This window comes from Carcharhinus amblyrhynchos, unplaced genomic scaffold (genome assembly GCF_965287045.1).
Source record: "Carcharhinus amblyrhynchos unplaced genomic scaffold, sCarAmb.v2.hapA scaffold_562, whole genome shotgun sequence".
Classification (NCBI taxonomy): domain Eukaryota; kingdom Metazoa; phylum Chordata; class Chondrichthyes; order Carcharhiniformes; family Carcharhinidae; genus Carcharhinus; species Carcharhinus amblyrhynchos.
In genome coordinates this window covers 10,001-114,606 of record NW_027650302.1, presented here as the reverse complement: position 1 = coordinate 114,606, position 104,606 = coordinate 10,001, and the positions used below count along the sequence as shown (strand labels likewise).

The window sequence follows — 104,606 nt, the reverse complement described above, 5'->3', positions numbered from 1 at the left end:
GGGTGGCCTACAGGTGCAGCAGGTGGTCAGGAAGGCGAATGGGATGCTGGCCTTCATAGCGAGGGGGATTGAATCTAAAAGTAGGGAGGTCTTGCTGCAACTGTACAGGGCACTGGTGAGGCCACAGCTGGAGTACTGTGTGCAGTTTTGGTTGCCGCACTTGCGCAAGGATATTTTGGCCTTGGAGGGAGTGCAGAGGAGGTTTACTAGGCTGATACCGGAGTTGAGGGGGTTGAGCTATGAGGAGAGGCTGAATAGACTGGGCTTGTACTCGTTAGAGTTTAGAAGGATGAGGGGGGATCTCATTGAGACATATAAGATGATGAAAGGGATGGATAGGTTCTTCCCGCTCAGAAAGGACGGTAGGACCAGAGGGCACAGCCTCAAGGGCGGGGCAGTTTATAACAGAGTTGAGGAGGAACTTCTCCAAAGGGTGGTGAATCTCTGGAATTCTCTGCCCACTGAAGTGGTGGAGGCTACCTCGCTAAATATATTTAAGATGCGGGTAGATAGGTTTTTGGTAGGCAAGGGGATTAAGGGTTATGGGGAGAAAGCGGGAAAGTGGAACTGATCCACTTCAGATCAGCCACGATCTTATTGAATGGCGGGGCAGGCTCGAAGGGCTAGATGGCCGACTCCTGCTCCTATTTCTTATGTTTTTATGTCTGGTTTCCTCCCACAGTCCGAAAGACGCGCTGGTTAGGGCGCATTGGGCCGTGCTGAATTCTCCCTCACTGTTACCCGAACAGGCGCCAGAGTGTGGCGACTAGGGGAATTTTCACAGTGACTTCATTGCAGTGTTAATGTCAGCCGACTTGTGATGTTAATCAAACGAACCGAACTGAACTGAGGTTACCGACAAGAGGTGAAGGGCAACTAAGAGAAAGACAGTCATCGCGAGGGGTAAGTTCTGATCCCAGCCCAGCAGCTGAGGGGTATAGAACCGTCCCATCAGTCCGGGATGAAGAACGAGAACTGAGAGGTGGGGGGAACAGTGCGAGGGTGCCTCTAGCTTATTATCAAGTCCATTCAGCCTAAGCTGGTCTAGAGGCATCTCCGGCTACACAGCAACTGTCGACTGTCTTGGGACAGAGCGGGATTGAGGCACTGAGAAAGAGGATCAGACTCCATCTTAGTGAATGGCGGCGCACAGAACCCCTACAGAGCAGAAAGAGGCCCTTCGGCCCATCAAATCTGCACCCACCACAATCCCACCCAGGTCCTGCCCCCACATCCCTACACATTTACCCGCTGATCCCTCCAACCTACGCATCTCAGGACAGTAAGGGGCAATTTATCACGGCCAATCCACCTAACCCGCACATCTTTGGTCCACGGGGGGAAACCCATGCAGACACGAGGAGGATGTGCAGACTCCACAAAGACAGTGACCTGAGGCTGGGAATCGAACCCAGGTTCCCTGCAGCTGTGAAACAGCAGTGCCGCCCACTTCATTGCGGTGTTAATGTAAAGCCTTACCTGTGTCACGAATAAACAAACTTCAAACTAAACCCTCCCTCAGTGTTACCCGAACAGGCGGTGTGGAGACGAGGGGAATTTCACAGTAACTTCATTGAGGTGTTAATCTACTTATGACAATATTAAATAAAGTTCAACTTAAATTCTCCCTCAGTGTTACCTGAACAGGCGCCGGAGTGTGGAGACGAGGGGAATTTCACAGTAACTTCATTGAGGTGTTAATCTACTTATGACAATATTAAATAAAGTTCAACTTAAATTCTCCCTCAGTGTTACCTGAACAGGCGCCGGAGTGTGACGACTAGGGGAATTTCACAGTAACTTCATTGAGGTGTTAATGTAAATCTACTTATGACAATAATAAATAAAATTCAACTTAAATTCTACATCTGTTACCTGAACAGGCGCCGGAGTGTGACGACCGCGGGGGGGACTATCACAGTAACTTCACTGAGGTGTTCACGTCAGCCTTACTTGTGACACTAAGCTGAAAGCTCCCGAGGAGAAACGGGGAGATCGAAAACAATCCAGGGGTACAGAACACAAGAATGTTGCTTTATTCAAATCAAAGATCAAATCCAAACTCTCCCCCGTTGCTCGATCGTCGCCGCAAAGCTAACAGTTCAAAACTAACCCCGCAAACGTCTATGCATTTACCGCATTATCACCACCCTTGGGAATGAAACCGGGGTGGGGTGGGGTGGGGCGGGGGGGGCGCCAGTCAAGAAGGCAACCGACAGACGCAATCGGAGTAGAGAAGGATCGAAAAAGTTCGGGGTGTGTGTGTGTGTTTTTTTTTCTTAAAAAAAAAAGACTGCGTTTAATTAATTCTTTTCTTTTTAAAAAGAAGAACTTGCCCCCACTCAGGGCAGAGTCTCAACCCCTTCCCCGGCCCAAAATATCTGTAAAGCACATCGTCACTCGTGGACGCTTCTCTTTAAAAGTTAACACGACATAAACAAGATTGACGACACTATCTCTAGAAACATAAAATTCTCTTTTCCTTTTTGTCTAAATTGTCTTGTATAAATGTTTCGTAATTTCCTTCCGACACAAACACTGAGAACGCTTGCTTCCCGCGAGAGGGGCAGTCGTGACGCCCGCACACATTACTCTATTTTCTTGTTGAGATATATATATATATAATATATACAAAGTGGAAGTCAGCAACATACAACGGCAACCTCCATTTAAGCTCTCTTCCAGACACAGAAGAACTGCACCCCCCCCCCCACCTCCGCCCCCCGATTTCTGTGCACGCCCTCCCCTCCAGCTTTCGCTGGCTTGCTTTTATTAAAAGGTGTTTTAAAAAAAGGTCCAGGTCGAAGGCGGCACTGTGGGCGGGACGCGCTACTCTCCGAAGCTGGGGGAGAGTGGGTGGGGACGAACGGGAGGAGGTCAGGTGGGGGGGCGGGGGAGGGTGAAGAAATGTGTAGGAAAGGTTTCTGTATTCTGTGCGACACCTATCGCTGCACTCAGAGCACGTAACTCTACACTACGCTACCTGGCACTGACCGGTCAAACGAGGCCTTTGACCCAGTCCGTCACATCGCGCTGAGCCACGCAATTCCGATGCCCTCCCCCCACCCCGACTTTGTCAACGCCCCAAGGGTCACCAAGACTGAGCTGGACGAGCCAGGTTAAGTACTGTGACTGCAAGAGCGGGGAATTCTGCAGCCAGGAACTCGCCTCCTGAATCCACACCGCACCCCCCCCCCCCCAAAGCCCGTCCATCGTCTATCTCCAAGGCAGGAGCGAGAGCGCGTAGAAATTCCTGACAGTGCAGAAGGAGGCTTGTGTTCGGCCCATCAGGTTTGCGCCAACGCTCCGTCAGAGCATCCCACCCAGCCCTTATCCCCGTAACTCCAGCTATTTGCCCCGCTAACCTGCGCACCTTTGGAGACTAAGGGGCAATTTAGCATGGCCAATCCACCTAACCTACACATCTTTGGAGACTAAGGGGCAATTTAGCATGGCCAATCCACCTAACCTGCACATCTTTGGACACTAAGGGACAATTTAGCACGGCCAATCCACCTAACCTGCGCATCTTTGGACACTAAGGGACAATTTAGCATGGCCAATCCACCTAACCTGCATATCTGTGGATTCTTGATGGAATACTACCCACTTGCCTGGATGGGTGCAGCTTCCAACAACCCTCTAGAAGCTCGAAACCATCCAGGACAAAGCAGCCCCGCTTGATTGGCACCCCATCCACAAACATTCACTCCCTCCACCACCCACACAGCCGTGTGCACCATCTACAAGATGCACTGCAGCGACTCACCAAGGCTCCTTAGGCAGTGCCTTCCAAACCTGCCACCTCTACCAATCTAGAAGGACAAGGGCAGCAGATACCTGGGGGACACCACCACCTGGAGGTTCCTCTCTGAGCCACTCACCATCCCGACCGGGAAACGCATCGGCCGTTCCTTCACTATCGCTGGGTCAAAAATCCTGGAACTGCCTCCCCCTGACAGCACGGAGGGGGTGGGGGGTGTACCTACATGTCAGGAACTGCAGTGGGTTTAAACCAGTGGCTCAAAAGATGTTGGGAACTCACCCCAGCGACGCCTACATCTCACGCGTAAAGAAAATGTCACCAACTCTTCCAGATTTACCCACGCCAACTCTCATCTTGCCCCTTCGAGATTTCTTTTTTTGTTGGAGCGGTATTGTCACTGGACTAGGAATCCAGAGACCCAGGGGGTTCAGCTCTGGGGGCGGGGGGGCGGGTGAACTTGGGTTCAAATCCCACCACGGCAGATGGCGAGATTTGAGTTCAATGTTTAAAAAAAAAAATCTGGAATTGAAATTTGCAGACGCTACAAAGCTGGGCGGGAGGGTGAGCTGTGAGGAGAATGCAGAGATGCTTCAGTGTGATTTGGACAGTCTGGTGGGGACTCGGCAAGAGCTTGGTGTCCTTGTGCACCAGTTGCTGAAAGTAAGCCCGCAGGTACAGCAGGCAAATGGTATGTTGGCCTTCACAGCGAGAGGATTTGAATACAGGGATAGGGATGTTTTGCTGCCATTGTACAGGGTGTTGGCAAGGCCACACCTGGAATATTGTGCGCAGTTTTGGTCTCCTTATCTGAGGAAGGACGTCCTTGCTGTAGAAGGAGCGCAGCGAAGGCTGGGATGGCAGGGCTGACGTATAAGGAGAGATTAAGTCGGTTAAGACTGCATTCTCTGGAGTTCAGAAGAGTGAGAGGGGATCTCGTAAAATTCTAACAGGTTCAGAAGGGGTAGATTCAGAAAGAATCATTCCCGATGGTGGGGGGAGTCCAGAACTGGGGGGGTCAGAGTTTGAGGATAAGGGGTAAACCTTTTAGGATTGAGGTGAGGAGAGATTTCTTCACTCAGAGGGCGGTGAATGTGTGGAATTCACTCCCACAGAAAGTAGTCGAGGCCAAAATGTGGTGCGATTTCAAGAAGGAATTAGATCCAGCTCTGGGGGTCTTAAAGGAATCACAGGACGTGAATGCAGTGGAAGGAGGGGGTCAGAGGAGATTCACCAGGGTGCTGCCTGGGATGGAGTTATAAAGAGGGTTTGGGTAGACTTGGGTTGTTTTCTCCTGAGCAGAGAAGACTGAGGGGTGACCCGATCGAGGCGTTCAAGATTATGAGAGGCACGGACAGGGTGGGTAGGGGAGCCACTGTTCTGCAGAGTTGAGGGGTCAGCCACGAGGGGACACAGTTAAAAGTGAGGGGTGGGAGGGGGCGATTTGAGGAAAAGCTTTTTTGACCCAGAGGGTCTGGAATGCGCTGCCTGGGGAGGGTGGTGGAGGCGGGATGCCTCACATCCTTCAAAAAGTACTCGGCGCACCGTCACATTCAGGGCCAAGTGCTGGCAAGTGGGATGAAGTGGGTGTTTCTCACGTGTGAGCCCGATGGGCCTCTTCTGCGCCGTGCGATTCCAATGATACGCAGGAGGGGGAAAACGGGCCCTGACTTTCGGAGTGTCAGTGCCCACTGGGTGGGCCAAATGGCCTCCTTCTGCACCACACAGATTGCGCGGAAAACCAAATAACCCACCAGAGATAACTCCGCAGGAAGGTGGTATCTGTTGAGAAAGTCACGCTGAGTTGGCTTTGGAGGGTATGAATTATACCATTCCCCCAGCCCCACTCCCTCTGTTTTCCAACTCCGATTAGTTGGAATCGCCCCGTTCTGGGAGAGAGACCATGGCAAACCTTTCCTTGAAGGGGTTTTGACTGGAAGACTACACAAGTTAAATGCTTTAGCAGCCCCACCTAGTGATTCTTCCCAGAGGAGAGGAAAGTCTTGGGAAGTTTGTTTTCTTCTTGGTTATTCGTTCGTGGGACACCGGCGTTGCTGGTCGGACAGGATTTATTGCCCATCGCCTTGAAACGGAGTGGCTTGTTAGGCCATTTCGAGAAGGCTGTGGAGGCCAGGTCACTGAGTGTCTTTAAGACAGAGATAGAGAGATTCCTGGATTCTTGATTAATAAGGGGATCACAGGGAAAAGGACAGGAGAATGGGGATGAGAAAAATATCAGTCGTGATTGAATGGTGGAGCAGACTGGATGGGCCGAATGGCCTCCGCCTGCTCCTATCTTCTACATTTGTGTGGCTCTGGAGTCACATGAAGGCCAGACCGAGTAAAGACGGCAGATTTCCTTCCCTAAAGGGAACCAGATGAGTTTTTCCGATAATGGGTCATCAGTAGATACTTAATTCCAGATTTTTTTTTATTGAATTCAAATTCCACTCCTGGAATAACATTGCTGCCCCCCCCCACCACCTCCCCAACACCAGGGATCCGGGTTTGATTCCCGGCTTGAGTCACTGCCTGTGCAGAGTCTACATGTTCTTATAAGAACTCGGAGCAGGAGTAGGCCATCCAGCCCCTCGAGGCTGCTCCGCCATTCAATAAGATCATGGCTGATCTGAAATGGATCAGCTCCACTTACCCACTTTCTCCCCATAACCCTTAATTCCTTTACTGTCCAAAAATCTATCTATCCTCATCTTAAAAACATGCAATGAGGTAGCCTCACTGGGCAGGCAATTCCACAGATTCACAACCCTTTGGGTGAAGAAATTCCTCCTCAACTCAGTCCTAAATCTGCTCCCCCTTATTTTGAGGCTGTGCCCCCTAGTTCTAATTTCACCCACCCGTGTCTGCGTAGGTTACCTCCCGGTGCTCTGGTTTCCTCCCACAGTCCTACAGATGTGCGGGTTAGGTGCTAAATTCTCCCTCAAGTGTCACCCGAAGAGGCGCCAGAGTGCGGCAGACAAGGGGATTTTCACAGTAACTTCATTGCGCAGTTAACGCGAGCCGACTTGTGACACTAATAAATAAAATTTGCTCACCCTAAGCACTCCCCGTGGGAACGAGTTTCTCGCCCTTTCCTGGGTAGATTCTGCCTAAGTTTCCTGAATAGATTCGCGACTGTCATCTATCAATGTCACCCCCAAACTCTCACAACTGCATCCACTCAACTGAAGCCTTTCTTCATTCTGAAGAAATATTACCCTTGTATCTCCTCTCCTCCCACCCCACCACCCCCCCGGCCTCTTTTGTCCTTTTGCGACAAGATACAGGGGCGAAGGCAGAACTTTCTCTTCCCCTTCCCGCCCCAAATGAGTGGAATGATAATGCGGGGGGAGTGAGGAGAAATGGGGCATCCCCCAGAGGGTAAGGAGACAATGCCCGTGGAGCTGGGATGAGCGGGGCAGGCTTTCTCTCCCTTGTCCCCTTCCCTCCCTGCTCTCTCCTCTCCTGCCCCGTTCCCTCCAATCTCATCCCCCCCATCCCTCCTGCCGTGTCCTATCTCCTCTCTCTGCCCCCACCCTCCCTCCCTCTCCCCCTCTCTTCTCCCCATGCCTCCTCCCATGTCCCCTCTCCTCTCTCTGCGCCCCTTTCCTCCTCTCTTCCCCCCCCCGTTGCACCCCTCCTTTCTCCCTCACCCTCCCATCTCACCCCGCACCCCCCAACCTCTCTCTCCTCTTCTCCACCCCCCCCCCCCCCCCCCCCCCCAAATCCTCCCACCCAACCCCTCGCTTGGCCTACCCAAACTTCAGATTGGAGGAACTGTTTGCTAGCTCCTATTTCTAAAGCCACGTCAAGGGGACCGTACAAATGCAGGCGCACTCCAACTCACACTACCTGCAAAGGTGCCACTACAGTGGGTTGTGTGTGTGTGTGTGTGTGTGTGTGGGGGGGCGAAATAGTGTGTGTGTGGTGGGGGGGGGAAGGGGCGGTGTTGGGAAGAAGAGAGGGGATGCGGTTGTGGAGATGATGGATCAGGACCAGTCAGTACAGGGCAGTGTGTGTCTGTGTCCCCCACCATTCCCGCCACACACTCCACCCCAAAACACTGCCTCCAACACCCATGGATGACACTGTGGCCACGCCAGCTTTGGCAAGGAGACTGGGCACCCGCTCTTGGCTCAGCGCGGGGCGAGGGGGGGGGTCTGGGACACGGATCGGCGGGGGCTTGCTGGAGCCCAGCCAGGCCATATCGGGGAAAGAGGAGAAAGGTTCCAGGGAACAAAACGCACTGGAGGCCCCTCGTTCAATTCCAGCATTGCTTTAATACTTATTACAGATTTACAAGCTATCCAAAAAGTCTCTTCAGAATCAGCGTCACATCGAACTGACAAAGGTCGATCGTGATATTCAAGTTAAAAAAAAAATCGAGGGGACTTTACCTGGTCCCTTGGGGGGTGGGGGGGATGGGAATCCCACACCCTGCGCGCACTCAGACAGTACAGTCCACACGCGTGGCCAGACTGGTGCAGTGCACACCAGTTCAATAAGCGTGGCCACACGCAGACACACATGTACCTGCAGAGAGAGAGAGAGACACACACACATATACAGGCACAGGCACGCACCTGCACACACACACACACACACACGCATGCATGCATGCGCAGGAATGCAACTGCACACACACATGCACCTGCACGCGCGCACACACACACATGCACGCACAGGCATGCACCTGCGCGCACACATGCACATACGCACGCATAGGCACGCACGCATGCATGCACAGACACATACACGCACGCATGTGCATACACACACACAGGCATACATGTAGGAAAGAGCCAGTGGGGGGGTGGAATCAGTACCCCACTACAGAGGTAAAGATCGATGGTGAAGTGATGTGGTAGAGGGGGGGAGGTTGCAAGGTGAGGGCAGAGAGGACAGTGGTGAGGGGCGAGGGGAGGGACAGATTGTTATATACTCCGTACATGTGACTAAACCCTGCCGTAAACAAACCCCCCCCCCGTCCCATCTCCAATGGGTTCTGATTTGCTCACGTCTGCACCAGCCCCTGGGCTGCACATCGGTCACGCTTACCAACAGCGCAGGGCACACCACCTCTCTGTCTCTCTCTCTCTCTTCCTTACGTTCCTCAAGGAGTAACCGGTGTTACCCACGTCCCGCAGTCTCCAGCGACCGCAGCAGCGTCGACCTTTCCCTACCTGCTCTCTCAGGGCAAGTGGCGGACGGGTTTAGGGGGTGGGGTCGGGTTACCACCCCAATAACTTCAGAGGGTAGAGATGGGCACGCTTCTTGCAGATCCAACAACACCCCCCCCCCCTCCCCCCAGCATCATCATCATCATCATCATCGAGCTCTCCCCCACCCCAGCCCCCCCGAGGGCTGGAACGTTGGGGAGGGAGACTGAACGGTGACGCGAGCGCCTCTCCACTGTCTCAACGATGATAAAAAAATACCGACCAGCCACTCAGCACCGGCACCTGGCCCGGGGAGTACCCCGGCCTTTGTAACCGGGCTCCCGCTGACACTCCCCTCGTGCTCTGTTCCTGTCTGCAGCTACAGCACCGCGCGTGGCATCGCCAGGAGAGCGGACCCAGAAGATGCCACGAATCAAGAAATGTTCTAATTCAGCACCAGCGACCGGGCATTTAACTAAGGGGAGGGAGGGAGGGAGGGAGGGGAACGCGCTGTTGTCAACAGTAAAGTGTGGCAGGTCAGGGGGGGAGGCAACGGAGCGGGATGGGATGGGACAGGACGGGTCAGCCCACCCAGGCTTGGGCGGGTTCGCACACGCCAGCACCACGAGATAAAAGGTGAATGGGAAAGTGAGCGGGGAGGGGAGGGCGACATCGCAGCATTCACAACTCTCTCACGCAGCAGCATAGCCAATACATCCAACCAGCACATCTTTCAGACTGTGGGAGGAAACCGGAGCACCCGGACGAAATCTACGGAGGAGAGAGAAGTGCAGACTCCGCGGAGAGAGTGAGTGACCCAAGCTGGGAATCGAACCTTGGTCCCTGGTGCTGTGAGGCAGCAATGCTAACCCGCTGTTCCAGCGGTAGCACTGCTGCCCCACTGTGCTGAGTCTGCATGTTCTACCCCGTGTCTGAGTTGGGTTTCCTCCGGGTGCTCCGGTTTCCTCCCACAGTCCGAAAGACGTGTGGGTTAGATGGGTTGGCCGTGCTAAACTGCCCCCTTGATGTCCAAAGATGTGCAGGTTGGGTGGATTGGCCCTGAGTATGCGGAGGGGGGAACAAGTCGGGTAAACATAGCGGGGGGGGCGCGATGATGGGGATCGGGCCTGGGTGGGACTGTGGTCGGCGCAGGCTTGATGGGCCGAATGGCCTCCTTCCGCACGGTCGGGATTCTGTGGTTGTAACTGGGGCTACACTGGAAGGGCATCGTGGTCAGATACACCATGGAAAAAGAGAGAGAGAGAGAGAGACAGAGACAGTTATTCTTGTACACACATACACGCACGCAGACACAGACACACACACACGCACACAACCATAGCCAAGAATGAAGAAATATTTTCTGACCACACAGTTTACAGTGACGCTCAGAAACCTGGGTCAATTTAAGTCTTCCGTCTTTTCTTAAAAAAAAAACTGCAGTCCTTCCTTCCGATAAGGCCTCCCCCCACCCCACCCCTTCCTCAAGGAGCCTGCGGCAACTATAACTTTTTTCTCTTTTTGTTTTACGCGTGGTAACAAAAAAAAAAATTCATCCTCAACAGATCATATCCAAGAGGAGGTTGGTGGGGGCGGGGGAAGAGGGGGCGGAAGAGAGAGAAAGAGAGAGAGAGAGAGAGGAGGAGTGTGTGGGGAAGAGAAGGGTCAGGGGCTCATCTGTCCATCACAGGTATATTCTCCTCTCTTCCCACCACCAACCACCCCCCCCAAGTAATTTTATCTGCGGACGGAGTGGAGGAGGGGGGTGTGGTGGGGGGGCGCAGAGTGAGATAGATGGGTGAACAGGGAACGGTGGGGAGCGGGGAGGGTGGTTTATAAATCTAATAGTCAAAAGGTTTCTTTCTCTCTCCCTCCCTCCCTCCGTGAGTTAACCACCCACTTTCACAACACGGGTTAGTTCCAGATCTTCAAGAAGCTGTCCCAGGATCCTGTGGCCACTGCCATGCCATCATCAGTCACTCCCAAGCAGCTCACTCTGTTGTCATGGCCAGCTAACACCCCTGGAAAAGAGAGAGAGAGAGAGAGAGAGATGGGAAAGTCAAGATTAGTCCAGACCAAAGCAAAATTTATCGCGGACGTGGGAAGAAAGACGCTGGGAAATTTCCGCCGGGTTCGACAAGTCTCTGTGGAGAGAGAACGGAGCCAATGGTTCAAGTCCGGCCGACTGTCTCCCCAAATTTAATCTGGAGCCAACTCTCCTCCACAAAGTGACTGTTTTCAGCTCCCCGCATGTATAAAAGCACTCATTAAATATCGCGAGTGTGGGTAACACTCTCAGAATCACAGAATCCCTGAAGCGCAGGGGGAGGGCACTTGGCCCATCGGGCTTGCACCGATCACCATCCCACCCAGGCCCGATCCCCCGTAACCCCGTGCATTTACCCTCGCGAGTTCCCCTGAGACTAAAGGAGCAATTTAGCATGGCCAATCCCCCTAACTCGCACACTTTTGGGCAGCACAGTGGGTCAGCACGGCTGCCTCGCGGCGTCAGGGACCCGGGTTCCATTCCTGGCTTGGGTCACTGTTTGTGCGGCCTCTGCACGTTCTCCCCATGTCTGCGTGGGTTTCCTCCAGGTGCTCCGGTTGCCTCCCACATTCTGGTTAGGTTGCATTGACCCGAACAGGCGCCGGAGTGTGGCGACTAGGGGATTTTCACAGTACCTTCTTTACTGTAAGCCTACTTTATCTTTGGACACTAAGGGGCAATTTGGCATGGCCAATCCACCTAACCTGCACATCTTTGGATACTAAGGGACAACTTGGACACTAGGACTAGACGGCACAGCCTCAAGATAAATGGGGGCAGGGAGCAGTTTAGGACAGAGTTGAGGAGGAACTTCTTCACTCAAAGGGTGGTGAATCTCTGGAATTCTCTGCCCGTTGAAGTGGTGGAGGCTGCCTCGCTAAATATATTTAAGACGCGGGCAGATAGGTTTTTGATAGGCAAGGGGATTAAGGGTTATGGGGAGAAGGTGGGAAAGTGGAACTGAGCCACTTCAGATCAGCCATGATCTTGTTGAATGGCGGGGCAGGCTCGAGGGGCTAGATGGCCTACTCCTGCTCCTATTTCTTATGTTCTTATGTAACTTAGCATGGCCAATCCACCTAACCTGCACATCTTTGGACACTAAGGGACAATTTAGCATGGCCAATCCACCTAACCTGCACATCTTTGGACACTAAGGGACAATTTAGCATGGCCAATCCCCCTAACCTGCACGTCTTTGGACATTAAGGGGCGATTTAGCATGGCCAATCCAGCTAATCCACACATCTTTTGGACTGTGGGAGGAAACCGGAGCACCCAGAGGAGACCCGCGCAGACAAAGAGAGAACGTGCAAGCTCCACACAGACTGTGACCCAAGGCCGGGAATCGAACCCGGGTCCCTGGTGCTGAGAGGCAGCAGCGACAACCCACTGCGCTGCTCTGGATATAGAAGTGCGAGTTAACAATGGTGTGTGTGGGCACAGTCCCTGCTCCCAGGATTCGCGTCAATACTGAATATCGAAGTGGCCCAGTTCAAACACCTTGAAGGGGGAGTCAGTTCCTGTGGGGATTGTGTGGTTCCGGCCGTCACTTCGGTTTGCCAGAGTTCAGAGGAACTTGTGTTGCCGGCCCTGCCTCGGAGCCACTGACTGAACTGAGCCCTTTCAGCCCTGGCGACCCTGGACCTCACCCACCCACCCACACACACACACACGCACCTTCCCGGCACAGCAGGCGTGGAAGGAACATGTGGCATACCGGGACAAAGCCTGTGCAGGGCCCACTCTCCCTCTCCCCCTGCCCCCCCGGCAGGCCTCACTCACCGCCCCCCTCCCCCAAATACAGGCTTCACTCTCCCTCTCCTCGTACAGGCCTCACTCACCTCACCCTCCTCCCCCCCTCTCATACAGGCCTCAGTCTCCGTCTCCCCTCATAGGTCCCACTTGCCCCACCACCCCCCCTCTCACACAGGGCCCACCTGTCCCCTCTCCCCTCATAGAGGGCCCACTCGTCCCCTTCCTTCCCTCATACAGGTCCCATCTCCCACCCCACCCCCCCTTCATACAGGCCGCACTCTCCTCCCCCTCATACCGGCCTCATTCTAACCCCTTCCCCCATCATACAAGTTCCACTCCCCTCCTCCCCTCCCTCATACAGGCACCACTCTTCCCCCCCCCCCACCATATTGGCCTTGCTCACCACCCCCCCACCCATACAGGCCTCACTCACTCCCTCCCCCCCCCCTCATACAGGCCCTGCTAGGCCCCTTCCCCAATCACACAGGCCCCACTCCCCCTCCTCCCTCACACAGACCCCGCTCCCCTCTCCACCCAGGCCCCACTCACCAGCACGGTCGCCCTTCATGGAGTCCCAGATGTTGCAGTTGAAGTCATCGTATCCAGCCAGCAGGAGGCGGCCACTCTTGGAGAACGCCACGGAGGTGATGCCACAGATGATGTTGTCGTGGGAGTACATCATCAGCTCCTGGTCGGCCCGGAGGTCAAACAATCGGCACGTGGCGTCATCCGAGCCCGTGGCAAAGGCGTTACCGTTGGGAAAAAACTGGAGGGGGAGCGGAGGGAAGGAGAGGGGGAGATATCAGCACACAGCGTCTGTAACAGGGAGAACCCATTGCCTTCCCGGACTGAGCGATCCCACATCTCACACAGCACAGTGCCTGAGTCCCCAACAACACCTCCTAACAACCCCCCCCAACTCAGCATGGAGGCAGGGAGGAGGGGTGATGGAGAGAGAGTGGGAAGTTGGGGTGGGGGGGGGAGAAGAGTGGGAAGTTGGGGTGGGGGGGGGGGAGAGTGGGAAGTTGGGGGGGGAGAGTGGGAAGTTGGGGTGGGGGGGGGGGAGAGTGGGAAGTTGGGGGGGGAGAGTGGGAAGTTGGGGTGGGGGGGGAAAAGAGAAGCGGAGAGTGGGAGGGGGGAAAAGGAGAGAAGCGGAGAGGGCGGGGGAAGGAGAGAAGCGGAGGTTGGGGGGGGAAGAGGAGAGAAGTGGGGGGGAGAAAAGGAGAAAAGCGGAGTGGGGGGAGAAAAGGAGAGAAGCGGAGAGGGGGGAGAAAAGGAGAGAAGCGGAGAGGGGGGAGAAAAGGAGAGAAGCGGAGTGGGGGGAGAAAAGGAGAGAAGCGGAGAGGGGAGGGAGAGAGAAGCAGAGGGGGAGTGGGGAGAGAGAAGCGGGGGGGGGCGGTGGGGGGAGAGAGAGAGAGAAACGGAGAGGGGGGAGTAGGGAGTAAGCATTTCTCCATACTCAGATGATGTTCAGATTAGGCGGACTGGCTTCTTCCCTGCTGCTGTCAGACTTTTGAATGGACCTGCCTCGCATTAAGTTGATCTTTCTCTACACCCTAGCTAATACTGTAACACTACATTCTGCACCCGCTCCTTTCCTTCTCCATGAACGGTATGCCTTTGTCTTTATAGCACACAAGAAACAATACTTTTCACTGTGTCCCAATACGTGACAATAATAAATCAAATCAAATCCTTCTCTGCCCTGCATTATGGGGTGTCACCACCCACCCTCCTCCCCGACTCCAGCCCATCCCAACGATGATGTGGAGATACTGGCGTTGGACTGGGATGGGCACAGTGAGAAGTCTCACAACACCGGGTTAGAGTCCAACAGGTTTATTTGGTAGCACAAGCTTTCGGAGCGCTGCTCCTTCATCAGGTGAGCGGAGAGTTGGGTTCACAAACAGGGCATTTATAGACAGAGACACAACTGCAACACAATGATTGGAATGCGAGTCTTTACAGGTACAGACAGTGCGAGTGGAGAGAGGGTTAATCACAGGTTAAAGAGGGGTGAATTGTCCAATCATTATCTTGCAATTGTGTCTGTGTCGATATATGCCGTGTTTGTGAATCTCCGCTCACCTCAGGAAGGAGCGGCGCTCCGAAAGCTCGTGATTCCAAATAAACCTGTTGGACTGTAACCCGATTGTTGCGAGACTTCTTACTCAGCCCATCTCAACAGAGCCACCCCTCCGTGGATTCTCCCCGACCGACTACCCCCCCACCCCCACAGCCTCCCCGGGCTCGAAACGAAGCTCCGCCGCCCGTCCCACTTACGCAGACGGCGTTGATGTCCGACTCGTGGCCGGTGAAAGTCTGCCGGCACATGCTGTCGCGCACGTCCCACAGCTTGACGGAGGCGTCGCAGGCCCCCGACACGAAGGTCTTGAAGTCTGGGGAGAGGGAGAGGCTCATCACGTCTCCGCTGTGGCCTGTGAACGTGGTGGTCTGCTGCCCAGTCTCGATGTCCCACAGGGCACTGGCCAAGGATGGACGTGCGGGGTGGGGTAAGAGAGAGAGAGAGAGAGAGAAAAAAGAGCCCCATCAGAAAAGAGAAGCTGTGATTTCTTTTCACAATCTACACCTGAAGTAGGGAAAGGGTTAATGGATCTTGTACCTGAAGGGAAAGGGTTAATGGATTTTGATAGGAGAGGGGATTAAGGGTTATGGGGAGAGGGCGGGAAAGTGGAACTGAGCAGCGACAGATCAGCCATGATCTTATTGAATGGCGGGGCAGGCTCGAAGGGCTGGATGGCCTACTCCTGCTCCTATTTCTTATGTTCTTATAACCCTTCCTCATGGCTAATGTCCTTTAGCTTATACTGTTCCTGGCATTAATACAAGTTTTTTATTCATGTCTTACATACTTCAACTCTCATTTTTATAAAGACAGATAGTTAAATGTGGCTGTTATTTTGTAGACTTTGCAGATATTACCTATTTGTGTTAGTTGGACACATGGTAGTTTAGGATACCGGCTTTTGACAGCTGCTGATGGCAGATCGTGATACCGGCTTTGAACAGCAAGGGTCCTGCTGGGGCAGCCGCGATCGCACAACTAACTTCAAAGACAGGGACACCGGTACTGCTGCAGGGAGGGTTTTGAAACGTGACCGTGTGTCATGACTGCAGCTGCCAGCTGGACCGTGAATCGTGATTAAATCTGGGGCTGCATCATGACCAAGGAAGGAAGACCCGGAGTTCTGGCCGGAATGGGAAACTTGATTGACATGAAGACTCATGATGTGCAAATGCCCACCTTTGTTTGAGTTCTATGAGAAGTCTGATGGCCCTACTTCTCCCAAAATTCTGGAATAAACCCCAGAGTTTTGAAATAAAAACCACTGTATTTTGACTCTCTGATAGTCTGAAGTATTATTTTACCCACAACAATACCCATCGGAAACAGGAATTGCTAAATACTTTTCTGGGCACCGACCAGAGGTTCCTTACAATTTGGAAAGTCGCACGGAGAGAGAGAGACAGCTGGATATAGATACTTGCCACACAACTGCCTCTCAGTAGCAGGGGTGCGTTTGGGCTTGGATGTGGCTGATGGTGGCAAAACAGCAACGATCGCCCATCTCTGAAGTGTCAGTATGTTATAATAGAATTACAGAATCCCCACAGTGTGGAAGGGAGCCATTCAGCCCATCGAGTCTGCACAGACCACAATCCCACCCAGGTCCTATCCTCACACATTTTCCGTAGCTAAAGGACACTAAAGGGCAACTGAGCATGGTCAATCCAGCTAACCTAACACCTTGGGACACTAAGGGGCAATATATCATGGCCCATTCACCTAACTGGCACATCTTGGGACAATAAGGGGTAATTTAGCATGGCCAATCCACCTCACCTGCACATCTTTAGACACTAAGGGGCAATTTAGCATGGCCAATTCACCTAACCTGCACATCTTTGGACACTAAGGGGTAATTTAGCATGGCCAATCCACCTCACCTGCACATCTTTAGACACTAAGGGGCAATTTAGCATGGCCAATTCACCTAACCTGCACATCTTTGGACACTAAGGAACAATTTAGCATGGCCAATCCACCTAACCTGCACATCTTGGGACAGTGAGGGGCAATTTAGCATGGCCAATCCACCTAACCGGCACATCTTGGGACAATAAGGGGTAATTTAGCATGGCCAATCCACCTAACCTGCACATCTTGGGACACTGAGGGGCAATTTACCATGGCCAATCCACCTTACCTGCACAGCTTTGGACAGTGGGAGGAAACCAGAGCACCAGGAGGAAACCCACGCAGACACAGGAAGAATGTGCAGATTCCACACAGACAGTGATCCAAGCCGGGAACTGAACCTGAGTCCCTGGCACTGTGAAGCAGCAGTGCGAACCACTGTGCCACCTAGCCACCCAATGTACTGCAACTGTATTGCTCAGGCAATTGATTAGTGTTAATTAGTATCAAGTATCCTGAGCAGAGGTTGTAGAGATGGAAACAGGCCCTTCGGCCCAACGTATCCATGCCGCCCCCCCCCCCCCCCCTTTTTATTTAACCATTAACCTGGTCCCAATTGCCCGCGTTTGGCCCATATCCCTCTATGCCGATCTTACCCACATAACTGTAAATGCTTTTAGCGCTGCTGCTTCACAGTGCTAGGGACCAGGGTTCAATTCTCAGCTTGGATCACTGTCTGTGTGGAGTCTGCACAAATTTCCTCTGGTTTCCTCCCACAGTCTGAAAGACGAGCTGGTTAGGGTGCATTGGCCGTGCTAAATTCTCCCTCAGTGTCACCCAAACAGGCACCAAAATGTGGCGACTAGGGGATTTTCACAGTAACTTCATTGCAGTGTTAACGTAAGCCTTACTTGTGACACTGATGAATAAACTTTAAAAGCTTCAAGGTCCTGGTTGGTGGGTGCAGAAGATCCAAAGGCACTAGTGCGAAGATGCCCCCCCACCCAAAAGTTTGTCGGGCAACAATAGCCAATAGCTCACTCAGGTGACGCTCACACTGGGAGCTGGGCTGTGAACTCCACACTCCAGCCTCTTGGCTGTGGCAATGAGACAATCTACAAGTCTACAATTCAACCCTACCCCCTTCTCGGAGTGGGAACATCCCTCTCGTCAAAACAGTGGGGACATTTTTTGTCATCTTAAAAAAGGCGCCCGTGTCAGGTTAAGGCTTCCCGTGCAATTGCTTTGTCTATTCACCGCATAACCTTTCCCCTTCCTCAGGACGCGACTCCCAACAGCGACATGGTAGCACAGCAGTTAGCACTGCTGCCTCATGGCACCAGGGACCCGGGTTCGATTCCAGCCTCACTGTCTGTGTGCAGTTGGCACGTTCTCCCCGTGTCTGCGTGGGTTTCCTCTGGGTGCTCCAGTTTCCTCCCACAGTCCAAAGATGTGTAGGTTAGATGGATTGGCCATGCTAAATTGCCCCTTGTTGTCCAAAGATGTGTAGATTAGGTGGATTGGCCATACTAAATTGTCCCTTAGTGCCCAAAGATGTGTAGATTAGGTGGATTGGCCATGCTAAATTGCCCCTTAGTGCCCAAAGATGAGTAGGTTAAATGGATTGGCCATGCTAAATTGCCCCTTGTTGTCCAAAGATGTGCAGGTTAGGTGGATTGGCCATGCTAAATTGCCCCTCAGTGTCATGGGATTATGGGAATAGGGATTGTGGTTGGTACAGATTCGATGGGTTGAATGATCTCCTTCTGCACTGTAGGGATTCGATGAAATATTCAAGTTAGCCACACCAGCATCCCTTCCTCCCTCTCCCCGATCCTCTCCCAGAGCACCACCTCTGACACGCGACACTGATCAATTAAATGAACTATTCCCCCTTGCCCACTCACAACGGCGTCCGCGAGTGTGAAGAGCCCCACAACTCCCTCGAGCCGCTGAGGAACTCACCATGTCGTGTCACCGGAGCTGGTAACTATCTGGTTATCGTCTAGAAAGCGGCAGCAAGATAGGTAACCTACGGAACAAAACCCACAAACCGACCGTCATTGAGGGAGGGGGGGGGGGTAGTGACAAGTCAAAACAGCGCCCCGACCAACCACCCTGAGCAGAGGTGCCATCTCCGGACTGCCAGCACCAACGCTCGGACGGTGGAACTAGAGAAGGGTTGTGAACACAGCCCAGTCCATCACGCAAACCAGCCTCCCATCCGTTGACTCTGTTTACACTTCCCGCTGCCTCGGGGAAAAGCAGTCAGCATAATTAAGGATCCCACGTACCCCGGACATTCTCTATTCCACCTTCTTCCGTCGGGAAAAAGATACAAATGTCTGAGGTCACGTACCGACCGACTCAAGAACAGCTTCTTCCCTGCTGCTGTCAGACTTTCGAACGGACCTACCTCGCATTAATTTGATCTTTCTCTGCACCCTAGCTACAACTGTAACAGCTATAACATTCTGCACCCTCTCCTTTCCTTCTCTACGAACGGCATGCTTTGTCTGTATAGCGCGCAAGAAACAATACTTTTCACTCTATCCGATACATGTGACAATTATAAATCAAATGAGATTTGCCAGCCGGGCCAGTTTAACTGCTTTTCGGGACCTGTGAAGGGAGGGGAACCCCACACTCATTAGGGCAAGCACAAGGACAGCAAATTTCTAACCATCACAACCAGTCTCGCTGCAGGAGGTAAGCGGGGGACAGACTGCCGGCAAGTGGACTCAACTGGCCAGGTAGAAAGCCCCAAACCCCCAGACGGTGAAAAGGTTTGTATGTTTTTCTCGTGTCTTCCCGTGTCGCTCCGAGCAAGTAGCCACGCCATAAGCCCAACTGAGGATCTTGGTTAGTGTCGCCAATCGCCCCCAACTCTCTCGTTCTCTCCCTCCGAGCCCCCAACTCTCTCGCTCTCTCCCTCCGAGCCCCCAACTCTCTCGCTCTCTCCCTCCGAGCCCCCTGCCCTCGCTCTCTCCCTCCGAGCCCCCTGCCCTCGCTCTCTCCCTCCGAGCCCCTGCCCTCGCTCTCTCCCTCCGAGCCCCCTGCCCTCGCTCTCTCCCTCCGAGCCCCCTGCCCTCGCTCTCTCCCTCCGAGCCCCCTGCCCTCGCTCTCTCCCTCCGAGCCCCCTGCCCTCGCTCTCTCCCTCCGAGCCCCCTGCCCTCGCTCTCTCCCTCCGAGCCCCCTGCCCTCGCTCTCTCCCTCCGAGCCCCCTGCCCTCGCTCTCTCCCTCCGAGCCCCCTGCCCTCGCTCTCTCCCTCCGAGCCCCCTGCCCTCGCTCTCTCCCTCCGAGCCCCCTGCCCTCGCTCTCTCCCTCCGAGCCCCCTGCCCTCGCTCTCTCCCTCCGAGCCCCCTGCCCTCGCTCTCTCCCTCCGAGCCCCCTGCCCTCGCTCTCTCCCTCCGAGCCCCCTGCCCTCGCTCTCTCCCTCCGAGCCCCCTGCCCTCGCTCTCTCCCTCCGAGCCCCCTGCCCTCGCTCTCTCCCTCCGAGCCCCCTGCCCTCGCTCTCTCCCTCCGAGCCCCCTGCCCTCGCTCTCTCCCTCCGAGCCCCCTGCCCTCGCTCTCTCCCACCGAGCCCCCTGCCCTCGCTCTCTCCCTCCGAGCCCCCTGCCCTCGCTCTCTCCCTCCGAGCCCCCTGCCCTCGCTCTCTCCCTCCGAGCCCCCTGCCCTCGCTCTCTCCCTCCGAGCCCCCTGCCCTCGCTCTCTCCCTCCGAGCCCCTGCCCTCGCTCTCTCCCTCCGAGCCCCCTGCCCTCGCTCTCTCCCTCCGAGCCCCCTGCCCTCGCTCTCTCCCTCCGAGCCCCCTGCCCTCGCTCTCTCCCTCCGAGCCCCCTGCCCTCGCTCTCTCCCTCCGAGCCCCCTGCCCTCGCTCTCTCCCTCCGAGCCCCCTGCCCTCGCTCTCTCCCTCCGAGCCCCCTGCCCTCGCTCTCTCCCTCCGAGCCCCCTGCCCTCGCTCTCTCCCTCCGAGCCCCCTGCCCTCGCTCTCTCCCTCCGAGCCCCCTGCCCTCGCTCTCTCCCTCCGAGCCCCCTGCCCTCGCTCTCTCCCTCCGAGCCCCCTGCCCTCGCTCTCTCCCTCCGAGCCCCCTGCCCTCGCTCTCTCCCTCCGAGCCCCCTGCCCTCGCTCTCTCCCTCCGAGCCCCCTGCCCTCGCTCTCTCCCTCCGAGCCCCCTGCCCTCGCTCTCTCCCTCCGAGCCCCCTGCCCTCGCTCTCTCCCTCCGAGCCCCCTGCCCTCGCTCTCTCCCTCCGAGCCCCCTGCCCTCGCTCTCTCCCTCCGAGCCCCCTGCCCTCGCTCTCCCCCTCCAATCCCCCTGCTCTCCCCCTCCAATCCCCCTGCTCGCCCCCTGCTCTCCCCCTCCAATCCCCCTGCTCTCTCTCCGCTCTTTCTGTCCCCGACTGCACATAAGTTAGTAACCGACGGACTTAGCACGGAAGTGCACTAATCCGCAGATAAATGTTGGAGCGAATCGGCAGTCTGCTCCCCAATTTTATAAAGCTCGCAAATGATGGGAAAATGGTGGAGAACTGCCTCTCTTCAAAGGAGGTGGCAGAGTTTAGACCATTTTTAAGAGCTAGCTCCTTTGTTGCGGTCACTGTCTCAGTGTCCATCCCCCTCAGTCGCCCATTCAGACAGGGACAACTCTCGTGCACAGTAGCCCCCTCACCCTCCCCCCCCACCGAAGCGTGCCGAACCCACCTGTGTGTCCGGGGAGCTCCCTGCTCACTCGCACATTCCCCTCGCGAGTCTTTAGGCTGTAGATGGAACAGATGTTGTCCAGGCCTCCACAGGCCACGTAGTTCCCGGACGGGGCGTAGGCACAGGTCATTACCCAGGACGACCGGAGGGGAATGGCGTGAACCTGTCCGGGGTGGGGGCAGGGGGAAAGGAACGTGTGAACAAACAATCATCGGGAATTCAGCGTCTCGCCATCCAGCCGGCCCCGCGTGGCAAACACTCAGAGGCAGCGACCCCCGGCTCTGCGCCCACGTGCACGGATGTCGGGCTGGAGTTCTGGCACGATTATCTCTGCAGTCAAATAACCCGCCAATGCTCACTCCTGCACATCTCTGCACAGATCGGTGTGCACGTACACAGCACCCCCCCCAGGGCACAGGCACAAACACAGCCCCCCCAACTCCCGGGCACAGTACTCCGGGTGTGGCCTCACCAGCACCTGCAACATAAACCTCGCTGATTTTAAACTCCATCCCTCCAGCAACGAAGGACAGAATTGCATATCGGTCAACTCCACGTGGAAGGTGGAAAAGGCCAACGGCCGTTAAACAGGCGAGGCGCTGAGCGAAGTTACAGAGAAACAGCCATCACATTGTAGCATGGGATCTGCCTCACAAACAAACTGAGGGAAACATCCCACTGAGCCCCGCACATCCAGATAACGGTCTCATTGTGGGGCAAAGTTAGCCGAGGGCAACAACTGTCTCTTTATTTCAATTTACGCACCCCCCCGCCCCCCCCACCTCCCACAAGGGTCAAGAGGGCAGACACGCGTCTATCCTGGCTAATTCCTTCATTCCGTAGCCACTCAGTGTAGAACATGATTGGGAAATTTCGTCCAGCTGATTGCAAAGCTGCACGTAGAGGGTGGCACAGTTGGTTAGTGCTGCTGCCTCACGGCGTCAGGGACCTGCGTCAGGGTTCGATTCCCGGCTTGGGTCACTGTCTGTGTGGAGTCTGCACGTTCTCCCCACCCCGTATCTGCGTGGGTTTCCTCCGGGTGCCCCGGTTTCCTCCCACAGTCCGAAAAATGTGCAGGTTAAGTGGATTGGCCATGCTAAATTGCCCCTTCGTGTCCAGAGATGTGTAGGTTAGGTGGATTGGCCATGCTAAATTGTCCACTAGTGTCCAAAGATGTGCAGGTTAGGAGGATTGGCCATGCTAAATTGTCCCTTAATGTCCAAAGAAGCAGCAAGAAGTCTCACAACACCAGGTTAAAGTCCAACAGTGAACAACTCACCTGATGATGGAGCAGCACGCCAAAAGCTCGTGCTACCAAACAAACCTACCGGACTTTAACCTGGTGTTGAGGCTTCTCACTGTGCCTATCCCAATCCAATGCCGCTGTCTTCACATCTTGCCCAAAGATGCGCAGGTTAGGTGGATTGGCCATGCTAAATTGCCCCTTAGCGTCAGGGGGACTAGCTTGGGTAAATGTGTGGGGATAGGTCCTGGGTGGAATTGTGGTTGGTATAGACTCGATGGGCCGAATGGCCTTCTTCTGCACTGCAGGGATTCTAAAGTGACACAGCGAGATACGCCCCATAGCAGGACAGAGAACGGGACAAACAGACTGGAGTAAATCTACCCAAACAATTGAAGAAAAAGCTTGATGTAATCACTGACACCTACCTTATTTGTGGTGTAACTGTCCCAGATGATTAATTTACCATCCTGTGACGCACTGACTAACAGCCTGCCGGAGGAACCAGAGAAGTTAGCTCGATCGAGGGACAGCGAAAACACTCTTTAACCCCTACAGCTCCATCCCTCCTCCTCCCCAACCCCATCACACAGCACCAAGGTGAACTGAAACTTGCATCCATACACAGCATTTATATTGATAGAATCACAGCATCTACAGGACAGAAAGAGACCATTTGGCCCATCGAGCCTGCACTGACAGCAATCCCACCCAGATCCTATCCCTGTAACCCCATGCATCTACCATCCTAAACCCCCGACACTAAGGGGCAAGTTAGCATGGCCAATCCACCTAACCTGCACATCTTTGGACGGTGGGAGGAAACCGGCATTGACACGGTGGGTATCGTGCAGATTCCCCAGAGACAGTGACCCAAGCTGGGGATCGAACCTGGGTCCCTGGCGCTGTGAGGCAGCAGCATTAACCACCGTGCCACCCATAGTGTTCTCCACGGGAGATGAGAACAAGAAGGCCATTCGGCCCCTTGTGTCTTCTCAGCCATTTTGTTTTCATTCATTGGACATTGGGCGTGGCTGGCTGGGCCAGCATTTACTGTCCATCCCTAGTTGCCCCTTGGAGGGCAGTTGAGAGACAACTTTATAAGACCCTTGTCAGACCCCACTTGGAGTACTGTGTGCAGTTCTGGTCACCTCACTACAGGAAGGATGTGGAAGCTATTGAGGGGGCGCGGAGGAGATGTACAAGGATGTTGCCTGGATTGGGAGGCATGCCAATGAGGATAGGTTGAGGGAGCCAGGTCTCTTCTCCCTGGAGAGACGAAGGTTGAGAGGCGACCTGATAGAGGTGTATAAGATGTTGAGAGGAATAGAAAGGGCGGATTCTCGGAGCCCATTTCCCAGGGCTGAAATGGTCGCTATGAGAGGACAACAAGTTTAAGGTGCTGGGGAGCAGTACAGCGGAGACGTTCGGAGTACGTTTTTCACTCAGAGAGTGGTGAGTGAGTGGAATCGGCTGCCGGTGGTGGTGGAGTCGAACTCGCTGGGGTCTTTTAAAAGACTTCTGAATGAGTACATGGGTTTTAATGGGATTGGGAGTTACAGGTAGTTCTATGGCCTGGTAGGTATGGATATGATCGGCACAACTTGTGGGCCGAAGGGCCTGTTTGTGCTGTAGCTCTGGAGTCACATGTAGGCCAGACCGGGTAAGGATGGCAGATTTCCTTCCCTAAAGGAAACCAGATGGGTTTTTCCGACAATGGGTCATCAGTAGATTCTTAATTCTAGATTTTTTAAAATTAAATTCAAATCCCACCATCTGTTGGGGAGGGATTCGAACCCAGGTCCAGAATCTCTCTCTCTCTGCCTTAAGAATATTCCCAGACTCTGTTCCCACTGCCTTTCGAGGAACAAAGTTCCAGAGACTCATCACCCTCAGAGAAAACATTTCTCCCCATCTCTGTCTCAAATGGGCTCCCCCCCCATGCCTACACTATAGTTAAGAAAGCCCACCAACGCCTCCACTTTCTCAGAAGACTCAGGAAATTTGGCATGTCCGCTACGACTCGCACCAACTTTCAAAGGTGAACCACAGAAAGCATCCTTTCTGGTTGTATCACAGCTTGGTATGGGCTCCTGCTCTGCCCAAGACCGCAAGAAACTCCCATTCATTTGACTCTGTCTACACTTCCTGCTGCCTCATAATTAAGGACCCCACACACCCCGGGACACTCTCTCTTTCACCTTTATCCCGTCGGGAAAAAGATTTAAAAAGTCTGAGGTCACGTACCAACAGACTCAACAGCAGTGTCTTCCCTGCTGCTGTCAGACTTTGAATGGACCTACCTCGCATTGAGTTGATCTTTCTCTACACCCTAGCTATGACTGTAACATTACATTCTGCACCCTCTCCTTTCCTTCTTTATGAACAGTATGCTTTATCTGTATAGCACGCAAAAAAAATACTTTTCACTGTATCTCAATACGTGACAATGATAAATCAAACCAAATCGTTCTCCCTTATGTACTCTATGAACAGTATGCTTTGTCTGTATAGCACGCAAGAAACAACACTTTTCCCTGTATCCCAATACATGTGACAATAATAAATCAAATCAGATCGCAGTAAAAGGCGCCACACAAATGCAAGTTGCTGCTGTTGTAGATGGTGTACATACCTGGAGTCGGTTCCCCAGTGCATGGCGTAGATTTTGGCCAAGTGCCCCCTTAGCGTGCGTCTCGTACGCATCTGGATCCTTCCAACTGGATCGAGAGCAGCTGTAATCTGGAACGGACAAAGACAACCTGAGTGAAGACAGCAAAAACCCACTCCAGGACAGGCCGTCACTCTCAAATTCAGAGGGTGCGCGCTGTCACACATGCCATAAAAAAGAAAGCCCCACCAATGCCTCTACTTTCTCAGAAGACTAAGGAAATTTGGCATGTCAGCTGCAACTCTCACCAACTTTTACAGATGCACCATAGAAAGCATTCTTTCTGGTTGTATCACAGCTTGGTATGGGCTCCTGCTCTGCCCAAGACCGCAAGGAACTACAAAAGGTCCTCAATGTAGCCCAGTCCATCACGCAAACCAGCCTCCCATCCATCGACTCTGTCTACACTTCCCGCTGCCTCAGGAAAAGCAGCCGGCATAATCAAGGACCCCACGCACCCCGGACATTCTCTCTTCCACCTTCTTCCGTCGGGAAAAAGATAAAAGTCTGAGGTCACGTACCAACTGACCCAAGAACAGCTTCTTCTCTGCTGCCACCAGACTTTTGAATGGACCTACCTCACATTAAGTTGATCTTTCTCTACACCCTCGCTGTGACTGTAACACTACATTCTGCACCCTCTCCTTTCCTTCTGTACGAACAGTATGCTTTGTCTGTACAGCACACAATAAACAATACTTTTCACTGAATCCTAATACATGTGACAATAATAAATCAAATCAAGAGCAGCCTGATGCAGCCAGCATCAGACCAGCCCTCTGGGGAGTGGAAGGATCTTGACCTCTCTCCCGGGTCAGAGTGCGGAGGTCAAACTTTACAAAAGGCACTTTATGGATGGGTGCCAATCATGTGTTTTTTGCTAAGAATCGCCCTCCCTCCCCACCTCAATGGGTGCCTCAGCCAGCTATTCGACAGCAAAGGCATCGCAACGAAGTGCAAAGCGCGCTTGTGGACGGCTTCTAGTTGGAGCTCAAAACCCAAGCAGTTCTGACAAGTGCCCAGCAAGGCCAGCGACCCCGAGCGAGCGCAGAACCGAACCCCCACGCATCGGCCCGCCTCTACACGGCTCGATCTGCGAGCGGTCCCGACTACCGCACTCACCTGGGTCAGCGTGGAGTCCCCACATGCTTTTCTCGCGTCCTGTAGCAGAGAGAATGTCGCGGTTAATAGACACTCACGGCTGCAGCGCTCCCACCCCAACCCCTGCCCCCCCTATTCAGCAATAACTTTACCCCCCTCCTTCTAACCCTGTCCCGTCATCTTGGAATCCCTCCCACGTGATGTGGAGGTGCCGGTTTTGGACTAGGTTAGAGTATGGTGATGAAGGAGCAGCGCTCCAAAAGCTCGTGCTACCAAATGAAGCTGTTGGACTTTAACCTGGTGTTGTGAGGCTTCTTACTGTGCCCTCCCCCAGTAGATCTTATGAGGACCGGTTGAGGGAGCTGGGGCTTCTCTCTTTAGGGCGGAGGAGGATGAGAGGCAACTTCATAGAGGTTTATAAGATGATGAGGGGGGATAGATAGAGTGGACGTGCAGAGGCTATTTCCTCGGGTGGATGCAGCTGTTACTAGGGGGACATAACTATAAGGTTCATGGTGGGAGATAGAGGAGGGATGTCTGAGGTAGGTTTTTTACTCAGAGAATGGTTGGGGTGTGGAATAGACTGCCTGCTGTGATAGTGGAGTCGGACACTTTAGGAACTTTCAAGCGGTTATTGGATAGGCACATGGAGCACTCCAGAATGACAGGGAGTGGGAAAGCTTGGTCTTGGGTTTGGACATAACTCGGCACAACATCGAGGGCCGAAGGGCCTGTACTGTTCTATGTCCTTGCTCGGTCAAAGTAAGAGGACAGGGAGAGATAAACATTGGCGGAAGAGAGCTGCAGGTTGATCTGTTTGTTCACAGCATCCTCACTGTCCTTGTGGTAGTTGTTTTTTTCTTTATTCATTCATGAGACACGGGCGTCGCTCACTGGCCAGCATTTATTGCCTGTCCCTAATCTCCTTGGACTCCAGCAGTCCAGGTTTTGGAGTCACATGTGGGCCAGACTAGGCAAGGACGGCCAATATGGGGGGGCACAACGGGTTAGCACTGCTGCCTCATGGCGTCAGGGACCCAGGTTCGATTCCCGGCTTGGGTCACTGTCTGTGCAGAGTTTGCACACATTCTCCCCGTATCTGCGAGGGTTTCCTCTGGGTGCTCTGGATTCCTCCCACAGCCCGGAAGATTTGCCGGCTAGGCGCTAAATTCTCCCTCACTGTTACCCGAACAGCCGCAGGAGTGTGGCGGCTAGGGGATTTTCACACTAACTTCATTGCCATGTTAATGTCAGCCCTGTGACACTCGTGGGTAGCATGGTTTGTTCTCACTGGAACAATGGAGGTTGAGGGGAGACCTGATAAAAGTCTACAAGATTATGAGGGACACAGACAGAGTGGACAGTCAGAAGCTTTATCCCCAGGATGGAAGAGTCAATTACTGGGAGGCACAGGTTTAAGGTGCGAGGGGCAAGGTTTAAAGGAGATGTACGAGGCAGATATTTTTATACAGAGGGTGGTGGGTGCTGGGACTCACTGACGGGGGAGGCAGTGGAAGCACATACAATAGTGACTTTTAAAAGGGGTGTCTGGACAAATACATGAATAGGATGGGGAATAGAGGGATATGGTCCCCGGAAGGGAAGGGGGGTTTTAGTTCAGTCAGGCAGCCTGGTCAGTACGGGCTTGGAGGGCTGAAGGGCCTGTCCCCGTGCTGTAATTTTCGTTGTTCTTTGATTAAGGGAACAGTGTCATAAAATTCAGAGACAGATCTTTCGGGAGAGGAATTTGGAAGCATTCCAATGGGATATCACTGTTAAAATGTTTAAGGGTGGCTCAGGGAACCTCACTACCCTCTGCAACATTATCAGGCACTCAAGCTTTGGAACAGATGAGACACCAAGTCAAGGTGTCCTGCACTGTTCAACAATGGCACAGTGGGTTAGCACTGCCGACTGACGGCACCAGGGACCCGGCTTCGATTCCCAGCTTGGGCTCACTGCCTGTGCAAAGTCTGCACGTTCTCCCCGTGTCACATGTAGGCCAGACCGGGCAAGGGCAGCAGATTCCCTTCCTTAAAAGGGAAGGCAAATGGGATGCTGGCCTTCATAGCGAGGGGGATTGAATACACAAGTAGGGAGGTCTTGCTGCAACTGTACAGGGCACTGGCGAGGCCGCAGCTGGAGTACTGTGTGCAGTTTTGGGCGCCGTACTTACACAAGGATATTTTGGCCTTGGAGGGAGTGCAGAGGAGGTTTACTAGGCTGATGCCGGAGTTGAGGGGGTTGAGCTATGAGGAGAGGCTGAATGAACCAGGCTTGTACTCGTTAGAGTTTAGAAGAATGAGGGGAGATCTCATTGAGACGTATAACATGATGAATGGGATGGATAGGATAGAGGTGGAGAGACTCTTCCCGCTCAGAAAGGACAGTAGGACTAGGGGGCACAGCCTCAAGATAAAGGGGGGGGGCGGTTTAGAACGGAGTTGAGGAGGAACTTCTTCACTCAAAGGGTGGTGAATCTCTGGAATTCTCTGCCCGTTGAAGTGGTGGAGGCTGCCTCGCTAAATATTTTTAAGACGCAGGTTGATGGGTTTTTGGTAGGCGAGGGGATTAAGGGTTATGGGGAGAGGGCGGGAAGGTGGAACTGAGACACGACAGATCAGCCATGATCTTATTGAATGGTGGGACAGGCTCGAAGGGCCAGATGGCCTACTCCTGCTCCTATTTCTTATGTGCTTATCAGCGAACCCAGGTGGGTTTTTAAACGACCAGCGACGACAGTTTCGCGAAGGGGAGATACAGCAGGAGCTGGATAAAATAAGATGGGTGCAAGGGAGCTGGGGAAGAGGTGAGGAGATGGGTTTGAGACCAGGGAGAGATCAGCCCTGAATGGCAGAGCAGGCTCGAAGGGCCGAATGGCCTACTTCCACTCCGAGCTCCTAAATCTGCGTGGGTTTCCTCCCACAGTCCCAAAGATGTGCAGGTGAGGTGGATTGGCCACGCTAAATACGCAGCGTTAATGCGATAGGGTGGAGGGCAGGGCTTGGGACACACACACAGACCAACACGCCACCCCCCCCCGCCCCCAACACACGCACGCACACCCCGTTCCGCCCCCCCCCACCCCACACACACACACACACACACAAACACACACACAGACCCCAACATACACTTCAGAATCCCAGGCTAATCTAGTTCATCCTGGGCTGAGTCCAACACACAGAGCAGCGTTCATTCTCTCCCTGCAGCCCAGAGCTTTGGCCGACTCAACCGTGCAGCTACTTGTCGGGACTCGATGATAACAGGCTCACCGTGAGCCTGTTTCGGGGGAACCGACGGACAAAAAGCACAGCCAGAGCCTGTCATGCCCAAACACCACAAACACAAACCCGGGAGTTGGCCTGGGGGACAGGATGTCAGATTTTACAATGCAATTATCGGAACAATGGAAAGAAACATCGCTGCTTCCCGGATTGCTGAGGCAGGCTCGGAGTTTACACTGGAGGTGCCGGGCCAGGGAATATTCACGATTCGGCCATGCAGTTACTAAATGGAGACAGCAGACACTGGGTGGGGATGAGACTGAGAACCTGCGGCCTGCTCGCAGTTCCAGCCTTCAACAGCAGGTGGCCTCAGCTTTACTTCAACGCTGTTTCACTCACCCATTAAAACCCCACCCTCACAAGAGAGAGACAGGAGGGTGGGAGGGGAAGAGGAGCGAGAGAGACGGGGGAGGGGTGGGGTGGGAGGAGGAGAGAGAGAGAGGGAGGGAGGGGGAGGAGAGAGGGGGGGAGAGAGAGAGAGGGGGAGGGGTGGGGGAGAGGGGGGAGGGGTGGGGGAGAGGGGGGAGGGGTGGGGGAGAGGGGGGAGGGGTGGGGGAGAGGGGGGAGGGGTGGGGGAGAGGGGTGGGGGAGAGGGGGGAGGGGTGGGGGAGAGGGGGAGGGGTGGGGGAGAGGGGGAGGGGTGGGGGAGAGGGGGAGGGTGGGGGAGAGGGGGAGGGGGGGGGAGAGGGGGAGGGGTGGGGGAGAGACAAAGAGCAAGAGACAGAGAGAGAGAGAGAAAGAGAGAGAATGTGACAATGAGAAGGGGGTGGGGGGAGAGAGAGAGAGAGAGACGGGGAGAGAAAAAGACGGGGGGGGGGGGGGGAGAGAAAGACGGTGGGGGGGGGAGAGAAAGACGGGGGGGGGGGGAGAGAAAGACGGGGGGGGGGGGAGAGAAAGACGGGGGGGGGGGAAGAGAAAGACGGGGGGGGGGGAAGAGAAAGACGGGGGGGGGGGAAGAGAAAGACGGCGGGGGGGAAGAGAAAGACGGGGGGGGGAGAGAGAGAAAGACGGGGGGGGGAGAGAGAGAAAGACGGGGGGGAGAGAGAGAGAAAGACGGGGGGGGAGAGAGAGAGAAAGACGGGGGGGGAGAGAGAGAGAAAGACGGGGGGGGAGAGAGAGAAAGACAGGGGGGGGGGGGGGAGAGAAAGACAGGGGGGGGGGGGAGAGAAAGACGGGGGGGGGGGGGGGAGAGAGAGAAAGACGGGGGGGGGGGGGAGAGAAAGACGGGGGGGGGGGGGGAGAGAAAGACGGGGGGGGGGGGGGGAGAGAAAGACGGGGGGGGGAGAGAGAGAAAGACGGGGGGGGGGGGGGGGAGAGAGAAAGACGGGGGGGGGGGGGGGGGGGGAGAGAAAGACGGGGGGGGGGGGGAGAGAAAGACGGGGGGGGGGGGGGAGAGAGAAAGACGGGGGGGGGGGGGGAGAGAGAAAGACGGGGGGGGGGGTGGGGGGAGAGAGAGAGAGAAAGACGGGGGGGGGAGAGAGAAAGACGGGGGGGGAGAGAGAGAAAGACGGGGGGGGGAGAGAGAGAAAGACGGGGGGGGGGGGGGGGGGGGGAGAGAGAAAGACGGGGGGGGGGGAGAGAGAGAAAGACGGGGGGGGGGGGAGAGAGAGAAAGACGGGGGGGGGGGGGGGAGAGAGAGAAAGACGGGGGGGGGGGGGGAGAGAAAGATGGGGGGGGGGAGAGAAAGACGGGGGGGGGGGAGAGAAAGACGGGGGGGGGGGGGGGAGAGAAAGACGGGGGGGGGGGGGAGAGAAAGATGGGGGGGGGGGGGAGAGAGAAAGACGGGGGGGGGGGGGGGAGAGAGAAAGACGGGGGGGGGGGGGGAGGAAGAAAGACGTGGGGGGGGGGGGAGAGAGAAAGACGGGGGGGGGGGGGGGAGAGAGAGAAAGACGGGGGGGGTGGGGGGAGAGAGAGAGAGAGAAAGACGGGGGGGGGGGGGGAGAGAGAAAGACGGGGGGGGGGGGGAGAGAGAAAGACGGGGGGGGGGGGGGAGAGAGAGAAAGACGGGGGGGGGGAGAGAGAGAAAGACGGGGGGGGGGGGGGGGGGGGGAGAGAGAGGGGGGCTGTAAGAAGGAGGAAGAGATATGGGGCGGGAGAAATCAAGTGTTTTGTCTCTCATTGGGACAAGGTTTGGGTCTGGTCTGATGGAACGGGGACACCGCGCGAGTGTCACTCACCCGTATCTGGCTCCTTAGTTGCTCTGCTTCCTGGCGTAGCTGTTCCAGCTCACTCATTGTCTCCTGTCAAAGAAAGTCGCCCCTAAGCCCACCTCGAGTCGGCCAAGCAGAAATCTGTTGGGGGGGGAGAAAGAGAGGCAAAAGAGGCCAATTAGTGAACCGTTCAGTCACGGGGAAGGGAGGGGGTGAGGGACGCTCTCTCTGACCCCCTCAGGGGTGTCTCAGGTCCTGTCGCGACCAGACACTACCAATTGGCACGCAGGAGGCTCCCCGTTATTCAGCTGGCCGGGTGATGAGGGAACTGAGGGCAAATCTTTAAAAGTTTCGCTTGCGGAGATCTGTATTTACAAGCGCGTGTCCCCAAACCCAACACACACACACACACACTTACACGAGCTTCAGTCTGCAGCGCGTTCCAGGCATGCACCACTCTCTGCGTGGAAAACTTCCACCACAACATCTCCCTGTATGGGTGGCACAGCGAGTTAGCACTGCTGCCTCACAGCGCCATGAGACCCGGGTTCGACTCCCAGCTTGGGTCACTGTCTGTGCGGAGTCTGCACGCACGTACATTCTCCCCACGTCTGCGTGGGTTTCCTCCCGGGCGCTCCGGTTTCCTCCCACAGTCCGAAAGACATGGAGGTCAGAGCGATCGGTCATGCTAAATTGTCCCTTAGTGTGTCAGGGGGTTTAGCAGGGTATATAGGTGGAGTTGCAGGGAGAGGGGCCTGGTTGGTCCCAGACTTGATGGGCCGAATGGCCTCCTTCTGCGTTGCAGGGATTTTATGATTATGAATCTTTCTCCCTCTCACCTTGAGCCCGTGCCCCCTTGTAACTAACACCTCCACCCTGGGGACGAAAATCTCTGACTGTCCACCCTGTCCATTCTGTAGACATTGACCAAGTCACCCCTCAGCCTCCATCTTTCCGACCCCTCCTCACAACCAACACCCTCGAGACCACTTCACCGCAGTGTTAAGGTCAGCCTACTTGTGGCACAAATCAATAAACTTCAACTTGACCTTCTTTGACAGTGCAGCACTCCCAGCGTACTGCAGCGGGTCTGCATTAGGCTCTCTGGGTTCTGAATGCAGGGGTTTGGGGCGGGGGGAGGAGGAAGAGGGGTTGGGAGGGAGGAGGAGGAGGAGGGGAGGAGGGGTTGTGGGGAGGAGGAGGAGGAGGAGGAGGAGGAGGAGGAGGGGAGGAGGGGTTGTGGGAGGAGGAGGAGGGAGGAGGAGGAGGAGGAGGGAGGAGAGGGGGTTGTGGGGGGGAGGGAGGAGGAGGAGGAGGAGGGGTTGTGGGGGGGAGGAGGAGGAGAGGAGGGGTTGTGGGGGGGAGGAGGAGGAGGAGGAGGAGGAGGAGAGGAGGGGTTGTGGGGAGGAGGAGGAGAGGAGGGGTTGGGGGGGAGGAGGAGGAGAGGAGGGGTTGGGGGAGGAGGAGGAGGAGAGGAGGGGTTGGGGGGGAGGAGGAGGAGAGGAGGGGTTGGGGGGAGGAGGAGGAGAGGAGGGGTTGGGGGGGGAGGAGGAGGAGAGGAGGGGTTGGGGGGGAGGAGGAGGAGAGGAGGGGTTGGGGGGAGGAGGAGAGGAGGGGTTGGGGGGGAGGAGGAGAGGAGGGGTTGGGGGGGGAGGAGGAGAGGAGGGGTTGGGGGGGAGGAGGAGAGGAGGGGTTGTGGGGGGAGGAGGAGAGGAGGGGTTGGGGGAGAGGAGGAGAGGAGGGGTTGGGGGAGAGGAGGGGTTGGGGGGGAGGAGGAGAGGAGGGGTTGGGGGGAGGAGGAGGAGAGGAGGGGTTGGGGGGAGGAGGAGAGGAGGGGTTGGGGGGGAGGAGGAGAGGAGGGGTTGGGGGGAGGAGGAGAGAGGGGCGAAGGGGGGAGGGTGAGAGGAGAGAGGGGCGAGGGGAGGAGGGGTGGACAGGGTGGTGGAGAAGAGGAGGGATTGTGAAGAAGAGGAGGGATTGTGGGGAAGAGGGGGTGGGTCTTACACCCCCCCCTCCCCCCCCCCACCCCCGGCAACTTGCTGAGCTGGGGACAGAGCCCTCCCGCCCCCCTACCCCCAGAGTGTAAGGTGCTGACATCAGGCAGACTCCGCAATGAGAAGAAGAGCCCCCCCCTCTCTCTCTCTCTCACTCGATTCCCGAGGACACCACCCCAGGAGCTGTAAAAGCTCAACTCCCACTCGTCGGAAAAGTTTACGGCCAGAAACACATTCCACCCGGATCTCTGGAGCAGCTGAACGAGGTCGAGGGGTGGTGGTGGTGGGAGTTGCTTAACTGTTTTAACAACTTCCCGCTGAACGTGGGGTCGGAGGGGACTAAAATGGCAAGCTGATTTACGAGCCCAAGCACAGGAAGTGTTTGTAGTTACCCCTCGCCAGCGGGGTCGGTCCTCCTCGTCAAAACAGCTCCCGGCACGGTTAGAGCACTCCGCGTTCCGTCAGGGACCGGAGCGGGGGAACTCCCATTTCCCCGGCTTTCGGCAGGAGGAAGGCGGAAGGTCCGTTCTCCGCGCCCCCCACCCCCCCTCCCCCCCAAGTGGGGGCTCTGCACGGGGCCGGGGGCTCTGCAGCAACTCGCTCAAAGCGTCGGAGTTGGGTGGAGTTCCACAGTCAAGGGAAGTGATGCTTATTTGCAAAAACAAAAATCGTACGCCAGCCGAGCGCCGCTCGCTGCAGCAGCAGCCTGTTAACACTTCATAACCCAACAGCCTGTGGTGGGGGTGGTGGTGTGGGGGACAACTCAGTGCCACAAGACCCTCCAAAGGAACGGCAAAGCTTTGGAATCGAGCCTCCTGGCGCCCTGCACCCTCCCTTCCACCTTGCGGTAAATCCGGCTGATCGTCGCGGAGTAACGGCCGGTGAAGGGAGGCGTCACGGGGTGGGGGATACTGCATTCGGGGTGACACGGGGCTTAGCGCTGCTGCCTCGCAGCGCCAGGGGTCCATTCCAGCCTTGGGTCACTCGTCTGTGTGGAGTCTGCACATTCTCGCTTCCCCTCATCTGCGCGAGTTTCCTCCGGTTTCAGAGGACGTAGAAAAAATACAGCACGGTACAGGCCCTTCAGCCCTCGATGTTGTGCCAAGCTACGTCCGAACCCAAGATCAAGCTTTCCCACTCCTTATCATTCTGGAGTGCTCCATGTGCTTGTCCAATAACCGCTTGGAAGTTCCCAAAGTGTCTGACTCCACTATCACAGCAGGCAGTGCATTCCACACCCCAACCACTCTCCGAGTGAAGAATCTACCTCAGACATCCCTCCTATATCTCCCACCATGAACCTTATAGTTATGCTCCTGAGTAACAGCTACATCCACCGGAGGAAACAGTCTCTGAACGTCCACCCTATCTATTCCCACTCATCAACTTATAAACTTCTAATAAGTCTGCAGAAGGATCTAGATAGGCTGGGCGAATAGGCCAGGAAATGGCAAATGGAATTTAATGTTGGCAAGTGTGAGGTGGTCCACTTTGGTAGGAATAATGGTAGGAAGGACTATTACTTACGGGGCGAAAAACTGCAGCAGGTGACGGTGCAGAGGGACCTCGGGGTCCTTGTGCATGAGTCGCAAAAACCCAGCTTGCAGGTGCAGCAGGTGGTCAGGAAGGCAAATGGGATGCTGGCCTTCATAGCGAGGGGGATTGAATATAAAAGTAGGGAGGTCTTGCTGCAGCTGTATAGGACATTGGTGAGGCCGCAGCTGGAGTACTGTGTGCAGTTTTGGGCGCTGCACCTGCGCAAAGATATTTTGGCCTTGGAGGGAGTGCAGAGGAGGTTTACTAGGCTGATACCGGAGTTGAGGGGGTTGAGCTATGAGGAGAGGCTGAATAAACTGGGCTTGTACTCGTTAGAGTTTAGAAGAATGAGGGGAGATCTCATTGAGACTTATAAGATGATGAATGGGATGGATAGGATAGAGGTGGAGAGACTCTTCCCGCTCAAAAAAGACAGTAGGACTAGGGGGCACAGCCTCAAGATAAAAGGGGGGCGGTTTAGAACGGAGTTGAGGAAGAACTTCTTCACTCAAAGGGTGGTGAATCTCTGGAATTCTCTGCCCGTTGAAGTGGTGGAGGCTGCCTCGCTAAATATTTTTAAGACGCGGGTTGATGGGTTTTTGATAAGAGAGGGGATTAAGGGTTGTGGGGAGAAAGCGGGAAAGTGGAACTGAGCAGCGACAGATCAGCCATGATCTTATTGAATGGCGGGGCAGGCTCGAAGGGCTGGATGGCCTACTCCTGCTCCTATTTCTTATGTTCTTATGTTTTTCTCTGAAGAGAAAAGCTCCAGCTCCCTCAACCTTTCCTTCCTCAGTCCAAGAAATGTGCAGGTCAGGTGGCTTGGCCATGCTAAATTGCCCCTTAGCCAATCCACCCTAGCCACACAGTTTTGGACAGTATGCTAAATTGCCCCTTAGCGTCCAAAGATAAGTAGGTTAGGTGGATTGGCCATGCTAAATCGTCCCTTAGTCTCCAAAAGTTTTGCAGGCTGGGTGGACTGCCCATGCTAAATTGCCCCTTAGTGTCCAAAGATGTGCAGGTTAGGTGGATTGGCCATGCTAAATTGTCCCTTAATGTCTAAAGATTTGTAGGTTAGGCGGATTGGCCATGCTACGTTGTCCCTTAGTGTCCAAAGGTAACGTTTTTAAGGTTTATTTGTGACAAGTGGGCTCACATTAACACCACAATGAAGTTACTGTGAAAACCCCCTAGTCACCACACTCTGGCATCTGTTCGGGTAACACTGAGGGTGAGTTTAGCACGGCCAATGCACCCTTACCAGCACGTCTTTCACACTGTGGGAGCAAACCGGGGTACCGAGAGGAAACCCACGCAAGCACGGGGAGAACATGCAGACTTCCGCACAGACAGTGACCCGAGCCAGGAATCAAACCCGGGTCCCTGGCACCGTGAGGCAGCAGTGCTAACCCACTGTGCCGCCCCAAAAATACAAAGGCTCCCAGATAGGAGTCATATCAGATATTAAATCGATAAAAACAGATATACACAAATGTAAGGGTTGGGGGGATTCACCATGCTAAATTAGCAAGAACAGTACAGTACAGGAACAGGCCCCTCCAAGCCTGTGCCCATCATGATGCCTTCCATTCCCATCCTATTCATGTATTCATCTACTTGCCCCTTAAATGCAGCTATCGTGCCTGCTCCCACTACCTCCCTGGGCAGTGCCTTCCAGACACTCACCACCCTCTGTGTAAAAAAAAGAACTCGCCTCGGACATCTCCTCTAAACATTTCCCTATGCACCTGAAACCCATATCCCCTAGTACTTGAGTTTTCTACCTTGGGGAAAAAGCTCCTGACTATCCACTCTGTCCATACCCCTCAATCTTGTAAACCCCTATCAGGTCGACCCCTCAACCTCTGTTATTCCAGTGAGGACAAATCAAGTTTCTCCAACCTCTCCTCATAACTAATGCCCTCCAGTCCAGGCAACATCCTGATAAGCTTCTTCTGTGCCCTCTCCAAAGAATTCACAGCTTTCTGGTAGTGTGGCGACCAGAATTGTACACAATATTCCAAATAAGGCCTACCTAAGGTTCTATAAAGCTGCAAAATGACCCGCCAATTTTTACACTCAATGCCCCGGCCAATGAAGGCAAGCATGCCATATGCCTTCTTGACTACCTTCTCCACCTGCGTTGCCACTTTCAGTGATCAGTGGACATGTACGCCCAGATCCCTCTTCCTGTCAAAACCTGTAAGGCTTCTACCATTCGTTGTATAATTCCGACATGCACTGGGCCTTCCCAAATGCATCATCTCACACTTAACCCGGATTAAACTCCATCTGCCATTTCCCTGCCTGAGTCTCCAACCGGTCTGTATCTTGCTGTATCCTCTGACAATCCTCTTCACTATCCGCAACTCCACTAATTCTCGTGTCGTTTGCGAACCTACTAATCAGACCAGCTACATTTTCCTCCAAATCATTTATATATACTGTGAACAGCAAAGATCCCAGCACTGATCCCTGTGGATCACCGTGAGTCACAGCCTCCCATTCAGAAACACGGCGTTCCACTCCTACCCTCTGTCTATGGCCAAGCCAGTTCTGTATCCTTCTTGCCAACTCTCCTCTGACCCAGTGCAACTTCACCTTCTGCACCAGTCTTCCATGAGGGACCTTGTCAAAGGCTTTAATGAAGTCCAGATTAACGACATCCACCGCCTTTCCCTCATCTATCATTTTCCTCACTTCCTCGAAAAACGCGATCAAGTTAGTGAGGCACAAGCTCCCCTTCACAAATCCATGCTGTCGATCACTAACAAGTTTCCAAATGTTAGTAAATCCTGACTCAAAGAATCTTTTCCAATAATTTCCCTATCACTGATGTAATTACCTGGATTATTCTTGCTCCCCTTCTTAAACAATAGAATAACACTGGCTGTTCTCCAATCCTCTGAGGTCTCCCGTGTAGCCAGTGAGGATACAAAGATTTCTCTCAACGCCCCATCAATTTCCTCCCTTGCCTGTCTCAATATTTTGGGGTAGATCCCATCAGGCCCTGGGGACTTTGATGGCTTTTTAAGACGCCCAATATTACCTCCTTCTTGACATCCACATGACCCAGAATATCGACGCACCCTACTCTCGGCTCCTCATCCACGAAGTCCCTCTCTTTGGGGAACACTGAGGCTAAGTATTCATTCAGTGTCTCCCTCATTTCCTCTAGTTCCATGCGTTGATTCCCTCCATTATCCTTGAGTGGACCAACCCTTTCCCTGGCTACCCTCTTTACATACGTGTAAAGTGCCTTAGGGTTTTTCTTAATCCTGTTTGCCAAGGACCTTTCATGACTTCTAACTCCTAGAACTCCTTCCTTAAGTTCCTTCCTGCGTTCTTCATATTCGCCAAGGGTTTCATCTATCCTAAACCTATTAAGACTTTACGAATGCATCCTTTTGACAAGGCTCATAATAACCCTCGTTATCTTGGGTTCCCGATACATGCCACACTTATCCTTCACCCTCACAGGTACATGCCGGTCCTGAATTCCAATCGACTGACATTACCTTCGTGTCAGGAGACTAAGAAGTTAAAGTTTATTTATCAGCGTCACAAGCCGGCTTACATTAACACTGCAATGAAGTTACCATGAAAATCCCCCGAGTCGCCACTCTCTGGCGCTTCTTTGGGTAACACTGAGGGAGAATTTAGCCTGCCTAAACTAAACCACGTGCACTTACGGTTTATGCCGTGAACCGTAATGCCAATGCACTCTAACCAATACGCCTTTTGGACTGCGGGAGGAAACGGGAGCACCCGGAGGAAACCCACACAGCCACGGCGGGGGAGAACGTGCAGACTCGGCACAGTGACCCAAGCCGGAAATCGGTCCCTGGTGCTGAGAGGCAGCAGCACTAACCAACGTGCCACCTAGTGTCTCAATTTCCGTAAGGGGAGTAGTGGGGTGAATTCATGGGGTCACAGGGATAGGGCCTGAGGGTTAGGTGATCTGTCAGAGAGTCGGTGCAGACCTGATGGGCCAAATGGCCTGCTTCTGTACTGTGGGAATTCTATGACATGGGGTTACAGGGAAAGGCTGGGATTGTGGTCGGCGCAGACTCAATGGGCCGAATGGCCTCCTTTGACATGGCGTTACGGGGATAGGGATGGGATGGTGGTCAGGGCAGACTCAATGGGCCAAATGGCCTGCCTCTGCACTGTGTGGGGGGGGGGGGGTTCTGCGACATGGGGTTACAGGGATAAGGTGGCACCGTGGTTAGTGCAGACTCGATGGGCCGAATGGCCTGTTTCTGCACAGTGGGGATTCCACGATCGCAGAGGCACAGTGGGAAGCTCCCACTCTTTCTTACAACACGGATTTACCCCTTCAATTACCCAGCACTCAATGTACAGATGGCCAATCTGCAACCCCCTACCTTCCAAGGTGCAGAGAACTCGCAATCATAGGATTACAGAACCCCTGCAGTGCAGATGGAGGCCATTCGGCCCATTAAGTCAGTACCGACTCTCCAATACCCACCCAGGTCCTGCCCCCGTAGCCCCACTCCATCGGGGAGAAGGTGAACAGCTCTTTGTTGAGGGGAGATCCTCAGCCAGGGGCTTCGTTGGGGAAAGGAGGTAAAACCGAGCAGAGGCCGGCTGTTCCCCACACTCCAGCCGCGCTGAGCTGGCTCTTAGAGGCAAGCAAGTTTAAAATACCACCATGGCAGTAAAAATATTCCAGCCTGCCTACAGATACAGACACAAAACACTTGCTATTTCTTCCCCACTAGACAGTAGCCAGTTTTAGGATGGATCAGCGGAACATCCAAAAAAACTTTTCACACGTTCAAATCAACACAGTGTCCCTGCTTTTTACAGTTCCCAGACCACACCAACTTTGACGGAAGCATGCGCACGCAGGGGCACGCGCACGCAGGGGCACAGACAGACGCGCAAGACGCACACAGACAGACGCGCAAGAGGCACACAGACAGACAGAGACACAAAGGGACACACGCACGCAAACACACAGACGCACACACGCGCACAGACAGACACACGCACATTTTTTGATGGCTGATTAGAAGCATTTTTGGTCTTGGATACAGGGCAAGCAGCAGTTTAAATATTACCACAATTATTATGCAGTTCAACATCAGAATGTGTCCAACCTACAGTGATTAGCACTGGCCCCCTCATAGTGCCAGGGACCCGGGTTCGATTCCCAGCTCGGGTCACTAACTGTGTGGAGTCTGCACATTCTCCCCGTTTCCTCCGGGTGCTCCGGTTTCCTCCCACAGCCCAAAAATGTACCGACTGACCGTTTTAAATTGCCCCTTAACGACAAGGGGATTAGCAGGGTAAATACGTGGGGTTACGGGAATAGGGCCTGGATGGGATTGTGATTGGCATAGACTCGATGGGCCGAACGGTCTCTCTCTGCACTGCAGGGATTGTACGATTAAAATCTTGTTCTCTCAACACCAGCTCCTCGTTCTCCGATCCTGGTCCCCAAATCCCTCCGTGACTTTGCCCCTCACTCCTCCCTATCGCCAACCCACTCCAGCCCTACAACCCCCTCCCCTCCCCAACTGCTGCACTCCCCTCTCCCTCATTCCCTGGAGCAGCTCCCAGTTACACTGCTCCACCACTGTCTGCCCTGCCTTCGAGTAAGAAGTCTCACAACACCAGGTTAAAGTCCAACAGGTTTATTTGATAGTAAAACCCACAAAGCTTTCGGAACGCTGTTCCTTCGTCAGGTGAGTGGAGAGTTCTGATCAGAAACAGGGCATAGAAAGTTCTGATCAAACTTTCCACTCACCTGACAAAGGAACAGCGTTCCGAAAGCTTGTGGGTTTTACTATCAAATAAATCTGTTGGACTTTAACCTGGTGTTGTGAGACTTCTTACTGTGTTTACCCCAGTCCAACACTGGCATCTCCACATCCTGCCTTCGAGTGACAGAGGCCCAGAACCCCACACCGTTTTGAAACTTGTCTGGACTCAACTCAGCATCTCTCTGACCAAGCCTGCCCCACCCCTCCCCAGTATCTCCCGTGCCAAACCCCGCTTCACGCCACTGCCTGTGAAGCAGCCAGGGAGTACTTTAACCTGGTTAACCATGCTATCTAAATGCAAGCTGTTATTGTTACACAGGCAGCCAATATTCAGCAGAGGGAAAAGCCATCTGGGCCTGATGGCCTCTGCTGGCGTCCATTCCTCACACAAAACTCCTCCCATCCCATCTGTTATTCATTCTTGCTTTACGAGAGAGACAGGGTCAGACACAAAGAGAGAGAGCGAGGGGGGGGGGGGGGGGCAGACACAAAGAGAGAGAGAGAGAGAGGGGGCAGACACAAAGAGAGAGAGGGGGGCAGACACAAAGGGGGGGGGGCAGACACAAAGAGAGAGAGGGGGCAGACACAAAGAGAGAGAGAGAGGGGGCAGACACAAAGAGAGAGAGAGAGAGAGAGGGGGGGGCAGACACAAAGAGAGAGAGAGGGGAGGGGTGCAGACACAAAGAGAGAGAGAGAGGGGGGGCAGACACAAAGAGAGAGAGAGAGAGGGGGGGGGCAGACACAAAGAGAGAGAGAGGGGAGGGGTGCAGACACAAAGAGAGAGAGAGAGGGGGGGCAGACACAAAGAGAGAGAGAGGGGGGGGCAGACACAAAGAGAGAGAGAGAGAGAGGGGGGGGGCAGACACAAAGAGAGAGAGAGAGAGGGGGGGGCAGACACAAAGAGAGAGAGAGAGACACACACACACACACACACACACACACACACACACACACACAGGGAGAATAGTGTAGTGTTAAATGGATTATTACAGGAACTGCTCATTGTACAATCGCCCGGGATCAACATCACCATTCGGATTAAACCCAATCCACAGGAAACGCACACGGCTAATTCACCCCACGCTTTGGCCAGTGGTTCAGCACACCAGGGGGAAATGGAGCAGGACGGACAGCCTGTGCACAGGCGGCAGCACCCCCAGCCTACCTGACTTGGTGCGTTACCCCCTCTCTCTCTCTGTGGGTCAATGTCAGCATCCACTCTCGTGCACCCGGATGCAAGTCGGGAAGTGGGCCATTAGTGGCCACTGCCAGAAATGATACTGGATTTTTTTTGGCGGGGGGGGGCCGCCACAGCTCCGAGTCTTAGCTACTGCAAGGCCCGGAGAGGTCATTACCATCAGGGAGGGAGCCACAAATTGACTCACGGGTCAGTTAAGAGACGGGGAGAGAAGAAAGTTTTGTATTTCAATGGCTCCTCTGGCCCCAGCTGCCAGATAACCTTAGCGCCTTGAACACAGCTCAAACACCCATTTGTCACAGAGCAATACGGCACAGGAACAGGCCCTTCGGCCCATCCGTTCCATGGTGCCCTCCCAGCGAGTCCCAATGGTCCAAATCTCTCTCATCCACGTACTCGTCCAGACGCTTTTTAAATGTTGCTACTGCCCCTGCCTCGACCACTTTCTCTGGCAGCTCATTCCACACAGGCACCACCTTCTGCGTGAAGACGTTGCCCCTCGGGTCCCTTCCCCCTCTCACCTTTAACCTCTGTCCTCAAGTTTTCAATTCCCCCTACCCTGGGTAAAAGGCGTTCATCCCACCTGTACCCCTCATGATTTTATACCCCTCAATCAGCTGTACCCTGGGTGGCCCAGTGGGTTAGCACTGCTGCCTCACAGCACCAGGGACCCGGGTTCGATTCCCAGCTCGAGTCACTGTCTGTGTGGAGTCTGCACGTTCTCCCCGTGTCTGCGTGGGTTTCCTCCCACAGTCTCAAAGACGTGCTGGTTAGGGTGCATTGGGCCATGCTAAATTCTCCCTCAGTGTTACCCAAACAGGCGCCAGAGTGTGGCAACTTGGGGATATTCACATTAACTTCATTGTGGTGTTAACATAAGCCTACTTGTGCCACTAATAAACTTCAAACTATATTGATGTCTACAGATGCACCACAGAAAGCATTCTTTCTGGTTGTATCCCAGTTTGGTACAGCTCCCGCTCTGACCAAGACCGCAAGGAACTACAAAGGGCGTTGAAGGTAGCCCAGTTCATCACACAAACAAACACGTTTTTCGGACTGTGGGAGGAAACCGGAACACTCGGAGGAAACCCACGCAGAAGCAGGGAGAACATGCAAACTCCGCACAGACAGTGACCCAAGCCGGGAATCAAACCCGGGTCCCTGGCGCTGGGAGGCAGCAGTGCTGACCACTGCTTGGATATTCCCAATATCCAATGGGGAACAAATTCCCACTCACCCAGCGCCAGAGGACAGACACAAAGGCTGAAAACTGAGAGAGAGCATTTTACATCTAGTGATGGAGAGGGTAAACACTCTGAGAAGTGAGTGTGTGTTGCCTGCCACATCTCAAGAGTGTGAAATCACATGACTGTCCTCCAAGTCTCTTTGCTGCAGAAATGCGGACACTGTTCAGACACTTACCGAGTCTCACCCTCACACCAGTTCACACTCTTCCCCCCGCCAATAAGCTTAGGTGCAATAACTGATTGCGAGCTCCCCTCGCACCCCGGACATTCTCTCTCCCACCTTCTTCTGTCAGGAAAAAGACACAAAAGTCTGAGGTCACGTACCAACCGAAGAACAGCTTCTTCCCTGCTGCCGTCAGACTTTTGAATGGACCTACCTCGCATTAAGTTGATCTTTCTCTACACCCTAGCTATGACTGTAACACTACATTCTGCACCCCCTCCTTTCCTTCTCTATGAACAGTATGCTTTGTCTATATAGCACTCAAGAAACAATACTTTTCACTGTATCCCAATACATGTGATAATAATAAATCAAATCAAATCCTTCTCCCCGATGTTCTCTATGAACGGTATGCTTCGTCTGTACAGCGCACAAGAAACAATACTTTTCACTGTATCTCAATACATGTGACAATAACAAATCAAATCAAAAGACATAACATGTTAAGCACCATGCAAAATGTAATTTGCCCAGACGGAAACTGGCGGGGGTGGGGGAATGCACGATTATAGACAAGTCGCTTGATCTGTTGTCCTGATATGTGGCACCCAGTGGCATCAACTACCAGCACGCACTGCCCCCAGCAACCATCCTTATAAAGGGCATCTAAGCAGTTGGTCAAACTGCTGTGTCCTGTTGCCAAGGACACCCTGCTCATGCCAATGAGGGGGCGTACTCTCGGATTCCGTGCAGTCCCTTCAGTCGAGAGGCAGGAGGGCGGGCGAGAGCTGACAGGAGGCGCAGCCACCGATCTGGAAAGGTAAAGCAATGAAACAACCCGCCTCCCCACCACACGCTCTTCGCAGCCCCCTCCTCCTCCTCTCTCACCGAAAGGCTGATCTAACATGCCACCCTTAGTGGCTGCAGCCGTCACCATCACCACCACCACCCACATCCCCCCCCCTTACATTTGAAGGCCCTTCCTTCTAGACAGTGAGTGCTGATGTGGGACACTTGTCTCTCGAGTCCAACTCCATTTGATGCTACCCAGGACAGCTTGCAAGTTTCAAGGAGTTACGTTAATAAATACCGCTGCTGCGCCTGTGTCCACACGCACTGGCACACACACTGGCACGTGCATGTCCCCCCCCATTCCACCCCCCCGCACTGGCACACGCGCATCCTACCCCCCACACACTGGCACGTGCATGTCTCCTCCCCCCGCACTGGCACACACGCATGTCCCGCCACACACACACTGGTACGCGCATGTCCCATCACACACACGCACTGGCACATGCATGTCCCATCACACACACACGCCCACCCCCTGCATACACACTGGCACATGCATGCCCCCCCCCACCCCACTGGCACACATGTGCACCCCCACACACAGGCAGAGGCCATTTTGAAACTCACAAGCAGTGCAAATCAGAAACATGGACAAAGCGGTCTGCGTGTAAACAGGGGAGATATAAACCAGGTCAATAACAGTAAGCTGTCCACTGTCACTGTGACAGCTCTGAGGAACAGAGTCCCTCGCCCCCAACCGGAACCTGGCTTCTCTTAAATCCAGCTGTTGAACATCAGCTGCTTGCTTCCTCCTTCACTGACCAAAAAAGAAATCCTCCAATTAGCAAGCTTTCCTTTTCATCTCCACACCTTCCAGCTCTTGCTGAGGCCGTGAAAGTTGTGGGTCACCCACCCAGCTCCCCACCCCTTGACGCACACTCACTTCCCGGACATCGGGAGGCCAGAACAATCTGAACTCTCTCCGTCCTCCGTGACGGCGTCCAACTCCACCCCTGCCTCAGCTGATCCGCTGACAAAACCCTCACTCCAGCCGCCACTTTCCTGACCAGCAGGTCACCGCGGTTTAACCCTCTGCAAACATCGGCGCGAGTCCCATTTCCACCCTGCCACCCGGCGTCAACTGAGCCCTGCACTGGCTCCCACCGTCCTATGCTTCAATAGGGTGGTAAACTCACAAGCTTTCAAGGTTTCCCTCTTTGTCAGGTAAATGGCGAAGAGGGAAACCTCGAAAGCTTGTGAGCTTACTATCAAATAAACTGGTTGGACTTAAACCTGGTGTTGTCAGACTTCTTACTGTGTTTACCCCAGTCCAACGCCAGCATCTCCACATCAATAGGGTGGCACAGTGGTTAGCACTGCTAACTCACAGGTTTCCTCCCACAGTCTGAAAGACGCGCTGGTTTGATGCTAAATTCTCCCTCTGTGTTACCCGAACAGGCATCAATGTGGTGACCAGGGGATTTTCACAGTGACTTCATCGTAGTGTTAATGTAAAACTACTTGTAACACAAATAAATAAACTTTAAACTACATCAACTCCTACAGATGCACCATAGAAAGCATTCTTTCTGGTTGCATCACAGTTTGGTACAGGCTCCTGCTGTATCTAAGACCGCAAGGAACTACAAAAGGCTGTGAATGTAGCCCAATCCATCACGCAAACCAGCCTCCCATCCATTGACTCCATCTACACTTCCCGCTGCCTTGGGAAAAGCAGCCAACATAATCAAGGAGCCCACACACCCTGGACATTCTCTCTTCCACTTTCTTCCATCAGGAAAAAGACACAAAAGTCTGAGGTCACATACCGACCGACTCAAGAACAGCTTCTTCCCTTCTGCTGTCAGACTTTCAAATGGACCTACTTCTCATTAAATTGGTCTTTCTCGACACCCGAGCAATGACTGTAACGCTACATTCTGCACTCTTTCCTTTCCTCCATGAACAGTATGCTTTGTCTGTATAGTGCACAAGAAACAATACTTTTCACTGTATCCCAATACACGTGACAATAATAAATCAAATTAAAAAACATCCCGGGGGTTACTATTGACCAGAAACTGAACTAGACCCAGCCATATAAATACTTTGGCTGCCAGGCTTTGTGGGATAAAATAATCTGGGGATGGAGAACCTCAGAGGTCTACCAGGGCTGAGGGGAATGAGAGAACAACATGTGAACTAAGTGTTCATTCATTCATGGGACACAGGCGTCACTGGCTGGGCCAGCATTTATTGCCCATCCCTAACTGCCCTTGGAGGGCAGTTGAGAGTCAACCACATTGGCTCTGGAGTCACATGTAGGCCAGACCGGGGTAAGGACGGCAGATTTCCTTCCCTAAAGGGAACCAGATGGGTTTTTCAATGAGTCATCAGTAGATTCTTAATTCCAGACTATTTTTATTGAATTCAAATTCCACTGTCTGCTGTGGCGGGATTCGAACCCAGGTCCCCCAGAACATTAGCTGAGTTTCTGGATTAATAGTTGAGCGATAATACCACGAGGCCATCACCTTCCCCTCAGGGGGACTGGGAGCTTGGAAGATGACTGAGGTGCAGCAATGAAGGTGTGGAAAGGCTAGGAAAGAAATTCACCAACAGCCGATATTTCCCAGTTTCCGGTGTGACTGGATCAGATTCCTGCCTTTGTGCGACGTACATGGTGGCTCATCAGTTGTGTGTGTGTGTGTGTGTGTGTGTGTGTGTGTGTGTGTGTGGATCCTGTCTGCCATGGACAGAAGTGAATCGCGGGGATGGGTGGCTACCATTTTTACATCTCATAACACCACACAAAGAAAGGGTGTGTCTTTAACTCTTGACACACTTGCCTCAGACAGACAGCGTGTAAACGAGATCGAGAGGCTTGGTGGGGCAGTGCCCGTACACAGGATAACACTGTTCTGCATTTATTACTGTCACAAGTTGGCTTACATTAACACTGCAATGAAGTTACTGTGAAAATCCCCCAGTCGCCACACATCCAGGAGAATTTAGCACAGCCAATGCACCCTAACCAGCATATCTTTGGGCGCTGAAGGGGCAATTTAGCATGGCCAAATCCACCTAACCTGCACATCTTTGGACGCTAAGGGGCAATTTAGCATGGCCAAATCCACCTAACCTGCGCATCTTTGGACGCTAAGGGGCAATTTAGCATGGCCAAACCCCCTAACCTGCACATCTTTGGACGCTAAGGCATAATTTAGTATGGCCAATCCACCTAACCTTCACATCATTGTACGCTAAGAGACAATTTTAGCATGGCCAACGCACCCTAACCAGCAAGGCTTTTAGACTGCGGGAGAAAACCGGAGCGGAGGAAACCCATGCAGACTGAATCCCTGGCGCTGTGAGGCAATGGCGCTGACCCACTTTGCGGTTTTTTTGCGGGTTGATGGGTTTTTGATAAGAGAGGGGATTAAGGGTTATGGGGAGAGGGCGGGAATGTGGAACTGAGCAGCGACAGATCAGCCATGATCTTATTGAATGGCGGGGCAGGCTCGAAGGGCTAGATGGCCTACTCCTGCTCCTATTTCTTATGTTCTTATGTACACCACCACCCACTGACCAGCGCTGGTCCACACAGAACGAAATACTTTGCTTTTAAAAAAAAGACCATGGAGCTCTTTTCCCCCACTAAAAAAAAATGCTGTGAACCGTCTCAGTCCGACACCAAATGGCAATGGAGATCTGTTGCTAAGGAAACTGAACAGCAACCGCTGCGATTGTAAAACCTCTCGGGGGGGGGGGGGGGGGAATCCGCCACATTTTTAGGCTCGGCTGCTCTGCGCTGCGCCTGGGCGGGGAGGGGGTTTGGGGATGTGTAAGCTGTTATATCGCACATTATAATTATAATTCCAACCACCTCTCCCCCACCCCTGTCGTCTGGACAGTCAGCCCCCGCACCCCCCCCCCCCCCCCCCCCCCAAACCCTTTCTCGTTTGCTGTCTGCGCTGATAGCTTTGTGGGTGCCAATTAGCTGTTGCGGGCTTGGCGCTGAAACGTGGGTGGGCTGCCTCTCAGCTTTGAGCAGGCCCATCCTCTGTGACAGGTAGCGGGAACCCCTGACTCACTAATGCATTCCCCCCCCCCCCCCCCCGCCCACGTTCGAGCTCATTTAGTTAATTTTTCTCGTAGAATCCCAACAATTCAGAAGGAGGCCGCCATTCAGCCCATCGAGCCCACACCGACCACAATCCCACCCAGGCCCTATCCCCATAACCCTATGCATTTAACCTACCTAGACCCCCTGACATTAAGGGGCAATTTAGCATGGCCAATCCACCTAACCTGCACATCTTTGGACACTAAGGGGCAATTTAGCATGGCCAATCTTATTTATTAGTCACACATAAGACTTACATTGTCATGGCAATCGAAGTTACTGTGAAAATCCCCCAGTCGCCACACTCCGGCACCTGTTCGGGTAATACCGAGGGAGAATTTAGCATGGCCAACACATCTAATACCCACTATAAGAAGGATGTGGGAGCTTTGGAGAGAGTACAGAGGAGATTTGCCAGGATGATGCCTGGTTTGGAGGGTAGGTCTTATGAGGACAGGTTGAGGGAGCTGGGGCTCTTCTCTTTAGAGTGGAGGAGGATGAGAAGCAACTTCATTGAGGTTTATAAGACGATGAGGGGGATAGTAAGAGCGGACGTGCAGAGACTATTTCCTTGGGTGGATGTAGCTGTTACATCTACAGAGGAGGCATAACTATAAGGTTCATGGTGAGAGATATAGGAGGGATGTCCAAGGTAGATTCTTTACTCAGAGAGTGGTTGGGGTGTGGAATGCACTGCCTGCTGAGATAGTGGAGTCAGACACTTTAGGAACTTTCAAGCAGTTATTGGATAGGCACATGGAGCACGCCAGAGTAACGGGGAGTGGGAAAGCTTGGTCTTGGTTTCGGACAAAGCTCAGCACAACATCAAGGGCCGAAGGGCCTGTACTGTTCTATGTTCTAACATAAGCGTCTTTCAGGCGGTGGGAGGAAACCGGATCACCCGGAGGAAACCCACGCAGACATGGCGGGGGGAGAAGGTGCAGACTCCACACAGACGGTAACCCAAACCCAGGTCCCTGGCGCTGTGAGGTAGCAGTGCTAACCATCGTGTGCTGCCTCTCTCTTATCAGAGTCGGGTTAAGGCAGCTCCTGGCTGGTAGCACTCCAGTCTCTCTCAATCCCGTTATGCTCCGGGGGTGGGTGATCTGAACATGAATAAAAAGGCCAACTGTGCAGTACCGAGGGAGAGCTACACCGTCCAGAGGGACTACCCTGGGATGAGACAATAAACAAAGGTCCCATCTATTCCCCCTTGGCCAGAAGTGAAAGCTCCCATGGCAGTTCTGGACAGGCGCAGTCAATATTTAATCACGGAATCCTACAGTGCAGGAGGTTGTTCGGCCCATCGAGTCTGAACCAAGCACAATCCCACCCAGGCCCTACTCCACACATTTACCCGAGTGAATCCCCCTGACACTAGGGGCAATTTACCATGGCCAATCCACCTAAACTGCACATCTTTGGACTGTGGGAGGAAATTGGAGCATCCAGAGGAAACCCACACAGACAGTGGGAGACAATGCAGGCTCCAAACAGATAGTGACCCAAGGCTGGAATTGAAGCTGGGACCCTGGTGCTAACAACTGTGCCACCCCACAAACAACATCACGCAAGCAGCTGATCTGGTTGCCCGTGGGAGCTTGATGTGCACAAATTGGCTCACTGCATTTTATATATTATTTGTTGATGGGATGTGGGTGTCGCTGGCTATGCCAGCACTTATTGCCCACCCCCCAGTACAGTTGAGAGTGTCTGTGGCTCTGGAGTAACACGTAGGCCAGGCCAGGTAAGGGCGGCAGATTTCCTTCCCTAAAAGGAACCAGATGGGTTTTTCCGACAATGGGATGATTCTTAATCGTGGATATTTTTTATTGAATTCACATTCCACCATCTGCCGTGGGATTTGAACCTGGGACCCCCAGAACATTAGCCGAGTTTCTGGATTCATAGTCCAGCGTTAATACCACTAGTCCATCACTTCCGTGCGAAGTTTCCCACAATGACTACACCTCAGAGAATGTTTTATTTTTAAAGAAATGCATTCTTTCATGGGATGTGGGCATTGCTGTCTAGGCCCAGCATTCATTGCCAATCACTAATTGCCCCCCCTGAGGTGATGGTGACTTGGCCCCTTGAACCCATTGTGCTGTAGGTACACCCACGCTGCTGTTAGGGAGGGAGTTTCAGCATTTTGACCCAGCCACAGTGAAGGAGCGAACGGCCAATATCTTCCCAAGTCAGGATGGCAAGTGGCTCGGAGAGGAAGCTCCAGGTGGTGGTGTTCCTATGTGTCTGCTGCCCTTGTCCCTCTCCATGGTAAAGGTCATGAGTTTGCTGTTGAAGGAACCTTGGTGAGTTCCCGCAGTGCATCTTGTAGATGGTACACACGGCTGTGTGGATGGGGTGCCAATCAAGCAGGGCTGCTTTGTCCTCGAGCTTCTTGAGTGTTGTTGGGAGCTGTTCCCATCCAGGCGAGTGGGGAGTATTCCGTTACACTCCTGACTTGCGTCCTTGCAGATGGGAGCACAGCTATCATCTTGGATATACACAAAATCCAAAGATGTGCGGGTTACATAGAACATTACAGCTCAGTACAGGCACTGTGAAACCAATCTAAAGCCCATCTAACCTACTCTATTCCAATATCATCCATATGTTTAATCCAATCACCATTTAAATGCTCTTAAATGCGTTAGGGGTTAGGTTGATTGACCACGCTACATTAAACCTGCTAATAGCCCTGACACTAGGGTCATGGGATAGGGCCTGGGTGGGATTGTGGTCAGTGCGGGTGTGACGGCCTGAATGGCCTCCTTCGGCACTGCAGGGACTCTATGACACCTGCTCATGCACTGAACTGTGTTCTGAGAACACACATCGTTCCTTCACTGGGTCAAAATCCTGGAACTTCCTCTCTAACAGCACAGTGGGTGTGCCTACACCACAAATGGAGCTGCAGTGGGTTCAAGATCACCACCACCTTCTCAAGGGGCAATTAGGGAAGGGCAATAAACAGTGGGTCCAGCCAGTGACACCCATGTCACACGAACGAATAGAAAAAGTACTGGACCCTCTCGCACCGAACTCTGCCAAGCGGGAACGGAACTACAGCGGAAATGCCCGTGAGATAAAGTGTCTCAACGCACATACATACACAAGCAGCAATCTGCCACCAAGCCTCACAGCGTCTGATGCGCTACGGACAGGGAAAGTGAATACTGCACTTGCAATTAAACTACAAGGATGGACCGTGTGAGGCAGGGGCTTTTACGCAGAGTCGCCTCAGTTTTAACGCCCAGCCTTCAGATCCCAACCCAGACTCAATGGCTGAAAAGATCAGTAATCAGAAGCTTCTCGGTACGCATCAACGTGGATGGAGCAGAGACAGAGCACCCCAAGAGGTTGGGGATTCCAGGCTCGGGTCACTGTCTGTACGGAGGCTGCACATTCTTCCCCCGTGTCCGCGTGGGTTTCCTCCAGGTGCTCTAGTTTCTTCCCACACTCCGAAGACGTGCAGGTTAGGTGGATTGGCCATGCTAAATTGCCCCTTAGAGTCCACAGATATAACTCAGAGGTTTACAACATGGAAACAGGCCCTTCGGTCAAACTTGCCCACACTGCCTTTTTTTTAAAACCACGAAGCTAGTCCCAATTGTCCACATTTGGCCCATCTCCCTCTCTTCGCATCTAACCCATGATGTGAAGATGCCGGCATTGAACTGGGGGGGTGGGCACAGTAAGAAGTCTCAACACCAGGTTAAAGTCCAACAGGTTTCTTTGGTATCACGAGCTTTCGGAGCACTTCTCCTTCCACACCTGATGAAGGAGCAGTGCTGCAAAAGCTTGTGATTCCAGAGTCCTATTGGACTCTAAGCCGGCATTGGGACTTCTTCCTACATCTTACCCCCCGTAACTGTACAAATGCTTTTCAAAAGACAAAATTGCATCTGCCTACAGATGTCCAAAGATGTGCAGGTTAGGTGGATTGTCAGGCAGAATGCAGTTATGGGGATAGGGCCTGGGTGGGATTCTTTTTGGTGCAGACACGATGGGCTGAATGGCCTCCTCCTGAACTGCAGGAATTCTATCCATACTAACAAATGGTCAAACAACGCTTTCCAAGTTGATAATAAAAAAAGACAACATAAGGCAGGGTGGGGACAATTCGACACTGTGGAACTGCACCCCATGTGCTAGCATTTCCACAAACATGTCTCCTTTGACCCACGACTTCTACCATCAAGGAGCAGCAGACACCTGGGAACACCACCCCCTGGAGGTATCCCCTCCGTGCCACTCACCACCCCGACTTGTAAAGATATGGGCCGTTCCTTTATTGTGGCTGGGGTCAAAATCCCGGAACTCCCTCCCCAACAGCAAGTATACCTATACACACACACACACACACACACACACACACACACACACACACAGGGGACGGCGGAGGGTTCAAGATGGTGGCTCACCCACCACTTTCCCCAAGGGGCAATGGGCCACAAACATGGGCTCACCCCTGGATCCCGCAGATGAATGAAAGGAAAAAAAAATCGACAGTCTCTATCTGAAATAGCGCAGCATGCAAATATCCAATGTTGCCCAAACCGCCTGCCATCACTAAACTGACTGCAGGAGTGGGCGCGCCAAGTGAGAGAGGGCATCAACTCTGCTGCACAGCTGCAAAAGGCGACACACAAAAGAAAAAAAGATCTTCCTCGTGGCTTTGTTCCAAGATTTGAGTCTTCGCCTACCCACTCCCCCCTCCCCAAAACCACCGCCCCCCTCTAAAGAAACGTCGCTCCACAAGCAACGCTCACGTTATTGGAAGGCCAGGTGGCCACTGTCCACACGCGGCTGCGAATATCAGCGAGGCTTTTCACGATGGAGAAATCCGTGGCCCAATGCAGCCTGACAAGCACGCACACGTTCCCCCCCACCCCCACCACCGTAGCGACATGGCCCCTCGGCCCCAGGGTGCCGACACTAATTGCAGAGTCCCACCGTCACTGGGAGTGCAATTAACGCAGCAGCTGGAGCGCTGCAAATCAGCCTGCTCTGTTTCTAAGCGCGGTCTCTCTCTCTCCCCGAAACCCCCAGATCTCATTAATTCATCACCAAAGCACATTATGACTTTAGGCCGCGGCAGGGAGGAGATTATGACGGGGATTGAGGATTAGCGAGGGCTAAATCTCCGGATTAGCATTTTCTAAGATTTTTTAAAAAAGAGGCAGGTTTGCAAATGCAACCTCACACCCTGTCTGCCAAACAGAGACAACTGAGTGCAGTTTGCACATTCTCCCCATGTCTGCGTGGGTTTCCTCCAGGAGCTCCGGTTTCTTCCCACAGTGTTAAACATGCAGGTGGCGGGGGGATATTATGCATGCTAAATTGCCCCTTAGTGTCCAAAGATGTGCAGGTTAGGTGGATTGGCCATGTTAAATTGTCCCTTAGTGTCCAAAGATGGGCAGGTTAGGTGGATTGGCCATGCTAAATTGTCCCTTATTGTCCAAAGATGTGCAGGTTAGGTGGATTGGCCATGCTAAATTGTCCCTTATTGTCCAAAGATGGGCAGGTTAGGTGGATTGGCCATGCTAAATTGTCCCTTATTGTCCAAAGATGTGCAGGTTAGGTGGATTGGCTATGCTAAATTGTCCCTTAGTGTCCAAAGATGTGCAGGTTAGGTGGATTGGCCATGCTAAATTGTCCCTTATTGTCCAAAGATGGGCAGGTTAGGTGGATTGGCCATGCTAAATTGTCCCTTATTGTCCAAAGATGTGCAGGTTAGGTGGATTGGCTATGCTAAATTGTCCCTTAGTGTCCAAAGATGTGCAGGTTAGGTGGATTGGCCATGCTAAATTGTCCCTTATTGTCCAAAGATGTGCAGGTTAGGTGGATTGGCCATGCTAAATTGCTCCTTGGAATTCAAAGGATTTGCGGGTTAAGTGGATTAGCCGTGCTAAATTATCCCTTCGTGCCCCAAAGATAGGCAGGTGAGGTGAATTGGCCATGCTAAATTTCTCAAGTGTCAGGAGGATGAAAAGGGTAAATACATGGGGTTATGGGGATAGGGCCTGGGTACGATTGTGGTCGGTGCAGACTCGATGGGCGGAATGGCGGATTTTATGATATCGTTCCTTGACCATGGAGACCAGCGTTGGGTCAAAGGCAGCCTGGTAAAAGGATGGAAAAAAAAACTGCCTGCATTTTATATCACATTTCTCACCACCATCATAACATCACAAAGCACTTCACAAGTTCATTATTTTCTTTATTAGTGTCACAAGCTGGCTTGCATTAACACTGCAATGAAGTTACTGTGAAAATCCCTGAGCCGTCACATGCCTGGTGCCTGTTCGGGTAACACCAAAGGGAGAATTTAGCCCGGCCAATGCACCCTAACCGGCACGTCTCTCAGACCGTGGGAGGAAACCGGAGCATCCGGAGGAAAGCCACGCAGAGAGCAAGCTTTGACAAAAGGTCATCTCGACTCGAAATGTCAGCTCTTTTCTCGCCTTACAGATGCCGCCACACCTGCTGAGATTTTCCAGCATTCTCTCTTTTGGTTTCAGATTCCAACATCCGCAGTAATTTGCTTTTTAACCAGAGGACGTGCAGACTCCGCACAGGCAGTGACCTGAGGCCGGAAATCAAACCCAGGTCCTTGGCGCTGTGAGGCAACAGTGCTAACCCACTGTACTGCCGTGCAGGGTAATCCAGAGAACACGGCAGTAGATGTGTACGCAGCAAGCTTACACACACACACACACACACACACACACACAGGAGTAATGCAGTCACATCCAAATATTCCATGCATCTGCTCAATAGGCCAGTCCACCAAGGGCAATTTACACCTGCCCTTCTTCAGAGACTTAGATCAGCCACCTGAGACACCAGGCTGCCATTCGGCCCACTGAATCTGCATCAACAACAACCCCATCTCCTTAACCCCACATATTTACCCCCCCTTGACTTTAAAGAGCAATTCAGCATGGCCAATCCACCTAACCTGCACATCCTCCAACTGTGGGAAGAAACTAGAGTACCCGAGGGAAACCCACGCAGACACAGGGACAATGTGCAGACTCCACAGACAGTGACCCAAGCCTGGATTCCAACCCAGGTCCCTGATTCTGTCAAGCAGCACTGTGCCACTCACATGAAGTTACTGTGAGAATCCCCTACTTGCCACACTCCGGTGCCTATTTGGGTAACGCCTAGGGAGAATTTAGCACGGCCAATGCACCCTAACCAGCCCGTCTTTCCGACCGTGGGAGGAAACCCATGCAGTCAGTGACCCAAGGCTGGGAATCAAACCCAGGTCCCTGGCGCAGGTGCTAACAAATGTGCCATCGTGCCATTATATCGTCTCATCGCCTGAAGGTCAGCAAGGTGCCACTCCCTCAAAACAATCTCTGAGCAGAGTTCAATTTTGTGTTTGAATGTCCACAGTGAGATTGATATCACCTCTCCCCAATGCTGGCAAACTCTACTCCAACTTCCAGGTGTCCAGATCACCAACAACCTATCCTGTTACCTCCACACCCTGACACTAGTTGAGAAAGCCCACCAACACCTCTACTTTCTCAGAAGACTAAGGAAATTCAGCATGTCAGCTATGACTCCCACCAACTTTTACAGATGCACCATAGAAAGCATCCTTTCTGGTTGTATCACAGCTTGGTATGGGCTCCTGCTCTGCCCAAGACCGCAAGAGACTACATGAATGTAGCCCAAGCCATCACACAAACCAACCTCCCATCCACTAACACCATCTACACTTCCCGCTGCCTCAGGACAATCAGTAGCATAATTAAGGATCCCACACACACCGGACATTCTCTCTTCCACCTTCTTCCGTCAGGAAAAACATACAAAAGTCTGAGATCACGTACCAACCGACTCACGAACAGTTTCTTCCCTGCTGCCGTCAGACTTTTGAATGGACCTACCTCGCAACAAGTTGATCTTTCTCTACAGCCTAAGACTGTAACACTACATTCTGCACCCTCTCCTTTTCTTCTCTATGAACAATATGCTTTGTCTGTAGAACACGCAAGAAACAATACTTTTCGCAGTATCCCAATACACGTGACAATAACAAATCAGATCAAATTCAGGACTGGAGGAGGGTGGTTCAGAGTACAGCTCGCATACACATGGCTAAATTAGTTCCCCGATGCCAACACCACAGGCTCATCCCTGGGTGAGCAGATCCACAATGGTACCCAGTCAAAAACAGTGTTGTGATTTTAAAATTCTCTGTACTTGCTCTCTGGGGCTGAAGCAGTCCATAACCACGGCAGCAAGGTCCAGCGGGGATCTTGGCCTAGGCTGACAAGTGGCAAGGAACATTCGTGTCACACCAGTGCCAGGCAATGACCATCTGCAACAGGCAAGAATCTAATCATCACCCCTTGACCATCACCCCATTCAATGGCATTACCATTGCTGAATCCCACCCCCCCCCCCACCACCCACCCCCAACATCCTGGGAGCTACCACTGACCAGAAACTGAACTGGACCCAAACAGAGAAATACTGTGGTTACAAGCATAGGTCAAAGGCTGGGAATCCTGCGGCAAGTAACTCACCTCCTGATTCCCCCCCCAAAGCCTTTCCACCATCTACAAGGACACAAGTCAGGAGTGGGACAAAATACTCCCCACGTGCTTGGATGAGTGCAACTCCAACAATCCCTAATTGCCCTCTGAGGTGGTGGTGGGTGAACCACCGCCATCTTGAACTCGCTGCAGCCCCTTTGTGGTGTAGGTACATCCACAGTGCTGTTAGGAAGGAAATTCCAAGATTTTGATCCAGCAACAGTGAAGGAACAGTCGATATGTGTCCTTAGTATAGTGTTCAGTGCATAAGCATAGTGCAGAAGGAGGCCATTCGGCCCATCGAATCTGCATTCACCACAATCCCACCCAGGCCCTATCCCCATAACCCTGCATTTTTACCCTGCTAATCCCCCTGATGCTAGGGTCAATTTAGCACAGCCAATCAACCTAACCCGCACATCTTTGGACTTTGATATGTATATGCAAGATGATAGCTATCCTCCCAACTGCAAGGACACAAGTCAGGAGTGTGATGGAATACTCTCCACTTGCCAAGATGGGTGCGGCTCCCAACCACACAAGGAGCTCAACACCATCCAGGACAAAACAGCCCCGCTTGATTGGCACCCCGTCCACGAACGCTCTCTCCACCACCCACGCAGCTGTTCCCGTCATGGGCATTCAGCCTCTGATCTTCAGGTAAGCCTTCACGACACACGACAACGCAGAATCGCTGAGCAGAGACTGACAGTCAAGTTCCGCACACGAGGACGGCGTCAACCGGGATCTTGGGTTCATGTCACACTATGTGTAACCCCCATGACTTGCACAATCTCAATAACTGTCCTGTCTAGAAACAATACACATCTCTAACCTGTGCTTAATGCTCTCTCCACTCGCATTGTCTGTACCTTTGAGACTTAATCACCTGCAAAGACTCGCACTCCAACTACTATTTTGTAAACTGAGTTTGTCTTTATATGCCCCTTTTGTGAACAGAACTCCCACTCACTTGACAAAGGAGCAGCAAGCGCTCTCAAAGCCAGTGGCTTTTGCTACCAAATAAATCTGTTGGACTTTAACCTGGTGTTGAGAGACTTCTTACTGTGTTTACCCCAGTCCAATGCCAGCATCTCCACATTGTGACTACCATCTAGGAGGACAAGGGCAGCATCTGGGGATACCACCACGTGAAGGTTCCCCTCTGAGCCACTCACCATCCTGACTTGGAAATATAATCGGCCATTCCTTCACTGTAGCTGGGTCAAACCCCTACACTCACATCCCCTAACAGCACAGTGGGTATACCTACACCTCATGGACTCACCATCACCTTCTCAAGGGCAATAAATGCTCGTTTAGCCAACAACACCCATGTCCCAGGGAGGAATAAAAAAAAATTAACTCCCGTGTCACAAGTAGGCTTACATTCACAATGAAGTCACTGTGAAAATCCCCTCCTCGCCATACTCCCAGCACCTGTTCAAGTAACATTTGAGGGAGAATTTAGCACAGCCAATGCACCTAACCAGCATGTCTTTCGAGTGTGGGAGGAAACCGAAGCACCCAGAGGAAACCCACGCTGACTCAGGTTGAAATTTGGCATCTCAGCTGTGACTCTCACCAATTTTTTTTTTAAAACAGATGTACCACAGAAAGCATTCATTCCAGATGTATCACAGCTTGGTATGGGCTCCTGCTCTGCCCAAGGAACTACAAAAGGGTTGTGAATGTAGCCCGATCCATCATGCAAACCAGCCTCCCATCTACTGACTCTGTCTACACTTCCCGCTGCCTCGGGAAAAGCAGCCAGCGTAATCAAGGGCCCCACGCACCCCAGACGTTCTCTCTTCCACCTTCTTCCGTCGGGAAAAAGATACAAAAGTCTGAGGTCACGTACCAACCGAGTCAAGAACAGCTTCTTCCCTGCTGCTGTCAGACTTCTGAATGGACCTACCTCGCATTAAGTTGATCTTTCTCTACACCCTAGCTATGATTGTAACACTACATTCTGCACTCTCTCCTTTCTTTCTCTATGAACGGTATGCTTTGCCTACATAGCACACAAGAAACAATACTTTTCACTGTATCCCAGTACACGTGACAATAATAAATTAAATCCTTCTTCCCTATGTACTCTATGAACAGTATGTTTTGTCTGCATAGCGCGCAAGAAACAATACCTTCCACTGTATCCCAATACTTGTAACATTAATAAATCTAATCAGACAGTGACTCAAGGCAAGGATCGAACCCGGGTCGCTGGCGCTACAAGGCAGCAACGCTGACCGTCATCCGCCCCCAAGTCCAGCCAGCACTAACAACTCACATTTATGTACCCCCCCCCCCCCCCCCCGCGAGGCAGAGCAAAAGGGACACGTTCGGAAGCGAAATAAAATTTGACATTAGGATAGCCGGCCAGAGATGTTCTTTTTATTATCCGTTTAAAATGGGACTCCGTTTCAGAGAATAGGGAGGCAGCGAGGATTAGGGAAGGAATTCTACAGCTCAAGAACCACCACACCGCCCCCCCCCCCCCACCCCAGCTGAAGGCACGGCCGCTAATGGCGGAGCGATGGGAATCAGCGACGTACAACGGATTTGCTATTTAAAATTAATTCACCGGCTGCAGTGCACTTCCAAGTGTCCTGGGGATATGAAAAGCGCTTTATAAAAAGGGCAAGAATTTTTTTTTTTCTTCGGTAAATAAAGGTGGGGGGGGATCCTTTCAGTGTGTGACACAGTTCTAGGCTTTCATCTAGGCTCTGCCATTCAACTAAAATCATTGCAACAAGCATCCTGTTAAAAAAAGCTCCCTCCGTTATTGGAGAGAGAGCACGAGTAAGCGAGAAAGAACCAAATCCCTGCCGGGGCAAATTCTTCCACACTCCTGTCAGCAATGAGTAACTGCCAAAAAAAAATTGCATTTCCTTCATTCTTATCACCAAATTAAAAAGAGAAAAGGGAATTTTTATTTATTTGAAAGACACCGGTGTCACTGGCTGGGTCCATCATTTATTGCCTCTCCCTAGTTGCCCTTGGAGGGGCAGTTGAGAGCCAACCATGTTGGCCAGACCGGGTAAGGAAGGCAGATTTCCTTCCCTAAAATGGACATTAGTGAACCAGATGGGTTTTTACCCACCTGATTCTTTAAAAAAAAAACACATTCCTGAGACATGGGTGTCGCTGGCTGGGCCAACATTTATTACCCATCTCTAGTTGCCTTTGGAGGGGCAGTTGAGAGTCAACCACATTGGTTGTGGCTCCAGAGTCGCATGTAGGCCAGACCGGGGTAAGGACGGCAGATTTCCTTCCCGAAAGGGAACCAAATGGGTTTTTCTGACAATGGGTCATCAGTGGATTCTTAATTTCAGATTTTTTTTTTTAAATTGCATTTAAATTCCACCATCTGCTGTGGTGGGATTCGAACCAGGGTCCACAAGTTGAGATTCTGGATTAATAGTTTAGCAAAGTACCACTCGGCCATCACCTCCCCACCCTGTCCTTTATGAAGCATCTTTCTTAATCACGGAGCATTGCAACGCACTTTTTTTCTCTTGATTTTGTTATTGACAGAGTAACCAGCTTGCGCTCAGCGATTTAGGTGCACTGGCCGTGCTAAATTGCCCCTTAGGTGTCCCGGGACGTGTAGGTGAGAGGGATTAGTGGGGCAAATGTGTGGGGTTAAGGGGATAGGGCCTGGGTGGGATTGTTGTCAATGCAGATCCAATGGGCCGATAGCCTCCTTCAGCACTGTGAGATTTGTTTCTATGATTCTATCAACTCCCACTAACAGCAACGCAACAAAAAGCCAGAGACCCGGGTTCAATTCCCGGCTTGGGTCACTGTCCGTGCGGAATCTGCATGTTCTCCCCTCCATGTCTGTGTGGGTTTCCCCCGGGTGCTCCGGTTTCCTCCCACAGTCTCAAAGATGCGCTGGTGAGGTTGACTGGCCACGATAAATTGACCCTAGTTTCAAGGGCGGCGGGGGGATTAACAGATTGAATACGTGGGGCTATCGGGTTGTGGGTGCAGACTCGATAGGCTGTGTGGCCTCCTTCTGCACTGCAGGGATTCTATGAAAAGACCAGACAGGTTTTCTGTGATATCAAGTCATGGGATCTATAGCTGAGGTCTTCCCCCTCCCCCAAAAGAGTAGGGGAGGAATCCAAAGCTAGAGGGTGTAGGTTAAAAGGTGAGAGGGGAAAGAGACCCAAGGGGCAACATTTTCCACAGAGGGTGGCGTGTGTATGGAATGAGCTGCCAGGGGAGAGAGTAGAGAAGAGTACAATGACAACACTGAAGCAACATTTGAACAGAGTCATAGATAGGGAAAGGTTTAGAGAGATATGGGCCAAATGCAGGCAACTGGGACCAGCTTAAGGGTTTAAAAAAACAAAGGGCAGCATGGACAAGTTGGGCTGAAGGGCCTGTTTCCATGCTGTAAACCTCCATGACTCTATTGCGAAAATCACCCCCCATTGCCACACTCCAGCGCTTGTTCGGGTAATACCGAGGGAGAATTCAGCACGGCCAATGCACCCTAACCAGCACGTCTTTCCAACTAGGGGAAGAAACCGGAGCGCACAGAGAAAACCCACGCAGACACGGGGAGAACGTGCAGACTCCACACAAGCCGGTTTGTGATGCTAATAAATCAACTTTAAAAACTGAGCCCACCCCTCCCAATACCCAGAAATCACTGACCACCCTGTAACCCCTTGGCAACCAACCCTTCCGACAACATAAACACACCTCGCGGTCGACAGCGGCGCATCGATTTTCATCCTCAAATGGATGGTGCCATTAAACCATGTCGGATGCTGGCCTGGTGCCAACACAAGCGCCAGGGGACACAACGCGCCACCTGGTACCGAGGTTGCAGCAAGGAATAGTCCGCGGGGACCAATTAGTCTGATATCCGGCGGTTCCCCACGTCTGGGCTGAGAGTGCTAATGAGGTCTGCTCTGGAAGGTGGAGTGGTGACTGTCTTTTGATCTAGAGACTGCGCGCGCGTGCCACGAATCTGTTATCTTATTTTCCCAAGGAATTCAGCATTAAACCTCTCGGTAGAACAAAGGCCACTGTGCCAATGGGGGCAACACAACCTTTACCCTGACCGTAGCTCCGTACTCTAGCTATGACCGTAACACTACATTCTGCACTCTCGTGTTTCCTTCTCTATGAACGGTATGCTTTGTCTGTATAGCGCGCAAGAAACTATACCTTTCACTGTATCCCAATCCATGAGACAATAATAAATCAAATCAAATCCTTCTCCCCTAGGTACTCTATGAACAGCATGCTTTGTCTGTATAGCGCACAAGAACCAATACTTTCCACTGTATCTCAATATACAGTAACAATAATAAATCAAATCAAAATCATGGGGAGGCGATGCTATTATTGCTAGGCTACTAATCCAGAAACGCAGCTAACATTCTGCCTCTTTTATGGCAAACCAAATAAACCAACTCAAATTAACTCAGGGACAAAGTAAAAAGGGCCAGCTCCCCAAAAGGAAGGGACAGCCCGGACAGAAACAAACTGCAAAGCAAACTTAAAAACATTAAATCATAATGTGATTATCGGGGTCGAAAACACACCCCAGCCCCTGCATTGCCCAACGGGAGCTAATGTTCTGGGGGACCCGGGTTCAAATCCACACAGATGGTGGAATTTGAATTTTAGAAAAGAAAAAGTCTGGAATTAAGAATCTACTGATGACCCATTGTCGGAAAAACCCATCTGGTTCCCTTCAGGGAAGGAAATCTGCCTTCCTTACCCGGTCTGGCCTACTTATGACTCCAGAGTTACAGCCAATGTGGTTGACTCTCAATTGCCCTCCAAGGGCAACTAGGGATGGGCCATAAATGCTGGCCCAACCAGCAACGCCCACATCCCACGAATGAATAAAAACCGTCAGAGAAGACTATTTCCTATTTCTTATGTTATCTTGACTATCAGTTTCCTGACTGAGGTTCTAATCAAGCCTGTCCCTGACCCTCTTGCTGTCTCAATCTCTCGCAATGACCTATCCAGGGGGAAGTCAATGGCCTCGTGGTATTATCACTGGACTATTAGCCCAGAAACTCAGCTAATGTTCTGGGGGATCTGGGCTCGAATCCCGCCACCGCAGACGGTGGAATTTGAATTCAATCGAAAGTAAATCTGGAATTAAGAATCTACTGATGACCCATTGTCGGAAAAAACCCTCATGGTTCCTTTAGGAAAGGAAATCTGCTGTCCCTACCCGGTCTGGCCTACAAGAGCCACAGTCAACGTGCCCCTCTGAAATGGCCCAGCAAGCCACTCAGTTCAAGGGCAACTAGGGAAGGGCAATAAATGCTGGCCCAACCAGCGATGCCCAGGTCCCATGAATGAATTTTAAAAACGCCAAGGGGAAGAGGGATAGGAAGAGGCAATATTTTTCATCGACAAGTCACCCACTTAACTGCTTTAATTGTGCAGGGCGTTGGCGAGGCCACACCTGGAGTTATTACGTGCAGTTTTGGTGTCCTTATCTGAAGGAGGACACGACAGAGGGAGCGCAGCAAAGTTTTAACCAGGTTAATTCTTGAGATGGCAGGACTGATGTACGAGGAGCAGGGTTAGGATTGTATTCACTGGAGCTTAGAAGAGTGAGGGCGGATCACTGAGAAACTTATAAAATTCAAGGGTAGATTCAGAAAGAATGTTCCCAATTTTTTTTGGGGGGTCTCAGGGCCTAAGCCGGGAATCAAACCTGGTGCTGTGAGGCAGCAGTGCTAACCGCTCTGTCACTGTGCCTCCCAGTGAACCAGATGGGTTTTTCCGACAATGGGTCATCAGTGGATTCTTAATTCCAGATTTTTTTTTGATTGAATTCAAACTCCACCATCCGTCAGGGCGGGATTCGAACCCGGGTACCCCCAGAACATTAGCCGAGTTTCCTGGATTAATAGGCCAGCGATAATTCCACCGGGGCATCGCCTTGCCTCTCACCTAAAATCAAAAGAAAAAGAGAAGATGCTGGAAAATCTCAGCAGGTCTGGCAGCATCTGTAAGGAGGGAAAAGAGCTGACGTCGCGAGTCCAGATGACCCCTTTGTCGAAGCTAAAAGGCAGAGAAAGTGGGAGATACTTGTCCTGCAGGGGGAAGGGGATGAAAGATGAGTCATAGCCAAAGATTCCAGGGGAGAAGGCTGCTGACAGCTGACCACAGAGAGAATAAAAAGGGTGCGAATGGCCACATCAACCTATCTGCACCACTAAACAAAGGACATCAATTTCAGGAAGAAGCGAAAAAAAAGGAGAAGCATTCCCAGAACTACATCATCACTCATTTCTCAAAAGGTGGGGCGGCACAGTGGTCAGCACTGCTGCCTCACAGCACCAGGGGTCCGGGTTCAATTCCTGGCTCGGGTCACTGTGTGTGGCATCTGCATGATCTTCCCCCTGTCTCTGCGTGGGTTTCCTCCAGGTGCTCTGGTTTCATAGATTCCCTGTAAGAAGTCTCGCAACACCAGGTTAAAGTCCAACAGGTTTATTTGGTACCAAATGCCACTAGCTTCAGGGGCGCTGCTCCTTCGTCAGCTGAGTGGGAGATCTGTTCACAAACAGGGCATATAAAAGACACAAAAGAATCCCTACAGTGCAGAGGGAGGCCCATCGAGCCTTCACTGGCAACAATCCCACTCAGGCCCTATTCCTGTAACCCCAAGTATTTATCCTACCAGCCCCTATGGACAATTCACCTAACCTACACATCTTTGGACTGTTGGGAGGAAACCCACGCAGACATGGGAAGAATGTGCAGACTCCACACAGACAGTGGCCCAAGCTGGGAATCGAACCCGGGTCCCTAGAGCTGCGAGGGAGCAGTGCTAACCACTGTGCTGGATTTCTGCTCCCACGTGCTACTCCGAAAGACATGCTGGTTAGGATGCACTGGCCGAGCTAAATTCTACCTCGATGTTACCCGAACAGGTGCCAGAGTGTGGCCGCTGCGGCGGCGGGGAGGATTTTCACAGGAATTACACTGCAGCGTTAATACTGGGCGACTTACGACGCGAATAAACAAACTTTAAAAAGTTGCAAGAGGTGTCCGGCCAGAGTTCCCAGATGCAGTCTGCATGACAGTTTTACCGCACTGTGTACTGCTGCCCCACCCTGCTGCCAGCGACAGCAAGACAAAAGCAGCTGACAGCACGACAAACGCCACAGCGCCGAGAAGGAAACAGGCAGGGCTGGAGTTTGTTTTTCAGATTGTTGCTGTGATCTGAAAAACGCCCTGCCTACATGAAGCAGGCACAGAGATGTTTCAGCTATTGTCAGTGGGAACTGGTTCAATAAAAAAAAAGGGAGACACTCAGAGCTGCGGAGAAATGAAGAGAGAGACAACAGGGCCAGTACAGGCACAATGGACCAAATGGCCTGCTGTATGAAAGTGAAAGGGAATTACTCAGGCACAGGGACAACAGACCTGTACTCTCACAATCTAACACAGGGTGAACAATCTTTAAGGGCCGAGAGAGAGAGAGAGAGAATGAGAGTCTAACAACCTGGGGCATTAATCATTTAGCTGGGTTTTTTTTAATGCTGTAGCTTCACGCTGGCAAGAACTGGGCCAAGATTACTCAGACATTTGATTCAAAGCCTGTAGTGTCACACAAATAAAAAACTTTCATCCTATTCCAGAGCTCAATCCGCCCGGACTGAATATATCCGGAGCCCCGGACAACATGGAGGTAGAGATCGCACAACGGCACACACTCACAGGACAAGCCAAGACACGCACTGGGGCAGAGGGGGAACACAGAGCGGGGTGGGGCGGCACGAGGGAGAGGGAGAGGGAGAGGGAGAGGGAGAGGGAGAGGGAGAGGGAGAGGGAGAGGGAGAGGGAGAGGGAGAGGGAGAGGGAGAGGGAGAGGGAGAGGGAGAGGGAGAGGGAGAGGGATTCGACAGGAACTGTGAAGGATGCAGAGAAGGAGAGGGACCGACTGTGTCCCAAGATCGAGAGGAGTTGGCAATAAATGAAAAAAGAGAAGCGAGGGAGGAGCTGAGGAAGGGAGGGGCTGGAGGGGGATTTGGTGAGAAATAAGGGAGGGGCCGGGGGGGGTGGTCTGTGAGGAGAGAGAGAGGGGCTAAAAGGGGAGTTTTGTGAGGAATGAGGGAGGGGCCAAGGGGGGGGGTTGTGAGGAGTGAGAGAGATGGGTTTAAATGAAGAGTAAGGGAGGGGCGGGGGGGGGGGGGTTGTGAGGGTCTGAGGAGGGGTCTGAGGGGAGCGAGGGTGGGTCTGAGGGGGAAGGTTTGCATAAGGAGCGAGGGAGGGGCTGAGCAGGGGGGTTTGCATGAGGAGCGAGGGAGGGGCCGGGGGGGGGTTTGCTTGAGGGGATGAGGAGGGGTTTGAGTGGAGTGAGGGAGGGGGTTTTGTGAGGAACCAGAGAAGGGGGTTTTTGTTATAAACGTAGTGTTGTAATGGAGCTGCTGACTGAAGCAGAAACATCAAATCGCTCACAGCTGGAGGAAAAGGGACATATAGGTTTAGATCTAGGCAATGGTTACAGGCACACGGCGGCCCAGTGGGTTAGCTGCCTCACAGCGCCAGGGACCCAGGTTCAATTCCCGGCTTGGGTCACACTGAGTCATCTGCATGTTCTCCCCGCGTCTGCGAGGGTTTCCTCCAGGTGCTCCGGTTTCCTCCCACAGTCCGAAAGACGTGGTGAGGTGCATCCGACCATGTGCCGTAGCACGGCGACTAGAGGAGTTTCACGCTAACTTCATTGCAGGGTTAATGTAAGCCTTTGTCACACTAACAAACAGGCACAATAAAATGGCCGGACATCAAGGGCAAAGTTTCACTTGATGAAGGGGCAACGCTCCGAAAGCTCGTGATGCCAAATAAACCTGTTGGACTTTAACCTGGTGTTGTCAGACTTCTTACTGTGCCCACCCCAGTCCAACGCCAGCATCTGTACAGCATCACTGTGGTTGGTCAGTGGCTGGACCCAAAATGCCCACCAGTTCAACGGGTGAGACAGTGGCATTGTGGCTGTCATCACCCAACGGAACAACAGTTCTATCCCACCACGGCAGCTGGTGGAATTTAAATCCATTAATAAAATCAGGAATTATATTTGACTTACTATTGTCACATGTATTGGAATATAGTGAAAAGTATTGTTTCTTGCGAACTATACAAAGCATACCGTTCATAGAGAAAGAAAGGAGAGAGTGCAGAATGTAGTGTTACAATCATAGCTAGGGTGTAGAGAAAGATCAACTTAATGCGAGGTAGGTCCATTCAAAAGTCTGACAGCAGCAGGGAAGAAGCTGCTCTTGAGTCAGTTGGTACATGATCTCAGACTTTCCTATCTTTTTCCTTATGGGAGGTGGAAGAGAGAATGCCTGGGGTGTGTGGGGTCCTTAATTATGCTGGCTGCTTTTCCCGAGGCAGTGGGAAGTATAGACAGAGCCAAATGGATGGAAGGCTGGTTTGTGTGATGGATTTTGCCACACTCACGACCTTTTGTAGTTCCTTGCAGTCTTGGGCAGAGCAGGAGCCAGACCAGGCTGTGATGCAACCAGAAAGAATGCTTTCTATGGTGTATCTATAAAAAATTGGACAGAGTAGTAGCAGACATGCCAAATTTCCTTAGTCTTCTGAGAAAGTAGGTGGGGACTTTAACTATAGTGTCGGAATGGGGGGGACCAGGTTGCTGTTGACCTGGACACCTAAAAAGTCTGATGCTCTCGACCCTTTCTACTTCATCCCCGTTGATGTAGGCAGAGGCATGTTCTCCTCTCCGCTTCCAGAAGTCAATGACAATCTCCTTCATTTTGTTGACATTGGAGGGAGAAATTATTGTTGCGGCACCAGTTCACCAGATTCTCTCTCATTCCTGTACTCTATCTTGTCACTGTTTGAGATCTGACCTACTATGGTGGCGTCATCAGTCAACTTGAAAATGGAGTTGAAGGGGAATTAGGCCACACAATCATAGGTTGTATAAGTAGGGGGCTGAGAACACAGCTTTGTGGGGCACCGGTGTTGAGAATGATTGTGGGAGGTGGTGTTGTTGCCTATCCATACTGATTATGGCCCGTGGATTAAGTAGTTCCGGATCCAGGGAGGAACCAAGGTCCAGTTTGCAGATGAGTTTCATGGGAATAATTGTCTTGAAAGCTGAGCTGTGGTCAATAAACAGAAGTCCACCATAGGTGTCCTTGTTATCTAGTTGTTCCAGAGTTGAGTGCAGGGTCAGATGGCCTGATGGTCAGATGGCTAGATGGCCTACTCCTTCTCCTATTATGTTCTTCTGTCAGGGAGATGGCGTCTGCTGTAGATCTGTTGCAGTGGTAGGCAAACTAATGGATCCAGGCAATCTGGGAGGCTGGAATTGATTTGTGCCATGACTAGACTTCCGAAGCATTTCATAACGATGGATGTCAGAGCCACCAGATAATAGACATTAAGGCACGCTGCTTGGGGTGATGGTTGTCTTCTTGAAGCAGATAGGGGCCTCAGATTGTTGTTAAGAGAGGGTGAAGATGGCTGTGTAATGGTGACCATGGCAGCTACCATGGATAGTTGTAAAAACCCATCTGGCTCACTAATGTCCCCGAGGGAAGGAAATCTGCTGTCCTTACCCGGTCAGGCCCACACGTGACTCCAAACCCCAGAGCTAACGGGATCAATTCTTAAACTGCCTCCTCTTCACTGGTGGCCGAGTATAAAACAAGCCTACGGCCTCAGGATATAAAAAACACTCCGGAAAGAGCTGCCACGGAGGAGAGTCACTGGACCCTGTCCCCACACCCTAGATCGCTAAACCAAAGAAACACCGCGGTATCTGGAGGCATCCATTGGATGTTAAAGGGCAGTACGCCCGGTCAACACTCTGCTGCTGAGTTCCCTATTGCCACGATGCTGCCGCAAGTTACAGTCCTCCCAAGAGGAAGTAAAACACACTCCTGCTACGTGACACAGCAGTGTTTCAGAGACATTAGCACACTGACAATCCAGAGGCCTGAATTAACGATTGAGACGTGGGCTCAAGCCCCACCACACAGCTGGGGAAAATTTAAATTCAATAAGTCGTGCAGAACTCTAGGACTGCTGGAATTAAGATGCATTTCGGCTGGCTCATTCCTCAGGACAATGCCTTGATCGGAGTCGAACTGCCAGGTTTAAATTTCAAACCAGGCTTGGCAGTGAACTGCCAGGCGCTATCGTTACGAAATCCAACCAACGCCTCTACTTTCTCAGAAGACTAAGGAAATTTGGCATGTCAGCAACGACGCTCACCAACTTTTTACAGATGCACCATAGAAAGCATTCTTTCTGGTTGTATCACAGCTTGGTATGGGCTCCTGCTCTGCCCAAGGCCGCAAGGAACTACCAACTGAATGTAGCCCAGTCCACCACGCACCCATCCACTGACTCTGTCTGCTCTTCCCGCTGCCTCAGGGAAAAGCAGTCAGCACAATTAGGGACCCCCACGCACTCCGGTCATTCTCCCTTCCACCTTCTGTTGGAAAAATAGATATGAAAGTCTGATGTCACGTACCAGCCGACTCAAGAACAGCTTCTTCCCTGCTGCCGTCAGACTTTTGAATGGACCTACCTCGCATTAAGTTGATCTTTCTCTAAACCCTCGCTATGACTGTAACACTACATTCTGCACTCTTTCCTTTCTTTCTCCCGTGTACTCTATGAACAGTATGCTTTGTTTGTGTAGCACGCAAGAAACTATACTTTTCACTGCATCTCAATACATGTGACAATAATAAATCAAATCCTTCTCCCCTATGTACTCTATGAATGTTATGTTTTGTCCGTATAGTGCGCAAGGAACAAGACTTTTCACTGTATCCCAATACGTGATAATAAATCAAATTGAAAGTAATCAGCTCCCTCCTCCTCCAAGACCGTGACCCTCATTAGCACTGAGGTCCAGGCAGTGTCTAACCCTGCTGTGACCCCTGTCTCTAACTCGGTGGCTCTCTCTCTTGTCCACGGGCATTCTGAGTCCCAAGCGCAGCTCGGACCCTGAGCTAGCCACTGATGTCCCCTGCCACCCTCCCCCCACTGCTGCTGAGGGGCAGCCGATCCTGATTCCACACCCGTCACCCTGGGGATGCTGCTGGAATGAATTATATACCCCAACAGCAGACACCTCGAGACTCTCAGCATGAGCTGCCACTGCCGCCTGGCCTTGTGGACAGCACAGTAGTCAGCACTGATGCCTCACAGCGCCAGGGACCCAGGTTCGAGTCCCGGCTTGGGTCACTGTCTGTGTGGAGTCTGCACATTCTCCCCGTGTCTGCGTGGGTTTCCTCCGCGTGCTCCGGTTTCCTCCCACAGTCCAAAGATGTACGGGTTAGATTGATTGGTCATACAAAAAGATTTCCCCTTAGTGTCCTGAGATGTGTAGGCTAGAGGGACTAGTGGGTAAAATATGTAGTGATACGGGGGGGTAGGGCCTGGGTGGGATTGTGGTCGGTGCAGACTCGATGGGCTGATGGGCCTCTTTCTGCACTGTAGGATTCTATGATCCCCATAACCCCATCTATTTACCCTGCTAATCCCCCTGACACGAAGTATCAACTTAGCACGGCCAATCCACCGAATCTGCCCAACTTTGGACACTAAGGGGCAACTTTGTATGGCCGATCCCCCCTAACCTGCGCATCTTTGGACACTAAGGGGCAATTTAGCATGACCAATCCACCTAACCCGCACATCTTTCGGACTGTGGGAGGAAACTGGAGCACCCGGAGGAAACCCATGAAAACACGGGGAGAATGTCTGCGTGAAGTTTGCACAGTGACGCAAGACGGGCATCGAACCCGGGTCCCTGACGCTGAGAAGCAGCAGTGCGCCGCCCAGAATGCAGGTTATCAAGTCTGCATGTTGTATTACATGTTGATGGCGCCTTTGAGTGTAAACTGCCCGAATGAACCATTTCCCCATCCCATTAATGTATTTGTCAAGAACACATTCTGTTTTTTGCCAATATCTAGAAATGTGTTAGTCTGAAATTAAAATGGGGTGCATAGCAAGGACATCCAAGACCGTGCCCCAGGCTCGCAGTGAGCTTCTGAACGAGTGGGGGAGGGGTGTCACTGCTATGTGCGGGATCTTGCTGTGTAAATAATTCACTGCCGCGTTTCCTACACTCCAACACCCATCACATTACTGCAGCCCCCACCCCACCAAGAAAGCATATTTGGTTCACTGTAAAGGACCTTGGGGCATCAAAGATGTGCAGGTTAGGTGTGTTGGCCATGCAAAATTGCCCCCTTGTGAGGGGGATTTGCAGCCTAAATAAGTGGGTTACAGATATCGGCCCAGGTTGGGATGGTTGTCGGAGTAGGTTCAATGGGCCAAATGTACTGTCCTGTCCCATCAGAATTCTATGATTTTCATTTCCCAAGTAATTGGGGATTATATGGTAGGTCGTGGGGTCAAAGAGCCCAGGACTGCTAATCCCCAGCTCAGGAGAACAGGGATGCAGCCGTAAGGATTCCCAGTCCCTGGAGACAGAGGGACCCTATCCACACACTAATTAGTTTTACATTGGGGGCAGCGCAGAGGCTGACGGGGCAAACCCCACTCTCCACTCCTCTTTCCCCGTTAAAGAGATTGATCGATATTCGATCAAACGCGGGATAAAGGGCTATGAGGGAAAGGCAGGGAATTGGAATTAGGATGAGATGGAGACCAGCCACGATCATATAGAACGGCCGAACTGGCTGGAAGGGGTGAATTGCTGACTCTCGCTCCTAACTGCTACGTTGACGAACCCAGCAGGCAATTCCAAGCATCCTCCAGATTCAATCTTATGTTCCCATATCTCTCGCCTGCCCACCATCTCTCTCTCCCCTTCACCTCAAACACACACGTACAAAAATCCGTCTCAAAAGCAACAACTTCCTGGCCCAACCAACAAAACAAAGGAGATAGTCATCGACTTATCGAGCCTGTTCCTATCTTCTACATTTCTGTGATCGATGGTTATTGGGGAGAAAGCCAAACTGGGCTATTGAGTTGGGCAATCGTGCCATGATCGTGATGAAGGTTCCTCGGCATCCTCCTATGTTCTACGTTTCTACAACTCCAGGAAGTATAATGTAGGGGATGCTGCTGTCTACATCAACAGGGACAAAGCAGGAATGGTCGAGAACTTCAAATTCATAGGTGTCCAGGTCACCCACAACCTGTCCTGGTCCCCCCTATGCCGACACTATAGTTAAGAAGTCCTGCCAACGCCTCTACTTTCTCAGAAGACTAAGGAAATTTGGCATGTCAGCTACAACTCTCACCAACTTTTACAGATGCACCATAAAAAGCATTCTTTCTAGTTGTATCACAGCTTGGTATGGGCTCCTGCTCTGCCCAAGAACGCAAGGAATTACAAAAGGTCATGAATGTAGCCCAATCCATCACTCAAACAAGCCTCCCATCCATTGACTCTGTCTACACTTCCCACTGCCTCGGGGAAAAGCAGCCAGCATAATCAAGGACCCCCACACACCCCGGACATTCTCTCTTCCAGCTTCTTCCATCGGGAAAAAGATACAAAAGTCTGAGGTCACGTGCCAACCGACTCAAGAACAACTTCTTCCCTGCTGCTGTCAGACTTTTGAATGGACCTACCTCGCATTAAGCTGATCTTTCCTGTCGCCCTAGCTATGACTGTAACACTACATTCTGCACTCTTTCCTTTCCTTCTCTACAAACAGTATGCTTTGTCTGTATAGTGCGTAAAAAACAATACTTTTCACTGTAATCCAATACATGTGACAATAAAAAATCCAATCAAACTTCAGTCAAATACAGCAACTGAGGCCTGAGAACCCTTACCCCACGGCACAGGAGACAGCAAGGGGCACCTCGTGACCCACCATCACCACTAGATGATGGTCAACAAAATGGTTCAATGCAAGGGTGATGGATTATCTAAGTGTGGAGGTCTTTCTACAACACTACAGCTTAGTGAGACTGCAACTGGAATACTGCGTGCAGTTTTGGTCACATTATCCAAGGAATGACACACTCACTTTGGAGACAAGCCAGTGAAGGTTTACCTGGCTGGTCTGATTTGATTTATTACTGTCACATCTATTAGCACACAGTGAAAAGTATTGTTCCTTGCGCACCGTGTAGACAAAACATACCGTGCACAGAGAAGGAGAGGGTGCAGAATGTAGTGTTCCAGTCATAGCTAGGGTGTGGAGAAAGATCAACTTAATGCAAGGTAGGTCCATTCTTCCCTGATAGCAGCAGGGAAGAAGCTGTTCTTGAGTTGGTTGGTATGTGACCTCAGGCTTTTTCCCGGCTGAAGAATGTGGGAGAGAACATCCGCCATGTAGGATCCTTGGTTATGCTGGCTGCTTTTCCCGAGGCAGCAGGAAGTGTAGACAGAGTCAATGGATGGGAGGCTGGTTTGTGAGATGGACTGGGCTTCGTTCCCAACCTTTCGCAGTTCCTTGCGGTCTTGGTCAGAGCAGGAGCCCGTACCAACCTGTGATACAACTGGAAAGGACGCTTTCTATGGTGCATCTGTAGAAGTTGGTGAGAGTCATAGATGACATGCCAAATTTCCAGGCACCAAGAGGCATGTCTTATGGAGAAAGGTTGATTAAGTTAGGCGGACTGGCCCCGCTAAATTGACTCTCCTGTCAGGGGGACTAGCAGGGTAAATATGTGGGGTTACGGGAATAGAGCCTGGATGGAATTATGGTCGGTACAGACCCCATGGACTGAATGGCCTCCTACTGCACCGGTAGGGATCCCACGACTCTAACTTGGTCTTGAACTCACTGGAGTTCAGAAGAATGGACGGCAATCTTATTGAGATGAGAGATTCTAAGGGGGTTTGATAGGTAGACACAGAGGCTATTCCCCCCTCCTGGGAGATTTAGGAATGCCCAGGTTAAGACGACGGGGGGGGGGAGGGGGGGGGTGGTGGTGGTGGTGGTGGTGGTGGTGTCTCTCTCTCTCTCTCAGATGGTCATTCGTGTGTGAAACACACTCCCCCGACAGCAGTGCGGGTTGAGTCATCGAATATCTTCCAAGGTGGAGTTGTATTTGATTGACACGGGTGGGGCGGAAAGGGGGTTCAAGGGTTAAGGGAGGCACGGACATCGAGACACGACAGCGGAATAAGACCACCATCGTAGGGCTGTCGGAGCTGGAGAAGGTCTTTCCAGCCCATTCTATAAGATCACGGAAAATCCTCACGGGGCCCCAAGCACCATCCTACTGGTTTGATGGGCCGAAGAGCTAACTCCTGCTTCTTCTGATCTTAATGAGATGAGGCTTCAGGTGGAGCAGACTCTCACCGGCACAGTCCGGTTGGGCCCAACTGGCCTGTTTCCGTGCCGCGAAGCAGCGACGGATTGAGTCCAAAGCCCAGGGCAGGGTTTGCACTCCAAGGTTTCACATTGGTGCCAATGGCCGATTCCACCTCGCACTGATGCCGAGCAATGGAAAGCTGCAATGGGTCCGCGAATGAAGGAGTGAGGTGCGACTCCACCTCGCAGAGTGTCTCAGCCATATTCAGCCGGGACTTGCATCACAACGGCGCGACTAGTGCCAATGGAAGCCACGCTCAGCCAATCTTCCCACCGGGAGACGCACCTGTGTTACAGCACCAGGGCCCCACTGGGAGACACATCAAGAGGGCAAAGGATGGTCAGGACTCAGTAAAAGATCTAAAAATCCCTCACAACATAGAGCCAGCACTCAGTCCTGTGTTCAAATAAATGCAAAAGCTTCCCCACCCCTGCCCCAACCAGTCACAGCAGAAGCAGAAAAATCAGGGTCCAACTAGCACAAGAAAAGTCTCAGCCCTCTCTCCAATTCCCAGTATGGCCGGCACCTCTCCTCTCCCCACCCCCCTCTCATCTCTGCAGCCTCCTCCAGCTCAATAACCCTCCCAGAGCTTCAAGACTGTCCCCGCAGGGCAGACAAGTGATTAGCACTGCAGCCTCACAGCGCCAGGGACCCAGGTTCGATTCTCGACTTGGGTCACTGTCCGTGTGGAGTCCGCACGCTCTCCCCACCCCTCTCCCCGTTTTTGCGTGGGTTTCCTCCCGGCGCTCCAGTTTCCGCCCACAATCTGAAAGATGTGCGGGTTAGGCGGATTGGCCGTGCTAAATTACCCCTTAGCGTCAGAGGGATTAGCCGGGTAAATACGTGGGGTCACGGGAACAGGGTGGATTCTGTAAATTCCACCAGGCAAGGTCACTGAGTGTCTTTAAGACAGAGATAGATAGGTTCTTGATTCATAAGGGGATCAGGGTTTATGGAGAAAAGGGCAGGAGAATGGGGGATGAGAAAAATATCAGCCGAGATTGAATGGCGGAGCAGGCTCGATGGGCCGAGTGGCCTAATTCTGCTCCTTTGGTCTTATCCCCCCACCCCGATCTCCATCCTCTCCGATAATGCCTCCAGCTTCCTGCTGGACTCCAAAGCTTCTGGGATTTCCCTCCCTCTCCTTTTAAAGGCGACCCCTTTGGAACGTGTTTCTGGTACCCTATGTGGCTCACTGTCAAACGCGATATGATAACGGCCCTGTGAAGTGCCTGGCAGGGGGGGTGTTTGGTCCAACACAGGCACTATATAAACACGACCTGCCATTGTCCCTTGCGGTGGGGTTTGCCAGGGTCAGGGCAGACAGTGACAGGGCACCTCCACACAGGCAGTGGCTGGGTTAAGCTTGTCAAGGCATCACAATGAGGAAGAGGAGGTTACGAAGCGATGCAAACAGAGTGCCGCCCAGGCTGAAAGTGAAACACAACCCGGAATGGAGTACATTTTGGAAAATGAGGAAGGTAGACCAAAACGTTTTTAAAAAAAAACACACTCAGAAAACAGCAGTCTCTACGAGACGATAGGGAGGAGGGGAGGGGTGGGCTGAGTGGCTCCAACTGTTTGGTATCGCGCGTGCCCACCTCCCCGCCTCAACTGAAAGCTGGCGTAAAGAAGAAATCAGAAAAAAAAAACCCTCGTCTCACGCCATTGTTTTAAAAACACAAGGGGTGGGGAAATCAAACACATCCATCGAATCCCTACAGAGTCTGCACCGACTCTCTGACAGAGCATCCCACACAGGCCCCATCCCTGTAACCCCACAATATTCATCCTGCTAACCCCCCACCCCTAACCTGCACATCCTCGGACACTGAGGGGCAATTTAGCACGGCCAATCCACCTAACCTGCAAGTCTTTGGACGCCAAGGGGCAATTTAATGGAGTAAATCCGCCTAACCTACACATCTTTGGGGTGAGGGAGGAAACTCACACAGACACGGGGTGGGGGGGGGGGGGGGAGAGAGAGAGAGAGAGAGAGAGAGAGAGAGAGAGAGAGAGAGAGAGAGAGAGAGAACGTGCAAACACTACACAGACCAAGGCCGGAATCGAAGCCGGGTTCCCTTGTCTGCTGCGAGGCAGCGGTGCCAACCACTGTGTGCCCCTCCACCGTACACGCAACACCCAACTACCGAACCCTTTGAGAATCTCTCAGCCGAGGCGACAAGACAGCCCAGTGACGAGAAGAGAAAAGAAATCACTCACAGCACCGGAGCCCAGGCTCAGACAAACGAACGTGAAACAAAAAGAAAAATCCAACGGGCTCAGCAGGATCTGAAAGCTCCAGCTCAAACTGCACAGGAAAATTATGCATCGGGGTGGGGAGGGAGGCGGGGGGGGGGGGGGGAGAACAGGAAAAGAGTCGCCCAAATGAAGGGGGTTGGGGGGGGTGGTGGAGAGAGGGTGAGCTGGAAACCAAAAGCCCACAGACAAAATCAGACATTAGATCAAGTAAATGTTCAAATGCTCCCCAAGTGGGCTAAAAATATGCAAAATATTTTCTCACCATAAACAATTCCTTTTTGCTTTTGGGGGGGGAGAAAAAAAAACCGAGAGGAAATTACACAAAGGACCGGAAACCATTAACCCTGTACTGGCGATCACACTCACTGGGTGAAATCACACCACTCGAATAAAAGATTCTCAGACAAGGGCAGGGACTACCGACCTACCTACCTACCCCTCGGTTCAGGGACACACACACACTGATGGACATACACCAGGGAAAGAGATAAACCCAGCTCAAAAGCATCAAGCGTCCCCAGAAAGGCAAGAAGAAAAGCATTTAACTGAAAAAAATACATTACAGACACACATAATCGTTGGTAAGCAGACAGAAGTGCTTAGAGAAATGATGGGGGCAGAGAGAGAGGGAGAGAGAGAGAAAGAGAGAGAGAGAGAGAGGGCGAGGAAATTATTTGGCAGGGAAGAGAGGGAGGGGGGAGGGTAAAGGGATGGGGGCACATTATTCACAAGCACAGACGGAAAAGCAGCCTGGAAGGAAATTGCAAGCTCTTATTTGACAGAAAAGGGGGATTAAAAAAAGGGAGGAGTACAAAAGGGGGATAAAACAGGATACATGCTAATTCACGAAAATGGATAAAAGGACAAGAAATATAGGAATTTAAAAGGAGGAGGAGATGCAGGGGCAGAAAATAATAAAAGCATATTATTTAAATAAAACACACACACAAACCTGAAAGCCAACTGCCCCCCCCACCCCCCACACCCCCAACCCTCACACTCAAGCAAGGCCTCAAAAGGAAGGAAAGGGGAGGTGCAGAATGGATGGTTTTAAAAAGGATAAATTCTGAAATATAAGCATCAATTTTTCTCTGATTCCTGGAGGAGGGAAGGGGGAGGAAATAAAGCAATTTGACACAGGGGGGTCAGAAACAACTGAGTTTAAAGAAAGGCAAGAAATAAAATTGGAGAGGGGAATTTAAAAAGGGTGTGTGGGGTTGGGTTGGGGGGGGGGAATGAAAGGGTCTCATTCAATCTGTGCAAAAAAGATTGTGGAAATGTTGACTTGCATTCAGGTCAATAAGAAAAGAAAATTGTGCAAACTGAAAGGCAATTTTGGAGTGAAAAGAAAATGCAAGACATCAAAATTGTGAGAGATGGGAATTTAAAAATAAGGGTGTGTGCGGTAAAGAAAAAAACAAAATGAAAGATAACTTTAGGTCAAAATAAAATGCAAGACACCAAAATTGAGAGAGAGAGGGGATTTAAAAGGGTGTGTGTGTGGTGGAAGGGTAGGAAAGGGAAAAAATGGAAATCTTGAGTTGCGGTCAGGGCTTTCAGGCAGCACAGTGGTTAGCACCGCTGCTCCACAGCTCCAGGGACCCGGGTTCGATTCCCAGCTTGGGTCACCGTCTGTACGAAGCCTGCGTGGGTTTCCTCCGGGTGCTCCGGTTTCTTCCCACAGTCCAGAAGATGTGCAGGTTAGATTGATTGGCCATACTAAAATTGCCCTCTTAGTGTCCTGAGATGCATAGGTTAGAAAGATCACTTCTGTATAGAGATAAGGGGTTAGGGCCTAGATGCAGTCTCGATGGGCCCAATGGCCTCTTTCTGCCTTGTGGGGATTCTATGGAATGAAAGGCAACTTTGGGTTAAAATAAAATGCAAGACATAAAAATTGAGAGAGAAGGGATTTTTTTAAAAAGGGTTGTTGGGGGGTGATTGAATTAGACCCTTTCCTACTCAATCTGTGCAAAACAGAAAATGGAAATCTTGAGTTGCATTCAGGTCAATAAAAAAAACCTAAAATTGCACAAAATAAAAGGCAATTTTGAGTTAAAAGAAACTTGCAAGACCGTGAAAATTGAGAGAGAAGGGATTTTTTTTAAAAAAAGGGTGTGCGGCTGGTAGGGGGGGTGAGTAAAGGGTCTCACTCAATCTGTGCAAACAGAAAATGGAAATATTGAGGGCAATAAAAACTAAAATTGTGCAAAATAAAAGACAATTTTGAGTTAAAAGAGATTTGCAAGACAATTGAGAGAGAGAGAGAGAGGAGAGATTTTTTTTTAAAAAGGGTGTGGGTCTCATTCAATCTGTGCAAAACAGAAAATGGGAACCTTGAGTTGCATTCAGGCCAATAAAACAAACCTAAAATTGTGCAAAATAAAAGACAATCTTGAGTTAATCGAAATTTGCAAGGCCATGAAAATTGACAGAGAGAGAGAGAGAAGGGAATTTTTTTTTTTAAAAAGGGTGTGTGGCTGTGGGGGTAGGAAAAGATCTCATTCAGTAGAGAATGTGTTGAGTTGCATCCAGGTCAAGAAGGGAGAGAAAAAAAAGCAAGATTAGATGAAAAATGGTCAAAATTTTGGTGTTTTGTTTTTTTGTGGATCAAATTAAAGCAGTTTTTTGTTTCAGAGAGCCCACATAAAGATGTGCTTCTTTGCATTTTGCGTGAGGGAGAGAGAGGTTTGAGGTTTAAAAATGAAGAGTTTGGTGATGGTTTAACCAACTGGTGACCAAGTTGATGTCCTTTTTTTTTGTCCCCCCCCCCCCCCCCAACCGTGCCCTAATTTTAGTCTCAATTTTTCAACCCCACGAAAAATAACCGCATCCCTCGATTTATTTGCTTCTACTCACCTTTCGACGGGAAAATGAGGGTAAAGTCATAAAAATGTTGTCGTTGGTGGTGTTTTTTTTAAAACATATAAAAAAATCTCCCCACTCTTGGCTCCCGCTGCCGACTGAGGAGATCCTCTCCCTCCGCCCGCCACTCGGCTTCTGTTGACGTCCGCCCGCTGCTCGAGGGCGGCCACCAGAGCGGGGTGGGGGCGGGGGGGGGGGGGAGAGACGGGGAAACCAACTCCGGGGTTCGCTTATGGTCGCCCCGCCCGCCCTCCCCAACGGGTGCGGACTCCACCACCTGCCGCCTGGCGCCCACTCACAGGGGTGCGCGGGTGGCCGATCGAAGTTCCTACTTCTTCAACACCTCCCCCCCCCCCCCCGGCCCGATCATTTCGCTCTCTGGCTCCGCCAGTCAGGGGAGGGGGGGGGAGGGGACACGGCTCCCCCCACCCCCCCCCCCCCCCATCTCCCCAGCCCAGATCAGCTGTCAATCAAAGAGGGCTGGCTCACACCAACTGGGTTTTTTTTTGCTTGCTTGCAAACTATTCATTGCACAGACTCTATCCTCTACCTAATTTTTTTTGGCTGGCCTTCCTTTTTTGGTAATAAGTGCTGTATACCAAAGCATTGTAATAATAATAAATCAAATCCGTCTCCCCTATGTACTCTATGAACGGTATGCTTTGTCTGTATAGCGTGCAAGAAACAATACTTTTCACTGTATCCCAATACATGTGACAATAATAAATCAAATCCTTCTCCCTATGTACTCTATGAACAGTATGTTTTGTCTGAGGAGTGCAGAAGAAGCAATACTTTTCACTGTATCCCAATACATGTGACAATAATAAATCAAATCCTTCTCCCTATGTACTCTATGAACAGTATGTTTTGTCTGAGGAGTGCAGAAGAAGCAATACTTTTCACTGTATCCCAATACATGTGACAATAATCAATCAAATCCTTCTCCCCTATGTACTCTATGAACAGTATGCTTTGTCTGTATAGCACGCAAGAAACAATACTTTTCACTGTAGCCCAATACATGTGACAATAATAAATCAAATCAAATCCTTCTCTCCTATGTACTCTACGAATGGTACACTTTGTATAGCGCGTATCTTTGTATTTGTGTTTTTGGTTCATTCATTTACGGGATGTGGGGTGTCACCAGCTAAGACCAGCATTTACTGCCCATCTCTAACTGCCCCTTGGGAAGATGGTGCTGACTGAGTCGCTGCAGTCCACGTGGAAATGGGGCAGGTTTGCCAGTGAAATTCCGGCCTCTGTCTCTGAAGTCTGGAGATCGAGAGCTGCCAGTGACTCGTTCTCTGATGTTCTACTGTTGTAGCATGTATGTTTCTCTGGAAATTACTGTCCAGAGGTGTTAAAAGGCTGGAAATCCAGCATTACATGAGCAAATCTGCAAACTGGTTCAGAAGAAGGGGTTTATGTCTATGGAATGCTGCTTGCAATGGAACAATAGAGATAGCTAGCTGTCAAGGCTCAGAACTCGACATGTTTAACAATTCAATTCGATAAAAGTTAGGCTAATTCTTTTTTATTACATTCTAACCGCGTTCTGAAATAATGTTTGTTTTGATAAATACTTCCTGGTTGGGTCACGGAATTCATACCTGGAATTAAACACCTTATGCTCACCCAACTGCAAAAGTCAAAAGGGAGGGTGATGGCCGAGTGGTATTATGACTAGACTCTTAATCCAGAAACTCAGCTAATGTTCTGGGGGACCTGGGTTCGAATCCCACCACGGCAGACGGTGGAATTTGAATTCAATTAAAAAGAATCTGGAATTAAGAATCCACTGATGACCCATTGTCGGAAAAACCCATCTGGTTTCTTTAGGGAAGGAATTCTGCCATCCTTACCCAGGGGTGGAGGGGCACGGGTTCAAGCGCCACCATGGTGTGGGAATTTAAATTTGATTCATAAAATTTGACTTGTCTCAGTAGTGGTGACCATGACAACTACCATGGATTCTCGTAAAAACCCATCTGGTTCACCAATGTCCTCTTTCCTGAAGGAAATCTGCCGTCCTTACCCTGGTCTGGCCTACATGTGACTCCAGAGCCACAGCCAATGTGGTTGACTCTCAACTGCCCCTCCAAGGGGCAACTAGGGATGGGCAATAAATGCTGGCCCAGCCCAGCAAGGCCCATGAATGAATGAAAGAAAATGTCTGTAAACTTTCTGTGGCAATGGAATTAAGCCCTGTTGTCCCGCACTTGGGAGAAGACGAGGGAAGGGTTATCAGAGTATGTAAACCAGTTCACTCCGAGTCACTGGGCGACTCTGGGTGTATCCGCGACTTTGCTTCACAATAAACTTGGTGTTAAGTCACACGCTGGTTCCGGACTCCTTCTTCCTCAATGTAGAATTATTGAAATTAACTGAAGGAGAGGCAAAACAAAACAAGGCTAAATACAGGGTGGGTAAAGCAACTTGAGCAAGTAATCGAGGGGGGGGGGGGGTGGCACAGTGGTTAGCACTGCTGCTTCACAGTGCCAGAGTCCCTGGTTCGATTTCTGGCTCGGGGCACTGCCTGTGCGGAGTCTGCACATTCTCCCCTTATCTGCGTGGATTTCCTCCGGATGCTCCGGCTTCTTCCCATAGCCCAGAGGTGAATAAGTTAGGGGGATTGGCCATGCCAAATTGCCCTTAGTGTCCAAAGATGTGCGGGCTAATTGGATTGGCCGTGCTAAATTGCCCCTTAGTGTCCAACGATGAGCAGGTTAGGTGGATTGGCCATACTAAATTGCCCCTTAGTGTCCAACGATGTGCAGGTTAGGTGGATTGGCCATGCTAAATTGCCTCTTAGTGTCCAATGATGTGCAGGTTAGGTGGATTGGCCATGCTAAATTGCCTCTTAGTGTCCAAAGATGTGCAGGTTAGGTGGATTGGCCATGCTAAATTGTCCCTTAGTGTCCAACGGTGTGCAGGTTAGGTGGATTGGCCATGTTAAATTGCCCCTTAGTTTCCAAAGATGTGCGGGTTAGGTGGATTGGCCATGCTAAGTTGCCCCTTAGTGTCCAAAGATATGCAGTTAGCAGGATTGGCCATGCTAAATGGCCCCTTAGTGTCCAAAGATATGCAGGTTAGATGGATTGTCTATGCTAAATTTCCTCTTAGTGTCCAAAGATGTGCAGGTTAAGTGGATTGGCCATGTTAAATTGTCCCTTAGTGTCCAAAGATGTGTGGTTAGAAGGGTTGGCCATGCTAAATTACCCCTTAGTGTCCAAAGATGTGTGGTTAGAAGGGTTGGCCATGATAAATTGCCAAATGTCAGAGGAATTAGCAGGGTAAATATGTGCGGAAATGGGAAAGCCAAGAGCTTAAGTAAATAAATAACTTAAATAAACCACAAGACTTGTGAGGAAACGAGACCAACGTCTTTTCAAGCCTCTCTTACACGTCTTGCACTGAAATTTAAGTGTGTTACAAATGCCTTGTGGCAGCAGCTGGTGAGAAGCCATGTGCGTGAACAAGCTGACATTCTCAGAGATGGTTCAGGAGACGAACACTTTGACCAGAAACAAAACCTCTTCTCTGCGTACAGTTCCTTTTCCCTCACTGGTGGCATGGATGGGATCAGGAGGAGACCATTCAGCCCACTTGTCATAGATAATCCTAGCATCCCACAGTACAGAAAGAAGCCATTCGTCTGCATCGACCACAATCCCACCCAGGTCCTAGCCCCATGGACACTAAGGGACAATTTAGCATGGCCAATCCACCTAACCTGCACATCTTTTGACATTCAGGGGTAATTTAGCATGGCCAATCCACTAACCTGTGTGTTTTGGACACTAAGGGATAATTTAGCATGGCTAATCCCCCTACCCTGCACATCTTTGGACACTAAGGGGCAATTTAGATTGGTCAACCCACCTAACCTGTACATCTTTGGACAGTAAGGGGCAATTTAGCGTGGCCAAGCCACCAAAACTACACATCATTGGAGTGTGGGAGGAAACCTGAGCACCCAGAAGAAACCCATGAAGACACAGGGGGAATGTGCAGACTCCGCACAGACAGTGACCCACGCCGGGAATCGAACCTGGCTCCCTGGTGCCGTGAACCACTTGTGCCAGCGTGCCTTCTCCCACTCGGCGCCTGAACGGTTGACCTCAGTGCTGGGCAGCCTGCGGAGGTCCACATGGGTTCCGAGTCCGGCCTCCACCAGACATTTTGTTGACCGTTGCCCCCGTGCAGTGCTTCTGCATTCCGCTGATTCCCGTCCGTGTAGCTTATCTTTTCAAGCCAGTCTGGCTGAAGCGATTCAGACGTAAAACAAGGACAAGTGAAGGGAGTGGCACGAGGATTGATCACAACATTGACCGTGAGAGTCTGTGCTGTGTCCAAAGCATCAATATTTCTTTTGTTTTTACCACTGGAAGTTGATGACACTTCCATTAATAATAGAACATAGAACATAGAAAAACTACAGCACAAACAGGCCCTTCGGCCCACAAGTTGGGCCGATCATATCCCAACCTACTAGGCTTATCTGTAACCCTCAATCCTATTAAGTCTTATGTACTCATCCAGAAGTCTCTTAAAAGACTCTATCGAATTTGCCTCCGTCACCACCGACGGCAGCCGATTCCACGCACCCACCACCCTCTGAATGAAAAGTTTACCCCCCTGTACCTACTCTCCAGCACCTTAAACCTGTGTCCTCTCATAGCAACCATTCCAGCACTGATAGAACATAGAATAATTATAAACCATTTCGCATTTTCTCTCACTGGTTATGAAATATTCAGTGTGCATTAAATGTATTGAACCTTATCCATGGGGGTCACGGTGAATGAACGGGACCCCGTTCCAACCTCGCGGCCTGTTGAGGTGAAGGGGGGTCTCGCACGCGGCCTACCCATCAGCCTCGGTTGTTCATCGCTTCACTACTTCTGCTCTATCCTCCTATCTGACCTCCACGTTCCTTACTGAGCGACCACTGGTTTCCAAGGTGGAGAATTCATAACATGAGAACATAAGAACTAGGAGCAGGAGTAGGCCCCTCGATCCTGCTCCACCATTCAATAAGATCATGGCTGATCTTTTTGTGGACTCAGCTCCACTTACCCGCCCGCTCACCATAACCCTTAATTCCTTTACTGTCCAAAAATCTATCTATCCTTGCCTGAAAAACATTCAACGAGGTAGCCTCACTGGGTAGGGAAGTCCACAGATTCACAACCCTTTGGGTGAAGAAGTTCCTCCTCAACTCAGTCCTAAATCTGCTCCCCCTTATTTTGAGGCCGTGCCCCCTAGTTCTAGTTTCACCTGCCAGTGGAAACAGCTTCTCTCTTATCTATTCCCTTTGTAACCTTACTTGTTTCTATAAGATCTCCCCTCACTCTTCTGAATTCCAATGGGTATCGCCCCGGTCTACTCAGTCTCTCCTCATAAGGCCAACCCTCTCAACTTTAACATACAAAATAGGTGCAGGAGTAGGCCATTTGGCCCATCCAGCCTGCACCACTCCTCAATGTGATCATGGCTGGTCACGCTCTTTCAGTATCCTTCTCCCCCTTTCCCTCCCTACTCCCTTGTTCCCTTTAGCCACAAGCGACACGTCTAGCTCCCTCTTGACCATACCTAACGCACTGGCCCCTAACAGTGTTCTATGGGAGTGAATTCCACAGGTTCAAACTCCCTGAGTGTGGAAATTCTTCCTCATCTTAATCTTGAATGGCTTACCCCCTTATTCTTAGACTGTGACCCCACCCCTAGTTCTGCACTTCCCCAAACAGGAACATCCTTCCTGCACCAGCCTGTCCAGTCCCATCAGGATTTTACATGTTTCTATGAGATTCTCTCTCATTCTGCTAAATTCCAGTGAGTACCAGCCCAATCGATCCAATCTCTCGCCATATGTCAGTCCTGTCAATCCGGGAATCAGTCCGGTGGACCTGTGCTCAACTCCCTCAATAGCAAGAATGTCCTTCCTCAGGCTCAGAGACCAAAACTGCGCACAATACTCAAGGTTTTATGGTTTGACTTGTTATTGTCACATGTATTGGGACACAGTGAAAAGTATTGTTTCTTGCACGCTATACAGACAAAGCACACCATTCATAGAGTACATAGGGGAGAAGGATTTAATTTATTACTGTCACATGTATTGGGATACAGTGAAAAGTATTGTTTCTTGTGTGCTATACAGACAAAGCACACCATTCATAGAGTACATAGGGGATAAGGATTTGATTTATTATTGTCACATGTATTGGGATACAGTGAAAAGTATTGTTTCTTGTGTGCTATACAGACAAAGCATACCATTCATAGAGTACATAGGGGAGAAGGATTTAATTTATTATTGTCACATGTATTGGGATACAGTGAAAAGTATTGTTTCTTGTGTGCTATACAGACAAAGCATACCATTCATAGAGTACATAGGGGAGAAGGATTTAATTTATTATTGTCACATGTATTGGAATACAGTGAAAAGTATTGTTTCTTGCGCGCTATACAGACAAAGCATACCGTTCATAGAGCACACAGGGGAGAAGGATTTGATTTGATTTATTATTGTCACATGTATTGGGATACAGTGAAAAGTATTGTTTCTTGTGTGCTACATAGACAGAGCATACCATTCACAGAGAAAGAAAGAAGACTGTAGAATGTAGTGTTACAGTCATAGCGAGGGTGTAGAGAAAGATCAACTTAATGCGAGGTAGGTCCATTCAAAAGTCTGACAGCAGCAGGGAAGAAGCTGTTCTTGAGCCGGTCGGTACGTGACCTCAGACTTTTGTATCTTTTTCCTGATGGAAGAAGGTGGAAGAGAGAATATCCGGGGTGCGTGGGGTCCTTAATTATACTGGCTGCTTTTCCCGAGGCAGCGGGAAGTGTAGACAGAGTCAATGGGTGGGAGGCTGGTTTGTGTGATGGATTGGGCTACGTTCACTTTACTGTATCCCAATACGTGCGGCAATAATAAATCAAATCAATTAAACTCCATCTGCCATTTCTGTGCCGAAGTCTCCAATCTATCTATATCCTGTCGTATCCTCTGGCAATCCCCGGCACTGTCAGCAACTCTGCCGACCTTCCTGTCATCTGCAAACGTACTAATCAGACCACTTGCATTTTCCTCCAGATCAGTTACCTCTGCCACAAACAGCAGAGGTTCCAGCACTGATCCCCAAAATCCCCCCAACAACCTAACACAGTGCAGCACCAAGGGAGTGCTGCACTAACAGAGGTGCCATGTTTTGGATAAGACATCAAATTAAGTCTTCCCCCCTTCCCCGCACCCCCCGACTCTACCCCTCCTCTCTTCCCCACCCACTCAAGCAAAACGGGAAAGATCGCTTGGGCGGCACGGTAGCACAGTGGGTTAGCACTGCTGCTTCACAGCTCCAGGGTCCTGGGTTCGATTCCCGGCTCGGGTCACTGTCTGTGTGGAGTTTGCACATTCTCCTCGTGTCTGCGTGGGTTTCCTCCCACAGTCCAAAGATGTGCGGGTGAGGTTGATTGGCCATGCTAAGAAATTGCCCCTTAGTGTCCAGGGATGTGTAGGGTAGAGGGATTAGTGGGGTATAATATTGGGGTAGGGCCTGGGTGGGATTGTGTTCGGTGCAGACTCGATGGGCCGAAGGGCCTCTTTCATGATCTATGATCCCAAAGCCTCTACTGGTAGACCTGAAAGTCAGCTGCACTCTTAGAATCATAGACATTGAGAATCATAGAACCCTACAGTGCAGAAAGAGGCCCTTCGGCCCATCGAGTCTGCACCGAACACAATCCCACCCAGGCCCTACCCCCATATTCTACCCACTAATCCCTCTACCCTACACATCCCTGGACACTAAGGGGCAATTTCTTAGCATGGCCAATCAACCTCACCCGCACATCTTTGGACTGTGGGAGGAAACCCACGCAGACACGAGGAGAATGTGCAAACTCCACACAGACAGTGACCCAAGGCCGGGAATCGAACCCAGGACCCTGGAGCTGTGAAGCAGCAGTGCTAACCCACTGTGCTACCGTGCCGCCCTTCAAACCAACATTTTCCGGCGATCCCGGGGACCTCTGGGGCCTGTAAGGCCGCCTCCCCTGGATTTGACGCAGGGAAGGCGACAGCCAATTGGCGCACAGCGAGCTCCCGCACGACACGCCACACCGGATAGTCCTCGATGACCCAGGCTGGTTGAGGGGTTAACTGGGGGGAGGCCGTTCCTTTCCTTCCAACGGCGTCCATGGGGTCTCAGCCTGAGGTGGTTCACATCTCACTCTGATAGTGTGGCACTCCCTCAGGACTGACACCGGGAGTTTTGACCTGGATAAGGCCCAAGACGTGGACCCTGCAGCAGCCTGACTCAAAGATGAGAGGGAGAGTGCTGCCCCTCCCCACCCACCCACCCACCTCACAACTCCCCCCCACCACTGCTCCCATCCCTCAACCCACCCCATCCCCTCCCAACCCACACCCCCATCCCTCCCAACGCCAACCCCCACCCCACCCCATCCCCTCCCAACCCACACCCCCATCCCTCCCAACGCCAACCCCCACCCCACCCCATCCCCTCCCAACCCACACCCCCATCCCTCCCAACGCCAACCCCCACCCCACCCCATCCCCTCCCAACCCACACCCCCATCCCTCCCAACGCCAACCCCCACCCCACCCCATCCCCTCCCAACCCACACCCCCAACCCTCCCAACGACCCCCCCCCCACCCTGTCGCTCCCTACTCTCCAATCCAACTCACCCACCACCCCCCACCCCACCAGAGGCACAGCTATAGAATCATAAATCCCTACAGTGTAGAAAGAGGCCGTTCGGCCCATCAAGACAGCAGCACCAACAATCCCACCCAGGCCCTATCCCCAAAATGTTACATATTTACCCTGCTAATCCTCCTGACACTAAGGGACAATTTAGCATGGTCAATCCACCCAACCTGCACATCTTTAGACACTAAGGGGCAATTTAGCATGGCCAATCCACCTAACCTACACATCTTTAGACACTAAGGGGCAATTTGGCATGGCCAATCCACCTAACCTACACATCTTTAGACACTAAGGGGCAATTCGGCATGGCCAATCCACCTAACCTGCACTTCTTTGGGGTATGGGGGGAGCACCCACAGAAAACCCATGCAGACACGGGGAGAACATGCAGACTCCACACAGACAGTGACCCAAGCCGGGAATCAAACCCGGGTCCCTGGCGCTGTGAGGCAGCAGTGTTAACCCTCTGTGGCACCGTGCCGCCCACTGTGCCAGCTCGTGAGTGCAAACGCGTCTTTATTTTCCCAGTGACAGCCTGGAAACCGGTACTCACTGCCGTCATTTAGTGAGCAGATGGACTGGAGGGCAGCGACAGGGTTAATGCAGAGATAATCCTGAGGATCAAAGTGCTTCCCTCCCTCTGTGACCCCCAACTCCTCCCTGGCTTGGGCCCAAGCCTGCTGCTAGGCCTCGCCGCGGGCCCTGCCCATCAGGAGCCTGCCACAGAAAAGGGCAGCACACAGGGCAGATGGAGGTGGGGTTGGGAGGGGGGGGGTGCAGGCAGCAGCAGATGGCGTCCCCAGCTGAGAGCTCCCTCGCAAGGGCAGGAAGTTCATGGAGGCGCCAAGACAAAAAAGCCTCTCAGCGGCTGCCGCCGAGCGCGGGCCTGCCATGATTAGTAGGCCTCAGAGCTCCAGAACCCAAAGTCTGTGGATTCACACTGCACAAATCCCCCCTCGCACCACCTCCTTCACACACACACACACACACACACACACACACACACACACACACACACACACACACACACACACACACACACACACACACACACACACAAACTCATTTGAAGCAGGAGTCAGATCTAATATGATTCTATAAATAACCACCCCGAACCCCTCGATTAGATTCCAGTCTGTAACTCACTCCCGGGTATCTGTTATTCTATATATAAACCACCCCGAACCCCTCGATTAGATTCCAGTCTGTAACTCACTCCCGGGTATCTGTTATTCTATATATAAACCACCCCGAACCCCTCGATTAGATTCCAGTCTGTAACTCACTCCCGGGTATCTGTTATTCTATATATAAACCACCCCGAACCCCTCGATTAGATTCCAGTCTGTAACTCACTCCCGGATATCTGTTATTCTATATATAAACCACCCCAAACCCCTCGATTAGATTCCAGTCTGTAACTCACTCCCGGGTATCTGTTATTCTATATATAAACCACCCCGAACCCCTCGATTAGATTCCAGTCTGTAACTCACTCCCGGGTATCTGTTATTCTATATATAAACCACCCCGAACCCCTCGATTAGATTCCAGTCTGTAACTCACTCCCGGGTATCTGTTATTCTATATATAAACCACCCCAAACCCCTCGATTAGATTCCAGTCTGTAACTCACTCCCGGGTATCTGTTATTCTATATATAAACCACCCCAAACCCCTCGATTAGATTCCAGTCTGTAACTCACTCCCGGGCATCTGTTATTCTATATATAAACCACCCCGAACCCCTCGATTAGATTCCAGTCTGTAACTCACTCCCGGGTATCTGTTATTTGATATATAAACCATCCCGAACCCCTCGATTAGATTCCAGTCTGTAACTCACTCCCGGGTATCTGTTATTCTATATATAAACCGCCCCGAACCCCTCGATTAGATTTCAGTCTGTAACTCACTCCCGGGTATCTGTTATTCTGTATATAAACCACCTCGAACCCCTCGATTAGATTCCAGTCTGTAACTCACTCCCGGGTATCTGTTATTCTATATATATAAACCATCCCGAACCCCTCGATTAGATTCCAGTCTGTATCTCACTCCCGGGTATCTGTTATTCTATATATAAACCACCGCGAACCCCTGGATTAGATTCCAGTCTGTATCTCACTCCCAGGATATGGACCACTGACACACAGGTTTGGTTTCTAACAGACAGGAGGGGATTTGCTGATGGGTACAGTGCCTTGGCACTTCTGGAACTGCCCATCTTGTGCTAGCACAGAAAGGCATTAATCATCGCAGTGGGTACCAAGGCTACACTAAATGCCAACACATTACAATCAACATGTTTTGACTCATTTGCCTGCGTCAGGCAAACAAACACCAGTCCCGGGGGCCTGTGGCTCGCTCCCACTGCTAGCTCTCTCTCCGTGGAGACACCTGCTGTTCCCCAAAACCAGCAGACTCTGCCTCACGTCATCAAACAGAAAAACCTCCAGGATATCATTTACTGGCTCATTTTACAGACACAGAGTCAACATTGTCCCCCCATCAAACACTGCCAGAACAGGTACAGCACAGTGTTTAGATACAGAGTAAAGCTCCCTCTACACTGTCCCCTCATCAAACACTCCCAGGACAGGTACAGCACGGGGTTAGATACAGAGTAAAGCTCCCTCTACACTGTCCCCCCATCAAACACTCCCAGGACAGGTACAGCATGGGGTTAAATGCAGAGTAAAGCTCCCTCTACACTGTCCCCCATCAAACACTCCCAGGACAGGTACAGCACGGGGTTAGATACAGAGTAAAGCTCCCTCTACACTGTCCCCCCATCAAACACTCCCAGGACAGGTACAGCATGGGGTTAAATGCAGAGTAAAGCTCCCTCTACACTGTCCCCCCATCAAACACTCCCAGGACAGGTACATCACGGGGTTAGATACAGAGTAAAGCTCCCTCTACACTGTCCCCATCAAACACTCCCAGGACAGGTACAGCACGGGGTTAGATACAGAGTAAAGTTCCCTCTACGCTGTCCCCCCATCAAACACTCCCAGGACGGGTACAGCACGGGGTTAGATACAGAGTAAAGCTCCCTCTACACTGTCCCCCATCAAACACTCCCAGGACAGGTACAGCACGGGGTTAGATAGAGCAAAGCTCCCTCTACACTGTCCCCCATCAAACACTCCCAGGACAGGTACAGCACGGGGTTAGATACAGAGTAAAGCTCCCTCTACACTGTCCCCCCCATCAAACACTCCCAGGACAGGTACAGCACGGGGTTAGATACAGAGTAAAGCTCCCTCTACACTGTCCCCCCATCAAACACTCCCAGGACAGGTACAGCACGGGGTTAGATACAGAGTAAGCTCCCTCTACACTGTCCCCATCAAACACTCCCAGGACAGGTACAGCACGGGGTTAGATACAGAGTAAAGCTCCCTCTACACTGTCCCCCCATCAAACACTCCCAGGACAGGTACAGCACGGGGTTAGATACAGATAAAGCTCCCTCTACACTGTCCCCCCCATCAAACACTCCCAGGACAGGTACAGCACGGGGTTAGAACATAGAACACTACAGCACAAACAGGCCCTTCGGCCCACTCGTTGCGCCGATCACTTCTATACCTACCAAGCCATAGACCTATCTATAACCTCCAATCCCATTAAATGCCATATACTCATCCAGAAGTCTTTTAAAAAGCCCCAGCGAGTTCGCCTCCACCACCACCGACAGCAGCCGATTCCACTCATTCACCACCCTCTGAATGAAAAACTTACCTCTAACATCTCCTCTGTACCTGCTCCCCAGCACCTTAAACCTGTGTCCTCTCATAGCGACCATTTCAGCCCTGGGAAATAGCCTCCAAGAATCCACCCTATCTATTCCTCTCAACATCTTATACACCTTAATCAGGTTGCCTCTCAACCTTCGTCTCTCCAGAGAGAAGAGTCCCAGCTCCCTCAACCTATCTTCATAAGGCATGCCTCCCAATCCAGGCAACATCCTTGTAAATCTCCTCTGCACCCTTTCAATAGCTTCCACATCCTTCCTGTAGCGAGGTGACCAGAACTGCGCACAGTACTCCAAGTGGGGTCTGACAAGGGTCTTATAAAGTTGCAGCATTACCTCCCGACTCCTAAACTCAATCCCTCGATTAACGAAGGCCAGTAGACCATACGCCTTCTTGACCACATCCTCCACCTGCGAGGCCGATTTAAGAGTCCTATGGACCCGGACCCCAAGATCCCTCTGCTCTTCAACACAGCTAAGACTCCTACCCTTGATATTGTATTCCTTCATACATTGGTCCTGCCAAAATGGACCACTCCACATTTATCTGTGTTGAAGTCCATCTGCCACTTCTCCACCCAGTCTTGCATCCTACCTATGTCACGCTGCAACTTCTGACATCCCTCCAGACCATCCACAACACCATCAACTTTCGTATCGTCTGTGAACTTGCTAACCCATCCCTCCACTTCCTCATCCAGGTCATTTATGAAAATGACAAACAGCAAGGGTCCTAGAACAGATCCCTGGGGCACTCCACTGTGACCGACCTCCATGCAGAAAAAGACCCATCCACAACCACTCTCTGCCTTCTGCAGGCGAGCCAGTTCTGGATCTACAAGGCCAAAGCCCCCTGGATCCCATGCCCTCTCACCTTAGTGTAGAGGGAGTAAAACTCCCTCTACACTGACCCCCATCAATCACTCCCAGGACAGGTACAGCACGGGGTTAGATACAGAGTAAAGCTCCCTCTACACTGTCCCCCCATCAATCACTCCCAGGACAGGTACAGCACGGGGTTAGATACAGAGTAAAACTCCCTCTACACTGTCCCCCATCAATCACTCCCAGGACAGGTACAGCACGGGGTTAGATACAGAGTAAAGCTCCCTCTACACTGTCCCCATCAAACACTCCCAGGACAGGTACAGCACGGGGTTAGATACAGAGTAAAACTCCCTCTACACTGACCCCCATCAAACACTCCCAGGACAGGTACAGCACGGGGTTAGATACAGAGTAAAACTCCCTCTACACTGACCCCCATCAAACACTCCCAGGACAGGTACAGCACGGGGTTAGATACAGAGTAAAGCTCCCTCTACACTGTTCCCCCATCAAACACTCCCAGGACAGGTACAGCACGGGGTTAGATACAGAGTAAAGCTCCCTCTACACTGTCCCCCCATCAAACACTCCCAGGACAGGTACAGCACGGGGTTAGATACAGAGTAAAGCTCCCTCTACACTGTCCCCCCATCAAACACTCCCAGGACAGGTACAGCATGGGGTTAGATACAGAGTAAAGCTCCCTCTACACTGTGCCCTCCATCAAACACTCCCAGGACAGGTACAGCATGGGGTTAGATACAGAGTAAAGCTCCCTCTACACTGTCCCCATCAAACACTCCCAGGACAGGTACAGCACAGGGTTAGATACAGAGTAAAGCTCCCTCTACACTGACCCCCATCAATCACTCCCAGGACAGGTACAGCACGGGGTTAGATACAGAGTAAAACTCCCTCTACACTGACCCCCATCAAACACTCCCAGGACAGGTACAGCACGGGGTTAGATACAGAGTAAGCTCCCTCTACACTGTTCCCCCATCAAACACTCCCAGGACAGGTACAGCACGGGGTTAGATACAGAGTAAAGCTCCCTCTACACTGTCCCCCCATCAAACACTCCCAGGACAGGTACAGCACGGGGTTAGATACAGAGTAAAGCTCCCTCTACACTGTGCCCTCCATCAAACACTCCCAGGACAGGTACAGCATGGGGTTAGATACAGAGTAAAGCTCCCTCTACACTGTGCCCTCCATCAAACACTCCCAGGACAGGTACAGCATGGGGTTAGATACAGAGTAAAGCTCCCTCTACACTGTCCCCATCAAACACTCCCAGGACAGGTACAGCACAGGGTTAGATACAGAGTAAAGCTCCCTCTACACTGTCCCCCCATCAGACACTCCCAGGACAGGTACAGCATGGGGTTAGATACAGATTAAAGCTCCCTCTACACTGTCGCCCCATCAAACACTCCCAGGACAGGTACAGCATGGGGTTAGATACAGATTAAAGCTCCCTCTACACTGTCCCCCCATCAAACACTCCCAGGACAGGTACAGCATGGGGTTAGATACAGAGTAAAGCTCCCTCTACACTGTCCCCCATCAAACACTCCCAGGACAGGTACAGCACGGGGTTAGATACAGAGTAAAGCTCCCTCTACACTGTCCCCCCATCAAACACTCCCAGGACAGGTACAGCATGGGGTTAGATACAGAGTAAAGCTCCCTCTACACTGTCCCCCCATCAAACACTCCCAGGACAGGTACAGCATGGGGTTAGATACAGAGTAAAGCTCCCTCTACACTGTCCCCCATCAAACACTCCCAGGACAGGTACAGCACGGGGTTAGATACAGAGTAAAGCTCATTGCATAAATGTCACTGAATGAAATGAAATGAGGAATTCTGCAAGAATTATTTCAGAAATTTGCAACGCAACTTGATCTTGAAATTTGACAAAAGGAGGATTGTCAGTGGGAATGTCAGTGGGAATGTCAGTGGGATTGTCAGTGGTATTGTCAGTGGGAATGTCAGTGGAAATGTCAGTGGGAATGTCAGTGGTATTGTCAGTGGGAATGTCAGTGGGATTGTCAGCGGGAATGTCAGTGGGATTGTCAGTGGAAATGTCAGTGGGATTGTCAGTGGGAATGTCAGTGGGATTGTCAGTGGGAATGTCAGTGGGATTGTCAGCGGGAATGTCAGTGGGATTGTCAGTGGAAATGTCAGTGGGATTGTCAGTGGGAATGTCAGTGGGATTGTCAGTGGGAATGTCAGTGGGATTGTCAGCGGGAATGTCAGTGGGATTGTCAGTGGAAATGTCAGTGGGATTGTCAGTGGGATTGTCAGTGGGAATGTCAGTGGGATTGTCAGCGGGAATGTCAGTGGGATTGTCAGTGGGAATGTGAGTGGGATTGTGAGTGGGAATGTCAGTAGGATTGTCAGTGGGAATGTCAGTGGTATTGTCAGTGGGAATATCAGTGGGAATGTCAGTGGGATTGTGAGCGGGATTGTCAGTGGGAATGTCAGTGGGATTGTTCGATATCGGCAGTTGTCTCAATGAGTTTCCTACCTGTCCTGCCAGAACAATCCTTGTCTTGATCTCTGAGTTAGGGGTCCGGGACAGGGACAACACTCTGGAAGATGAAGGAAATTGGACAATGTTACAGTGATGTCACCCTCCATTCCTCAAAACCAGGCCCTTCGGCCCATCATCTGTTTGGTGAGTCTCTGCCGCAACAGCCCATCCATTCTAAACTGTAACAAACACAGGAACAGAGGGATCAACACCTTAGTGTCCAAAGATGTGCTGGTTAGGTGGATTGGCCATGGTAAATTACCCCTTAGTGTCTAAAGATGTGCAGTTTCGCTGGATTGGCCATGCTAAATTTCCCTTTAGTGTCCAAAGATGTGTAGGTTAGGTGGATTCGCCATGCTGAATTTCCCCTTCGTGTCCAAAGATGTGTAGGTTAGGTGGATTGGTCATGCTGAATTGCCCCTTAGTGCTGGGGGGACTAGCTGTGGTAAATGAGAGTTACTGGAAAAGGGTCTGGGTGGGATTGTGGTCAGTAACAGACTTGATGGGTGGAATGGCCTCCTTCAGCACTGTCGGGATTCTACGAACATCGACTGCGAGAGCCGTGCTCTCCCTCTGTGTCGAAAGCGTCAATATTTCTTCATCATGTGAAGTTGGTGACACATCCATTAATATATAAACCATTCCACATTTTCCCTGACTGGTGATAAAATATTCGGCGCGTATTAAATGGATTTAAGCTTATTCACGGGGTCACGGTGAGTGAACAAGCCCCATTCCAATCTCGCGGCCCGCTGAGATGAGGGAGGGCCTCTCGCCAGCCGAGCTTGTCCTTTCCTGGGATAGTCTGATCTCTACATTCCAGCCCATTCCCCCCCCCACCCCCGTCACCTTTGACTCTCTTCAGTGACCTCGCCAAGGAAGGGAATTTCACGCCCCACGGAGGAAAAAAAATGCTCCCCTCGTTCGCAGTACAAGATTTAGACTTTATTTATTACTGTCACAAGTTGGCTTACATTAACACCGCAATGAAGTTACTGTGAAAATCTCCCGAGTCGTCACAATCCGGCGCCTGTTCGGGTAACACTGAGGGAGAATTTAGCACGGCCCATGCACCCTCACCAGCACGTTCTTTTGGACTGTGGGAGGAAACCGGAGCACCCGGAGGAAACCCACGCAGACAATGCGTGCGTGACCCTCTGCTGCCCCTCTGAGGTGGCCTAGCAAGCGACTCAGTGGCAAAGGCAAGTAGGGATGGGCAATAAACGCTGGCCCAGTCAGCGACGCCCGTGTCCCACAAATGAACGTGCCGGCTCCGCACAGACAGTGACCCGAGCTGGGAATTGAACCCGGGTCCCTGGCAGTGTGAGGCAGCAGTGCTCACCGCTGTGCCACCGTGGTGTCTGCTGTTTCGGCCTACTTTTGTTCGGAAAGGAAGAAGTATGTGCTAAAAATTGCTGGAAAAACTCAGCAGCTCCTGGCTGCACCTGTTGAGAGAGAGAGAGATAATGGAGTTAACAGCTGGCCAGGACTTAGGGTTGTCCACTCTTGCTCATTTTGAATGCTGGGCTGAGCTCCAAAGCTCACCCACCCCTGTGGCTGCCTACGATTTCCTCCTGGGACGGTGGGCTTTGACTCAACTGACTCGACCTCGATCGCGCTCCACATCACCTCACTCCCCCGCCAATCCCTGCAGTGGGCAGGGGAACTCTCAAAATCAAGGCAGGGATGGCATTATCAGATTTCTAAGTGTAAGCAAAGAACAAGGGGAAAGGGAGAGAGAGGTGGGCACTGAGAGGCAGACAAACGCAGAGACTTCTAGGGGTACAGGTTCATAGCTCCTTGAAAGTGGAGTCACAGGTGGACAGAGTGGTGAAGAAGGCATTCGGCATGCTTGGTTTCATTGGTCAGAACATTGAATACAGGAGTTGGGATGTCTTGTTGAAGTTGTCTAAGACATTGGCAAGGTCACACTTGGTACACTGTGTGCAGTTCTGGTCACCCTATTATAGAAAGGATAGCGAAAGTTTATTTATTAGTCACAAGTAGTCTTACATTAACACTGCAATGACGTTACTGTGAAAATCGCCTAGTCACCACACTTAGCGCCTATTTGGGTAACACTGAGGGAGAATTTAGCACAGCCAATGCACGCTAACCAGCACGTCTTTCGGACTGTGGGAGGAAACTGGAGCACCTGGAGGAAACCCACGTAGACACGGGGAGAATGTGCAGACTCCACACAGGCAGTGACCCGAGCCGGGAATCGAACCCAGCTCCCTGGCGCTATGACGCAGCAATGCTAACCACTGTGCTGCCCCTATTATTAAACTAGAAAGAGTGCAGAAAAGATTTACTAGGCTGCTCCCAAGACTTGATGGATTGAGTTATAAGAAGAGGCTGGATCGACTGGGGCTTTTTGTCTCTGGAGTGTAGGAGGCTGAGGGGTGATCTTATAGAGGTCTATAAAATAATGAGGGGCACAGATCAGCTAGATAGTCAATATCTTTTCCCAAAGGTCGAGGAGCCTAAAACTAGAGGGCAGAGGTTTAAGGTGAGAGATACAAAAGTGTCCAGAGGGGCAATTTTTTCACCCAGAGGGTGGTGAGTGTCTGGAACGAGCTGCCAGAGGCAGTAGTAGGGGTGGGTACAATTTTATCTTTTAAAAAAGTGTTTAGACAGTTACATTGGTTACGATGGGTATAGAGGGATATGGGCCAAACGCGGGCAATTGGGGCTAGCTTAGTCGTTAAAAAAAAGGGGTTGGCAAGGACAGGTTGGGCCGAAGGGCCTGTTTCCCTGCTGTAAACTGCTATGGCCCGATGAGAGAGAGAGAGAGAGAGAGAGAGAGACACATGAGATACGGGAGGAGAAGGTGACAGACAGAAAGAGAGACACAGGATGGGAGAGAGAGAGAGAAACACAGAGACTGAGGGGAAGAAGACAAGAGAGTTGGATACTGCCCAGATAGAGAGCAAGTTGGAAGGGACAAAAAGAGAGAACCACAGAGGGAAACAAAGGGCCAGTGTGTCCAACACCTAGCTCCTCCCAGCAGTTCCACTGCTTTTCCTTCTCTCTCAGACTAAGAAAGGGAGGATGCCAACTGATTTGAGGTCACGCTTCCTCAATAAGCTATTTATACCATGTAAAAAGGAACTGTTTTGTAAGACTGCGAACCGTAAATCACACAGCCTTTGAGTTCTGCCTTTCTCACTCACAAGGCCTCCCCTTTAACCCCCCTCCCCCGCTTACACCCTCTCCCCTCTGACCCCCACAGCCAATCCTCTCTCCAGCTCACCCCCTCCCCACCCTTTGGCCTCCCGCTCACACCCTATCCCATTTAACTGCCTCCCCTCAGCCCAAGCGCACTTTGACCTCCCTCTCACACACCTTTTCCCCTGACCAGCCCGCCCGCCGCCACTCATGTCCGCCCTCTACCCTTTGACCTCCCGCTCACGCCCTCTACCCTTTGACCTCTCGCTCACACCCTCTACCCTTTGACCTCCCGCCCTCTACCCTTTGACCTCCCGCTCACGCCTGCTACCCTTTGACCTCCCGCTCACGCCCGCTACCCTTTGACCTCCCGCTCACGCCCTCTACCCTTTGACCTCCCGCTCACGTCCTCTACCCTTTGACCTCCCGCTCACGCTCTCTCCCCTTCGACCTCCCGCTCACACCCTCTCCCCTTGAACCGCCACCTCGCAGCCTCTCCCCTCTGACCTCCCGCTTACGCCCTCTCCCCCAGTGACCTCATGCTCACGTCGTTTGCCCTTTGACCTCTCGCTCACGCCTCTTCCTATTTGAACTTCTGCTCATGCCCTCTCCCCTTTCAGCTCCACTTATGCTCTCCCCCCAATGACTTCACACTCATGCTCTCCCCCAATGACTTCACGCTCATGCCCTCTCCCCTTTGACCTCCCGCACACCTCCCTGTACGCAAGCCCTCCATTTTGCCTCATGTGCAGCCCAGCTCCCCTTTGACCTCCAGCTCACAGCCTCTCCCCCTTCCCTCTGACCAACCACAAACACCATCTCCTCTTTGCTGTCTCGCTCACACCCTTTGGTGTTTGACCTCCTTCTCATACCCTTTCACTTCGCCGTCACAGCCTTTCCCCTTTGACCTCCCGTTCAGTCTCAGAGGGGCACCCCTTGCTCTGTGACAATCACCCTCAACTCTCCCCATGCCTCATTGCCACTTAGCACCACACGAGTGGCAGCCATGTGCCGTGGGCCCATGTGCCTGCTGGTATTGTCATTACTAATCCTCTAGGATAAGCCTTCAGGAATGACACAATCCTCCCTGGGACATAGTGATAACCAGGGGAGAGATAGCAGAAGGATTGATAGGAAAACCACATGGGGTAGGTCCTAAAATCACTGAATAGGTCAACCTTTGGATTATGACAACCCTAAAATCACTTCATATGGTTAGGCAGTAAATCGCTTCGAATGGGAAGGCCCTAAAATCACTTTGAATAGTTAGGCCCGAAAATCAGTTGAACCAGGTAGGCTCTAAAATCACTTTGAATCATTAGGCCCTAAAATCACTTTAAATAGATAGGTCCAAAAATCACTTTGAACAGTTAGGCCCGAAAATCACCTTGGCTCGTTAGGCCCAAAACTCACTTTGAATAATTATTCCCGAAAATCACCTCAACTAGTTAGGCCCTAAAATCACTTTGACTCGTTATTCCCTAAAATCACCTCAAATAGTTATTCCCTAAGCTCAGTTTGAATAGTTAGGCCCTAAAGTCACTTTGAAAAGGTAGGCCCTAAAATCACCTTGAACAGGGAGGCCCTGGAATCACTTTGAATAGTAAGGCCCTAAAATCACTTTGACTAATTAGGCTATAAAATCATCTCGAATGCGTAGGCCCTAAAACCACTTTAGCTAGTGAGGCTATAAAATCACTTTGAATAGCTAGGCCCTAAAATCACTTCAAGAGATAGGCCTTAAAATCACTTTGAATAAGTAGGTCCTAAAATCACTTTGAACAGCTAGGCCCTGAGATCACTTTACTCAGGGCGGCCCTCCTCCGCCCACCCAGACAGAATGAGGAGACTCTGACCTCCGCACTCAGCCAGGATTGGGATTCAAATTGGCAGCTGCCTCGTGGTTGGAAACTCTGACCTGCCGTGAGTTGGCATGAATGGCTCTCCTGTGTACTTCTTGGCAAGCCTACGCAATATGGAAATGGGTTTCCCAGGTGGAGTGGCCAAATTTGTGTATCTTGATGCAAAAGGCATGCAAATCCCAGCTGCCTCCGATCACCAACGTTGATAACGTTTTGAGGCGAGAGGGTTATGAGGCTTGGGAGGTGTTGGTCAGTTAGCGTCTTAGTTCTCCACCCCTGGAGGCTTCCCTCGCCTCGAGTCTAGCTGCCTTGCGGACTAATCAATGTTGGTAGCAGACAAAGGGAGTTTACAAGATTATGAGGGGCACGGACAGAGTGGATAGACAGAAGCTTTTTCCCCAGGGTGGAAGAGTCAATTAATAGGGGGGCACAGGTTTAAGGTGCGAGGGGCAAGGTTTAAAGGAGATGTCCGAGGCAAGATTTTTTACACAGAGGGTTGGTGGGTGCCTGGAACTCGCTGCCGGGGGAGGTAGTGGAAGCGGATACAATAGTGACTATAAAGGGCGTCTGGACAAATACATGAATAAGACGGAAGGGTATGGTCCCTGGAAGAGTAGGGGGTTTCAGTTAAGTCGGGTAGCATGGCAGGCTTGGAGGGCCGAAGGGCCTGATACTGTTCTTTGTTCTTAGACTGGAAACGTCAGCTCTATTCTCTCCCCACGGATGCTGTCGGACCCGCTGAGATGTTCCAGCACTTTCTGTCCCTGTGTGATGGCGGTTGCTTGCTACTCGGGTTCATTCCCTGTTCCTACTAGAATCCATAATCCTGGAATCATCGCAGGTTAGGGCAAAGAAGAAGGTGATGGCCTCGTGGTCTCGTCACTGGACTCTTAATCCAGAAACTCAGCTAACGTTCTGGGGGACCCGGGTTCGAATCCCGCCACGGCAGACGGTGGAATTTAAATTCAATAAACAAACAAAATCTGGAATTAAGAATCTACTGATGACCCAGTGTCTGGAAAATCCATCTGGTTCCCTTTAGGGAAGGGAATCTGCCGTCCTTACCCCGGTCTGGCCTACATGTGGCTCCAAAGACACAGCCAATGTAGTTGACTCTCAACTGCCCTCCAAGGGCAATTAAGGATGGGCAATAAATGCTGACCCAGCCAGTGACGCCCATGTCCCATGAATGAATGAAAAAAAAGGGAGGCCATTCATCCCATCATACCCATGCTATCCCCTTGCCAGACCCGATTATTCCCACTGTGCCCTGAGTTTCCCCTCTCACACCCCTTCAATCAAAGTCAGGAAAAATAATGTTCATTTACTGAAACAAAGAAGAAAATTACAGTACAGGAACAGGCCCTTCGGCCCTCCAAGCCTGTACTGACCATGCTGTCCATCTGAACTAAAATCCCCTACCCTTCCGGGGACCGTATCCCTCTATTCCCCGTCCTATTCATGTATTTGTCAAGACCCCCCTTAAAAGTCACTAGCGTGTCTCCTTCCACTACCTCCCCCAGCAGCGAGTTCCAGGCACCCACCACCCTCTGTGTAAAAGACCTGCCTCGTACATCTCTTTTAAACCTTGCCCCTCGCACCTTAAACCTGTGCCCCCCTAGTAAATGACTCTTCCACCCTGGGGAAAAAGCTCCTGACTATCCACTCTGTCCACATCCCTCGTAATCCTGTAGACTTCTATCAGGTCGCTCTCTCAACCTCTGTTGTTCCAGTGAGAACAAACCAAGATTCTCCAACCTCTCCTCATATCTAATGCCCTCCAGACCAGGGCAACATCCTGGTAAATCTTTTCTGCACCCTCTCCAAAGCCTCCACATCCTTCTGGTAGTGTGGCAACCAGAATTGAACACTGTATTCCAAGTGCGGCCGAACTAAGGTTCGATAAAGTTCCAACATGACTTGCCAATTTTTAAACTCAATGCTCATTAGTCACAAGTAGGCTTACATTAACACTGCAATGAAGTTAATTAAGAAATTTAAGGTTCTATAGTTAAGAAAGCTCACCAACGCCTCTACTTTCTCAGAAGACCAAAAAATTTGGCATGTCAGCTGCAACTCTCACCAACTTCTACAGATGCACCATAGAAAGCATTCTTTCTGGTTGTATCACAGCTTGGTATGGGCTCCTGCTCTGCCCAAGACTGCAAGGAACTACAAAGGGTCGTGAATGTTGCCAAATCCATCACACAAACCAGCCTCCCGTCCACTGACTCTGTCTACACTTCCCGCTGCCTCGGGGAAAAGCAGCCAGCATAATCAAGGACCCCCCACACCCCGGACATTCTCTCTTCCACCTTCTTCCATCGGGGAAAAAGACACAAAAGTCTGAGGTCACGCACCAACCAACTCAAGAACAGCTTCTTCCCTGCTGCCGTCAGACTTTTGAATGGACTTACCTCGCATTAAGTTGATCTTTCTCTACACCCTAGCTGTGACTCTCTCCTTTCCTTCTCTATGAATGGTATGCTTTGTCTGTATGGTGCGCAAGAAACAATACTTTTCACTGTATCCCAATACATGTGACAATAATAAATCAAATCAAATCCTTCTCCCCTATGTACTCAATGAACAGTATACTTTGTCTGTATGGCGCGCAAGTAACAATACTTTTCACTGTATCTCAATGCATGTGACAATAATAAATCAAATCAAATCCTTCTCCCCTATGCACTCTATGAACAGTATGCTTTGTCTGTTTAGCATGCAAGAAACAATACTTTTCACTGGGTCTCAATACACGTGACAATAATAAATCAACAATTTTATTCATTAGTGGGACATGGGTGTCGCTGGCTGGACCCAGTATTCATTGCCCATTCCTAGTTGCCCCTTGAGAAGGTGGTGGTGAGCTGCCTACTTGAATCGCTGTAGCCCGCGTGCTGTGGGATGACCCACACTGCCGTTAAGGAGGGATTTTGACCTGGACTAAGGAAGGGCCGATATATTTCCAAACCGGGATGGTGAGTGGCCCGGAGGGGAACTTGCAGGTGGTGGGGGTTCCCATGTGTCTGCCGCCCCTTGTCCTTCCAGATGGTAGAGGTGGTGGGTTTGGGAGGCGCTGTGTAAGGAGCCTTGGTGAGTCGCTGCGGTGCATCTTGTAGATGGTACACAGGACTGTGCCGGGGGTGGAGGGAGTGAGTGTTTGTGGATGGGGTGCCAATTGTATCTCAATGCATGTGACAATAATAAATCAAATCCTTCTCCCCTGTGTACTCTATGAACAGTATGCATAGACAGCGACCCAAGCCGGGAATCGAACCCGGGTCCGTGGCACAGTGAGGCAGCAGCGCGAACCGCTGAGCCACTGTGACACCCAACTCCCGTTTTGGCCTCAACTACTTTCTGTGGGAGTGAATTCCACACATTCCCCACCCTCCGGGTGAAGGAATTTCTCCTCACCTCAGTCCTAAAGGGTTTACCCCTTATCCTCAAACTCTGACCCCCTGGTTCTGGAATCCCCCCACCATCGGGAACATTCTTTCTGAATCTCCCCTGTCTAACCCTGTTAGAATTTTATCAAGTTTCTCATGATGGAGTTTTTCAGAATAACCAGTGCAGCGGAGGTTGTTTGAGAGCAAAGACTGTCCCATGACATGTGGGGAGGGTCCTTTCTCTCCCTTCTCTCACTCCAGAGGCATAGACTGCGACTCTGTTCTCTGTCTCCCCTAAAAGACGGCGCCTCAGACAGTGTAGCACCCCCTCTGCACTGGCACTGGGCGTACCAACCTGGTGTCAGCACTTATGGCTCTGGAGTGGGGCTTGCACTAATAACCTTCTGCTCAGCGGAAAGAGGGAAAGAGAGAGGGAAAGGGGGGAGCAAGAAAGAGAGAGGGAGAAAAAGAGAGAATGAAACAGAGAGAGAGGGAGAGGGAAAGAGAGAGGGAAAGGCAGAGAGAGGGAAAGAGGCAGGGAGGGAAAGAGAGAGGGAGGGAAAGAGATAGAGAGAGGGGGAGAGGGAAAGAGAGAGAGGGAGAGAAGGAGAGAGAGAGAGAGAGGGAAAGA

General features: G+C 51.6%; 1 protein-coding gene across 4 annotated transcripts; it reads right to left on the bottom strand.

Annotated features, from left to right (window-relative positions):
• Positions 1-10,027: 10,027 nt before the first annotated feature.
• Positions 10,028-79,786, bottom strand: LOC145339599 (guanine nucleotide-binding protein G(I)/G(S)/G(T) subunit beta-2). Of its 4 annotated transcripts, XM_080184097.1 has the most exons (11): positions 79,661-79,786; positions 77,064-77,082; positions 31,848-31,961; positions 26,405-26,443; positions 25,247-25,353; positions 23,040-23,103; positions 21,369-21,531; positions 18,633-18,699; positions 15,011-15,212; positions 13,277-13,493; positions 10,028-10,943 (listed from the first exon to the last, which is right to left on the bottom strand). In XM_080184097.1, exons 3-11 carry the CDS (start codon positions 31,902-31,904, stop codon positions 10,837-10,839), a joined length of 1,023 nt encoding a protein of 340 aa, XP_080040223.1. In that variant the 5' UTR covers positions 31,905-31,961; positions 77,064-77,082; positions 79,661-79,786; the 3' UTR covers positions 10,028-10,836. The 4 variants fall into 4 exon arrangements, with proteins under 4 accessions (XP_080040223.1, XP_080040221.1, XP_080040224.1 ...); XM_080184095.1 differs by lacking the exon at positions 77,064-77,082; XM_080184098.1 differs by lacking the exons at positions 77,064-77,082; positions 79,661-79,786 and adding an exon at positions 76,763-76,868.
• Positions 79,787-104,606: the final 24,820 nt, after the last annotated feature.

Excerpts from the sequence above, each read along its gene's own strand:
- LOC145339599 (XM_080184097.1), bottom strand. The coding sequence starts at position 31,904 with ATGAGTGAGCTGGAACAGCTACGCCAGGAAGCAGAGCAACTAAGGAGC. Across the intron at positions 26,444-31,847 it reads AACTAAGGAGCCAGATACGG|GACGCGAGAAAAGCATGTGG; the intron begins GTGAGTGACACT and ends TCTCTGCTACAG. Across the intron at positions 25,354-26,404 it reads GGGACTCCACGCTGACCCAG|ATTACAGCTGCTCTCGATCC; the intron begins GTGAGTGCGGTA and ends TGTCCGTTCCAG.